General features: G+C 47.6%; 7 protein-coding genes and 1 long non-coding RNA gene across 22 annotated transcripts; 4 read left to right on the top strand and 4 right to left on the bottom strand.

The window, feature by feature from the left end:
* The first annotated feature begins 7,241 nt into the window (after nt 1-7,241).
* Nucleotides 7,242-23,467, top strand: LOC124463509. The gene is made up of 2 exons (XR_006955561.1): nt 7,242-7,590; nt 22,278-23,467. It is a non-coding gene; the product is annotated as an uncharacterized LOC124463509 (long non-coding RNA).
* A 3,044-nt stretch (nt 23,468-26,511) lies between these two features.
* trim13 (tripartite motif containing 13) lies at nt 26,512-29,851 on the bottom strand. 2 transcript variants are annotated; one of them, XM_047015253.1, is made up of 2 exons: nt 28,969-29,851; nt 26,512-28,254 (listed from the first exon to the last, which is right to left on the bottom strand). In XM_047015253.1, the coding sequence occupies exon 2, from the start codon at nt 28,246-28,248 to the stop codon at nt 27,058-27,060; it is 1,191 nt and encodes a 396-aa protein (XP_046871209.1). In that variant the 5' UTR covers nt 28,249-28,254; nt 28,969-29,851; the 3' UTR covers nt 26,512-27,057. The 2 variants fall into 2 exon arrangements, with proteins under 2 accessions (XP_046871209.1, XP_046871208.1); XM_047015252.1 differs by lacking the exon at nt 28,969-29,851 and adding an exon at nt 28,339-28,962.
* A 91-nt stretch (nt 29,852-29,942) lies between these two features.
* spryd7b (SPRY domain containing 7b) lies at nt 29,943-33,843 on the top strand. The gene is made up of 5 exons (XM_047015254.1): nt 29,943-30,090; nt 30,910-31,026; nt 31,144-31,310; nt 31,893-31,995; nt 32,574-33,843. Exons 1-5 carry the CDS (start codon nt 29,985-29,987, stop codon nt 32,669-32,671), a joined length of 591 nt encoding a protein of 196 aa, XP_046871210.1. The 5' UTR covers nt 29,943-29,984; the 3' UTR covers nt 32,672-33,843.
* Nucleotides 33,844-34,209: 366 nt separating this feature from the next.
* Nucleotides 34,210-48,904, top strand: LOC124463502 (importin subunit alpha-4). 4 transcript variants are annotated; one of them, XM_047015248.1, is made up of 17 exons: nt 34,210-34,349; nt 36,364-36,408; nt 39,447-39,536; nt 40,294-40,319; nt 40,545-40,604; nt 40,699-40,794; nt 42,168-42,253; nt 42,361-42,447; nt 42,765-42,934; nt 43,674-43,718; nt 43,827-43,958; nt 44,075-44,203; nt 44,599-44,703; nt 44,840-44,911; nt 45,317-45,479; nt 45,670-45,764; nt 45,894-48,904. In XM_047015248.1, exons 1-17 carry the CDS (start codon nt 34,281-34,283, stop codon nt 45,990-45,992), a joined length of 1,569 nt encoding a protein of 522 aa, XP_046871204.1. In that variant the 5' UTR covers nt 34,210-34,280; the 3' UTR covers nt 45,993-48,904. The 4 variants fall into 4 exon arrangements, with proteins under 4 accessions (XP_046871204.1, XP_046871207.1, XP_046871203.1 ...); XM_047015251.1 differs by having other exon boundaries at nt 40,294-40,320; nt 40,552-40,604; XM_047015247.1 differs by having other exon boundaries at nt 40,291-40,319.
* Nucleotides 48,905-50,961: 2,057 nt separating this feature from the next.
* Nucleotides 50,962-57,561, top strand: LOC124463510 (RCC1 and BTB domain-containing protein 1-like). Of its 2 annotated transcripts, none has more exons than XM_047015268.1 (11): nt 50,962-51,159; nt 51,459-51,609; nt 52,220-52,386; nt 53,054-53,212; nt 54,136-54,243; nt 54,387-54,529; nt 54,732-54,922; nt 55,054-55,180; nt 55,483-55,634; nt 55,754-55,884; nt 56,507-57,561. In XM_047015268.1, the coding sequence occupies exons 1-11, from the start codon at nt 51,034-51,036 to the stop codon at nt 56,645-56,647; spliced, it is 1,596 nt and encodes a 531-aa protein (XP_046871224.1). In that variant the 5' UTR covers nt 50,962-51,033; the 3' UTR covers nt 56,648-57,561. The 2 variants fall into 2 exon arrangements, with proteins under 2 accessions (XP_046871224.1, XP_046871223.1); XM_047015267.1 differs by having other exon boundaries at nt 54,729-54,922.
* A 3,301-nt stretch (nt 57,562-60,862) lies between these two features.
* Nucleotides 60,863-66,649, bottom strand: phf11 (PHD finger protein 11). 6 transcript variants are annotated; one of them, XM_047015266.1, is made up of 15 exons: nt 66,424-66,649; nt 66,131-66,235; nt 65,316-65,449; nt 65,169-65,200; nt 64,983-65,042; nt 64,464-64,543; nt 64,316-64,332; nt 63,813-63,895; nt 63,595-63,677; nt 63,156-63,219; nt 62,973-63,019; nt 62,813-62,873; nt 62,300-62,590; nt 61,873-61,944; nt 60,863-61,140 (listed from the first exon to the last, which is right to left on the bottom strand). In XM_047015266.1, exons 1-15 carry the CDS (start codon nt 66,526-66,528, stop codon nt 61,064-61,066), a joined length of 1,311 nt encoding a protein of 436 aa, XP_046871222.1. In that variant the 5' UTR covers nt 66,529-66,649; the 3' UTR covers nt 60,863-61,063. The 6 variants fall into 6 exon arrangements, 5 of the variants coding, with proteins under 5 accessions (XP_046871222.1, XP_046871217.1, XP_046871221.1 ...); XM_047015261.1 differs by having other exon boundaries at nt 64,983-65,200; XM_047015265.1 differs by having other exon boundaries at nt 62,813-62,819; nt 64,983-65,200.
* A 343-nt stretch (nt 66,650-66,992) lies between these two features.
* Nucleotides 66,993-98,357, bottom strand: LOC124463506 (guanine nucleotide exchange factor DBS-like). 5 transcript variants are annotated; one of them, XM_047015256.1, is made up of 33 exons: nt 97,684-98,357; nt 91,599-91,682; nt 90,050-90,164; nt 86,048-86,138; nt 80,315-80,434; nt 80,014-80,130; nt 79,711-79,860; nt 79,486-79,610; nt 79,181-79,295; nt 78,826-78,945; nt 78,410-78,601; nt 77,742-77,933; nt 77,199-77,358; nt 76,819-76,883; nt 76,522-76,604; nt 76,238-76,304; nt 75,902-76,017; nt 75,689-75,758; nt 75,444-75,536; nt 74,587-74,679; nt 74,359-74,484; nt 73,760-73,981; nt 73,495-73,587; nt 73,333-73,411; nt 72,938-72,995; nt 72,617-72,732; nt 72,099-72,191; nt 71,717-71,776; nt 71,280-71,354; nt 69,591-69,700; nt 69,076-69,188; nt 68,815-68,915; nt 66,993-68,481 (listed from the first exon to the last, which is right to left on the bottom strand). In XM_047015256.1, the coding sequence occupies exons 1-33, from the start codon at nt 98,306-98,308 to the stop codon at nt 68,402-68,404; spliced, it is 4,119 nt and encodes a 1,372-aa protein (XP_046871212.1). In that variant the 5' UTR covers nt 98,309-98,357; the 3' UTR covers nt 66,993-68,401. The 5 variants fall into 5 exon arrangements, with proteins under 5 accessions (XP_046871212.1, XP_046871213.1, XP_046871214.1 ...); XM_047015257.1 differs by having other exon boundaries at nt 72,938-72,992; XM_047015258.1 differs by lacking the exon at nt 71,717-71,776.
* Nucleotides 98,358-108,667: 10,310 nt separating this feature from the next.
* On the bottom strand, nt 108,668-125,884 carry LOC124463505 (phospholipid-transporting ATPase IH-like; the record flags this gene model as incomplete). The annotated part of the gene is made up of 19 exons (XM_047015255.1): nt 108,668-112,101; nt 115,848-116,013; nt 116,268-116,371; nt 116,679-116,744; nt 117,733-117,756; nt 118,368-118,503; nt 119,256-119,383; nt 119,651-119,710; nt 120,094-120,239; nt 120,371-120,473; nt 120,638-120,815; nt 121,322-121,555; nt 122,397-122,578; nt 122,723-122,826; nt 123,258-123,331; nt 124,398-124,469; nt 124,939-125,105; nt 125,280-125,453; nt 125,717-125,884. Coding segments are annotated over 19 exons (2,565 nt in total), but the record flags the coding sequence as incomplete, so codon positions are not given.
* Between the last annotated feature and the right edge of the window lie 3 nt (nt 125,885-125,887).

Below are 125,887 nucleotides of genomic sequence, written 5' to 3'. Positions count from 1 at the left end.
GGCTTCCCACTTGCTCTATTGTTCTCTTCATGAACTGGTAAGTGTGTGTTTTCATATACTTTGTGTGTGTGTGTGTGTTTGTGTGTGTTTGCATGCACAATGTCTGTGTGTGTTTGCATTTACTGTGTGTGTGTGTTCGTGTTTGAAAGAAACAGAAAGAAGCTTCTAGTCTCTATCGTCTCTAAAGACACACGAACTACATGACTCTATAGTGCTCTGGCCTAGACTACAGGAAGGCAGATCGTGAGAGAGACAGACTTCAGGTTGCCACGTTGCCTAGATTTCCATTGTGTGAACATCCTCCGTGCTGTGGAAGCAAAACAGGACAGGACAACAGAGTAGAAACACACACAGCAGCCCCTATGGGAGCTAACCCATAAGCACTTCCCCGAAATATACAACACCTTTTGTGCTATAGCTAGCCTCAAACAGGTGTGTAGTGTGTTTGTGTGTGTGTGATACACCCTTCTATCGGTGTTGTTGATGTTCATGTTGTCACCTGTGTCGTGTACAACTGTTCAAATCCCCCTTTGATATATCTTAATATTCGAAACCTTGGTCATTCTCTCAAATCAAATCTGACTTACAATCTAATCCGTTATGGTTGTAAATTGTGTGGATTTAAAAAAAATAGTATTTCGACTGGATCACTTCGTCCACTGTCCACTGAGTAAGCGAGGGAGGGAGGGAGGAATACCTCCGGCTGGTGTAGGTGCACCGAAACATGACCGTGGGGAAGCTGCACGTTCCAGCTCCCCAGCCTTACAGTAACCGGCCCTGCCCCCCCACCCCGCCCTCGCCACTAAACAGTTAAACTGTACGTCTCAGCCCATTCAGGGAAAATGACCAACAGTTTATTTAAGGGGACAAATAGGTCAAACAGTCTCTAATTATCTCAGAGTCGAAGGCAGGGACGTACTTCTGTTCTCTGCTTTCTTTTCTTGTGTGTGTTCCCTGCATGAGGGGGCAGCAGCGTTCCAACCCAGCGGACAGCTCTCTCTGCTGACCTACATCTCCCCTGGACACTCAGGAGGGGGGGGGGGCAGACCAGACGCCATACCACCCACAACACACACACATGCTACACATACACACTCCCCATGACAAACGCACACATGCAATAGCCACACACTGCCCATAATGCACCCACACACTACCAACAACAAACACGCACAGAGACACTCACAGAAAGGAATACACAGACGTACATGTTCTCACACACACACACACACTTATATTTCAAATGTGTTATCGCATGGATCCGAAACTGCTGGTCCTCTTCACAGATTTGGGTGTCTTTGTGTTGTCTTGAAGTCCTTCTGCGGGGCTGTGTTCACAACAGACGGTTCCTCTTTAATGACGCACAGCATCCACCTTCCACCCAGGAACAGCCCCTCATCAGAACTGTAAGGAAGCTTCCCATGAGGGTAGAAACACAGACCCATGCAGGTCAATGTGTTGCATTTGCATTACATTATACCAGTGAGCTGTACGGTGCCTCATAAATGACTTGTGCTGTACTGGGGATGGACTATAACGAAGTTGTAACAGTGCGGGCCTATCGTGCGTTAGTCCACAGCTTTGACATTTGACTTTTCCCACCAAACCACAACCCTAACCTTAAACCCTAACCACTAGCAGCTGAATTCCCTAATCTTATCAGAATGCATTGCGCCAAGTGGAGAACTGCATATGTGAACATGCAATGCTTTCTTGAATTCAAGTTTCAAAATGAACAACATAAACACAAGGCGATGATGAACATCATACCCTTTGCTGAGAGGTTCAATACTTGATGAGTCTTGCTGGATCAATTTGAGTCATTTGCGTACACTAATGCCTTCACACACACATATGAAACAGCACACACACTGTTCCTCTGTGTCAGTGAGTCATTAACAGATTCCGCCTACACAATATGACCTTTCTGTTGTTCCTCATATTAAAAATTTCTGTAATAACAAATTTGCTTGTCAAATGTAAAAGTTAAAATTTACCAGTTCACTTATGTCTAATTGTCATGGTGCTAGAAGGGCATGTAATGGTGTAAACTAACTTCTTGGTGTAAACAAGACGCGCTTGTAGTCTCTTACAGTCTCTCCCTATTAACTTTTCTTTATTGTTTTCTGCTGTTTGTCCCTGTAGATGGTGGATACACTTTTAGCTCTTTGTGGATAGAAAAATGAAGACACAAACTCTTCCTTGAACACACACACACACAGAGACACACGTACACACCAATCTAGAATTGTTCAGTTTGGCCATGAATTAAAGGTCTGGTGTGGAGAGATGGAAGTGTGGTGGAAGGAGGGAGGGAAGGAGGGAAGGAGGGAGGGAGGGAAAGAGGGAAGGAGGGAGGGAGGGAAGGAGGGAAGGAGGGAGGGAGGGAGGGAGGGAGGGAGGGAGGGAGGGAGGGAGGGAAGGAGGGAGGGAGGGAGGGAGGGAGGGAGGGAGGGAGGGAGGGAGGGAGGGAGGGAAGGAGGGAAGGAGGGAGGGAGGGAGGGAGGGAGGGAGGGAGGGAGGGAGGGAGGGAGGGAGGGAGGGAAGGAAGGAGGGAAGGAGGGAGGGAGGGAAGGAGGGAAGGAGGGAAGGAGGGAAGGAGGGAGGGAGGGAAGGAGGGAAGGAGGGCGGGAGGAAAGGAGGGAAGGAGGGAGGGAAGGAGGGAGGGAAGGAGGGAAGGAGGGAGGGAGGGAAGGAGGGAAGGAGGGAGGGAAGGAGGGAGGGAAGGAGGGAGGGAAGGAGGGAAGGAGGGAGGGAGGGAAGGAGGGAAGGAGGGAGGGAAGGAGGGAAGGAGGGAAGGAGGGAAGGAGGGAGGGAGGGAAGGAGGGAAGGAGGGAGGGAAGGAGGGAAGGAGGGAGGGAAGGAGGGAGGGAGGGAAGGAGGGAAGGAGGGAGGTAGGGGAGGAGGGAAGAAGATTGTCGCGAAGAAGTCTGTGTGTTGTCATTTGAAGACAACAGCTCAGTGTTTGGAGCACACATAGACACACACATTCACACACACACGCTCACACACACACGCTCACACACACACGCTCACACACACACGCTCACACACACATTCACACACACACGCTCACATACTCACACATACACAAATGCAGAATGCCTTACACACATACTCTTACTCACCCACATTTACACAAACAGTGAATCTCACACATGGCATGCATTGAAGGCCTATTTTGGCCTATTTTGGCCTATTTTTCACCATGTTGTGAAGCCTATACATTGGGAACAAAGAGATGTGCACACCACACAAAGTCACACAAAGTCACACAAAGTCACACAAAGTCAAACAAAGTCACACAATACACGTGTGCATGCAGCTCACACAACACTACAGAACAACCTCACAATACTGTACCTCTGTCTGTCTGCCTGTCTGTCCCTCTGTATGCCTGTCTGTCCTGACCTCCTGTCTGTCTGCCTGTCTGCTGTCTGTGTCTACGTCTGCCTGACTGCTTGTCTCTGCCTGCCTGTCTGTCCCTCTGTATGCCTGTGTGTCCCTTTGTATGCCTGTCTGTCCTGACCTTCTGTCTGTCTGTCGTTATGTTTGTCCCTCTGTCTGTCTGTAAGCCTGTCTGTCTGCCTGTCTGTCCCTCTGTATGCCTGTCTGTCCTGACCTTCTGTCTGTCTGTCGTTAAGTTTGTCCCTCTGTCTGTCTGTCTGTCTGTCTGTCTGTATGCTTGTCTGTCTGCCTGTCTGCTGTCTGTGTCTACTTCTGCCTGACTGCTTGTCTCTGTCTGTCTGTCTGCTGTCTGTGTCTACTTCTGCCATCTTCGATGACCTTTTGGAGCAGCAGAGGAGTGCCAGATCGGCCTGATTACCTCGTGCCTGTTTGCATTCTGACTGTGCATCCACCCACACACCATGCAAATATGCTGATACGTCCATTTCACACTGGGATCACAGTTCACACAGACGCAGGCAGGCAGACTGACATACAGACAAACAGGCAGACCCACACATATACACACTTGACTACTTTTAATCAAACCATTTTGAAGTTCACAGCAAGCTGTGTTTGTTGTTTTCTGGTGGTATTTGAGTATGCAATCTGCATTAAATCTAGTGTCATGGGCACTTGCCAATCAATGGCATCATTGTTTCAAGTTCTACATCTAATGACAAGAAGCTTTATCACTTTATTTTTTGTCGTGGAAGCCAATAGGGTGCAGGTATTCATGTGGCAAGTAATTAACTTGAGGTTAATTGACAGATGAAACTGGTTAAATTATACACAGTCACAGACAGGCCGCTCACGTACACACTCGAAAGATGCAGCAAGCTCATTAAACAGTCTGCCGCTGCGGAGCGTGTTGACTTGAAAGGACCCGGTGACTTCTCAACAAAGATGCCATATTTTGCTGGATAACAAATGTACAAATGGTTTCACATTTTAAAGAAGCAGAAGCCGCAAATGGGTGTAAATTGTTAAGTCTCTAAATAAGGTAAGACAATAACTGAATCTAAAAGTGTAGACGCGTAGCATGCGCTTCGGGGACAGCATAGCAATAACGTGAAAGGGACATGTGACGTGAGGGCATGCCGTCTGTGCTTGACATGATAGACTAATGTTTATTCGTTACAATGAGAAATAATAAGCAGGTGGGATGTTTTTATATAGATTATAATGATGACTGCACCTGTCTTTGTTAGTTGTTAGTGAGTGTGGGTCCCGATGCACTCTTGGAAAGACAACTAAATGAAGGCAGCGACTTCCCCAGTGACACCCAAAGGATAAAAAAAGAGAAAAAGCACTTATCACACTGTTTGAATACATTATTGGAAGTTCAATAATGTGTTTGCAAAGGGCACAACAATATAACATAACAAACAGAACCAATTTAATTGGTTTCAACTATACGGGAGATCAGTAGGGAATTTTTGTTGGTCATCAAATGTGAGGCTAACATTTTATGATGCATTTTTGGATTGACTGAAAATTGTTGACGAGAAAAGGAAAGACAGGACTGCACATTTCGTGAGGAAAACAATTGTTTTATATTATGATCTTGGAAATTGCAAGAACTCAGTTCACATGCACAACTGTATAGGTCCAGCCTTAAAAGATTATTTGACAATGCAGCAAATTAAGTCCACATCATTTAGGCTACAAGAGAGAACTCGTTTATTAAATGCTTGGAAATCTAATTCAAGATGGCCATAGGCTTCCCAGACATTCTTATTTTGATGCTTAGCCCAGCTTCGACAATGGGGGTTCTACTTTTATAACGGCAAATAAGGATCTTTCTGAAAATGTTATAACATCAGACTTCATATCAGGCGGCTGGAACCATTTGGCCATGGTTTTAGGCATGATATCAGGCACCTGCTCCAGAATACAGACTTAATACTACCCTCACAATTGAATTGCACACATCATTTCATAATAATATAGCTAGGCTATAAGAAATTGCCTATTGAAATTGAATAAAGAATAATACGGATATCCTACACAAATATGAATTGGTAAATGCAAGACGGGTAACTATATTTAACAGTATCTATTTTTAAAGTCATAGGCTAAGCTATATCTGTCTCTGCAAGTTCAAGCGGTTTCATTTGATTTTCGTGGTGGGGAGTACTGGTAATTGCTGGAAAATGCCGACAGCTCACCTCAGCTGTGCAAACAGTTTGGCTATGTGCAAGAGCAATGTTTTTCTCTGCCATAAATAGACCTCGATTCAAATCAACTTCCTAAAAGCCTGGTCACTTCAAAAATAAAAACCTAGGCGTTATTGTGGGTCGTGATAATATTGGTTTAAAAAAAGTTGTTTAATGCAGCCTAACTGAAATCTTTGATGGATTGTGGACTGTTGTGATGAGCCTACAACACACAGTGTAACTTTAAAGCATTAGCCAGGGTAAATTAATTTAAATTAAACAAAATACTTGTCTTAAATGATATAGGCTAGGCCTCAACTCTCTATCCAGGCTATAACAGGAAGAACATACCCAGGGTCCAGGAGACGTCAAATGAAACGTGAATGAAACTTACCCAATGGACAGGTGCAGGTAAAAAGGGTTCCTACCCTAATACCACTCGCATCACCTTTGGCCTGTTTTCTGTACAGACAGGGTGTACAGATGGTGTTCAATGCACTTTAGTGAGCATCACCTTGTCATTGGCCAATTGCAAGAATCAAAATGGTTCATGGGGAGGCTCGCGGAGAAGTGTTGTAGCCATGTTGCATCAGCGCTAAAGATGGAGGCACTAGAGGACACCAGCTTGGCCCCAGCCCTCTGACATCAGACACAGGACTAATAGGTTTTAGGTACTATGTGATCTCTGATGTCAAAAACATATCGGTGCTTGTAAATTCGACGGGTTGCGTGGCAGCAACACCTGTTTACTGTAAAGACCAGGCATATGTAGGCTAAAGGAACTGTTTGGTCACTTTTTTTCAAAACACGTCATGTCTAACGGCACAGCTATAGACCTATATTTAGGTTTAGGTCGTGAGTCCTTATATTGTAAACTTATGAATCATCGTTTTTTTCCCAGGGACTTCCTTATAGTTTTTGGACCTGCCTTAGTGGTCGTCTGTAGAGTGGCGGTTTGTCTGAAGACGGCTGCCTATTCAGTGCTCTTTGAAAAATAATAAATGTCATGCACAATTTGGCCCTTGTAGCCTAATATTTCATAAGGAAACTGGGACAGTGAAATCCTATGTAACGCGATAGTAACTCCCTTGGCGTCTATGTTGGCCGTCAGCGTAGGGCAGGGTGGAGATACCTGCCTGGTGACCAACTTGTCACGAGCAATCAAACACAACAGCATGCAACCATAGGAAACAAATTGCTCACCTCTCCTTTTGGTTCCGATGACTATAGTAGCCTATATTTCACATCACATTGTGAGCGTTTTGAAATCTCTCTCAAAGAAGATGCCATCCACCAAATGTTGAATATGAACTTTTGAAGGTTTTTATATAGTATATTCAAGTCTCGACGGGATCTCCGATCTGTTGAGTCAGTGCGTAAACAGACCGCAGTAACCTGTAGACTTGTTTAATCAGCAAGTAGGTTATAGTATTATGACGCTGGAAGAGGTGTTGGAGATTTGTTCTTGTCTATTATTTCGATGAACCCATATCCGCCACGCAAAACCAGTTTCCATAGGCGGACAGCCTATCTCCAACTAGCCTATAAGCTCCCGTGCGCTCGGGGCGCGCAGCGGAGAACGGAGCTATACTCAGTGTGTGAGTTTGGAGGGATGCTGGTCGCCCAACACACGTGACCTGATCTGATCAGACGATTCTGTCAGGGATTTGGGCGCGGAGGTTTTTAGGCGTTATTGGTAACATACAGAGGACACTATAGGGGCAATATTGCGCGCTCCAATGTATGTTTTTTTTTTCTCTCGCTCGCTCTCTTTTGCCACCGCTCCGCCTACCCCTTTTCGCAACATTGACGCAACCTATAAATACTGGAACAAAAGAAGAACTTCCTTGAAACCCGCTGGAACTGCATTTAGACCGAGACACGGATCCTTGTTCTCAACTATGGAAATACCGAGTTGTGAGGTAGAATTGAATGTAGTCCATCTGGTGGACCGTCGAGATGCACTTGAGCACTTGTCTCTATAGTAAGTGTCATTAACCATTCGTAGACATACTCTCAACTTTTAGTATTTTCATCCCTACGTTGTTTGCTCAGCCTATTCAACTAAGCAAATCCGTTCATGTAGGCTACTTCATCGTCGATGATAAACGGCGAGTTGACATTAGTTTAGGTTGTTTATGTGTCAGAATGACCCACGAAGTAACACCTTGAATGTCACTGCCCTCGAATTAATGACAATGAGGGAACGTCGAGTTTCATATTGACTTTAAACCTAAGTGGACAAATATCTTAAGTGTTCCGTTTATAATGTCCATTATCCGTGGTGACTGTTTTGTTTACCCTTTATGGTTCGTTTCAGTGAGATCTCGTTGCAGTTCCATTGTACTTTTTATTATGGGGAAATTACATAGTTTTAGATGGATTCTGAATTTATTCTAATGTTTGTCATTGAACAGAAATACTCAATTCAAATGAGTTGCGACTGTTTTCATGCAATAGAACGAGAAGCCGGCGGTTTTGTGGAATAATTGTCTGGCTCTATAGACTTAACACGCTGCACTTTAAAACAATGGGACACTCGTTTAAAAACTGGAAAAAAAACATAATGTCGTGCATGTTTTGTTGTTCAACGGTTTAATCTATGCATATTTTGCACATACAAACGTATTTTATCCCATCGCTTTGTCGCGTTGGTCTTTTCACTGTATGAACAAAGGATGGGTAGTCTGCTCGTCGAAGAGCGTCAGTGGCGAGCAGGCGGGCTGTTTACAATAATAACACGGTCCTGGTGACGTCGCCTAACTGACAGCGGTGTCCGCCAGAGGTAAAGCCGCTTAACCATCGGCAACACGCTATATTTGGAAAGTGGTTACATCATCGAGGTGCAATAGAGGCGAGGGAGGGACTTCCGCAGTCTCTCTGTTTGGAGTTCTGACTGCAGAGTTGTAGGCTTCTGAAGAGTTTAGAGTGCCGGACTGTGGTCTACTTGTTGGAAAATGAAATAGTTTGATGGTTTAATGTCTGAACATTTAAAGAGATAAGTGTTGAGTTATTGCTGAACAGGTTTCCTAAAACAGGCTATTCAATTGTTATTAATGTTAAGATGTTCAATGTTTGCACCAACATTGTTAAGTTCTCATTATGATTTTTGAAACACAATCGTAGATCACTGTGTATTTGACAGGAAGGATGAAACAGCGGCTTCTGCCTGTGTTCTGCTCTGTGTGTATTGAAATTGATGCTCCTGGAATTACCCAGATAATAATGTCTGTGTATGCTATAATGTTTGTCTATTTCAGACAATACGCACTCACACATACAAATATTCACTAGGACCTACGCCTGCCAAGCATGTGGTGGTGTTTAGCAATGAAAAGAGGTCTCTTGGGGTTTATTGCCACCTGTTTATAACCTGCATTTGTTACCATACTCATTGTAGACTCGTACACTGTTATCAGAAGCTACTGAAATACGTGCAGAACATAGTTTTACAAATACAGACACACATAAGTTATAGGCCAGCGATAGAAGAACTTCTTTGTGTTGTGTGCATGTGTGTGTAATCCAGGGCCCGGTGTGACCAGCGCAGAGCCTGTGCGCTAAGCAGGGGTCAAAGGTTGGTGTTGTGTTTTCAGGGTGACCTGCTAGTGACTATTAGCCATTGATGAATGTGATGTCGCACAAGTGTGCGGGCTGGCCCCCTCCAAAAGGGGAGGTGTCCTAACACGCCCCCCTGTAACCCTGCGACCCCCCCTTCTTAGACACACTCACACAGACATATTCACACACACACACGCACACACACTACCCTGCTGACAGGAGCACAAGAGGGCAGCTGCTACAGATGTCTTTTGGAGGGAGGGGGGAGGGGCGTGGAAGAGACATCAATAGAAAGACTGTGGGAGTGTCTGTTCACATCTCTCTCCAGAGGACTCACAGCCTCTCATTGTGCTGCTTCAAGACCATGACGTGAAGAGGCCATATCATGTGTGAAGATGCAAACAAGTCCAATATGGACAGAGTATGTTTTCCACTCAGTCTGGATAGGAAATGTGTGGTTACACCAGCTTTCAAACTTATTTGCCCCCAAATGTAAGCCTTAAACGAATCTTAACAATCTTCAACAGTCCCGATGAAAACTCTTACATCAAGGCTGAATGACTGGTATGCAAATGGTTATCTGCAGGTTTTAGTGTAGTAGCCCGCCAACACACAATGACAAAGACAGTGACTCACATTGTATCTGTCACAAGTCCGTCTCTCTGAAGAGATCAGAGCGGGAGATCATGGTATTGCTAGGGTTCACTGCCACACCGCTCATTACGACAGGCTGGAACTCTGTTCTGTTGCAAAGACACTCACTCCTCCTTCACTTCTCCTTTCCTGTTGTTTTTTTCAGAGAAACGATCCTCACGTTTTGACTGCTTTCGGTCTGAATCCTCTTCTGTTGTTACGATGTGTCTGTTGTTTTAAGTTATTGATGTACAGCTTTGGGTGTGATGGTAAACCTCCTCACATGGTTGGACTTTGTTGCCGGGACCGCTGACAAGCCATGGGAAATCAAATCAATCAACTTTGATTAACTTTACAGTTTTGTTTACAGCTAGCCACAAAGAGGAAGGGGGAGGGGAAAGTGAGCAGTTAAGAGAGTGAAATATTGTACAATACAAAGCAGACTAGAACATAAGTGAAAAGCTACATTTGTATTATATTTATTAATATATATCAGTTGACATTGTGGAGGAAAGACAGAATGCTGAAGGAAGGTATAGAATTCTCCAGCAAGCTTATGTGTATGTAGTTATTGGGTGTTGTCATCCAAAAGGCCAGAGTACAGTGTGATGGTCCACATACCATTCCAGATACCAGATATATTGATTCCGGATCAATATACTCCCTCTATTCGCTCTTTAGATTAGCGTGGACTGATTGGTTGACCCAAGCTTTCTCATGGAAACCACTCTCTGTGCCTCTGAGCTAAAACAGGCCGACCTGGACCCTCAGGTCTCCACTGTTTGGGATCAAGCGATCATGCTTTATGTATGCACTGTGAGCTGGCGAACGTGGGGGTTGTGCCTCTGACGAGAGTGTGTCCGTGTCAACACGAGACAGGGAAGCGTGAGCCTATGAATCCCCTGGTGCTAACCTCCATCTCGCTGCCATGAGGGGTGATGTCGTCCCGTGTCTGGATGTGGTGTGAGGGACCATCCACCAAGTCACATGAGAGAGAGAGAGAGAGAGAGAGAGAGAGAGAGAGAGAGAGAGAGAGGGAGGGAGGGAGGGAGGGAGGGAGAGAGAGGTAGAGGTAGAGGTAGAGAGAGAGAGAGAGAGAGAGAGAGAGAGAGAGAGAGAGAGAGAGAGACAGAGAGAGAGAGACAGAGAGAGAGAGAAAGAGAGAGAGAGAGAGGGGGAGAGAGAGAGAAGGGAGGCAGAGAGATGGAAAGAAACTCTAAAAGTCCTTCCTGAATGAGAAGCAGCTGAGTGTAGCAGCCAGCCATGCACGCAAGTCACCTAACATGAAATCAAATTACATCAGGCTAAATCTGCCCCAGCATGGCAACTGTGCTACTACTGTTGTCCTGCTGTGGCCGAACACTGCACTGTGCTAAGCGACACTGTGACTCTTGTGTCACCACCCCCCCCCCCACCCCCCCTTCGTAAGAGGACCAGAAAGACAGGAGAGCCCCTTCCCTCCCCTTCCCCCATCATAATGAAGAGATGCATTATGATGTGATTTCATTTGTGCCTGTGAAAAGAGAGAGAGAGGGGGAGAGAGAGAGAGGGAAAGAGAGGGAGAGAGAGAGAGACAGAGGGAAAGAGAGGGAGAGAGAGAGACAAGAAATAAAACAGTGTGTGGAAAAAGGAGCAGTGTGAGTTGCATGGTTCATTTGTGTAGTGACATGTGACTTGTGTTTTCTTGAGTCATAAGGATCCCCTCCTTAATGCAAGGCAGTGTGGACTCATGTGACAGTGACACAATGCAGAGGGGGCTGCATAGTGTTCCCGGGCCGGGCCCAGCGCCACACCGCACTGCTACTGTGCATCGTGTTGTAATGGAGACCCACAAGGCCGTTTTTATTGTGTGTGATTTGCGTCTTTAAGTAGACCTAAGTGAACAGCGTTTTCTGGTCCAACTAGTTGCTTGTGACCTTTCTCAACTGTGGTTAACCCCTCCACCAACCCTCTCTCATTTCTAATTCTCACTTTTCTCTTCCTCAGTGCGTCTGCCCATGTCTGTGCATTTATGTGTCTGCGTTTGTGTCTATGTGTACGGTATATGTGTGTGTGTGTGCACAGTACCTCACAATGTTCCTTTATGGTAGTGATTGGTGGTGTTTTTTCTGGATCATCCTTGCCTCTCCACACGCCTGTTCAACAACACAGAGCTCCTCCTTGCTGGCTTCCTGTCCAAACCAGTTTATCTGTAAACAAGCATGTTTTTTTTTCTTCCCGGACCCATTGTCCACAGTGTACCAGTGGGGCCTATACAAAGCACGTTCTCTCTTAGGCTCTGCCTTGGTAGCGTGCAGCTAGTCTGCTCTCTAATGATTATCAAATGCAATATTAAAAACTGCTAAAGTGCCATGAATGAGGGTGTGTAGACGTGGCTCCGAGCAGCACAGTTCCTGCTACACCTAGATGCCCATGTCAACAGTAAGAGTGAAGTGCGACTCTGTGGTTTAGATAATACGGTCTGTACGTACAGTTTCTGAACATGCCTCGACATGCCCCTATAGACGAGGAGTTCTAGAATCCCCTGTCCTGGTGACTTCTGTTCCGTGACAGGAGTTCTAGAATCCCCTGTCCCGGTGACTTCTGTTCTGTGACTCTCTCTGCTGTCCTTCTGCCTAAACTACAAACACCGCTCACCGTTGAAAGGGCCTCCTAGGTCCAGACAAGGTCGGGAAACAAGCCTTACTTGAACAATGGTTCTGTCGCTGTGTCCCCGTAAACCCTGTGTGTTCAACATAGGCTGTAGCAGATCCGAAATTCTCAGGTGCGTGTTACTTTGAGTATTCATATAACAGGTGTGTAGTGTACACTATTGTGGTGTGTGGGTTGAATGAAACGTGTGTGTCTGTGTTTATTTAGCCAGAGGTGCTAACAGGGAAGTTACTGTGGAAAAAAAGCTGCTCGTTAACAGTGGTGCCATGTATATACAGAACAGTATATGCTTAGCTGTCCAAGGGTCGAAAAATACTTTAAGTGCTTTCATTTACTTTTCTTGAGTCTGTTTTAAGTGCCAGGTGGATGGTGTGGGTTATGCATGTAGCTATTTGAAATTATTTCATCCCAGGTACATTGGATAGGGTCCAATTTAAATAGGATATTAGGATATTATCTCTTACGGGGTCGAATATCAATACTGTATTAGATCTTACGACCAGATTTTGTACTTGTCATTCATGAGGCCGGAACTGCACTTGAAACAGGGTTGCGATTTATCCTTAAGGAGGTGTGAAGGTAGGTTGAAGCCCGTACACTGTGAGAGAGTGGAGGAGAGACTCTGCATTTCTACCTAAGAGTCTGGGGAGGAACAGTCTGGACGTCTTTGGTTGCTGTGTCGACAGCAAAGTCCCCCCAGAGAGACCCTGGCAGACCCTAGAGACAGAAGGTGGAGAAGGGGGACTGGGAGGGGGGGGGGGGGGGGGGGGGGTAGGGAGGAGGGGGAGGGAGGGATGCTGTTACCAGCAACAGAGGGATGGGTGTGTTTTGGCGGAGTCGGATTATGCCCGTTTGATGATCAGACGGGCAGTTAGGTGGTGAGTGTTCAGGTGTGTGTTCTGACTGTTCTATTTCTTTACATGCCCTTATAAAAGTTACATTTCAAAACTACAGGTTGCAGTGTTTGCACCATGGAGAGTATTACAAAACACTGTTGTAGATCTTACATGATGTTTCTGTGTATGAGAGTGTAGAGTGTGTGTTTGTGTGGTGTGTGTGTGTGTGTGCGGAGGGGGGTGTACAGTATATACAATATTGAAGTGGGACACAAACTCAAGAATCACTTCTGTTTTCACTGTTTGTTCAATTCGTGCTCTGTGCATGGTACCATCCGAGGCTACCAATAGTAGCGGCTATAAGGTTTTTGTACTCCTGTATCTTACAACTGAAAGGCGGGACTGTGGAGAGTTGTGACCTAGCGCAGCGCCTTTCTCAAGCCTAACCCCATGGTGATTCTGTATCAGCACTAATAGGTGGACTCGACGGAGAGCGCTACGACTTGTATTTCTATTGCCTATTGCTCGTCTCACTTCAGCGGGGCAAAAAAGCTACGCTTTTGCACTCATAACATACTGACATTTTGACTGTTGATATATTTTGGAATAAAAGATTTTATTTTAACAAAAAGCACGGGCTTGTTGGGGGTTTAGACCGTGTTTTGTCATTTTTTTGCCTAGCAGCACTACGTTTTCCCTTTCGATAGTACCCGGCAATATGATCTGATCGCCAGTAAGGTGGCTATTTCCGTAGACCTTCTGGTCTACGCTGGATGTGATGTAGCCTAGTCTATGACAGAAGCTTTTTTACAAACAATTAATTTATATGAAATCGTATGTTGCAGTCCGTTGCGTATGTTAACTCCACCGTTTAATCGTTAAATCGACTGACGAAAACAAGTTTGGAGATAAACATCCAGTCCCTCGCGAACACAAAAATGCTTCACATCTGATAGTGTTGTCAGTCTTCTGGATTTTGTAAATGTACCGTTCTCTCTTTGACTACTCGTGACGTTCAATCTTTTTTTCTTTCATTTTTTGAAAATCTCAGTCATGCGTGTAAAATACATAGGCTACATACAAATTTCTTAGAATAGTGTTCACGTTGGCATATTACATGCGTGTTTAGTCTATGCAGCATGTGTGAAATGTTTTCACAATAATAAGATAGTTACGTTTTCTAACGGGCTTTATATTTTCTTTTCGGGAGATAAAGTGTTAATATTCTCTTCTCTCTCTGTTGAACGCTGCGTGGGCTGCAAGATCATTCGAGAGTGCATTTTTCTCCTCCAATCCGCTACATAGAGCTCACTCTCGATATGCCCAATGGAGAAAGGGGTTTGCTCAAACGAATTTGAATGAAGAGTGTATCTTTCGGCGCCATTTTCGAGTAGGCAGCGATTGCTTCAGCAGCTGCGGGAAGGAGGCTCTTGCTGTGAATAGCGAAGTGAAGCGCCGCGATGTTTGAAGACGCGCAATTAATTTCGTAAGATTATCTAAAATTATACAGAGAGGACCGTGCGAAACAATACCGATGGACAGCGGTGAGAATAAATTAAAAAGGTCAAACCTGACAGCCAATCTGCAACAAGAGGAGACGGTGTAGTCTGCTAATGCTGTAGCAGGCAGTGCTAGCAAGAAGAAAAGGGTGTCTCGGACTCGGCTTCGGTGGTGAAATGAAATATTCACAAAAAAACATCAACGACTAAAATGTGGACCTCTCAAAAAATACTCAAAAATTGTGAAAAAATATTAGAAGCATTGTGAAATAGATTACGGGCGTTGAAACTGTGATTTTTTGCCTTTTTGGTCCTTTTTGAAAGGCTCAGTTTGAGCGCGAGGTGCAAAAGCGGGATGCACTGAAGACACGGTCGGCTCGGCTCACGCGCTGTCAACAAGCACAGAGCAAATCCTCTTGTCATACCGATTGTGAATATAAAGGCTAAAACCGTTCTGAGGACGCTTTTTAACATATACAGTGCATATGCAGCTGAGCGTTTTTTTTGCATTTGATATAATATTTAATGTTTTTTTTTCTCTCGCAGAGAATGGAGTAGGCTTAACATTAAATCAGCTGTTATAGCCTAGTACAATGGTAGGTTTTTTATGTTGTGGGCTTAGTAAATTGTAGAACTTTTCACCTCACACGGTAAGTGTGTTAAACTACCTCTCTGTCAGTATGATTTTTTTTTTTACAAATTAGCAAATTGACCCAAGCAGACCATTCCGCGACGTATGTTTGTTCAAAGGTTGCAATATTTGTTTTACTTCACAAGTCTATTCTAGTCAGCTGTCCATTTCGGTGTTGAGAACCACGACGTGTGTGCAAGTTACTGCTGTGTTGAGAACCACGACGTGTGTGCAACTTACTGCTGTGTAACATTCGTCTTAGGCACAGCGGTAGGATAGTATCAGTACAGTAAGCTTGGTTATTCGCATAGGGCTGGCTACATTGTGGCGCTCAGAGAAGAAATTGCAATATACTGCCTTGCAACTTCTGCAACCAGTGCTCACTGTGAAAAGATATTGTCATGGTATAGCCTGCGTTGCGTTTTTTTTGTCTGTGTGGTGTATGAGACTAAGAATGTGACAATCGATATGTCGTAGCTGTTTCGGTTTTCATAAGTATTCGCAATGTGCTCAATGTCAGGTTGTAACGTAGGCTAATGCAATAGATTTACAAAGTCCACCAGTTCAATAAAGCTACTTTTTCATTCGGTATGATCGGCCCCAGTGAGGATGTGGGTTCCTGGCAGAGTGATGGAGGCTATAGCCTTACAAGCCAGACTTTTTGACCTGTACTTCCAACAGAAATTGTGGCACTGGGAAGGATATTTTTATTCAACATGCACAAGCGTGTGTAAAACTAAGTCTCTATGCAAAATAAGACCAGCTAGCGACCATTTCCTGGTAATGTAATCGGAGATGTTTATGGTAATTTTTTATCCAGCCTCAGAATGATTTTGAACTTGAACTAGGCCGACATCAGTGGCTCATAGACACATGTCGTTCATAGGTATACACTTCCAATGCCACCATATGTTCATATACAATAGACATCTTCTCATCACTTTCTGTATATATTTGTCACAATTAAAACTTTTCAGATATATTTAACTTCCTTTTTCATTTACCTTACAAGAGGAAAATGGGCAGGTTGCAGAGGTCAAATGATACAAAATAGTTAGGTATTTTCAGTGAGGTGTAAGTTTCTTGAGTCAGGTGATGTCATAATGGGGTACTCAGACAACATGGTAGCCCTAGCATGCTCAGGGATCTTGCATTCAGAGAACTTGGAATGATGTAGAAACTTTTTAGGAGGTAGGTGATGAGGCCTTTTGTCACTTTAGGATATGGGTGGGTAGGGTCATGTGTTAAGGTATACTGGTGTTGGATATCTGTCTTTAAGTATATTCATAGACATCTCAGTTTCAAATAGCCATTTGATTCTCATTCATTTTTCTGTATTTTTCACCTGCAGTATCTTGATTAGATTTATCAATGTGGGGAAAAACACTACAACATGGTATTTCTTAAAATTTTGGAAGTATTTAGCATCCTGGTCATATACAGCACACATAAAAGTCTATTCATAAACGATCATGTAAATATGCTGAAAATAGCAAAACTATGGTGATCAGACCAGATGAAACTGATAATGATTTTTTAAACTGTTTCTGAAACTCATGAGGAAGATGTAGTATGGATGACATTTTGTCCCTGTGATCTTGGTTAAACCTTGCGAGGGGGGGAAAATCCCTCTCAAAACCACACTGGGGAGGTAATGTGATGTATTGTATTTAACATGTGATCTAAAATCTTGCTATCGTAAGTGTTAAAAGCCTTTATTGTTGATCCCTATAGGCCACTGTTTTACATTCTGGTTCAGAGGAATAAGCTTTTGTCCTTTTTGTTCTGTGTTGAGTTCTAGGTTGGCCTGTTGTGTGTGCATGTGTTTCAGGGACAGTGATCAGTTGCTTAACTGTAGTTTGTGGTGTTTGCTCACAGTATTCCTCATGTAAAACCACCCTCCGTGTTGGAGTTTCATGACGTAACTGCCAGATCATTCCACTTGATGGCATGTGTTTGAGTTGCTATTTGATGTTTACTTCTGGTGTTATCAATGTGTACACACATTTGTATGAATTGATTTTAAGTAGTCTAGATGAATAACGCAATAAGAGTGTACTGTCGTGAGTGGAGGTGTCTGTGGTTAGGATTTTGATAGTATATATATATCTTTTTTTTGGGATAGGTTATGGTTGTTTCAGCAGTGTGTGAGGGTATGTGATGTCTTTGAATGAGAGGGTGTGTTGATCAGGCCAGACAGTCAAACTCGGCAAATCAAAACTGATCAAACTTGTCTAAAGACGGTGAAATATTTTTAAGGTTATGATTGTGCTGTGACCAAAAATGTATAACTGTGTTCCTAGTTGGTCCAAAAAGCTCTTGGTTATAGTAAACTGGGGATAGGAAATTGGCTGGTTTTCATTCATAGTATGTGAAACAATAATGTGGCATTGCACAGTTATTTAGCTTGTTTCAATCTGCCCTTTTCACACTTTCTAAAAGTTGACGGTGAACTTGACTGGAAAGTGTGCAGGAAGTAGCAAATTGTGTGTGTCATGTCCGAATAATGTGTATTGAGGTAATTTGACCATAACATTATATGAAGTCTAGATTAAAAGAATGGGGATAGAAGTGTGTTTTCTAACCCTGGTAGCACTACAGTATTTGTGCAGTTCTAGAATGTTTGTATGACATTCTGTGACTCATCATTCTGTGTTCTTAGGCCCGCTCCCACTCCCCCCCATTTCCTGGCTCAGTTATGGCTCTTCTCTCGTACACGTGTGGTAGCCAGGCTGTTTGCCCCCACCCCCCCCCCCCTCCCTCTCTCCACACCAACACCCAGCACAAACTTCGTAGTATTCAAATTCACAAGTGATGCGAGCAGGTTTTTACAGGTTCTCTTGGTGATTTTCCAGGGCTCCTCGTTCAAGGATCTGAAGCTTCAGTCGACGGCATCAAAGGCAAGCTGTTATAAAAGCTATCATGGGTTCTCCCTCATAGGGGGGGGGGGGGCGACGACCCTGCTCGGTCTGATCAGGATTTATCATATTAGCTAAAACCCACACCACATTTTGTGCTGTGTAGCCCATTCATTTCCTGATTTGCTGCTGGCTTCTGTTGATAACTGGGAGCCACACATGTAACTTAATGATCACACACTTCAATGGAGATGGTGTGACTCCTAGTCTATGCTCGTATGTTTTCCTCTCTTTTTATTTTTTTTTCTTTCTTCCTCCCTCTCAGTTTTGCATGTGTCTCTTATTTTGCATGTAGCTCAGTTTGTGCCTTGGCATTGTATTTACACAGGGGACACCTGTGAGGACTTTCACTAAAAGAAAGCAAGATATGAACTGAAAAACATTTCCCTTTAGTTTGATTTGAAGAAATTCATTCATCAAAGAGGAATTGTATTTTATGTGAATCTTGTTTGTTGCGCCTGTCATTTGTCGAAAGGAAGGTGCATATAGACTACATCCATTGACAATGATATGAGCTTAATGAATCCTACTGGACCACTTATTGCTTTCTCTAGCATATCATGTTGCATTCAATGTATATTTGTGGTGGGTGCATGTATATATGCTAGGCTGCTGTCAGACAGTGTATGTTCTGTATTTTAAGTGTTAGGGTGGATGTGTGAATTCTCTGATCACTCATTTTAGGTGATACTGCCGAAAATGTTGGCAGTTAGTTAATCCACCAGTGTGCTTAGGAGTTGTCTGGAAATGTTGATCTTTTGTTTTAGTCAGGACACTTTCAGAGTCGGAACCAAGAGTGTGGAATCATAAATCCTGGTGGATTCCTGATAGATATGACTTCTCATCTAGAAATAATTCAGAAAAGTATGGTTTTTAATTCTAGCCTCACTTGCTAGCTTTTTCTGCCCAGACCCCTTTCTTCTCAGAGTGGGCACTTGCTGTGTCTCAGGCCCCAGACAGACAGCTTATTTCATGTGGTAAACAATTGTGCAACTTGAACTCTCAAAACATCATTTCATTATACTAGGAAATGTATTTTAGCTTAAATCTCAGTTGCATCACTTGCTGTCTACACTGTCCAGCTCTATGCTTCCCTTAGTTTGTGTTTGTGTGTGTGTGTGTGTGTGTGTCAGTCACCCCCTGTGTGTGTCACTCCCTGTCTCAACCAAGTTGTTTGCTTCCTGTATGAAGGGTATGTGAGCTGACCTTGTTATGTCATCGCTGAAGCAACTGAAACTGATGAAAACCTCTCAACTTAGATTGTGCATAGGGGGGAAAAAATTGTCGATTAATATTAGGAAATTAATAGCCCACTTTAAATGCCTAAGCATTTGGAATAAAGGGTTAATACACTTAAAATGCATGAGAACATTGTTTTAACATTTACTTGTTAATTGTAGTGGAATATTCCACATTTTCCTGTAGTGTCCCACTTGTTTCACAGTTGTATCCAAAGCACCTAGCAAGAAGTTAAATTGCAGTTCCTGGTATCATGTGGCTCTGATAGTAGGTTTGATCATTTCCCCATAATCCACTTTTGTTGTTGTTATTGTATACAGGACTGGCGATAAGGTGATTTATTGAAAATCTACAGTACACTAAGTTCACAGTAGGATTTTCAAAGCATGTCACTCAAGTATGGAGAAGTGATGTCATATTGTGTGGATTGCCCTTTTTAAAGATTAATTATAATGTACTTAAACACTGAGAACATGTAGGCCTAGTCTTGAACCGTGTATGCTTTATGTTCTTATGGAATTGATCAGTGGTATGAGAAAGCGTAGGTCCAGTCATGCTTTCACTCCATTTTGATGTGTATATCTCTCACACACACACACTCGCATGGTTTGATAGTGCTGTGTGATGTCACCACTTAGTCAAACTTGGTGTACTTTACAGTGTTTGTGGAAGGTTACAAAATATGTGTGTGTGTGGGAGAGATATCACCATGCTGAGTTGAAAGTTTACTGCGGTAGGTTTAATTGTGTGTGATCTGGTGAGTTGGAGTGTGTGAAAAGTGTGTGTGTGTGTGTATGTGTGTGTGCAAGTCAAAATTCTTAAGTAAAGGGTTTAGAACTTGAAAGAGTAAAGATTTTTTTCATTTATTAAGATTCAATAAATTTTTACCTTTCCATACAAATATATTACTCCATTGCAAAGTGTAAAACTATATGAAATGGGCATTAACTGTGATGACGCTGGCGTTCAGGGATGTTTGTGGATTAAGGAGTCACTTGCAGTGTAGAATGACATGATGTACATAGTTGAAGCTTCTTACCTGCAGACCGATGTGTTGAGTTTTGATGGTGGATACACTTGATTGAATGTTGAAATTTAATTGAAATTAATCAGCAAATGCCAACTCACGAACTTGATGAGTGACAAATGTGTGTGAGTGAGGAGAGAATGAGGTATGATAGTATAAGTATTACGTCAAAAATGAAATACACAATTTTGTTTTATTGCTCACTAAGAATGTATTCAAAACACTTTTTAAATTGTGATTTATAAATGTGTTAAATTGGTTCTAAACAAATAAGCGAAAAGTGTAATTATCAGCTGATGTGTTGACCTTTTACTTTACACCCATCTGTAAATCCTCTCCAGTAAGGCTCAGGACATAGTTTAGCCACATCGTTTCATCACCAGAAGTAATTTGTGGTTGTCTGTGCGTCACATTTAGTTGTCAGGGTGCATTTGACCTGTTCTCATGGTTTGATAGTTGTGATCATTGCATCTGGTGCAGAAAAACACGATTTGCTGACAGGGAATAAAACATTTCATATAAAGTCGATGATATTCAGCACAGGAATTTTTCTTTTTCCAGCCCTGCCAAAATGTATCTAAAATTTGGTAGCTGTAAAAAAGTGGGCAAACTTATCTGTGCCTTGGACCATTTATTACATTTAAAAATATAATTCTTCATAATTGTTCTTGTTACTTGTCGTCATGCTCCTTAGCAACTTACCTCGATTCCCCACTTGGACATGACCATAACACTTTCTAGTTTTGCTCTGAAAATAAGGATTGTGTGTTCGTGTCCATCCCATTCTGTCCTAGTTAAGAACCCTTAGAGCCACACTGCCATGTGAACACGTATCTGCAGACAATGGGGGAGACATTTATCTGTGTAACCCAAGTTGCTCAGATCCTGAATGGAACACATCTCACACCATCCCACCACAGTCCCTTAACACTCGGACTCAACATGGTTTATTGCCATTTCAAACTTTAACATTGAGCACAAATTTCTAATTGCCCTCAGATTGACAAGTCCGTAAGTATACATTTCAGTTTATTTGTATTTATTAAATTTGTATTGAATGCTGCCATGGATTTATGCCTAAAGTGTGTGTGTGTGTGTGTGTAGGAGAGAGCAAGAGTGTGTGTGTGTGTGTGCAAGAGGAATAAAATTAAAGCAAGTGAGTTTCTTCTTTTTTCATTTTTTTTGTACTGTATGAAATCATCCTATCGAGTTATCTTCTCAGTGAGATATCACTAATTATGTTGAAGTGTGTAACCATGAAGATGATGAGGATCCAGTTAAACCAAAGTGTGTGTTCAGGTCCTCTCCTGGCTGTAATGGTCTTACCTCTCACTGGCAATGGTATTGACAACAACATCCAGTAAAAATGCTAAGAATCTGCCCAGTGTGGTTTGCCCTGTAAAATAAATTATGATCATTAACATTTTATATTTTTACATAGATTTTATTACTTTAAATATGACCATTTAGGAATGTAATAATTTATGCTGGTTTTTATTCAATAGTTTAACCCACCTTTATATATATATATATATATATATATACACACACACACACACAACATGTGCTCAACTAGCCCTTAATGACAAATGTCAGAAATGTGTAACACACTCAATGTTGATTTCTTTTCGGATGTTACTGTTGATTTACATTGCCCTTCTATTCTGTGTTTCAGATCATTATGAGACATGGGGAGAGGTGCTCCAAACCCAGCTGCCTATGACTGTGTGTGTGTGTGTGTGAGAGAGAGACAGACAGACAGACAGACAGACAGACAGACAGACAGACAGACAGACAGACAGACAGAGAGAGAGAGAGAGAGAGAGAGAGACACTACGGCAGAGAGATTGAAAGGAGAGGAGGAGAGAGATGGTGACTGAATGCGTGAGAACTGAAGAGTGAACACCTGTGTTGGGTGCATGTATAGTGTATGAGTCTGAAAAAGAAGGGAGTGTATGTGTGAGAAAGAAGTGTGTTGCATTCATGCTCCCTCACCCTCCCTCTCCTTCTTGCGCACACACACACTGGGGATGTGAGGACAAGGGACGAGAGGGAGAGAGAGGGTTGGTTCTGGTTCTGGTGGTGCTGTAGCAGCACTGAATGGTTTGTGGGTTACACAGAGATGCAGGCCATACTGTGCTGCGGCAGCAACTCCGGGAGAGGAAGACAAGACACCTGAGAAAGCAGGAAATGGAAAGAACCAGTATTAGTCTTGGGAGAGTGGACTGTGCAAAGGCCAATATTTTGTATCACGCCAGCATGCGGAGACGCAGTCCCGTCTGCTTAGAAGTGTTTGTGGGATCCACCTGCTTGGGCGACTGGCTGCCTTGCTGTAGCAGCACGTAAATATTGGAGTTAAGATTACAGCTGAAGCCTCCAGTATTGATCGTGCTGCTGAAGCAAAGTTGACCGCTTCTGCATCCCGGACTCACTCTCTGTGCAGCTTAATCCCGCCACAAACATGAAGACCGCGGGTTCAACGATGCTATGAAGGTGTAGGCCTACACCAATGTGATGAGCAGTTTGGACCTTTTCGTCATCATGCTGTACTTTTAGTGGATGAAAATATTTTTTACAGTGTACTTTTTTGTTTAGATTTTTTTTTTTTTTTTCATTAAAAGGGTCCGCATTTTTGTTTGCACGCGGTTGATCGTGGAGGTCTCGCTTTAGCAGACCAACATTCACAATAAGGCTAATTGAAACGGCAAAAGCTAATTTAATGCGCAGTGAGAGTATTTGGAAGTGACCAATACGCCTTTTAGTCTAAAGCGTGCAGTCTACATTTATAAACGGACCTAGTTGATCGCCACAATGTGCTTACATATCGTATGTGTGATTTTGCAATAAAGACTATCTCAAAGCTTCTATATGTCTTGGATGTGTATGTTTACTATTTGCGCAAATATTTGTAGGATCACTGATAAGTGAATGAGACTAATTTCAAATTCACATTTTGGCCTTTCTCTTTTGGTTAGCCTATGGCTTAACGATGGCTACGTTTTTATGCGTTTTATTGCTCTGGGTTGGCTTGGATATAAAGGCCTATTTTAAGCATACACCTACTATTATAGGCTACATAAACATGGGTTATGCTGGGTTTAGATTCACTTACAGTGGACAAGGCCCTGTAACAATTTTCACGTCTAACTTTTGAAATGCATATCAGACATTAGAGATTTGCCATCGCCTTTCTCTACAGCTGGGTCACAAAGGTGGCTTGTTGGGGTGGAATGTGTGAGGGTCCTAATCGCCATGGGAATGTTATTGACTAAAACATGTCCTTATTATGGACATACGAGAGGATCAGGCTTTTTCAATCAAGATTATTGCGTTCTATTAACCCATTTGCCCTTTCCCATGTGCATATGGCCTCTGTCATGCAGTCAACATCTAGAAATATAGGATTAAGTAGGCGAGTTCATCATTAAATGCTACAATACAGTTAACTTATGATGAACAAGTGTATACTTCAAAGCGAGGGACTGTGATAACGCAGCCTTTGACGCCGGACACCTCAAAATCTTACTCCGGAAGGCTGGAACGAACTGTTCACTTTTCCGTCTTTTACACTGAAATTGCCCTTGTAGGCCAGGAAAATACATTGCCTATAGGTTTAATTTGCATTATTGTTTATCAACTTTAAAATAGAGACTATCCACAAGCCCTATCTAGATGCAGTGAACAAGGTGAAAGATGCACAATTGTGCTTCAAACAAGCGGTCCTCTTATTGTGACTTTTTTCCCCTTCGATTGCTCAGTTTTTTTGAACGATGTATGCATTTCATTTTTCCATACGTTTTTTAATATCATTTTCCCTGTGTGATAATGCAAGTGTGGGTTTTCTACTCTTCCCCCTGTGCATTCGAAGGTATACAAAACCCTAATATTAAGTCCGAGAAGTTACGCAAAAAAAACCTGTGCTAAATGTTAGCCTATTTATTAATCTTTTTTTCCCCCTTTTTTCGTTAGATTAATTTTAAGGACATTTGATATGGTAAAACTATAGCCTGTATAAATATGACAATTTGCTTTCAAAATGGTGGGGAAATACAGACGATAATATAGGCAACTTTTTTTCTATGTAAATGTATAGGCCTAAAAAAGAAAATAACACTTCACGTTTTGTCTACTCGTTATGTTCTCTTGAGCATGATATGTGCATTTTAATTTTGAAATGTCAATGTAAGGTGACTTGTGGGGTACTAAAATACCCTGTAATTATGTCAAATGAATGTATATATTTTTTTGTAGACTGCTAAACTACAGCCTTTGTTTTGTGCTATTTAATTTTAATATTTTAATCTGTAGTTAAATGTGAACCGGAAAAGGTACCCCGGCTTATCTACGAGTCATCTTTTGACCATAACACGTCAAGCAGTCAACTGAAAACACAACAAGCATCTATTGTAGGCCTACAAGCACAGACAAGAAGTCGACTTTTTACATTGTTACGTTTTACAACTGAACTAGGACCCTATACCTACATTTTCATGGGACTCTGTCGAAAATGTGTGTGTGCGCCATGATCTATCTGTTATGGGCTCACTATACAAAAAAACATGACGATAAAGATCCTCTACCCTTTCACAACCCTGTTAAATAGCCTATTGCCCAAGTAGCCTACAGAAAATTGCTATTTTATATATATATATATAAATATATAAATAAATATATTTGAAAAATGTTGATTGCTGCATAGCATCTTTGCAGCATCTTTTTATTAAATGAAGTAGCCTACTCGTTAGTGGGCAAGCAATAGGCAATAAGGCCGTGAGACACATCGAATTTACCTTTGCTGAAGTTGTTGCCCAATGTTCTTAGTGGTGTTTAGTTAAATACATTTGAACGGATGTGTGTATGTGTGAATTTGAAAAAGCTGAAAGATATAGGCTAAAGATAAGGATTTAACAACAGTAGCCAGCACATTCCATCGACATGCATTCCGTAATCCTAAAATGCATATTTAACAAAATTAATGACAAATCAATTTATATCTATTTAAATATAAAACATTATGGTCGTATTGTTAGAAAGTTAAATATTGATGTGGAAAAAGCTACTTTTTATTTTTATCCCATGTTTGCCCGGCAACAGTCGGCTATATATATACGTGCAGTGACGTGAGTCCTGAATTGTGGTCAGTGCTGACATCATAGGCTCCCATTGCAGGCTGATCCAGGGATTTCCCTTAAGATTTAGTTTCTATAGAAGAAAAAAAAACTGCAGAACATAGATGACCAGTGCACAACTCATAATTCACATGGGTATACACAATTTAGGCCTATGTGAAGCTGCGCCCCATGCCATTTTCGTTAAAAACGTATGTAGTGCACTCATGCGTGTGATCACTGTTTCCTATTCCATCTTTTTATATAAATGTCTGTTTACAAAGAACAGTTCGTATCGCTAAACTAAGAACCATGCACGTGCAAGGTCACACGTTCTAGAACAGGTGAGTCATCTCTTCTCGGGCTTTAAGATGAGCTGTGGTACCTACATTCCATTTTTTAGGCCATTAACAAAAACAGGCAATATCAATAAGCAAGTTGTATATTGCCAATTAATTAAATATGTCAAAATGAGCCAAACTAAATCTATCTTAAAGGCCTCGACGACTGAAATCGTTTGACGGTAAGGCCTAGTTATGCAACGAGGTCGAGTCTCTGCTCTGGGAAAACGGATCTGGATGCATTGGGGATAACAATTGAGCATCACATGAGAAACTGCGCGTGCCTGACAGTGCCTGAGCAACATAGCATGTCATTTAATGATTCCCGTGTTTCACTTCACCTCACGTGAGCACAGACTACATCAATCAATGGATATGTATTCACAGGAGTGTGTAAAACTCGTGAACCTTAATCCCTTCAGCGCAACAAGCAAACAAACAAAAACAGGGTGACATGACATAAAGACACAACGGAGGTTTTATTAGGCAAGGTAGACGACGAGGCTCGAGGGTGACAAGGCATCATATTTCACGTTCCAAAATCAAATTGAAAACGAAAAAAGGGAGAATTAAATGAGACGAAAAGAGGTTGCAATCAATGTTTCAATGCAATCAAGCTTGGGATGTGTGCGTGCAGGCAACCTGCATGCCTCTGATTTGGTCATTCATGAATCATTTGGCGGTTGCTAAAACGAGGTGTAGTTGTAGTGTGATGATATGGCTTATAAAAGAAGGGGGGGAAACAGACATTTAGCAAACAAGCTATTCCACTTAACATACAATTGCAGAACATGTGTGCTGTTTTGATTTAAGACCTGTCATTAACACCTATCATCCGATTAACCCTGATTATTGCAAAACGTTACTCGTAATCCTTATATTTATACCTAAATAATACCCTAAAGCTCATAAGCTGCTAAATGTAGACGTATCCTATATGGAATCAGCTTGAGAATGCTTCAGTTAAAGGCTATAGCAAAAGGCATGAAAATACCAAATCGTCATACTAAAGCAACTTACAGTAGGCCAATATATCGGCAGTGGTATGTATCAGGTACAGGTAACAGTTCTGACAGGTATCCATCAGATAAACCAGAAGATTTTGCGCCAGCGGGATTAAGACAAGGGGCGTGGCCTCATATGCATAATTGAGGAAAGAGAAGAGGGGTGAGACAGCGAGGTTGTCCGCCTGAAAAAAAACTAAGGGTGTCAGAATGAGAAAACAGATATAGAGTGCGAGTTCCCCCCAACTTCTGCCTCTCACACGTTTGGTCTTGCAGCGATAGGAACCGTTCTCATGGGGTACCGAGAGCTTGTCCACGTCTTTAAACTTCACCGAGTCCCAGTTTTTGACATCAAAGTTTCGTACCAGGGGACCGACGTCCATGTCAGTCCGGGAGGGAAGTGGTGTTTCCCGGACAACTCGCAACTTCTCCCTGAACTCCTGCATCTGCTGCAGGAAGCACAGTGGGTCCGTCACATTCCTGAACGACTCGGCGATGTTGAGTGCGCGCCTTTGCTCATCCAGTGCCGCGCTTAGTTTGTTTATCTCCGGATCATATGCTTGCATCACAACCAGTTTTAGAGTCTCAAAATCGGAGAGAATTTCGCTCTTTTTGTGGTCCAGAGCGCTGATTAGTTTCTCGAAATAGTCCTTTACTTTATCTGCGTCCCTGGAGACCAACTGAAGCGCTTTTTTCTTACTGGCTTCCAGTGTCTCCAGGCAGGATAGTGTATCCGCGCTGCGCCATGTTTCTACTCCCTGCAAAAGCTCATCGAACGCTCTCTTCTCTTGCTCGTACGCATCCTCCAGGGCACAGAACTTGTGCCCTTTGTGGTCCCCTGTCGTTGCACAAAATCCACAAATGAGTTTTAAGTCTGTTAAACAAAATATATTGAGCGGTTGGCCACAGTGTTGCTTGCAAATTGACATCCTTGGCAGAATCCGGATTTTGTTGTATTTCTCAACAATTCCGCGTAAAGTGTAGTTGGTTTGGATGCTGTTGATCCCGTTGTGCTGGGTCTCCTTACGACAAGATGGGCATTTGAACGGAGGTCTCCATTGGGTAGATCGGTTCCCGTCCAGAATCCCCTCTAAACACTTCTTACAGAAACTGTGAGAACATGATAAAACTCGAGGGTCATCAAATAGACAGCAGCAGATTGGGCAGGTGAGGTCCTCTTCTAAAAGCTCCATTGTGTTCTGAAACAGATGACAGACTTCAGAGAGAAATCTACCGAGAAGGAAGGAACTATGCATTCATTAGACATCATCATTCATACCTACCCGCTCAGATAATCTAGGAGGTAAAAATGCAATTAGCGACATTGAATTATAGCTTTTATAGCGACACATTTGTGCATAGAAGCTCTATTCGGTTCATTGTTTTGAGGTTTAGCCAAATAGCCTAATCAGCATCAATAAGCCACACCGTTAACACTGTTGCTATGCGCGCAAAACTGAAAACTACCCTTGTCCCTGTCTTCTGTTTTCCTTTGGTCGACGACCTACTTTTTGTTGCGCTCTGGAAATATAGTTTAGATACATGTCACTAGCCTACTGAATCGTTAACAGAGCACGATAACGTGCGTTACAAATGGCTTTTCAAACTTGCTAAGCATAGTTTAAAAAGATAAGTTTCGCAGGAAGATTCAGTTCTGAATGTTCCGTTCATATTTTATGTTGACTAGCCTTCTTCGGTTTGTTCTAAATATCCGGGCGCATGGCCTGTATTGCAATTGTTATGAGGCAAAACACCTACGGACTGTCAAAACACCAATCTAACCGAGGCTATAATGGACTGCGGCCAAATATAATCCGCGCGAGCAGACGTCCCATTGGAACGGTAATGAGCAGGGATGTGACAGCTCTAGAAGGCGTAAAGTAACATGCAATGGGACCCAAAAATCCACTCACCAGATGCTAAGACGCAGAGTGCAACGCAATCATGGCGCTGGCTTGTTGCTGTGCAGACTTTGCTCTGTCCGGGGGACAAAAATTAACCCCTTCAATCCCGCTTTGGTGCAAAATGTAGAAACTTTATTTCTCACGATTGCGATAAAGAGCACATATGCGATAGCTGATGCGCGTCGATATTGAATAACCTGAATGTATTAGTGGTGACACGTTTTGTTTTAACATTTTTGACACTTTACAAAATACTGTGCGTTTTGACTGAGAGCAAGATAAATGCACATGATCCCTGGAAATTGGAGGGGGAGGGGGGCTGTTGCTATGCAAAACATTACAGCGTGAATGACTGTCAACCAGTACAGTCACCCGGTTTCTGATCACTGCTTCCATCGCCCTACTTTGACAGCAACTTTATTCCGAACATTATTGTCAAATTTGTATAGTTTAGATTAAAACACCACTGATCAAGAGGATGTTGCTTTTGTAACAATTACTAACATTGTTATTTGCGGCCATTTATGATCTAACCATAGTCATTAACATCTAAACACCTATAAGCTGACTGCGCATATAAGTACACTACATCACAAGTTTGAGACCCATCATTCGAATGACTGAGCACTATTATCTTTGCTGGATTCATGGCACAGGTATCATGTTGATACGTTGACTTGCACGTCCATTTCCATTCATATGTGTTTTGAGCATTAAAGTGTGATCGTGCTGTGTTTCCAAGCTTGACACATTGATAACCAATAGCTACCAAGTCACGTGTAAAAAAAAAATTGACCTTGATTTTCTTCCCTTGTTTCCATGCCATCAGGAACAACTGCGTATCTTAGCAAGCTATGTGATTGGACACGTTGGCAAGAAGCGCTTGTAGGACCCCTGGAACGTTTGCTGGACTTTCCAGGGGGTGGCGCTGTTTCATATGAGCGGTTATGCCCCGCTCACGCACCTCTAGCGCTCTTTGACTCGTTATTTGAGATCATTTCCGGTTGTTCTGAGTCAGTTCAAGAATGGCTGCAATGTTTACGTGTTGTCTGGGATGCTGCGGAGATGGAGGGTCGGGGCATATCCCTCTTAAAGAAATGCCCACTGTCCAGTTAGACACGCATCACATGGGTAAGTACTTTATGTTCAATTGAGCGTCAATACAGTTGACACTAGACGGGTAAGATTAGGTTATGAAGCTAGGCTATTGTTAGCTAACGGTGGTACTAGTTGGTACTGTACTTGGATACCTAACGCTAGGTAGCTACGCCACATATACCATACGTGATATAAATGTGTTGGCTATAAACACGGACAGTCATAAGATGTTAGCTAGGTCATTCGCTCGATCTCCCTCAGCGTGAGATCCAGAGCTTCTTCCGACCCTACTGGTTTTCAATCTTACTGGTTTCTGTATTTTTGTTTACCTAACAGCAGCAGTTGTTACCTGCCTCTTTCACCGGATTCGTCACACAATCACATTACGTTTTTGCCTCAAGATCGAAACCAAGTCGAACGGATCTTGAATGATTAGCCTTTATTGTTTTTAATCTTTTTTGATGTAGGTGGCTGTGATGTGGTGCTTACTTAAACAAAAATTTTCGCTGCAGTAGATCTGGGAAACGATTTCAAAATCGCCAGTAATATGTTTGTGATTGTGTGACGAATCTGGTGAAAGAGGCAGGCAACAATTGCTGCTGTTAGGTAAACACAATATACGGAAACCAGTTAGTTTGGAAACCTGTAGGGACATACCACCGGCTAATGTGCTTCTAATCTTGTATGACGGTGCTCTCACTTACTGATTCACCGGGTAATGCAATGTTTATGTTAATGATTAACCCAAGCTGATGACGACCAAACTATTATATGTAGCCTACTGTTGTTCTTGTTAACATTAACGCACAGCTTAAATCCCCAAACAATTAATTTTTGAATTTGATTTCACAGGCACAGATGTCGTGATTGTTAAGAGCGGGCGACGGATATGTGGCACAGGTGGTTGTCTTGCTAACGCTCCTTTGCACCAGAACAAGAGCTACTTTGAGTTCAAAATTCAGTCAACTGGTAAGTGATAGCCTGTACAGAATGTAATCCTCGCAATCTAAAATCAGAGATTGGTAGATAAAGCGAAATTAGGGTTGGGCCCCTACCATTATTAAATGAGTCTCTTTGTGTATCTAGGTGTGTGGGGGATAGGTGTGGCAACCCAGAAGGTGAATCTGAACCAGGTGCCGATGGGAAGGGACACTAACAGCCTGGTGCTCAGGCATGATGGATCGGTGTACCACAAGAACGAGGAGAAGAACCGGCTACCGGCCAACAGCCTACCCCAGGAGGGGGATATTGTGGTGAGTATGGAGCAGTCTGCAGCCTGGCTGTATCAGCTGCCTCAATCGTAGACAGAGGGGTTTTTCCCAGGGGTCGTTGTGTTGCTCCAGTCATTGACTCGACCGTAGACAGAGGGGTTTTTCCCAGGGGTCGTTGTGTTGCTCCAGTCATTGACTCGACCGTAGACAGAGGGGTTTTTCACAGGGGTCGTTGTGTTGCTCCAGTCATTGACTCGACCATAGACAGAGGGGTTCTCCCAGGGGTTGTTGTGTTGCTCCAGTCATCGTTGCTTGCTAAGCCCCTTTGGTGTCAATCTGAGGTTCTCTGACTTCACTTACTAATGATTGGGGCAACTGCCCAAAACACAGCTTTAGTTGTGTGGTAACTTTGCTACCATAACGTGCTCCTTTAGCTATGAACAACATTAAAACGAACTCTGATTTAAATCCCTTTTTGTCTCAACAATTAAATCATCCAGATCAAATATGTACCATTGTTTGATTTGTCACATTTGATTTAACTAGGATGAATCTCTGAATACACTTCAAAATCATTGTCTTCCAATAGTGAGGATGCCTTAACAGTTGTTTTCATTGTTCCAGGGCATCACCTACGACCACGTCGAGCTGAACCTGTACCTGAATGGGAAAAACATGCACTGTCCAGCATCAGGCATCCGGGGCACAGTGTTCCCTGTAGTCTATGGTGAGTGGGGGGGGGCATCGCTTCCAATTCTGCTGTGGGTTCCAGTTTCCCGGCAGCAGCTTCAGTTTCTGCTGAGAGTCTTATTAGTCTGGCACATCAAGACAAAGGATTAATGATGTAGATTAATTTGAAATCCCTGCAGTGGGGTCAGATGGCTGAGCAGTTAGGGAATCAGGCTATTAATCAGAAGGTTGCCGGTTCGATTACAGACGTGCCAAATGACGTGTCCTTGGGCAAGGCACTTCACCCTACTTGCCTCTGGGGGAATGTCCCTGTACTTGCTGTAAGTCGCTGTGGATAACAGCGTCTGCTAAATAACTAAATGTAAATGTAATGTCTGCTAAATAACTAAATGTAAATGTCCTGCCATTAGTTTTTTCTGTAGTTTTTCTGCCACAAGGGGGCAATATAGGTCCATTTTGAACATGATAACATCCAGTGGATTCACTTTGAGGCTTTCTGTAACAATTCTGCTTCCACATCAAATTGTTACATGAACCATCAAGACTAAGCCATGTAACTGCATTGTTTCCTGATCCAACCATCTGACGTCTCTTTGTTCTGTTCTGCCCCAACAGTGGATGACAGTGCCATCTTAGACTGCCAGTTCAGTGACTTCTACCACACGGCTCCACACGGCTTCGAGAAGATCCTGTTTGAACAGCAGATCTTTTGAGCTGCACCTTAAGTTATAATCTGTGTACCCATTATCACACCAAACACAAACACAACCACACACACACACACTCACACACACACACACACACACACACAGGGTAACTCCTAGCACTCCTAGCTGGAATGTGCTAAGCTTTGTGACCCCGTTTGATCTCGTCTGGTGTCTCTCTGTGTGTGTTGCTTCCTTTAATACTCAGTGTCCTTAAGCTGCTGTTCTAGAGCCAGTTTGGTAGGTTAGTTTTTCACTCGGATCAACTTTAGATGGACGTAAAACTGATCCCAAATCAGCTTTGACGGATAAATAGTGCGTGTGGTGTGCATATGCAGAAAACAGACAGTTGTAGTCATTTGATATCGCTTTACCTCTGAAATGATCGTTTTGCTTAATTTGCCAACAAACATTTTTTTTTTTTTTTTTTTTTTTTTTTTCCCAATTATGTTTAACAGTGTTTATTCTCTTTCCACCAAGCTCAGCTGTGGCTAAGCTATGTGTTTTCTAGCCCTCGTTGGAACTCCTTAAAATGCATTCTCGCTTTCTCCCCTCGTGGGTTGTGACAGATCTAATCAGCTGTCACTCATCCATTTGTGTTAGATTAGTTATTTCCTGAGAACAGGGAGGAAGGAAGTTTGTGTTCTGTGGAGCATCCATGAGAAGCTCATGTACCAGGACAGAAAGCCATGTCTTGTGGATAGACGTTACTGCTACGTGTTTGATTATGGAAGGTGACCTCAGAACTCTAAATGCCATACTGAAAGGATGGCATATATCAATATGCCCAAAATATATTTGTATTTATTTAATGTATAGATAGACAACCAGCACTACTAATATTTGTTTTCTCCTGAATAGTAGATCTGACCTCTTGGTTGTATTATCGGTATTTTTAATTGTTAAATTTTTTTTCTGTTTGTGCTCTCCCATTGAGGACATTTATCACTATTTAGATGGTTATTCCAAATGTCAACAAACATGTTGTTTTCAGGGATATATACCTTTCCCCATGCTACTGTGTTTCAAAGATCAGAAAGCAAATCCTCCATCAACGTATAACATACTATCATTAATGTTAAAGAATCGCTTGCTTTTGTTTGCACTAATAAGATGTGATTGTCAAACCAAATTCAAAAACATACCGTTGACTACAATAAACTGTTGTCTGGAAACATCAATTTGTTTGGAGACTTTTCTCTTGCTTCATTGATTTTTTAGTTTTTTTTTACAAAATCACAGATTTCCCCTTCATGGATTTCCAAATGGATCCAGCATCCATTTTTCATTTAGTAAGGTTTTGATATATTATGTTATGAATTATTTCATATGACATTTAAATATTTGGCTATTTTAATATTTCTGGCTTATGTGTATGAAACTAGCTCATCCATATTAGATGACAAGGCATACAATAAAGGTATGACACCATACAGCCAGAGGGATCCCAAGAATGAGGACAACCCCAGTTAATAATACATATGCATAGCTCCTCCTTCATTTCTGCGTTCTCCTACGTCTTTTGCCCCCCTCTTTCAACTCATCAGCATAGCTACCGTTCCCTTGCTTTCACTGGAGATCCCCAACGTCGGAGGTGGACTCAACATAGCACAGAGCCATGGCAGAAAACGCCGGCTTGGAAAACCATCGCATCAAGAGCTTCAAAAACAAGGGACGTGATGTCGAGGTAGGAGTACTATTAAATATGATGGTCCACAATTGGTTTTAGTTGTGAACGACAACACCTAACAGGCCTTTTTTTCACTGTAAGCTTTGAGGGAAGCCTAGCCCTGTCGCTAGTTAAGCTAGCTAACGTAGGCTAGCTTCGTTAGCCAGACTCAGTCTATCTGATGGAAGGGCAGCTTCATGGAAAGATCCAAAAAGCGTCCCTATCAAGGCTATGTTAATCCACTTCATGTATCCGTACAGGGACCCGGTCCTCCTCGCGAAGTTAACGTGTATTAATATACAATAGGACGATATATAAGGAAGTTACAGACAAGGAATATTACACCATGGTTGGTGTAGCAGCGCAAGTCCTAGGCTATCTGTGTTGGACTCCAGGCCTGCTAACGTCGAAGGCGTAGCTCTACGTCAATCTAATTCTGCAGATGCCGTAGTAGCTAGCACGGGATTGGATTGATGCAGTATATGTCAATTTTATGTTAAACGTTATAGAGTTAACTGTCGGATTTGATATGTTAATCCGATATAAATTGAGAGCAGTATGTTTTGAAATTGAGATTTTCTAGCTACGTTAACAATCATGTTTTAAATTGGAGGTGTGCACTTCACGCTCAGGTTGGCAAACGCCCGGCGGTGCCTTAGCTAGCTACATTAGCGAGTCTTGATATGTCATTCCTGATCCGTGTTGGTCGTCGACAGCTGTCTGTCATTCCCATCATCATAAGTATTGCTTTGAAGAACTAAATCATGATGGAATAGGCCACTTGGCCGAGGAAATTTGCATCGCAGGTAGCACAATTTTGTCCCAGGGATGTATCATACCAAAGCGGCGTCTCAATTAAACTCTAGATTAGTAGAGCTAGCTCTAGCTAACTAGGATCTGTTGACTGATTGGCCACACTCGACCATGTTAACAGGTATACAGATATTTTCACATAGATCTAAGATACTGACTCCCCTTACGGGTTAAGCAGTCTATCTTTGGGCAAAGCAACTGAATAGAACATACGTCGCAAGGGACCATATTGATACCTTCATCATCAGATGGATACAATCCAAGTCACCGCCATCTAAAATCCCATGTAGTGTCCTAGCTCCATAGGGGGTTGTTTTGAAACAGACAGCCAGTGTGATAAGCACATGGCTACTATGACAGACAGACATGGCCAAATGCTCCTCTGCTGCTATTTCAGGCACGCTTATCCTGCTCGAGTTGTCTCTGGAGTCGCAATGTCAGCTCCCGTTAGCTTGACTGCTTTTCAGGGGTAACGACAAGTACCTTGTTTTTGTGGCGGGTCATGTGAATAGAAGTCCATACATGGTCAATGCCGGTAGAGTATAAGTATACAACTGTCCTTATTTAGCGAAAGTGCTCTTGTTGGCAAGGCAACAATGTAGCAGTGTTGCCGTTGGATGCTGGTTTTGTCTGGCAGCTTGACTGCAGTTTGTCAGACTGTGGAGCGAGCAAGGGCCTGCTCACATCCTCAAAAAGCACTACCATCAAAAAACAAACAGTAGAAAATCACTCTACACCTACCAAAGTTTGAGAACGTCTACTCTAGAACACGCTGTGTTCCCCTCCTCGGCAAAGCCTCTGAGTTCTGAGTAGTTTTATGAGTAGATTCAAACAAGCTGTGGAGAGGGGGCCAGTCTTTCACATGTCCAGTCAAGGACTAGAGGACAGATGTAGTGGGCTCCCCCAAGGAGGAGTGAGGGCAGTTTAGGAGGTCTGAGAGGGCCCCGTTCCTCTGACCCGTGTCTCGCTGTGCGTCTGCACCCACATTACATAAGAGGTTATTTAGGATGGCAATATGAACCGCAGCAAACAGTCACAAGATCTGGGACCATCTCACTCAGTCATGGGTGTGGGCTGATGGGGCAAACGCGCACACACACAAGCGCGCGTTACTTAACTGTCACTTTTGGGTTTTGTGTGCTGTGCTTATATTCAGTGTTGCCTCAGTTTTTTTGTAAATCCTCCTCACTTTGCTCTTTTCCCTGTTCTTGTGTTTCAGACTATGAGAAGACATCGAAACGAAGTAACAGTGGAGCTGAGAAAGGTAAGGAACATGTTTGTGAGACTTGACCCCCCCCCCCCCCACACACACACACACACACGTCATCCTGCTTTCATGTTGACAAGTTCAACCCTGCCCACTAGCTGCCTGGTACTCTGCTGCTGAGGGGGGGGGGGGGGGGGGGGGGGGGGGGGCAGAGACCATTCAAAAACAACATAAGGAACAACAGTCACTGTCTCTCTCTCTCGCTCTCTTTCTATCTCTCTCGCTCTCTCTCTCGCTCTCTCCCTCGCTCTCTCTCTCTGTGTCTCTTGCTCTCTCTCTCTCTCGCTCTCTCTCTGTGTGTGCCTCATCCGTCTGACCCTCAAGGCCCAGGGGTCGACCCCAGTCTGTCTCCTCCCCCACCCAGGACGGTCAACCTTTCTGTGTGACCTCTGACCCTGGTGAGAGGCCTCCACCTCTTGTCTGAGTCCTAGCCTCTGACCTGGTGACACAGGCTGGTCTCTGTCACGCCCAGACCTGAGTCATGTTCCAGTTAGGTGTGATATGAACAGGCTTCTGAAACTCTCTACCCCCCAAACCTCTGTCTTGTGAGAGTCCCTTGCGATCCTCGAAGCACAAATATATACAGATATATTTCAGTTTCAATGTTTTCTATTTTTACTGTCACCCCTCCAAAAGCCTTTAAAGGTCTCTGGTGGTTCATAGAATATTGATGAAGAAACAATCATGGCACAAATCAATGTTCCAAATGGGTACTGCCTGCTCCAGAATTAGGTGTCTGAACAGGGGGGGAAGGTTGTCTGTCTTGCGCAAATTTCCCAGCAGGACTGTCTAGGGTTTTTCTCACCACCTGTCTGCCCTTCTAAACACGACTTGCATGCTCTCTTACGCAATAAAAAAAGCTACATTCCCACCTTTGAATCTCGCTCTCTCTTTCTCGCTCTCTTTTACTCTCTCTTTTACTCTCTTTTACTCTTTCTTTTACTCTCTTTCACTTTCTCTTTCACTCTCTCTTTCACTCTTTCACTGTTCTTTCACTCTCTTCCCAGAATTGCCCTTTCAGACCTCCCTCTGCTTAGGCCTCCGTGCCTCCTTTTCTCTCCTCCTCCTCCCTTCCTTTTCTTTTTGTGCCTGTGAAGTCTGACAACCCCTGTTCCCCACAGACCTCCCTCCCTCCGATGAAAGAGAAATCCTTCCACATGCCCCGACTGGGTATTTTCCTGTCATGTGTGTCATGTCCTTTCCTTGCTGTGTCATGTGTTGTCCCTCACTGCCATGTTCTTAATTTGAGAGTCACAACCTGAGAACCGGAGGATAAGGGTCTTAGAGAAAGGACCATTTGAAGGGTCATCCAATGGCGATCCTCTTGAGTGTGACAGGACAGTCGAGGGTTCCGCTGCGGCTAAACATGGTTGTCACGGAGAGCGACCCCTCTTTAAGAGCGGGAGAAACTCAGAGATGAAACGGAAGGAACTGGGTTCCATGCAGATTTGTTCATGTAGATGTGGGATGTGTGTGAGGGTTGTAATGTCTTGGTACTCTACCAGGAGAGAGACTTGTCAGAGTGGAGAGAGGGCTGGATGGAAAGGGATGTTAGTGAGAACTGTTAAAGGTCACATGACATGCTGTTTTTGGATGCTTTTATATAGGCTTAAGTGATCCCCTAATACTGTATCTGAAGTCTCTTTCCCGAAATTCAGCCTTGGTGTATAATTACAGCCACTACGAGCAGTCCCACAATGAGCTTTCCTCAAAACGCGCTGTTTCTGTGTCTGTAGCTTTAAATGCTAATGAGGAGGAGAGGGGTGGCATCATGCGCTAATGTTAACAATGGATGTATCGCAATGGCTCAGTGTTGGCGGGCAAAGCAGAGAGAGGGGAGGTAACTTTCCTCCTTGTGATGTCGCAAAGTGAGGATTTTCAAATCCGAGCGTTTGAGCTTTCTCAAAGGCGGAGAAGAATACCCAGGGCTTGGTTTACATTTATTCAGTTAGTAGATGCTTTTATCAAAAGCGACTTCCAAGAGAGAGCTTTACAAAGTGCATACATCACTGATAATAACAACAAGATAGCCCCAAAAACATTGCGGATAGCCAAAACATGAAGCACATATTGTGAACAACCAAAATAAGTGCCAAAGTGAAACAAAGTTAAACAAGTTACAATTAAACAACCCCCTGTTTTCTGAACCTGTATAAAAGCAAGCAACAGAAAAAAAAGGAAAAAAAAAAAGATTTCACTGCAAGTACAACTATTTAAATCAGTTACCACTAACCAACAAGAGCAACAAGTCTCTAAGTCATTGTGATGGAGGGATCCTTGAGGAAACTAACATTGGGTCCAGCAAACCACTCCTAAGTACCGAAACAAGTGTCTTGAGCCTTTTCTTGAAGGTGGGGAGACAGTCAGTTTACACTTATCGAAATTTCTAGCCACTGGGTCCCAAGGCAGGAGGGAGGCTAGGGGATCTCATATTCATGTTAAATAACCTCCTAAAGTGAAGTTTTAATGTCATGGGACCTTTAAGTGCTGAGTTGGTCTGGCTTGTCTAGCACATTCCATTCTGCCAGAGAGAGGGTGAGGGAGAGAGAGAGAGAGGGTTGGATAGGGTTAGAGAGAGGGAGTTGGAGGGAGGGGAGAGCAGAATGTGTCTCGTTTAGTCATTGGTGACGCAAGTCGGCGGTACAACGCACATACTGGAATGTAGGCCAAGGGAATCTCCTCCTACCACTGACTCATGCTGTGTGTGTGTGTGTGCGCGCAGTGCAGAGAGTGTATTAGACATGATGTAGACATTGTCCTTGCCTTTCACGCTTCTCCACAGCATCCTAGGCTATATTGACTTGTCCTATTTTACACCCCCTCAACAGGGGTGGGTGTCGGGGTAGTTTATCCACAAACGCACTCTTGACAGTCACATATCGTCTTGTTCTGCATTCAAACAGGTATTGAACGCTGGGTAGGTGATGCAATCGCCTCGTTCAGGGAGAAAACACCCATGGTGCTTCACATCCAACCTTTTCTCCTCAGTCTTTCAACTCTCCCTTCTCCTGTCCTCTCTTTCTCCTGTCTGCCAGAGCAAACGAGATGAACATCTCCTGAAGAAGAGGAACGTTCCTCAGGACGAGTCTCTGGAGGACTCCGACGTCGACTCTGACTTCAAAGGGGTGAGTGTGTGTGTGTGTGTTTACTGTTGGAATATCTGGGATGTGGATCACATACTCGGATGACACCTGCACGTCTTTTCATCGCCAGTCACCTACTCCTAGATGAAGTGTGTTCAAGTCTTTTATTTGTCAGTTACACAGAACAACACAAGGTTAGACTGGGCACTAACATTCTTAAGACAAAATAACGCAAGCACCTGGCATAACATAACATACAAGTACACGGAACATAATTTACATCTATGATGTAGATCCATATAGGAATATATCCACCAACACACACACACACACACACCTTCCTCCAGCGAGGGTGTATATTATGCCCCCCCTGACCTCAGAGAGAATGAGCTAGTGAGCAGAGCCTCTGTATTAACTCTGTGTAGACTGTCCGGACTGCTTTCAGTGCCCTAACAACTTTAATAAGACGAATGGCCACTGCAATAAGGTGATGCTTTCAGAAAATGTCCCAGTGATGAATGGGCCTGGCAGTCTTGGCCGGTGAGCTCATAGACCAAACCCAGTGAGAAAGAACACACAGTGCTGATAAAGCACCTCCAGAGCAGCAGGGGGCGTGTGTGTGTGCACGTGTGCACGCAGGGAGCAAGTATTAGATGAGCATAAAACCGAGAGCGTTTCTTTGAAATCCAAACTACCGCCGTCGTTTGCACTGTAACCGTTGTGACGTGTGTTCTGTCTCTCACTGTGTCTCTCTCTTTCTGTCTCTGACTGTGTGTCTCTCTTTCTCTGTCTGCAGCAGAATATTACACTTGAAGCCATCTTACAGGTAAGGCTCAACTCTGTGAGAGCACCTCTCCTGTCTCTCCTCCACTTTTCGCATTCACTCCTTTAAACCCATTTGCCGCCCTCTCTTTCGTCCTCACCACTTTCCTCTTCCTCTCTAGCCTCTGTCCCTCTCTCCCCCCCCCCCCCCCCCCCCCCCCCCCCCCCCCCTCTCTCTCTCCTCTGAATGTGGTGCTGTAACGTGTTCTCTGGTTCTCTCTCTCTATCGCTGAAGAATGCCACCAGTGACAATGCTGGGGTCCAGCTTAGTGCAGTACAGGCTGCGAGGTGAGCACACACACACACAGGCCACGTTGATTCCACACTGACCACATCTCAGCCTGTCTCCGTGATCTAACTGTTCCCCTCTGGCCTCCCACAGAAAGCTCCTCTCCAGCGACAGAAACCCCCCCATCGACGACCTGATCAAGTCTGGAATCCTGCCCATCCTGGTCAAGTGTCTGGAGAGGGACGACAAGTGAGTCTCTGTCTGTCTCTCTCACACTCTCTCTCTCTCTCCCCCCCCCTCCATATGCTCGTCCGTGCAGGTGTGTGTGCGTGCATATCTAGTGATAGAGAGAGGGAGGAGCAGGGAGAGAGAGGGAGGAGCAGGGAGGGAGATGGGTGAGGGAGAGAGAGGGAGGAGCAGGGAGAGAGAGGGAGGAGCAGGGAGAGAGGGGTGAGGGAGAGAGAGGGAGGGGTGAGGGAGAGAGAGGGAGGGGTGAGGGAGAGAGGGAGGAGCAGGGAGAGAGAGGGAGGAGCAGGGAGAGAGGGAGGAGCAGGGAGAGAGGGAGGAGCAGGAAGAGAGAGGGGTGTGGGGGAGAGAGGGAGGAGCAGGGAGAGAGGGGTGAGGGAGAGAGAGGGAGGAGCAGGGGGAGAGAGGGAGGAGCAGGGGGAGAGAGGGAGGAGCAGGGAGAAAGAGGGGTGAGGGGGGTAGAGGGAGGAGCAGGGAGAGAGAGGGGTGAGGGAGGAGCAGGGAGAGAGGGAGGAGCAGGGAGAAAGAGGGGTGAGGGGGAGAGAGGGAGGAGAAGGGAGAGAGAGGGGTGAGGGGGAGAGAGGGAGGAACAGGGAGAGAGAGGGGTGAGGGGGAGAGAGGGAGGAGCAGGGAGAGAGAGGGGTGAGGGGGAGAGAGGGAGGAGCAGGGAGAGAGAGGGGTGAGGGGGAGAGAGGGAGGAGCAGGGAGAAAGAGGGGTGAGGGGGAGACGGAGGAGCAGGGAGAGAGAGGGGTGAGGGGGAGAGAGGGAGGAGCAGGGAGAGAGAGGGGTGAGGGGGAGAGAGGGAGGAGCAGGGAGAGAGAGGGGTGAGGGGGAGAGAGGGAGGAGCAGGGAGAGAGAGGGGTGAGGGGGAGAGTGGGAGGAGCAGGGCAGTGTGTCCGTCCTCCTAGTTTTGGGCCAACTCAAATAAAACAGCATTCCTGTCCGTCCGTCCCTCCCCCGAGTTCCCCTGTTCCCAGGACCCTGGGTTCAGCAATACTGTCACCGTAGCGACGCGTGGAAGGCGCTGTCGTGGCGACCCACAGCTGCATCCTGCCAGACTGTGAAGTATGTGGAACCACGGTGGGTGACGGGAACAGCCCAGCCCCCTGCACACTCCCTGGACGCTCTGCAGGGAGGCTGAGCTGGGATCAGTTCAGGGAACACTTAAACTGACCTCAAGTCAGTGTTCTTCCACAGAGGATGAGCTTGAACATACCCTATGGGGAGAGGGGGGCACTTTCATTTTATAAAGAGAAGTTCTCTCTCTCTCTCTCTCTCTATCTCAGAGAATATAAGAGAGTCCATTCTCTCCTTTACGTCCCCCCCCCCTCGGTTGTCTGTGGGTTCCTGACCCCTCCTCTTGTGTGTCCTGCAGTCCATCCCTCCAGTTCGAGGCGGCCTGGGCCCTGACCAACATAGCCTCTGGCACATCACAACAGACGCAGGCCGTGGTCAAATCCAGTGAGTTCAGTGTGTGTGTGTGACGTCGCCGAGAGACTGTGTTTTTCCTCTTAATGTGCATTTCAGTGTGTGTGTGTGAGACCATCTAATTGTGTGTGTGTGTCCAGATGCAGTCCCCCTGTTTCTGAGGCTGCTCCACTCCCCCCACCAGAATGTGTGTGAACAAGCCGTATGGGCGCTAGGCAACATCATTGGTGAGTGTTTCCGTCTGTGATGGCTGGCTCACAGCAGCTAGCATCATCATCGTGTGGGTTAGAAGCTAGGGGGGGGTACTCCTGAAGAGGCTTCCTGATCATAGTACTGTGTACTATGATCCTACTTTACTGTGTACTATGATCCCTACTTAATGAGGATGACCAGTGTTGTAGGAATCAAGAGTCAAACTAAAAAGAGGATCTGCAAATAAATTGCGCACAATTTGGAAGTTTGTGATTACGCAAAAGAATAGTGCTTAAGTTGTAGATGGAAACTTCATAATGTGGATGAGGATGATGATGATGAAATGCCCCAGGTGACGGGCCCCAGTGCAGGGACTACGTGATCTCCCTGGGCGTGGTCAAGCCTCTTCTGTCCTTCATCAACCCCTCCATCCCCATCACCTTCCTCCGCAACGTCACCTGGGTCATCGTCAACCTCTGCCGCAACAAGGACCCCCCGCCCCCCATGGAGACAGTCCAGGAGGTGTGTGTGTGTGTGTGTGAATAATTTGTGGAGATTTTGATGGCTGTGTCTGGGTATTCCTCCCCCTGGTGTACGACAGTATCATCTCTTCTGTTCTCTTGTCAGCTGTCATCTTGCTAGAACACACTCAGCTAGTATCTAGAAGGTTAACTGTCTCATTTGAGCAGAAATTTGTCTACCTCTGTAATTGGTTGGTCTGTTATCGGACCGATACTTATGTGCTAAGTGCAGCAAGCAGGTCTATTCAGATTGGCTTGTTAAATAAGTAATTGTGTGGCTAGCTAGCAGCCTGATCCTCGTTTGTGTGCAAGTATTTTGACAGGGAGGATTTTTAGCGTGTTTGGCAACTGGGACAGATGGCTCTCCTGGTCCAGTTTAGCAGCAGACTGCAGAGTCATGCTGACTTCCCCTGATGGCTGTCTTACCATTCGTGAAGATGCACAGTTTCAGGGTGACAGTTTTATTATATATAACTATAAATATGTATTACATCAATATGTTTTCGACTTTTGTGATGAGTGGAAAGAAACAGGAAATGTAGAGGGGAGGACACTCAGGAAATGATCCAGGGCTGGACTCTAACCCGGGCTCCTACACCGAGACTTTGGCTTAAGGTGTACTGGCATTTCCAGCCTGGTTTTGACACATCTCATCATCTCTCCCCCTCTGCCTCCTGCTTTCTGCCTTCCCTTCCCCCTCTCTCCCCTCTCCCCTTCCCCCTCTCTCCCCTCTCTCCCAGATCCTGCCAGCCCTGTGTGTTCTTATATACCACACTGACATCAATGTAAGTAGACGTATCCCTCTTCCTAACAGTTGAAAGGTTACCCTGCTTTGAAATCAAAGGGTAGACAAAGAAATAACAAAAATCTAAGCCGTGTGTGTCCGTGTCCAGATCCTGGTGGACACGGTGTGGGCTCTGTCCTACCTTACGGACGGGGGGAACGAGCAGATCCAGATGGTGATCGACTCAGGCGTGGTGCCCTTCCTGGTGCCCCTGCTCAGCCACCAGGAGGTCAAAGTTCAGGTGAGGCCCCCCACAGATAGGTGGATATCATCTCAAATCAACTCTCTATGTTTCCTGTCATGGCCATACGCCGCCGACTTCCTGGTGTTGACTTCCTGTGATGTCACGTCCTGTAGACGGCAGCTCTGAGGGCGGTGGGGAACATAGTGACGGGGACGGACGAGCAGACCCAGGTGGTGCTCAACTGTGACGTCCTCTCCCACTTCTCCAACCTGCTCACACACCCCAAGGAGAAGATCAACAAGGTCAGTCTCTCAAGGACAGAAGAAGAAGAAGGCTTTCTGTTCTCTTCTTCTGTTCTCCTGTTGCTGGAGGCGACGCACTCTTCAGACTTGGCATGCAGCCAGGGTTGTTTCTGTAATAGAATAGAATACTTGTAACCATCTTCAATCTCTTTCTTGGTTATGTAGAAGAACAACAGCTGGTTCTGTAAAATGTACTAACTGACTTGATTGAATTTTGTGAAAGAAATGTAATGTTGATTGATTTGTTTCTCTCCTCACCCTCCCCCCCCCCCCCCATCTATCAATCAGTCAAAGCTCGTTTTTATCGTCACAACCCCACAGATTGGCCCATGTCATGTGAGCTACATGTCATGTGACCTGCATGGTTTGACGGTGTGTGTTTGGTCCGTATCCAGGAAGCGGTGTGGTTCCTGTCCAATATCACGGCTGGGAACCAGCAGCAGGTTCAGGCTGTTATTGATGCCGGACTCATCCCCATGATCATCAACCAGCTAGCCAAGGTGTGTGTGTGTACAACATGCATGTGCCATGTTTCAAAAGAACACAAGCATGTGTGTGTGTGTGTGTGAGTGAGTGAGAGAGACACTGAGGGAGAGCCAGGCCATGGCCAAAGGGTGACAGCTTGTGTCTCTGCAGGGGGACTTTGGGACCCAGAAGGAGGCAGCCTGGGCCATCAGCAACCTCACCATCAGTGGGAGGAAAGACCAGGTGAGCCTGCCGCCTGGACACACACACACACACTGGGCTACACACACACACACACACACACACTCTCACTCACTCACTGGGCCACACACACACACACACACAATGTTCCCACTGGGCTAATCACACACACATATAGGGGGCCTGCTCCATACCCACACTCGATGACATGCCACACACACACAGCCAGGAAGTGACATGCCCTACACACACAGCCAGGAAGTGACATGCCCTACACACACAGCCAGGAAGTGACATGCCCTACACACACAGCCAGGAAGTGTAATTGCGTGCCCTGGAGAGATTATGAGGGGTTTCTCTGAAGGGTTACTCCTCTATCGATGAATTGTTTTAGTCAGAACAGTTCATCTTCATCACTTCAGACTGACTGACTGTGTGTGTGTCTAGGTGGAGTACCTGGTGGAGCAGAACGTGATCCCTCCATTCTGCAGCCTGCTGGCCGTGAAGGACTCCCAGGTGGTGCAGGTGGTGCTGGACGGCCTGAAGAACGTCCTCATCATGGCTGGAGAGGAGGCCAGCACCATCGCTGAGATCATCGAGGAGTGTGGAGGTAGGAGTGTGTGGACAGAGGGCGGAGGCACGGATGTGTGTGTGTGTGGTAAGAAGGTAGATATGTGGTGTGTGTGTGTGTGGTGAGAAGGTGGATGTGTGGTGTGTGTGTGGTAAGAAGGTAGATATGTGGTGTGTGTGTGTGGTGAGAAGGTGGATGTGTGTTTCTGACTGGACCCTTTCCTTCTCAGGTCTTGAGAAGATTGAGAATCTTCAGCAGCACGAGAACGAGGACATCTACAAACTAGCTTTTGAGATCATAGACCAGTACTTTTCAGGAGATGATGTGAGTTTACATGATCATCAGCATTCAGAGACACATTAACGCAAACATTACTGTATCTCTGACATTCAGCTCATCTTTTTCTTACCTCTCTCTCTCTCTCTGTCCTGTCTCTCTCTCTCTCTCTCTCAGATTGATGAGGATCCCAGTTTGATCCCTGAGGCCACTCAAGGAGGAACCTTCAACTTTGACTCCGCCCCCAACATGCAAACAAAGGAGTTCAATTTTTAGTAGCCGGGCTCTGATTCGTTCTACCAGCTGCACGGTCACTTTCTAACCATCACTGACATTCATCCATCCCCCTCCTCCCAACCTGGCAACCTGGTACCCAAGGATCAACTCCAACCTGGCAACCTGGTACCCAAGGATCAACTCCACAAGTCTTTAATATGGAATGGAAACTATCGAAGGATTCACCACCACCACCACCACAATAAGCAACCACCAACACATCGAGGAGTCTAAAATTCACCCCTCACCTCAACATGACAACTGTATTTTGGAGTCCTGCTCATCCATCAAGCACCTCTACAAATCTGGCAACCGGTGAGGGCAGGATTTTCATCATGAAAATCAATAGTAAGGGATAAGAGCCTGTTTGGGCTATAGTTTGGAATTGCCAAACACACTCGCGCGCACACTCACTTGCACACATGCATTCAGTTTGACAGTTAAGGAGAATTTGTGTGCATTGTTGTTTTAGGAGCCTTCATATCACATTTGGGGAAAGGAATACTGCCGTTTGTTTGTAGTTTTATTTTTGTGCTTTCCCTCCCATGGATGTTCCCTGGTGTTGTCACACACGTGCGCACGTGCGCACACACACACGTGCGCTCACACACACAGGCACACGCACACAGGCACAAACACACATGCAACCAGGCACATACACAGGCACAAGTTTGCCAGACACCTCATAAACTCTTTCACCCCCCCCCCCCCCCCCCCCCAGAGCTAAGCCATGAATTACCACGGAAACCTGTTGCCCTTCTCATGGAGTCCTGGACCAAGGGAAGGGGCGGGGCTTCAGCAGGAAGTGATTTCTGTGTGGACAGACTGACAGACATTTTACGACTTGATGTCACTTTTTTCTTTTATTTTTTTCTCATGATTTCCATTGGATTATCTCGGATTATCATGCTTAATGATTTGTATGTATCAAAGGAGAAATTATCCAAAAAATGTGGGGAAAATTCCACAAAATTACAAACATTTTGCAAAAGTAGTCCTGGGAGATTTAACCAGATGTAAATTTTGCTCTAATTCAGGGGAGAGCAAAAACAAAAAAGCTTCATTGTTGTGAAAACGTGTCAACCTGCAGAGGGAGGAACACTTAAGACAAGAGGAACATCTCGGCTGCAGCCATTTCTCCCAGAGGACATAATACACTGCGACACAAGTACTGTCACATCCTGTGAATTCAGGTGGTGATGTCACTGCTTTCATCTCCAGCATTGTCAAGGGAAACTTAACCTGAACAATTGAACACAAGAAAAGTCAAACAGAAGCCAATTAGTTTCACTTATCTGATCCATCATTTTTCTTTTAGCATTTCTTTTAGCAAATTTTATTTTATTCCTCCCTACCTTTCTCAACAAAAATGTATTTTATATAAAGAAGGAATAAACAATTTGGCTTCTGGTTCAGGCTATAGAGCTTCCATGTTGGCATATGTTTTTATTTTGACCATTATTTTGTGTGTTCTTCAGTCTTATGCACATTTTTGAGGAGATCCTGGGTCTGTTCTGTAGAGAGAGACCAGCCCTCCAACTGAAGACTCAAATAAGAGGACTAGTTGACCTAAAGTACTTAACTTTCATTTTTCATTTTATATTTTTCTTTTTTCCTAATAGGTCACGTTTCTTCATCAACACGAGTAACTGTACAAAAAAATGCAATGTGTCTCAGTGCTGTCATGAGAATATGGAAATATAAATATGGAAATATACTTATAACAGACAGTGTTGGGCTGGATTCCTCAGAACCAGAACCCATTTACTGTCATGATGGACGGGGAAATGTTCTTTAGTAGCTTAAAGATTTTTTTTTATATATATATATAATTATTTTTATTTTTTTCAAACATGCATTTAATGTATAGTGATGATGACAAGTTAATGAATTCGGAGATCTAGTTGTGGTAACGGTGTCCCTGCTGTTTTAATGTACCGTCCCAGTGGGTGTCTCCTCTGCAGAGTCGTCGTCCCCCCGGCCTCTTGTAGACCAACAATCCTCTGTTTGGCTGCTGTTAACTACTGAGCGATGGGTAGGGCAGGGGGCTGGAGGTGGGCTCAGGAAAGAGGGGCAGAGCAGGGTTCTGGGAGCAGCCAAGGCTTGTTAATCTGGAGGTCCGCTTGTTGATGTTTTATGAACAAAATCATATGGCAGGGTGGGCAGGGGGTTGTACAGTTCTGAGGGTCTAGCCTAGCACCCTAGGACAGAGCCACTTTAAAGATTCACAATTTCTTTGTCTTGTATCTGTAACCGATACAAGCTAATGTTTGTTGCAAGATTTTACTTGCAGAAGAAAAGAAAAAAAGTTTGTTTTTAAATAAAAGCATAAGAAATGCAACAGCGTTCTGGCCGCAGATTGTTTATATCTTTTTATAAATTTTAAGATTGAATTCTTCTCTTTAAAGTGGCTCACTGATGCGTTCAACTCCTGTGCATATTAAAGACAAGAATGAGTTGAAATTCATTGTGCCTTTTGTTTTTCATTTCTTAAAAAAAAAAAGTCAAGAGAACCAAACTTTTTTTCTCAAAGGACAAACAAACAAACTAACGGAAGCAATGAAATGCTTAGAGCAAACTGAGTATTTTACAAATGGGGGATGTACTTTCATGTGGTCACTCTGTCACTGGAGCTGAAGCCACGTGATTGGTCAATGCTGCTCTCTGCTGTGGAGTTATTGTTCTCCTGTCGTATTTACCAAACGTTGTAACCTATTATGACATCACAACTGCTCCTTGCAACCATAACCCATAGTAACACCTTCACAAGCCACACTGGTCATCATCACCATAATTCTTCCAATCAGGGGATTTTGATGACATCATTTCCTCCCATGGCCTCGCCCTCAGGACATTGGTCTCTGTATTACTGATCCTAACCAAAATAAACTTGCTGTTAGCCGTTGGATCCACTGCTGCCAGTCTTCTGATTTTGTGTGTGCGTGTTAGTGTGCGTGTGTGTATAAAATGGTCTGAGATGGGCATATTATGAAGATGTGTGATTGCAGGTGTCAATTTAGTGGGATTTTTTAGCGTGTAATGTTAACAGCTAATCTCTTAACACTAATACTGGATGCATGTATATTTGTTTCCCCTCCGAGGTAGACTAATTACATCCAAGATCACGTCTCAGCACGGGAGAGCTATATTCTATGGAGTAAAGTGTTGAGGCCTTCAAGCACCTGAACACTGATATTACAGCAGCAAGGCCTCTTAAGTGGATGGCGTCTGGCTTGTGTGTTTACAACCCCTAAACCCGTATACACTGACAGCTTCTACGGACCACTCTTTACCTGGAGAAACAAAGTAGACCAATGAAAATCAATAATTTTAGGCTCAGTAAAATGGGCTGTAACTCAATTAAATGTTTCAATTTTAGAAAATGTTTTGCCCTCGAGAACAGTCCTTCTCCCCCTAAAAGTTTGGGGTCGAATGGTCTGAAATTAAAACGCTGTCACGTGGCGTTATTTGTTTTTGTCCCACCACTTCCTCACACACGAGATTTGAAAGTCCCTCGACGGTGCTCAATAGGTTTTCCGGTTTTCTGAATTGGCCTTCAGAATAAGAGTATGAAAGGATCTAATAACGAGAATAAAGGCACAATGTCGGAATTTCGTGGCGCAATCCACTCCATATTCAGATTTTGTATCTTAATATTACAGTCTAGCTGTCAGTATAGTCTATTATCAGTCTAGCTATAAAAGAAGCAACTTAGCATGTCCAAAATAAACAGTAATTGCAAATAAAAGGTGTTTGAAAAGTGTGGTGAGAGAGGGACTGATGTAACTTTTGACAAGAGGTATATTTTTATAGCTTTACTTATAGCTGTTTACCTTATGAGAAAAAAATACAGCCTTTGTTGTTGTCAATGTATCTTGCGTATTTACTTCTTATTTTCGCGAAAGAAAGTTTGCTCTACAAAAAGTATGTTTTGTCTCCTGACTTTTACTTTGAAACATTTTGAAGCAATAAACCGGAAATGAGTTTCCTTGTTGATTCTAGCTCCACCCTCGCAGATCGACAACAGAACAGAATAGGAAAGTGATCAAACTGGATGTTACAAAAGACCATCTGACAGCTACTGTATGTTATCAAAATATCGTTAACCTCTCAAACTAGTTAATATAGGTAGGCTTGGCGACAAGCTGCTTTCTCATCCAAGTGCATCGATCGTTTTGTTTTTGTCGTTGGAAAAGTTGTTTTAACTAGAAATTGGACCAGTCTAGGTTTGTGTTCAAGTTTGTGTACCTAGTATCGCGTGTTGGTTCCGCTGTTTATGTCTCCTAGATTACTTGGTTAAATAGCACTTAATAGATTTAGACCAAGTCTCTATCAATATCAGTGTGAGTTATTTTAGCGAACTGTACTACTTCTCCTAAAATGAGTGCATCCTTGTCTCGCTTGTTTTTTTCGGCGAAGTGATGCAGGAGCACTTGATAATAACCAGGCCAAGGGGTTATAATCGACCAGGGTCTGTTTGAGCAACTGTGTGTTTACCCTTGTTGAGAAACTGAGACACTATCTTAGGGACATTAATAATAATGTCAGGGGCTGATCTCAGATCTTCCCAGTAACTTGATCTCAGTGTAACTGACCATCAGTTGGTTACAGCAAACTGTAGACTCCCTTTGGTCCCACTTGGCCAGGGATGACAAATATTGACTGTCCTAGTGAAGTGATTGACTGACTGTGTACTGCCACTCTTTTACTGTACCCTCTGTTCAGATGCAACACCGGGTTTGACATAAGTGGACTGCTTCAACTGAAATGATTAATTAGAACAAGTCGTTTCTACACCCATGTGGAGTGTGTGTATGTCTGATTTTTCAGTTTCCACTTTCCCTGTGCCCGCAGCAATGGAAGCAGCTACACCACCTACCACCTAGCCCCCCCCCCCTTCCCTCAGCCCCCCTCATCCTCCCTCAGCCCCCCCCCCCCCCCTCAGCCCCCCCCCCTCAGCCCCCCCCCCCCCCTCCACCTGACATCAACTCCCTGCATCCCAGACACGCCCCTCCCCAGTTGCCACAGAGACAACCGAATCATGGTGGACGTGACCAAATGGCCGATGTTCAGCCTGATGGCGTCCGAGGAGCTGTCGACCATACGCAAGGCCTGCGTGTTCGGAACCTCCGCCAACGAAGTCATCTACATCACCCACGACGACGAGGTAAACACTAGATAGAATGAGGGGGGGGTTTGTCTTCTCATGTGAGGCCCCCCGAGGGTGGTCCTGTCACCGTCAGGGATGCTCTGTATTCTGGCTTGTTTATCAGTGGTGATTGTGTGTGTGCGCGTGTGCGCGTGTGCGCGCGTGTGTGTGTTGTACAGCCCTTGCTTGTTTGCATGCCGGTGTTTACTTTAAAGGTATTTTTTTGTTGTTGCTTTTAATCTCGGTGACCCACATTACTCTCTCTTGCTTTCCCCCCCCTAACTCCTCCTCTTTCTCTTCCACACACACACACGCAGGTGTATGTGTTTGGTCTGAACTGCAGTAACTGCCTGGGAACAGGAGACAGCCTTAGCAGCATCACACCCAAGAAACTGGACTTCCTGAGCGGCAGGAAGGTGTTGTGTCTGGCCTATGGCAGCGGGCCTCACATCCTGCTTGCCACAGAAGGTGGGCCTCCCTCTCCTTCTCCCCCTCCTGCTCCCTATCCCGCTCCTGCTCCCCCTCCCTCTCCCCCTCCACCTCCCCCTCCCTATCCGTCTCCCTATCCATCTCCCCTTCCCTCTCCCCCTCCCCCTCCCTCTCCCCTTCCCTCTCCCCCTCCTGCTCCCCCTCCATCTCCCCCTCCATCTCCCCCTCCCTCTCCCCTTCCCTCTTCCCCTCCCCCTCCCTCTCCCCCTCCCTATCCGTCTCCCTATCCATCTCCCCCTCCCTCTCCCCTTCCCTCTCCCCCTCCTGCTCCCCCTCCCTCTCCCCCTCCCTATCCGTCTCCCCTTCCCTCTCCTCCTCCCCATCCCCTCTTATGACTGTGTGTGACCTTACATTTACATTTATGCATTTAGCAGATGCTTTTATCCAAAGCGACTTCCAAGAGAGAGCTTTACAAAAGAGCATAGGCCACTGATCATAACAACGAGATAACCCCAAACATTGCGGGTAGCCAAAACATGAAGCATACATTGTGAAAACCAAATAAGTCCCAAAGGGAAGAGTCTTGTTGTGTGTGTGAGCCATGACATCCAGAGGCAGACAGCCACAGTGTTGTCCCCTCCTCCCCCAGAGGGAGAGCTGTTTGCCTGGGGCCACAACGGCTACAGCCAGCTGGGGAACGGCACCACCAACCAGGGTGTCACCCCGGTCCTGGTCTCCGCCAACCTGCTCAACAAGAAGGTCACTGAGGTCGCCTGTGGCTCCCACCACTCCATGGCCCTTACGGACGCAGGGGAGGTGAGACCGAAGGGAGGAGATGTGTGTGTGTGTCGGGGCTGAAGGGTAAATGTCTGATGGGAGTGAGGCATAGGAAGTGAGGGAGTAAAGAGAAAGGGACGCAGCAATTTCCTAAAATGGGAAGACTTTTCAATCAGAATCGTTCATCTTCTTTTAATCTCCTAGTCCCAACCGACCGCAAAGTCTTTCCTTCACCAGCTTGTTTTTAAAACCGTACAACGTAGAACTCGACCATGTGAGAAAGCTTTGGCATTAGCTGTGTTTTTTCCACCTCTGTGTAGCAATGCCTGATCGGTCCGCTAGCCACTTCAGAACAAAAGCACCCAAAGCCATTTACTGGAAACCTGGCTGGTTAAGCTGATGCATAAAGACCTCATTGTTGCACAACTGGCTGAGTCAGCTATTCCAGAGACACCATGGTAACACCTGACCATTTGCGTTAGCTTGACTGTTAACGTTGTTACATGTAATGCATGTATGCAGGTGATAGGTGGGATTCGAACCCGCAACCTTTTTACGTGGAAGCCCAAACATCTACCAATAAGACTTCACCCTATTGTTAGAGATTGTCTGTGACAGACTGATAACTTTTTTTTAACCTCAGACAAGACTTTGTTAGAGTCTAGTACTGTTGGTTTCCCCTGTAACCCTCTGCCTCCCCCTACAGGTGTATGCCTGGGGCTACAACAACTGTGGCCAGGTGGGCTCTGGCTCCACGGCCAACCAGCCCACCCCAAGGAGAGTGTCCAACTGCCTGCAGAGCAAGGTGGTGGTCGGCATCTCCTGTGGCCAGACCTCCTCGCTGGCGGTGGTGGACAATGGAGAGGTGAGGGAACAGGGGTCTGTCACAGGACGGGCCAGCAGGGTGGAGCCAGTCTCACCCAGGGAGAGACTGGCTGCTGAGAGTAGAGAGAGGCTGTGGATGCAGAGAGAGAGAGACTGTAGAGAGACTGTGGATGCAGGGAGAGAGAGGGACTGAAGAGAGAGAGGGACTGTAGAGAGACTGTGGATGCAGAGAGAGAGCGACTGTGGAGAGAGAGGGACTGTAGAGAGAGAGGGACTGTAGAGAGAGAGGGACTGTAGAGAGAGAGGGACTGTAGAGAGAGGGACTGTAGAGAGACTGTGGATGCAGAGAGAGAGGGACTGTAGAGAGAGAGGGACTGTAGAGAGAGAGGGACTGTAGAGAGAGAGGGACTGTAGAAAGAGAGACTGCCTGTAGTGTTAACTTAAATACTCAACTAGAAAATCAGGTGGTTAGAAAAATGCATTTATGTTGAGATACTATTACTGGTGTAAATGATGTTGCATGTCTGCAGGTCATGCTCTCTTTTTCCATTCCTTTGCGTCTTTCTTCTTTCCTTTCCTTTTTAATCTCTCCTGTCCTCCCTCTCTCCCCCAGGTGTAGGGGTGGGGCTATAACATCTCTCCTGTCCTCCCTCTCTCCCCCAAGTGTGCGGGTGGGGCTATAACATCTCTCCTGTCCTCCCTCTCTCCCCCAAGTGTGCGGGTGGGGCTATAACATCTCTCCTGTCCTCCCTCTCTCCCCCAGGTGTAGGGGTGGGGCTATAACATCTCTCCTGTCCTCCCTCTCTCCCCCAAGTGTGCGGGTGGGGCTATAACATCTCTCCTGTCCTCCCTCTCTCCCCCAGGTGTAGGGGTGGGGCTATAACATCTCTCCTGTCCTCCCTCTCTCCCCCAGGTGTAGGGGTGGGGCTCTAACATCTCTCCTGTCCTCCCTCTCTCCCCCAGGTGTACGGGTGGGGCTATAACGGGAACGGCCAGCTGGGATTGGGCAATAACGGAAACCAGCTGACTCCCTGTCGCCTCTCATCACTTCAGGGTTCATGTGTGCAACAGGTGACATCTAACACACACACACACACACACACACAGTTATAAAACGGACCCAATTACTTTAGTGTTCATGATTGTTTGGTAGTCAGTCAATATAAAGAAGGTTTGTTTGTTTCATCTCTCCTCTCATCCCTGTTCCCCTCCAGATAGCCTCTGGCTATGCCCACTCGTTGGCCCTCACAGACGAGGGGCTGCTGTACACCTGGGGGGCCAACACGTACGGCCAGCTGGGCACAGGCAACAAGAGCAACCAGCTCAGCCCTGTACAGATCATGACTGAGAAGGGGAGGTGAGAGAAGCAGTCACACACACACACAGCCACAAATATATATAAGAGTGTAAATACACACACATATGTACACACTCTTATACAGACTTGTACACACATATACAACATATGTATGTACTCACACACACACACATGAGTACAGTACGGACAAACACACGCAGATGACCATAGTCAAGCCCAGTTCACGTACCCCCCCCAGCAGGATCATAGAGATCGCGGCGTGCCACTCCACACACACGTCGGCGGCTAAGACCCAAAGCGGCCAGGTGTTCATGTGGGGCCAGTGCCGGGGCCAGTCTGTCGTCCTGCCCCACCTCACACACTTCAGCTGCACGGACGACGTGTTCGCCTGCTTCTCCACCCCCTCCGTCATGTGGCGGCTGCTCTCCATGGGTAAGGACGCCTCTCCCTCCCCCGCATCTGCTGCCTCCGCGGGAGGTTCACACAAAAGACGGTACTTACGTGTAGGTGGGCAGGTTGGTTTCTTCGACAGCAGTCAAACGGCATGCGCGTGTTCTCTCCAGAGCACGACGACTTCCTGACTGTGGCAGAGACTCTGAAGAAGGAGTTTGATAGCCCGGAGACCGCTGACCTGAAGTTCAGTGTGGAAGGCAAATACATCCACGTCCACAAGGCTGTGCTCAAGATCAGGTGAGACTCCATCTCATGCAGCCATCCCTCCATCCCTTTACGCAGGTCCTTCCCTTTATACAACTTTATTCACCTTCCTCTACCCCTCTCTCTCTGTCTCTCTCTGTCTCTCTGTCTCTCTGTCTCTCTCCTCCCCTCCCTCCCTCCCTCCCTCCCTCCCTCCCTCCCTCCCTCCCTCCCTCTCTGTCTCCCTCTCTGTCTCCCTCTCTGTCTCCCTCCCTCCCTCTCTGTCTCCCTCCCTCCCTCTCTGTCTCCCTCCCTCTCTATGTCCCTCCCTCCCTATCTCCCTCTCTCTCTCCCAGATGTGAACACTTCCGCTCCATGTTCCAGTCCCACTGGAACGAGGACATGAAGGAGGTGATAGAGATCGACCAGTTCTCCTTCCCCGTGTACCGCGCCTTCCTGGAGTTCCTCTACACCGACACCGTGGACCTTCCCCCGGAGGACGCCATTGGTCCGACCTACACAGCCACACCCACGTGGCACTTTTAAACGCTGCTGATTGGATAATAATCTGTAAAGAATTTGATGGAGTTTGGCAGAGGCCTTGATGGTGTGTGTGTGTTGTCTCAGGTCTGCTGGACCTGGCCACATCCTACTGTGAGAACCGTCTAAAGCGCCTGTGTCAGAACCTCATCAAGCGAGGCATCACCGTGGACAACGCCTTCTCCCTGCTCGCCGCCGCCGTCCGCTACGACGCAGAGGTGAGGACAGGCCTGGACTGCTAATCTGGAATACCGGGCAAATGCCCGGTGGGCCGACGCACTTGGGGCCGATATGATATTTAATATACATTTTTATATATATATTGTTATGATTTATTTGTATAAACTTAAAATTGGCCAACGACCGGCCCATAAACCAGGGTCCCATTGGTTCATTTTCCAGACTGACACTGGGCTGGCCCAATCACATCTCTTTACTCTTTTGGTGTACTGGTGGGTGATGTCTGACCAATTTGTGGTGAGCAAAAATGCCAGGGCCTTTTTTTGGTCCCAGTCCGGCCCTGGCCCTCTGACTCACGCTCACCACCCACACCCACTCTATAGAGGACATTAAGAATCTAGCTGGTCAAACTGCTGGTTATCCTGGGCTGCCATGCTTTTTGGCCTTGTGCCCCTTTTATGGATGTGTGTATATTTTTGAATGGATATTATTTTAATGCGACTGTTGCAGCACACATTACCTGCTGTTTCTATCAAGCACATAAATAGATTCCCCTTACTAAATAACTGTTATGGAGTGGAGATATGAGAGGGTCTTATCATCCAGGAAGTCTCCCCATTACTCATGTCTACATCCTGTTCTTCCACTGGTGGAGTTTAGGACCTGGAGGAGTTCTGCTTCAAGTTCTGTGTGAACCACCTGACAAAGGTGACCCAGACCACGGCTTTCTGGCAGCTGGACGGCAACATGCTGAAGGAGTTCATCTGTCGAGCCAGCCGCCACGGAGCCTTCAAGAACTGACCTGAGGTCGGCCCTGAGACTGGGGAGTCCGGGGCCCTAGGGGGCCTGGGTGCCTGGGGGGTCTGGGGCCCTGGGGGGTCTGGGGCGCTGGGGGGCCGGGAGAGACAGTCAGTCACAGGACATTTGTTGTCTGTTCCGGGAGCTGGTGTTGTGTGATGGGCTCTGTTGTGCTCGGTTCTGCTTGGCTACATCTAGAGCAGGCAGGACTGGACGTCTGCATACCACTGCTTCACTGGACTGGACGTCTGCATACCACTGCTTCACTGGACTGGACGTCTGCATACCACTGCTTCACTGGACTGGACGTCTGCATACCACTGCTTCACTGGACTCTCCTGATCTGGCTGTGACGTTCACCTGTAGTTCATGATACTCACAGTCTCCCCCTGCTGGTGAACAGTTTTAGACGACGCAAGAGTTTTTCCTGGGGAAAACCCAAATCTTAATATTCAGATGTTATCATCTAATGTTTCACATCATTCTACAACACAACCAGTATTTTCTATCACATAGGGGACTAGAATAGCAAATCAGGCAAACATAAAACAGCTTTGCCAGTATTTTGCTTCTTCTTTCAGGCCTCATGGAGTGCAACTGCTTCATATTTCCGTGCTTTCGCTTGGTAATTCGGTAGGGGTGGGGGGAAAAAAATCGATTCACATATGAATCGCAATTCAGTCTTCTAGCAATTCACATTGATTCAAAGATTTCCAAATGCAATTTTCTATCTTTTATTTTTTATGTAAGCATATATTGAAATTAAATTTGATAAAAAATGGTGACCCCAAAAATCGATTCGAATCGAATCGTGACGTACCAAAAGATTCCCACCCCTAATAGACGGTAAGCTGTACATTTCTGTTTCATATTTAACCTTGTTGCTGAAATAAATAAAAGTATTAAAGAAAAGTCAACTTATTGTCACTGTATTTCATGAACGGCTTCTTAAGAAATCCTTCAGCAAACTTTCACTTCTTTTGTAAGTATGATTAGAAGGCAGAGTATTCTGTTTTACAACTTGGCATTAGCAGAAACAAAACATACTTTGTACTTTGGGATTTAGTAGTGTCATAATGGCAATTAGACTATCTTGTTGAAATGAACCCCTCTGTGGTTCAGTGGGTAAGCATGTGTATCATTGAGTCAATTGCCAAACACAGTACACCTGGTTCAAATCTCGCTCAAACCAATTGATAATTAATAGATCTGATAATTAATTTAACTGATTTCAGTTAAGTAAAATATATGTTATTTCCAATTATAGAAGGGGGGATTCTGTAGTGTAGTGGGTTGAGAACAAGGGCTACACCACAAAGACCTGGGTTCAAAACCAGCACAGAGCGTAGTTCCAAACACATCTGTGGGCCCAGATCCCTGTAACCGCAGCACACTCCCCAACTGTCCAGATCTCTTCTCCCATCTGTCTTTCCAGGTACCCAACTGTCCCACCAGGAAAGGCTCAACCAAGTCCAAAACAAATGTACCTTTTATTGATTTTATTTAAAAGTCGAGTTTTATTTATAAGTTGAAGAGCAAAAATGTAGCTTGACGAAGATCCTTCAGCCAGATCACAAGACCCCCTCACTCAGTAGCAGGGCTCCCCTGTTAGCTCACTGGGTTAGTGGGCATGCTCTGAAAGCTTAGACAGTACTGCATCAGTCTGGGTTCAAATCCAGCCTTCACCCTTTTCTGTATGTCTTCCTACCTCTCCATTCTTTTCCTGTCACACTTCAATTAACTGTCCAATACAGCATGTCAAACACAAATGAACATCCTGCTGTGTTCTAAGGCCAGACTATGGGGAGGGGAGAGGTGCATCAGCCTTCCCTGGCACCTGTATCTGACATGCTGGCTGACCGGCTGGCTGACCGGCTGGCTGACCGGCTGGCTGACCGGCTGGCTGTCTGGCTGGCTGACCGGCTGCTTAGACACACAGACTTTGGCAGACTAGGAGCCACACAAATCAGTCTAATTATCTTTAAACACGCTGCATTGGGACAGCCCTTACTCTCATGCGAACAAGCAAAACTAAGGGGTAAAGGTAAAAAACAGCAAATTGAGTTTCGGTCTAATCCCTTTGGGCAGTTCATCCAAAATACACTAACCCCTTTGGTCATTTTTTTCCAAAACACACTTGCTAACCCCTTTGGTCATTTACCCCAAAACACACATGCTAATAAAGAATGTATAATACATTCTTGTACATTGTCATCACCAGCCGCATCACGGGCACGGCACTATCTATAATTCCAGTTATTAATATTTGTGACATCTTAATCACCAAATGCATCACGGGCACTGTGCACTAGTGAATATAGAAACAATGTTTGTACGACTTTATAAAGGATGCATGTATTAAAGTTATGTATTGTGCTTATTAAAGATATGTCTTATGAACTTAGAAGTGTGCTCAGGCTTAAACATTGTGTGTCACACAGGGTGTGGGAAACAGTCTGTATTTTGTGTTGTTATTTCTCCATTTCAGAAGCAACCTTGAAACCGGGCTGAGACGGTACCCGAGCAGCTGGGATGCGTGGGCAAGAACAACTCCCTGATGCACAGGAGAACAATCTCAACCCTCTTTTCACCTTTCTGTTTTAATTGCACTGTATAATACATGCTGGGGCAGGGACAGATAGCCAATGGACTTTGTGAACCAACCCAATTACTCTGTTGCGGGTACGGAAACGTAGACAACCCCAGAGCTCTGTACTTGTTGATTTCCAACTGCTGCATTAAAGCTGATATTATCGGACCTCTGCGACTCCAGACCACTCTTTCTAGAACACAAACTTGTGTCATTGAATACCATCATTACATATTGGAATAGACAAAACAAATTTCAGTCCTTCAATAACCCCTTTGTTCATTTCATCCAAAACACACATGCTAACCCCTTGGTCATTTACCCCAAAACACACATGCTAACCCCTTTGGTCATTTCATCCAAAACACACATGCTAACCCCTTTGGTCATTTACCCCAAAACACACATGCTAACCCCTTTGGTCATTTCATCCAGAACACACATGCTAACCCCTTTGGTCATTTCATCCAAAACACACATGCTAACCCCTTTGGTCATTTACCCCAAAACACACATGCTAACCCCTTTGGTCATTTCATCCAAAACACACATGCTAACCCCTTTGGTCATTTCATCCAAAACACACATGCTAACCCCTTTGGTCACATCATCCAAAACACACATGCTAACCCCTTTGTTCATTTACCCCAAAACACAAATGCTAACCCCTTTGGTCATTTCCCCCAAAACACACATGCTAACCCCTTTTGGTCGTTTACCCAAAAACACACATGCTAACCCCTTTGGTCATTTACCCTAAAACACACATGCTAACCCCTTTGGTCATTTACCCCAAAACACACATGCTAACCCCTTTGGTCATTTCATCCAAAATACACATGCTAACCCCTTTGGTCATTTACCCCAAAACACACATGCTAACCCCTTTGGTCATTTCATCCAAAACATACATGCTTACCCCTTTGGTCATATCATCCAAAACACACATGCTAACCCCTTTGTTCATTTACCCCAAAACACACATACTAACCCCTTTGGTCATTTACCCCAAAACACACATGCTAACCCCTTTTGGTCGTTTACCCCAAAACACCCATGCTAACCCCTTTGGTCATTTACCCTAAAACACACATGCTAACCCCTTTGGTAATTTACCCCAAAACACACATGCTAACCCCTTTGGTCATTTCATCCAAAATACACATGCTAACCCCTTTGGTAATTTACCCCAAAACACACATGCTAACCCCTTTGGTCATTTCATCCAAAACACACATGCTAACCCCTTTGGTCATTTCATCCAAAACACAAATGCTAACCCCTTTGGTCATTTCATCCAAAATACACATGCTAACCCCTTTGGTCATTTCATCCAAAACACACATGCTAACCCCTTTGGTCATTTCATCCAAAACACACATGCCAACCCCTTTGGTTATTTCATCCAAAACATAACCTTTAGTCATCCGCTTATCTGTACTTCTACTTGAGTTAAGGATGTGTGTACTTTCTCCATCTCTGTGTGACTGTTTTGGAAGAGTTTCTGAACCGTCAGTTTGTTTTGTACGAACACCAATCAGGAGGACGTATGTCTGCCAGATGTTTAAGTGCCAAGTGACATTTTGCTTGAATTGCTTTACCAATAAAGTACACTGACCATTGCAATCTGTCTTTGTCCACTTTATGTATAAAACATAAAAAGTACAAATTACATTAAAACACTAGATAGTAGGGCACTGTAACAATCATAGTGAGTAAAAGGCACATAATAGAATCTGAAGCATGATAACAATACACTGAGACCAAACAGTACACATTGACTACAATGAAACACATCCAAACTGAATTCTGGGAGTTGTAGTTTGCATCTATCTCTTCAGGACGGAGGAAGCAGTCTTCAAGGCGGCTAAGGACCTCTCCAGCTCCTTGCGTTTCCTCTCCAGTGCTGAGGATACACAGTGATAGGATGAGATCTTTCCGTCAGAAGGCAGGCCGGACAGACTTGCACGACACTGAAGAGTGATGACTTCGTTTATTAGGCGAGCTGGGATCATGTGACTTCCCCACGACAGAGTGGTCAACATGAGTGAAGAACATGTCTCACAGGCGTCCTGTATATAATGGCTGGGACAGTACAAATATAGTGACCACAAAACATGCCCTTAAACACCACAAACTTCACTAATGATGCAAATTGGAAATGGCCCACAGTTGATAGCGTCGAAACTCATTGTTTGTACTATTCTCGTCATCTTGCTCTTTCCAGAGGTTGAACAGAGCACATTCCCATATCTATATGTGTATTGTCAGAGGCCCACTGCCCGACCACATCAAGGGACAATCCTCACATGCAGAAACTCTGCATATCACACAGCTAATGGTAATATAAATAATAAAAGTACCGGTAATAGTAATAATATTATGACTTAAGTATGTAATAAAATATGAAGATTTCAGGCAATTAACACATCTGAAGACATATTTCTAATCTAGTCATAATGGCTCAGTTTCTCTGACATGGATTAAGCCAAGTCCTAGACTACAATTTCTTTAAATTGGAGATCTTTGTTTACACAGCGAATGCATGCATGGCATGTTCATGTACCTGTTCATGCCCTGTGTGTCCCTAGGTGGTCAGCTGGGCTCAGGCCCACTCCAGAGTAACTGTTGCTCTCACCTTTCCAATGCTCCGTCACCAAGAAGTTCAGCTTCCCGGAAGCCTCCAGCACCCTCAGGGACAAGTCGTAGTCTGGAAGAGACACACAGTCAACTAGAGATCCAGTGTGATAGGAGATGTATGATGTCCTAAATATGCAGTCTCTGACACAACAATATGCATATGCCTACACAAGAATGAATTAGGCTAGACCCTTGCCCCCTCCATCTCGCCCTCCCCCTCCTCCCTCTCCCCCTGTTTCTCCCCTGTCCCTCTAACCTTCCCTCTCCCTCCTCTCCCCCTCCTTCTCCCCCTCCCTCCCTCCCTCTCCCCCTCCCTCTCTCCCTCTCCCCCTCCCTCTCCCCCTCCCTCTCCCCCTGTTTCTCCCCCTCCCTCTCCCCCTCCCTCTCACCCTCCCTCCCCCTCAGTCAGTCACGGTCGTCCTCACCCTCCTGAGTGGCCTGATCAGTCAGGATCCTGTGGGATATGTCACTCATGTCTGAGATGAAAGTGTTAAAGATGTCTGCCGTGCAGCCTGCCTGGTTGCAGTTCCTCCAGAACAGCACGGAGCTGGGAGACGTGGGGACGTGGCAGCCCTCGGGGGAGGAGGGGGATGCCACGGTGTGGGTACTGGGGGAGCCCTGGGGCCCGCTGGGCAGGGTGGGGTCGCTGGGCAGGGTGGGCCCACTGGTCGGAGGGGAGGCAGGGATGGACGCGGGACTGGCTCCAGCACCAGTCGCTGTGAAGGACAGGACAGCTGCTGGTTACATCACCTTCACTGTCACCTACGTGTGTTATGTTGCTTGAATAATAATAAACTGTCCTTATACTGTTTGTTAAAGCTTCCTCGTGTCTGGTTAGGTATTTTGTAAGATGTGACTAGGAAACGCCTGCGACACTAGACTGTAGTGTTCTTCAGGGGTGCCAGGGGGGTCTAATGTTGGAGGTGATGTGTAGGTACCTGGGAACTGAGATAAGGGCAGGATGGTCACAGACAGGAGTAAGCTCTCTGACTCGTTATCCTGGGAGAACAGGAAGACAGTACCAGGCTTTACAATGTGTACCACTCTCAGTGTGTACCAGTGGATTACAGTGTGTGGGGGGCTTCAGTGTAAACTCACACAGTCAATGGAAGTATCTTCATCTCTGTTCTGAGGAAGGGCGTGTCCTGAAGATGAATGAGCAAGTGTGTTATTGATCGTGGGTATGTGTGTGCGTGTGCTTTGGTTGTGTGTGTGTGTGTGTTTTAGGGGAAGGTATGTGTGTGTTGTTAAGGGAGTGCAGGCATGTCGTGTGATCTGGACCTGAGGTAGAAGCTGCAGCAGAGTCTGCATGGTGACTATGAGGAGCTTGAGGAGGTACAGCCACCTATGAGAGAGGCAGACAGATAGAGAGAGGGAGACAGATAGAGAGAGGCAGACAGATAGGGGCAGACAGAGAGAGAGAGGCAGACAGATAGAGAGGGAGACAGATAGAGAGAGGGAGACAGATAGAAAGTGGCAGACAGATAGAGAGAGGCAGACAGATAGAGAGAGGGAGACAGATAGAGAGAGGCAGACAGATAGAGAGAGGGAGACAGATAGAGAGAGGCAGACAGATAGAGAGAGGCAGACAGATAGAGAGAGGCAGACAGATAGAGAGAGGGAGGGAGAACTATCAGTTATCACAGGCAAGGTGTGTGCAGGGAAGTGATATGCCGCTCAGTGTAGCAAGAGGCTGGGGTTTGGGGGTGTTGGTGCTTACCGTGGCGTCTTGCCACAGTCCACTGTTCTCTAGGTCAGACTCCAGCGGGGCACACTCCATGTCCACCGTGCCGTCATCCTCACCTGCAGCCAGACCAGCGAAGAGACAGAACCAGAGTCACAGTCCCTCCACATGGCACAGTCCCTGCACACAGGCCCCTCTGGAGCTAGCAGGACCACAGCATGGGGATCCAGGCATCTCTTAGAAGCGTGACAAACCTGAATCTGAATCTTCAATGACCAGCCTTCTCTTCCTCTTGAAGTGCAAGGGCGAGTGTTGTCGAGGCATCCCATTGTCCTGCCTGTGACAGGAAATACACAACAGACTGTACTGAGTCACTGTAACAGACTGTACTGAGTCACTGCAACAGGCCGTACTGAGTCACTGTAACAGACTGTACTGAGTCACTGTAACAGACTGTACTGAGTCACTGTAACAGGCCGTACTGAGTCACTGTAACAAACTGTACTGAGTTACTGTAACAGACTGTACTGAGTCACTGTAACAGACTGTACTGAGTCACTGTAACAGGCCGTACTGAGTCCATTTAATTTAAGGCCCTATGTTTTTATGATCTAAAGATTAACGGTGTTAGCAGATTGAGTTTATGAATTGTTGTACTTCTTGGTTTCAGTTGCTAAACATTACCAACTATAAAAACAACCCAGTGAAAGGAAAGCATGCAAGCATTCAGAAGCAAATCCATCTCCACATCACTTACTTTAAACTGCTGGTTCTCTGTCAAAAAGGTAAAAGTTACAATGAGTTTGTTTCACGTGAAAAACGCACTTTCATACAGAATGCCTCTTTGAGTGCTGCACGGATATTTTGTTTTTGTTGTTGTTGTCAGGTAGAGGTCAGTGGTAGACCTTGGGAGACGTGCACTTGTGGTTTCTAGATGGGTCAGAATCACATCCACCAGAAGGTCCTGCCTCAGCATAATCAGAGCCTAACAACAGCCACATGACAACACAGTCAGTCACTGTACAAGAAAGAGGCTATACATGGCTGTTCATGATTGATATGCAGATTTTGTGTTCAGAGAGGTTTCTCTACTTCTAGGGTCATAGGTCACGTGGTATACTTTACACAAGGTCTATATATGACTTAGGGCCTCCCTTGCGAGAAACGTACTAAAGCTGGGAGTCAGATGGCTAAGCGGTTAGGGAATCGGACTAGTAATCTGAGGGTTGCCATATCGATTCCCAGCCGTGGCAAATGACGTTGTGTCCTTGGGCAAGGCACTTCACCCTACTTGCCTCGGGGGGAATGTCCCTGTACTTACTGTAAGTCGCTCTGGATAAGAGCGTTTGCTAAATGACTAAATGTAAATGTAAAGCTTCTAGAAAGTTCCTGAAAGAAACACAGCGGCACAACTTCAGACTCACCATTAAAAGACAAAGCTCGGCGAAAAGGCACCTTTACTCTGTTTGAAACTTCTGTTGAAACTTCAGCATCAAAACACAACACAATATTATGAAAAGCAGAAATGGGTTCACCGGATTCTGACATAAGGTGTATTTGAATGGTGGGAAAAGCATAAATATGATCAAAACTTAAAACCCAACACTCACTCTTAGTTGATCCATGCTTCTTACAGTAGACCCTACAACACAGAAACACTCAGATGGATCACAGCCTTGCTGTGACACATGCACATTTTCAATAAGGCTAAATAACATACCACATGCTTGGAAAAAAAAATATTAAAGTTGACTAACTTGTAGGTTCCGTTCACGCGATCCTCGATGATTTCTGCTCCATCTTTCCTGGCACAGGGGTAGTGGTACGTCCTCTTGCACTTCTTCACCTCACAACCCACAGTGGCTCCTTTCACATTGCACTCGTGGCATGACTGGGGATGGGGCACAGTGACATTACATTTAGTCATTTAGCAGACGCTCTTATCCAGAGCGACTTACAGTAAGTACAGGGACATTCTCCCCGAGGCAAGTAGGGTGAAGTGCCTTGCCCAAGGACACAACGTCATTTGGCACAGCCGAGAATTGAACCAACAACCATCTGTTTAATAGCCCAACTACCTAACCGCTCAGCCATCTGACCCCTGACATAGCAGAGATGAAAAGCAAAGCTGGTATAAAGGAGGAAGATGATGATTACATGGGAATTGTCAAGAATTACAGATTTCTTTTAGAAGATAAACCGCACCCCACCATGGGAGCTTCTACAATGAAGTATTGTCTACATCCTGTAGTCCTAGTGCCGTTGTGTAGCGCAGGCATGACGCTCTAAAGCCCCTTTCCCCCTACTACTCACATCTATATCAATGCAACAGAGCTTGAAAGCATGATATTGATCTTTGCTGCTCTTAAAGGTGGTGTTCTAACTCTACGTAGGTTTGAAGGAGGTCTTTCTTTTTGGCATCTGAAAGCCTACGCGAGTGGGCAAAATCCGGACGTCTGGTCGCCCTACCTAGGGCCCATATCAGTTAACAAATAATTTAACTTTTTAAATATTTTTGGTATAGAGAAAGCAGTGACTAAAGTTCAGTTTCGTTGGCAACTGGCCACCTTACCAGTCTGTTGCCGCGCCGTATCTCTTTCTCAACATCGTCCACAGAAAACCCACACAGACTGTCGTCCACCGGCGAGTTCTGGCAGTAAAGACCCGATGAATACAGCTGAAATCATCAAGAGAAAGCATTCAGGCCTAATGTAACCGTCAAATGGCTCCGTTTCTATTTTACTCTAATACTATGGTTGAAGAAAATTATACTACTATCTAGGCTATAACTTGTCAACCAGCTGCCAAATACGGAACTGTCCAACACATGTTGTGAGCTAACGAGCAAGTTCTTGTTATTCTTACCAGACAATTCTCGTGAGCAGTCACTGAGTTCTTACTTGATAGTGGTCCAGTTCCCCGGTTCTCCCCTGCACACTGACAAAGTGCACATATCCTTTTCTGATTCATTATGCAAAAGGTTTTGTAGCTATTACAAAATGTGAGTGAATAACTGGCTGCATAACTGGCCACCTCCACTTGAATATAAGTTTCGTTTCTGTAATAGACCCGACATTGATGTCAATCTTTGGTATTCGGGTTGCCAGGTCTGCCTTCATCCCTCCTATGCCTAAATGTTAGCTAATTGTAATGTAATTTGAAATATTACTGTACATACATTGTTAAAAATCATATATCGTCATTTAGGACATGACTGGTGTTTCCGGAGTTGTTTATTCTTGAAAACCCGTTAGACATATTGTTGGTAAGGGAAATCACATTGAACATAGGCTATATCAAGGCAGTCTAGCAATAATGTAAACTCAGAACAAGTCGCAAATGCGTCTGGAACCTCTGTTCATTTTCGATTTCCAAGGTGCGTTGTCATAGGCGCAGACCACATGGATAAATAGTGGATGTGGAGTTTCATTGGCTCTTGTGTTATTCACGTTTTGGATGTGCAGTCCCTTTGACACCTCTTGGCCACCGTATTTGACTCTTATTGGATAGTGTCGATTAAATATAAGACAAGAAAATAATGTTTATTACTACAAGTCCTTTATAAAAAAAACAACAACTGACTAACCAATACATTCACAACTGTTGTGAATCTTAATATACAATAGAACATCTCCGATTTCATAAACATCTGGTGATGATAATGAACATTATCTACAATACATACATGTGGCCTTTGTAATAAGTTAAACCTACACTGTTTTCTGAGTTGTTCACAATATAGATGTTTTTTTTTGTTTTGTTTTACACAAATACAATGGCTAAACTGTTTCAATGTTATAGTCGTATCACATAACTTTTTATGTCAGTTTAATTTGTGATGGACACACATCACAGATGTAAAACGACAGTTTAGAAAGTAACATGAAGAAAAATCAGTTGCCAGCCAATATATCAATGCAAATAGCTTTTTAAAACAAAAGTGAAATGTTTTGAACAAGAAAAAGACAAATGACAGAGACGTGAGAAAGATAAGCGGATGGCATCAGAGACGACAGATGCCTCAGTCATAGAAAACACAGCCACCACGTCGCTATTCCCCTTCCTATCATTCATTCAAATATACACAAATGTTGCACGAGGGGAAAATACGGTTGGTTACCGCAGCGACTAACACTCTTCGAGCAGCAATCTGAAATCTTAAACCATGTCTATTTTTCATGTCATTCATAGTTACAATTTTATTTACAACCACATTTTAAATGCAGTCTTTCGCGTGTGCAGACAGGAATACGTCACAGACCAAAACTGAGCTGTATACGCCACTGAGATGCTAAAACTACTGTCTTAACTCAAAGATCTACTACAATCAACTTGCTCACAGTCGCGCTCCAAGCAGATAGAGTAGCGGAGGGATATCCGCTTATCTACAACTCCATCCAGCGACACTGTGATTACCATTTAACCACAGGGGCGCCAAAGTTCACTCTGTAGAAGGTGCAAAGTGTTCCAGCCCGCATTACGGTATTTGCGTGGCTACTCTTTTATAGGGGACATCACAGCATGGTTTTGGATCACGTCAGAACAGGTCATTTCTATGATATACATACATGGATGGGAGGTTGTAGTCAGTTCTTGGATAAACCCAGTTGTAGCAGCTGACCAGCATTCTGCTAATCTGATTGGCTTTGAGGGAGTAGTGTGTGTGTGTGTGGGGGGAGGGGGGGGGGTTCTGCTGTTAAAGAGAAAGTGCTATCACAGTACATCTGGCTGAGGGAGCCTAGAGGGAGCCTGGGGGCCATGCTTCAGGGCTGGGCTCCAGGGCTCCAGGGCTCAGGGTGGAGGCGGGAGGTGTAGAGCCTGGGTCCAGGGGCAGGTGGAGGAGTCACGGCTTGATCTCAGAGTAGCTGGTGTAGGTTTCACTACAGCTGGAGGACGCACTGAGGTTCCCTGAACCACTGCCCTCTGGAACACACACACACACAGTTTTGAGGGTTAGCCAGCACAAGATAAGACACATGAGCACATATAGGTTGACATACTGTATGTACATTTTAATATGGAGTCAGGTGGCTGAGCGGTGAGGGAGTCGGACTAGTAATCTGAAGGTTGCCGGATTGATTCCCAGCCGTGTCAAATGACGTTGTGTCCTTGGGCAAGGCACTTCACCCTACTTGCCTCGGGGGGAATGTCCCTGTATTTACTGTAAGTCGCTCTGGATAAGAACGTCTGCTAAATGACTAAATGTAAAAATGTGTGGTTGAGTCCCACACACACATCTGAGTGTCTGTGTCCCACCTGAGCTGAGGGAATGGCAGGACTTGGACTCTTCTATGACCGTGAGAAGGTTGGCAGCAGGCAGCCAGCCCTCCTTACTGGTCTTCAGGTTACGGACAAACCTACAGGCACAACAGCATTAACATACGAGATACATTGGCTCAGCTGATACCTTAAAAAAACGTAAATCATAAATACATAATCCATCATTCATCCTCAGAACCACAACCAGGAAAGGGAATCATTCAAGGCCAATCACAATACAGGAAACTGAGTTCTTACCACTGTCCCTCCTCCCCCTCCTTGACCAGCTGCACCACGTCTCCACTCTTGACTGACAGCTCCTGGGACCCCGCCCTCTCGTAGTCAGACACCACCGTGTATTTCCCAGCGGTCTGGTGGCGGGAGAGAGGAGAGCACTGGTGAGCTGCTGTACGATCGCGTTGACAGAAATATTCCTTGAAACAACCTCGTTGTTTAAACTGATCTCTTCAGGAACATAGATTTGTTTTCAGATGTGGTTGGACAGGATTTTTTTGTTGTATAATTGAGGACCCAGTCTTGAAATAAAATATAAATGTTCTTAAATGAAAAGTAGGAGAGGTACAAATGAGCCGTTTCCAAACAGTGGGTGAATGTCCCATCCATGTATAATGAAACCTCTCTTTAACTTGCTTTGCCTTTCACTCTCTCCCTGACACACACACACACACACATTAACACACACACACACGCACACACACGCACACACACATTAACACACACTGAGGCACCAGCAGGCATGCTGGGTAACTGACCACTTTCTTTCTGCTCTCATCCTCAGGGTCGGAGTTCATTGGATCCTCAGCACTGGAATAACCGTCATTCTCCTCCGATGCGTCCAATGAGAGTGAAGCCTTTGTCCAGCCTAGAACAGCAACAGCAGGACAATAGTGTTAGGATTAGATTTTCAATTATCCTACTACACACACACACATACACACACACACACACACACAGGAGATCACCATGGAGACCACTCAGGTTCACAGCCCTCCTAGCTACTCTAGGGACCCAGGAACACATGCACACCACGACTGTGGTTTTATTTCCTTTTGGAAAGGGTTAAGCATTGGCATATCTCAATCTACTTTCGAAGTAGTTATCGAGATGTGGTCATGCATGGAATGTGTGTGTGTGTGTTTGAGAAGTGGAGGTTGGTTCAGCGAAGACGTGAAGGAGGGTGAGGATGTTTAGGGATCCACGGTAACAGCCCCATAGTGCCACACGGGTGAAGCCTCACACCAACAATATCAGTGCAGTGCCTATACACCTCGCGTCCGGCGTGCACACTGTACCTTTCCTCCGGACCTGTAAGAGACTAGAGGTGCTGAACCACCTAACTCTGCCCGGGAGGAGGCGAGATTCTGGGGCAGCGTCTGAGGAAACACAGCCAGTCACTCTCTGGAGCACACCTCCGTACATCTACCACCACTTTCACTCGCCTACCCAAGATATGCATCGCTTGTGTACTGTTCTGCATGTCAACTCTGTGACAGGGAGGAATCTTTTAAGGTGACCCAGAGGAGTTTCACTTGTACACATTATCAGCTAGTAGCCAACAGAGGCTAGAAGTCATAAACTGCTGGGGCTAAAGCCATAACATGTAGATGTACGACCACATATGATCCAGGGAATACAGGAGGTTTTGTCAGTGAGAGGAGTTTTAGGATGCTCCATAGGGCCCTCCAGTTTCCGCCCTCCCCCTGAGAGCCCCCAGGTTCTGCCCTCCCCTGAGGGCCCTCCAGGTTCTGCCCTCCCCTGAAAGCCCCCAGGTTCTGCCCTCCCCTGAGGAACCCCAGGTTCTGTCCCCCCCTGAAGGCCCTCCAGGTTCTGCCCTCCCCTGAGGGCCCTCCAGGTTCTGCCCTCCCCTGAGGGCCCTCCAGGTTCTGCCCTCTCCTGAGGGCCTCCAGGTTCTGCCCTCCGCTGAGAGCCCCCAGGTTCTGCCCTCCCCTGAGGAACCCCAGGTTTTGCCCTCCCCTGAGGGCCCTCCAGGTTCTGCCCTCCCCTGAGGGCCTCCAGGTTCTGCCCTCCCCTGAGGGCCTCCAAGTTCTGCCCTCCCCTGAGGAACCCCAGGTTCTGCCCTCCCCTGAGGGCCCTCCAGGTTCTGCCCTCCCCTGAGGGCCTCCAGGTTCTGCCCTCCCCTGAGGAACCCCAGGTTCTGCCCTCCCCTGAGGGCCCTCCAGGTTCTGCCCTCCCCTGAGGGCCTCCAGGTTCTGCCCTCCCCTGAGGGCCCTCCAGGTTCTGCCCTCCCCTGAGGGCCTCCAGGTTCTTCCCTCCCCTGAGGGCCTCCAGGTTCTGCCCTCCCCTGAGGAACCCCAGGTTCTGCCCTCCCCTGAGGGCCCTCCAGGTTCTGCCCTCCCCTGAGGAACCCCAGGTTCTGCCCTCCCCTGAGGAACCCCAGGTTCTGCCCTCCCCCGGAGCGTCAACAGGTTCTGTCAGACTACCTTTGAAGCCGAACGGCGTGGGGTCGCTCTTTATCTCATGCCGTTTGGTCTTGTGGTCGGGGCTGGAGAGAGAGCCTGCCAGAGGGGGGAACCAGGGGGAAAGAGGGAGGAGAGAGATCAGAACAGGAACAGCAGGACAGGGTAGAGACAGATGAATAGGGGAAAAAAGAATGAGCGGAATAAAACATTTGACTTTGTGGGATGGAGAGATGGAAAGTTCCCACAGATATAGAGCTACTGTACATGGATTTCTGAACATGGCATACAAACAGACACCAACTGCAAATTAGAGGACCACATACTGATAATGACTATCTCTAACACAGGCTGTTTCTACCATGAAGTCTTGTCTACATCGTGTAGTCCTAGTTCTGTGTTCTACGGATCATCCTATACTAGACCCTCTCTGATATTTAGTCTAAGATTGTCTGGGGTACCTGGTGGAGAGTAGGGCATCATGGGTAAAGTTAAGCTTTTGTCGTCAGATGGGTAGGGCTCTGTGGGAGGAAGGAAGCATGCACATGTGACCTCTGATCTGATGACCTTACAAAGCCCCTCCCACTGACTGATCTGGGAACTGGACCTCAATGAGAGTTGATGTCTCCCACACACTCTCTCACAATCACATCAACTAATCGCATACAAACGACTTTTCCCTCTCCCTGAACTATGACTCTGGTCCATCTTGGATCCACAAACAATGACAGTTAGTCACAGTTAGTTGCATGGCTCAAATGACATGATGAATAATGCGGGTATAGTATGTACTGGTTGCTAATAGGGTTTTGATGCCACCTAGTGGGTTGGTTGGGCTATTACCTCTCTGCCCCTTGAGATTGCTGAAGCCCTGCAAGGTAAAACGCTTTTTAACCGAGGCGGCCCTGTCATATGTTGGGCTGGTCACTGCCTCATCTGGCCCAGGAGAGAGGGAAGAAAAAAAGAGGGAGGGAAGGAAGGAGGAGGTGAGAGAGGAGGAGATGGGAGTGTGGGAGAATAGAGAGAGAAACAGAGGGATGTAGAAAGAGGTACAGAAGGGGAAAGGAGAGGTGACAGGATGGAGAGAAGAGAATAAAGAAGAGAGGAAGAAAAGAGAAGGGAATGGTGTCGATTTTATAAAGGAGAAGAATGCAAATGGAGAATTGAACAGTGAGCGACGATGCAGGCAAGGGGGGGGGGGGGGGAGAGGAAAAAAATACAGATTAGTCATACTATCAGAAAGAATGAAAAACAAGTATTTGTTGGAACAGAAGAAACAAAGGTGAGACTAGGGGTTGAGATCTGAGAGGGAAGATATCAGGAAGTAGTGCCCTCTAAATCAGTCCTCTCTCTCTCCTCACCTTTTCCTTTCTCCAAGGACTTGGGGGAGCAGGAGGAGGAGTTGGCATCAGGGCTGCTTGGCTCTCCCTTCCTCTCGTCTCCCTTCTTGAAGCTTCTCTGGCCCGTCTTAAAAGGACTGGAAGAGACAGGAGAGTCCGTCAGGTCAACACAGACTGCAGGAGCAGACGACCCACAGCTCACGCCATGACAGAGCTGAATCCCTGTTCCTCCTCAACAGAAATGCAGAGGAGCCAGGACAGGGGAGTCGTGTGATCGGCAGAGACAGATGATAGCACAAGAGTCAACCCTGACTTGCAGTTCGGACCTGAGGGGTGACTCACCTGATGCTGACGGGGGGGAACTGGAACACCTGGTCTGCCGCCCTCTGTTGGCTGGCTTCTGAAACACACGGATGGGGAGGAGCCACATCCGGGCATCCGTGAGTATAGGGAACCACAGAGAACCACAGGGAACCACAGGGAACCACAGATAAGTATAGAGAACCACAGGGAACCACAGAGAAGTATAGAGAACCACAGGGAACCACAGAAGTATAGAACCACAGAGAACCACAGGGAACCACAGAGAAGTATAGGGAACCACAGAGAAGAACAGAGAACCACAAGGAAGTATAGGGAACCACAGGAAAGTACAGGTAATTACAGAGACACTGCACTATGTAGGTTGGAGGTACATGTATAAACTGTCTCTAGGGTGTGTGTACCAGTGGTCGTACCTCTGTAGGCCTCCAGCTGTGTGGTCAGAACCTTCCGGATCTCGTTCACCCATGTGGTCTTCACCTGCGCCGTGGGCGCCTGCAACACAAGGTTCAGTATTCTCATCTCACATACATCGTGTGTGTGTGTGTTGTGTGTGTGTTGTGTGTGTGTGTGTGTACCTGTACGATGTAGACCTCCTCTCTGGAGTTGCACCAGATCTCAAACTTCTTGTTGTCTCCCTTGGCGTTCTCAGTGATGCCTACAGCACTCATCTGGAGAACACAAACACACACAGACAAACACACACACACACAAATATTAAAACATTTACCTCCAGACTTAAAAAAAAATATAAAATGACAACAAATGTTTACGTCCACGAAGGTATGATGATATTGTTCTGTGCTTGTAGAGCGAGGCGGCCCGTGTGTCAGTGTGTCTCACATTGAGGCTCTGTTTGTAGCTGTAGGAGGGGGCCTTCTCGTAGCCCTCCCCGCTCTCCTCCCTCCTCTTGCAGAACAGCAGGGCCTTCTCGTGCAGGAACAGGTGCCTCTGCATGGGCTTGAAGCGCGCCAGGTCCTTGACCTTGGCGTGACCCTTCTTGTGCTCCGTCCACACGCTGAAGGATCCCTGCATCAGGAGACGGCCCAGGTCCGACAGGTTGGCCTATCAGAGAGAGAGACGGGGTCAGAGGTCATGGTGACGCTGTCTCATGTATGTGTCTGAATGAGTACAATATCGTTTTCTGTGCAGTGTCAATGTTCCGTGTGCAATGTCACTGTTCCGTGTGCTGTGTCTCTGTTCTGTGTGCCATGTCACTGTTCCGTGTGCCATGTCACTGTTCCGTGTGCTATGTCACTGTTCCGTGTGCCATGTCACTGTTCCGTGTGCTGTGTCTCTGTTCTCTGTTCCGTGTGCTATGTCACTGTTCCGTGTGCTGTGTCTCTGCTCTCTGTTCCGTGTGCTATGTCACTGTTCCGTGTGCTATGTCACTGTTCCGTGTGCTGCGTCACTGTTCCGTGTGCTATGTCAGGGCTCCTGACCTCGTATCCGGTGATGGCGATGAGGTGCATGGAGTCGTTGACGGCCTTCAGGATGCCCAGGATGGAGGTCAGTGCCTCCTGCAGGTCCTCAGTGCCTTCACAGCCCTTACTGTACTTCAGCATCTCCTGGAGCACGCACGCACACACACACACACACACACACCATGATGAGTGTGTGGGTCAGCATGCAGCCGGAGGGCAGCGTGGAGCCGTGGTGTCTGGTGGTACCTTGAGCAGCAGTTGGTACTTGGTGATCCTCTGGACAGGCTTCAGCAGGTAGGAGTCCAGCCCCAGCTTGTGTTCCAGCTTCTTCTGACACTCCTGGTGACACATCACACTGTCAGGGCGGCTTCACATGGGACACTCAGCTGTTTGGTTTATAACTGAGGATGTGGGGGTCAGATGGCTGAGTTAGGAAGTTGGGCTATGAATCAGAAGGTTGTTGGTTCGATTCCCGGCCGTGCATAATGACGTTGTGTCTTGTGGCAAGGCACTTCTTCCTACTTGCCTCGGGGGAATGTCCCTGTACTTACTGTAAGTCGCTCTGGATAAGAGCGTCTGCTAAATGACTAAATGTAAAATGTAAATGTGGCCATTAAATATGATTTTCTTAATCATAAAGAAAAGTGTGTCGGGAGGGTTTTTTGTGTGTGAGTGTGGTTGGGTGTGAGTGTGGTTGGGTGTGAGTGTGGTTGGGTGTGAGTGTGGTTGGGTGTGCGTGTGGTTGGGTGTGCGTGTGGTTGGGTGTGAGTGTGGTTGGGTGTGAGTGTGGTTGGGTGTGAGTGTGGTTGGGTGTGAGTGTGGTTGGGTGTGCGTGTGGTTGGGTGTGAGTGTGGTTGGGTGTGAGTGTGGTTGGGTGTGAGTGTGGTTGGGTGTGAGTGTGGTTGGGTGTGCGTGTGGTTGGGTGTGCGTGTGGTTGGGTGTGCGTGTGGTTGGGTGTGAGTGTGGTTGGGTGTGCGTGTGGTTGGGTGTGCGTGTGGTTGGGTGTGAGTGTGGTTGGGTGTGCGTGTGGTTGGGTGTGCGTGTGGTTGGGTGTGCGTGTGGTTGGGTGTGCGTGTGTATGTTTGTGTGTCGGGCTGGTCTACCTGGAAGAAAGCGCAGTCAGAGCAGCTTCTCCACAGGCTCTCAGAGCGAGGCTTGTTCTGGCAGTACTGCTCATAGATCTGCAGGTCTGTCATCTGACACAGCAGCAACACAGGGAGTCACAACACAACATCACTCACATCTCCCTCCTCAAGGCACTGCACAGGAGTCCACTGGCTTGTTTCATTCTTTGTACACACACACATATCCATCCATCCATCTCTATCCATCCATCCATCGTCCTCACCCTCTCCAGGAAACAGCGCCCCACCAACTCAGGACAGTCTGTGTATTGCTCCAACTCTGTCAGGAACGTCCTAAAGGGACAGAGAGTATCGAAGAAGGAAAAAAAGGAAGGAAGAGAGATGGAATAATGTGAATAGTTGACATGGGGTATGGTGCATCAGGAAGACACATCAGTCCCAGTGTGAGGGCTGGCCACCAGGGGGAGCTGTGTCACCTCTTGTGGAAGAGGTAGATCTCAGACATGTTGCCAAACAGCACGTCCTTCTTGTTCTGCAGCGGGCCTGGGATGAGGTGGGCCATGGAGGGGTTGTCCATCTCAGAGGCATAGCCCTGGAACACACAGTCAGATAAGGCAGGGAAAATACCACATTCATATGGTAATGGAACCATTGTGTATGTATGCTTTCAGCTGTTACTCCATGGAGACAGGCCCAGTGATGCATGTGTGTGTGTGTGTCCTACCTGCAGCACATGTGTGTGTGTGTGCATGTGTGTACCTGCAGCACACGTGTGTGTGTGTGTACGTGCAGCACGTGTGTGTGTGTCCTACCTGCAGCACACACAGGAGCTCCTCTGCGTAGGCTCTCTCTGTCTCCAGCAGCTCGTTCATCACATGTCTGAAGAACAACAGCCAGCATGTGAGTGAGGTGAGCTACACCACTTCCAGGAGTCGCACTGTATCTACACATATACAGTAAACAATGAACCTATAGTATCTCTATGCTGTATGTTGCTATGCTTTATGGTGTTTATGGTGTTTATGATTATTTAAATTTGAGCCCTGATCCTGCAGTGTGATTGGCCAAGCCCAGGCCCTACCAGCGGACCACTCACCTCCTGAGAACAGCCAGGTTCTCCTCCTCCTCTGACAGGGAGGCGTGTCTGCTGGTGCTGTCACTCCGCTGTAGCCCCTCCCTCTGAGGACACACACACACACACACACACACACACACACACACACACACACACACACACACACACACACACACACACACACACACATGAAGAACTACAGGAGCTGGTACACCTGCACTGGCAGCTGCACCTGCACACACACACACACCATACACAGAGCAAAAACCTGCATAGATAAATGTAGCGCAAGAAGCTCTAGAACAAAGTATGACTTACTGTTTTACAGCCAACTGCATTGTCTGATTCATCTATGCTGTTCTTCTCCGGCTGGACTCTGTGTGCTGGGGGAGAAGAGGGGAGAGGAGGTGAGAGGTGAGAGGAGGAGAGGAGGGGAGAGCAGGAGAGGAGGGGAGAGGGGAGAGGAGGTGAGAGGCATAAGGGCTGGCCAGGTGTGTGTGCAAAATACGAGAAAGTTCTCATATAACACTCAATGATCAGTGTGTGTTTGTGTTATAAGGAGTATCAGGTGTGAATGTTACATAACGACTGTCAGGTGTGTGTGTTATCAGGACTATCAAGTTTGTGTGTTATAAGGACTATCAGGTTTGTGTTATGAAAGGGGTATCAGGTGTGTGTGTGTGTGAGGGCCAGCTCACCTGGTGATGTGAGAGGAGACTTGGTGAAGGCCTCAGGTCTGGGGGCCACAGGCTGCACCGGTCTGGTCTGCTTGGCAGCCAGCTTCTTCAGACTCACCCTCCTCTTGTCAAACATCTCCTGCATGGACGCCTGCTTCAGCAGAAGCTTCTCCACCTGGTCCTGAGGTGAGAGGAGGGGGGCATCAGGGACACGCGCACCAGACGCCCCTCCTGACACGTCCAGAACATGACTGATGGCATGAACGCCACCTTATTTTCAGTGGCCAGATAAATGCTTCATGTTTCACATTAGGGATGCTGTATTTTATATTCAGGTTTATTTCAGAGCGAGAGAGAGAAAAAGCCGAAATACTGGCAGCTCAGATCAAGTTCATGTCCATCCATCTTAGCAAGTAGGAACTGAATCGTAGTAGTAACTCAAATATATTACCAACTGTAGGGTAACAGTAATGATAGGGTGGCAGTAACTAACAGTAGGGACTAGCACAGTGCTGGTGACAGTGTTTGAGGTTGAAAGGGTCATGGCAGGACAGGCATCCTCACCCTGAACTCCTGGCTGAGGATGCTCTGGTAGTCCCTGGCGACGGAGTCCTGGTCCGCCAGCGTGTTTTGCTCCGCCGTATCCAGGTAACGCTCCAGCTCGCGCAGGGCTGACTCCGCCCCCTCGTGGGACTGACACTTGTCCACTGGCTGGGAGGCCAGCAGGTAGATGCCGTCATCACACCACTTAGCTGCCTGGAGAGAGGGAGGGAGAGGGGGAGAGAAGGATGGGGGGAGGGAGGGAGAGAGGAAGGGAGAGGGGCAGGGAGGGAGGGAGGGAGAGGGGCAGGGAGGGATGGGGGGAGGGAGGGAGAGAGGGAGAGAAGGAAAGAGGGATGGGGGGAGGGAGGGATGGGGGGAGGGAGGGACAGAGATGGGATGAGAGAGGTAGATAGGGATAGGGGGAGGGAGGGAGAGGGATGGGGTGAGAGGTAGAGAGGGATGGGGGGAGGGAGGGAGAGGGATGGGGGGAGGGATGGGGGGAGGGAGGGAGAGGGATGGGATGAGAGAGGTAGAGAGGGATGGGGGGAGGGAGGGAGAGGGATGGGGTGAGAGAGGTAGAGAGGGATGGGGTGAGAGAGGGATGGGGGGAGGGAGGGAGACAGTCTGTCACACTATTGTGTGTGTATTCATGTCCATGTATAGTGTGTGTTTGAGTGTTTTCCCCTCACCCTCTCCAGGTTCTGGTGCAGCTCGATGGCCTTGAGCAGGTGCTCCTTCTTGGCCTTCAGACGGCCGCTGAAATCCTCGCTGACGGCTCGGAGCTCGCTGCATTTGGGCTGGATGGAATCCTCGGCGTAGTGGGACTTCTGGATCAACTCGTCCCCCTGGTGGGCCAGAGCCAGGGCCTGGTCCAGAACCTCCTGCAGAGGGAGGGAGAGAGGAGGGAAAGGGAGGGAGGGAGAACAGAGCGATGGAAGGAGGATGCAGTCAGAGAGAAGGGACGGGAGACACAAACAGGGAGAGATGGTGATGATGATGATTAAGGGCTGATCATATCACAACATCTAGACCAAGTGTGCTTGGAAACATCATTTGTGTGTGTGTGTGTGTGTATGTGTGTGTGTAGGTAGGTCAGCGTTCTTACACAAGCTTTCTCCTCGTGGTTGATCAGCTCTCTGAATATGTGGTCGGCGTGGGCGGGGCTTATCCCCACCTCGGAGAACGCCATCAGCTTCTCAGAAACCTGCTCCAACAGCGCCCGGACCTGCAACATCACCATGGCAACAGCCGTTGGGAACGCGGCCGCCAAGACTAGATCCTACGCTGGTATGGTCTTCTCTTTCTCTTACAAAAGCAGGATTACGTGGGGTACGCTTGATTCGGCTGATCGAAAGCAGAGAATCAACAGAGCTGCCACCAAAACAGAGACTGTGACGTAAATCAAGCTCACCTCGTAGACTTTCATGTACGGTATTGATGTGTGAGAGGCAGGTGTGTACCTCTCGGTAGCTGTGTTCAAAGTGGCGCAGCTGCAAACACTGCTCCAGCTTGGTCTGGTGTCGAGCCCAGAACTCATCAAACGCTCGCTCTGTCTCATCTAGCTGAGACAGCAGTCTGGGGGAGAGGAGGAGGTGGAGGGGAGGAGGGAGGAAGGAAGGAGGAGAACATAAATGTTTTTGGCTCTAACTAACCGGTAAATTGATTACTGCCAAAGTGATAATTTTCAGATAATTGCAACTTCAGAGTTCAACAGCGACGGTCTAGTCTGTGCAGTGTTCCTAGGTTCTAGGTTCTAGGTTCTGACCTCTGCACGGTGGCCAGGTTCTCCAGCTCGTCCTGGTTCATGTTGTAGTCCCGGTCTCTGACCACAGGCTCGTTGATGCTCTCCAGCAACATGCTGCCCTGGCCCAGAGCTACCAGCATGTCATCCTGACACACACACACACACACACACACATACAATTAGCAATACATCTACGATGACTGAGTCTTGGGTCAGTGTGTGTGTGTGTTGTTCCAGTAAGCCCACCTTCATCCTGTCTCTCTTGCTGGTGTGTGTTTGCAGCAACTTGGACGTGGCCTGGATGTTGTTGGGCAGCTCAGTCTCTGCCAGCTCCGTCCCAAACGTCTGCAAGGCCTGGGCTGTCCTCTTCACCATCACAGCAAAGCCCTCGATGGCCTGACACACACACACACACACACACACATCTTTGAGGAGTGTGTCCACCGGAGGTGAGGAGTGTGTATTCGCAGCCTTGGAGTGCGGTGTGTGTGTTCTGGGTGTGTGCATGCATGTATGTATGTGTGAGTGTGTCGAGTGTGCCCTACTCACAGTGCGGTGAGAGATCCACTTCTCATGGCAGTACTCCAGGGCTCCCCCCAGGTCCTGGCTCAGCTGGGTTCTATCTATGTAGGAGTGGAGCTCTGTCACAGAGCTGATCATGATCACCTGCAGGGAACAAACACACATCATATCTAATAAAACTTCAGTTATGGTTTCTGTACATTTCATACCAGGAGGCAACACAATTGGGGGATATAAAACACAGCAAAATAAGTGAGATTCTACAGCAGGTTCCTGTTGCTATGGGGCTCAAGGCCGGTTCTTGTAGGGAGGCCTGCAGCGTACTTACCGGAACCTTCATCTTGAACTCATCCTTGTTGAACTTGAAGAGGATGTCAGAGAGGGCGCGCTGGAACAGCGTGGTGGGCCTCAAAACCAGAACCAACTGCAGGTTCCCTGGGAACGAGCCCTGCACACAGGGAGGGGAGGCAGGGGAGGCAGGGGGGAGGGAGGGGAGGCAGGGGGGAGGGGAGGCAGGGGAGGCAGGGGAGGCAGGGGGGAGGGAGGGGAGGGAGGGGAGGTAGGGGGGAGGGAGGGGAGGCAGGGGAGGCAGGGGGGAGGGAGGGGAGGCAGGGGAGGCAGGGGGGAGGGAGGGGAGGCAGGGGGGGGGAGGCAGGGGAGAGGGAGGGGAGGCAGGGGGGGGGAGGCAGGGGAGGCAGGGGAGGCAGGGGGGAGGGAGGGGAGGCAGGGGGGGGGAGGCAGGGGAGGCAGGGGAGGCAGGGGGGAGGGAGGGGAGGGAGGGGAGGCAGGGGGGAGGGAGGGGAGGCAGGGGAGGCAGGGGGGGGGAGGCAGGGGAGGCAGGGGAGGCAGGGGGGAGGGAGGGGAGGCAGGGGGGAGGGGAGGGGAGGCAGGGGGGAGGGAGGGGAGGCAGGGGGGAGGGGAGGGTGGTTGTCAGGACTTGTACCAGTTACAGATTACATGCAGAATCCATCTTACCCATACATGTGTGTCGACAATCTCTTATTGACCTGTTTACTCCCCAGTCCAAGGCAGACACACACATCCGACACACACAGACAGACAGGCCAGTCAGACAGACAGACACACACAGACAGACAGGCCAGTCAGACAGACAGACACAGACAGACAGGCCAGTCAGACAGACAGACACAGACAGACAGGCCTGTCAGACAGTCAGACAGACAGACACAGACAGACAGACAGGCCTGTCAGACAGTCAGACACAGACAGACAGACAGGCCAGTCAGACAGACAGACAGACACACACAGACAGACAGGCCAGTCAGACAGACAGACACAGACAGACAGACAGGCCTGTCAGACAGTCAGACAGACAGACACAGACAGACAGACAGGCCTGTCAGACAGTCAGACACAGACAGACAGACAGGCCAGTCAGACAGACAGACACACACAGACAGACCAGTCAGACAGACAGACACAGACAGACAGACAGGCCTGTCAGACAGTCAGACAGACAGACACAGACAGACAGACAGGCCTGTCAGACAGTCAGACACAGACAGACGGACAGGCCAGTCAGACAGACAGACACACACAGACAGACAGGCCAGTCAGACAGACAGACACAGACAGACAGACAGGCCTGTCAGACAGTCAGACAGACAGACACAGACAGACAGACAGACAGGCCTGTCAGACAGTCAGACACAGACAGACAGACAGGCCAGTCAGACAGACAGACACACACAGACAGACAGGCCAGTCAGACAGACAGACACAGACAGACAGGCCTGTCAGACAGTCAGACAGACAGACACAGACAGACAGACAGGCCTGTCAGACAGTCAGACAGTCAGACAGACAGACAGACAGGCCTGTCAGACAGTCAGACAGTCAGACAGACAGACAGACAGGCCAGTCAGGTATAGAAAACACTCCTATACAAAGGACAGATCCACATCCAGTACTGTGGCTCACTGAATATTCTCCTTCTACCCTTCCCGGCCGTACAAATGCATATCCCACAGTTCTACCCACAGAATGCCATTAATCTTGACTATTTGCAGTGAGGTTCCAGCGGTGAATGGATGGTTTTCGGGTGGAGAGCCAGCTGTCTGGTCCCTCCAGTGATGTGTCTGCTAACGCAGCTGTAATTAGCTAATGACCTAAACAGCGGTCTGACTCCGCCTCCCTGCTCCCTGGTGGAGGGCCACAGAACGCAGAGCTAAGCACAAACGAGGAAAGTATCCTCGTTAACGACAAATCTCATGGGATTGGAGACTCTTAATGGAATTAATGAATCAAGGAACTGTCCCTGTCTGTTCAGTGAGAGAGAGATATATAGAGACAAAGAGAGAGAAAATAGGGGGTAGAGTTTCAACAGATTCTATTTTCAGCCATCTACAGGATTGTTTGTTTGTTCCTTGAACAGACAAAACAAAGAACTGATCTGACTCTCAAATCAGCTTCTCTTGACTCACACCGGACTGGCCTGCTGTCTCTGTGTGGTGTATATATGTGTGTGAGTGTATATATGTGTGAGTGTGTGTGGGTGTGTGTGTGTATATGTGTGTGAGTGTGTGTGTGTGTGTCCTGTAGCCGGTCGACCGCAGCGTTGAGACTGGTGGACACGGGGTGGTTCAGTAGTTGTGGTCATGGTGTGCTTGGTCTTTTCATGGACTGTGGTCCCAGAACAAACACACTCGAGAGGAGACTGTGGGAGTGTGTGTCTCCAGGAACACAAACAAACACACACACACGGTTTCCTGGACACAGACTAGTCATGTCAATGACAAAGACAAAATAAATAAAATAACCAAAAAGATTTCTCAATCCTATTTGATGTAGAAGAAACAAACCAACAGTATTTATGATGTAAACATGTACCACACACACACACACACACACACACACACACACACACACACACACACACACACACACACACACACACACACACACACACACACACACACACACACACACACACACTTTACAACAGTGTTTATGTGAGGGGTGCCCTCAGCCTGGATGAGTGCTCATTAGAGAGAGACAGTAAACAGCTCCCCACCTGCCAGCTCTCATCTCTGTTCATTTAGCCGCCTGGCTAGCTCCAGCTCAGCCACACTGCCCATGACTGACTGCTCCCCATTACCAGTCTGTCAGCCTGGAATGTCTGCCCCCTGGGATTAATAAAGCTTGATTCAATTTGAATGGGCGAGGACGGTTGGGGTGGTGGGGGTTCCCAGAGGACAGGGGGTGGTGACACTCATCTTTTTCTACACCAGCCTATCCATCTCCTTCATGAAGGGGTAAACCCTACAATCTGGGGATGGGTGCTAGTGGGGGAGCTGTCCTCTGTGATCTGGTGCTGAAGGTGTTCAAGCTATCCAGTGAAGCCCTGCTAGATGTCTGTAAGTGTCTGGTGTCTGTGTTGTGAAGGCGAGGCAAGGTGTTTATGTTGATGGGAGGGTACATTGGAAACAGACTGATGCATTCCCATCTGGTTCATTCAGCAGAGAGTGATCCAAGCTGGTACTAATCATTGCCTCAGCTTCAGTAGAACGACAATCGAAAACGGAGCCAGGCCCACTTATACATACACAAACATCCACACACATGCCAGACACACACACACACACACACACAGGCTGTTTACCAGCTGGGAAATCAGATCAGAAGAACAGGGAGAGGAAGATGGAGACATGGAGCAAATGATAGAGAAAAAGGAGGAGGGAAAGAGAGAGAAAGAGAAAGATATGGAGAGACTATGATATGGGGGGGGGGGACTGAAAAATATAATGAGACAATGAGAGACACTGAAAGAGAGGGAAAGATGGACAGGGAGAGATCGACAGAAGGAAAGAAATGGATTGAAAGAGGGAAGCATAAAAAGCCTCGACATCTACACAAGAACTCCTCTCCCCCTCCCCCTCCCCCTCCCCCTCCCCCTCCCCCTCCCCCTCCCCCTCCCTCTCCCTCTCCCTCTCTCCCTCTCCCTCTCCCTCTCCCTCTCCCTCTCCCTCTCCCTCTCCCTCTCCCTCTCCCTCTCCCTCTCCCTCTGTGGTGTTGGAGAGTGTATTGGCAACAGCAGCTGATCTGGAATAAGAGAACATGACTCATGCTGTTCCACTTCTGTACAAGGTTAGTAAGACACACAAACCCATACTGCATCTCCATGGAGTCGTCTAGGACTGTATGGTATATACACCTCTTTATACAACAACATACACACATTTGCTTCCAGGGAGTGCATCTGTGATCAGATCGCATCTGTTTCATGGACTGGTGATTCTATTTGATCTAAGAGTATTAGATGTTTTCTTAGTGCTACGATCAAATAGTTCATTTCATCACATTCAATCAGCAGTGGCTGTATAAGGACACAGGTTTCAAAAAGCAGCAACATGCTCCCCACCCCCTCCCTCCCTCTCTCTCTCTCTCTCTCACAGATGACAATTTATTTGACCCTCCAGGCAATACAAACACATGGCTGGTTCTGATGGTGGCGGGAGGAAGGGGGGGGGGGGGGGAGTGATGGGTGGGGGTGAGGAGGGTTTGAAGTGGGGAGTGCTGGGGTAAAATGGTAGAAGAGAGGGGGGTACGGGTGTAAGGTGGGGAGGTTTCATATCATTCTCCCCGGGGCTCGAATGATATTTATCCTGCTCTGTTTACAGAGGGGGTCTTCAGAGGGCTGGAGTCTGCCAAACCCTCTCTGTTCCCTGGGGGGAGAGTGACAGGATAGGGCCCCTCTCCACTCCACCCCAGACTAGATGGTTAGGGTTACTAGATGGAAACAAACGTGTATGGTCCCAAGCACATGGACACACACACACACACACACACACACACACACACACACACACACACACACACACACACACACACACACACACACACTCAGACCCCTGACACACACACACACACACAGACACACACTCAGACCCCTGACACACACACACACACACAGACACACACTCAGACCCCTGACACACACACACACACACAGACACACACTCAGACCCCTGACACACACACACACACACAGACACACACTCAGACCCCTGACACACACACACACACACACAGACACACACTCAGACCCCTGACACACACACACACACACACACACACACTCAGACCCCTGACACACACACACACACACACTCAGACCCCTGACACACACACACACACACACACTCAGACCCCTGACACACACACACACACACACACACACTCAGACCCCTGACACACACACACACACACACACACTCAGACCCCTGACACACACACACACACACTCAGACTCAGACCCCTGACACACACACACACACACACACACACTCAGACTCAGACCCCTGACACACACACACACACAGACACACACTCAGACCCCTGACACACACACACACACACAGACACACACTCAGACCCCTGACACACACACACACACACAGACACACACTCAGACCCCTGACACACACACACACACACAGACACACACTCAGACCCCTGACACACACACACACACACAGACACACACTCAGACCCCTGACACACACACACACAGACACACACTCAGACCCCTGACACACACACACACACACACACACACACACACTCAGACCCCTGACACACACACACACACACACTCAGACCCCTGACACACACACACACACTCAGACCCCTGACACACACACACACACACACACACACACACACTCAGACCCCTGACACACACACACACACACACACACTCAGACCCCTGACACACACACACACACACACACTCAGACTCAGACCCCTGACACACACACACACACACACACTCAGACTCAGACCCCTGACACACACACACACACACAGACACACACTCAGACCCCTGACACACACACACACACACAGACACACACTCAGACCCCTGACACACACACACACACACAGACACACACTCAGACCCCTGACACACACACACACACACACACACTCAGACCCCTGACACACACACACACACACTCAGACCCCTGACACACACACACACACACAGACACACACTCAGACCCAGGCCCCTGACACACACACACACAGATGAACTCACTGCGATGCGTAGCAGGGTTGCCTTGACGGCCGCCCATCGGTCCTGCCGCCGGTCGATGACCAGGATGAAGCCGACCCCTGTCGCCGCCACACTGGAACACACAACCACAGTTAACATCAACCTCAACATGACCCCAACACAACCACAGTTAACATCAACCTCAACATGACCCCAACACAACCACAGTTAACATCAACCTCAACATGACCCCAACACAACCACAGTTAACATCAACCTCAACATGACCCCAACACAACCACAGTTAACATCAACCTCAACATGACCCCAACACAACCACAGTTAACATCAACCTCAACATGACCCCAACACAACCACAGTTAACATCAACCTCAACATGACCCCAACACAACCACAGTTAACATCAACCTCAACATGACCCCAACACAACCACAGTACAACTAACCCGGCACTCAGAGACAAACCAGGTGAGAGGTGGGAGGCAGGACAGATGGACACATGAACCAGTAATACAAATGTCCCATGTATGGATGACCAGCAGGCTCAACACACAGACACACCCTTATACACTTACACATATATACACCCTCCACAATAGCAGACGGACGTCGTAGAGTGTCTCCCTTCGCTAGTTAATCCAAACAGCTGTGCTACTCCAAACAAACCCAGACCCAAGCACAGTCACATGCAGCCTCTTGTAAATAAGAGGAGGCTGTGCTCTGCAGGAGGGGAGCAAACCGAATGGATCCCCACAGCATCCACTCTCAGTCTCAGCACCACGCTCACCCCTCCACCAATCGCACACCGAGTGCTGCTGTACCACCGGCCTATCAGAGCGCAGCTGTGACGTGACGGACGGCTCTGGTGGCCAGTCAGCAGGCTAGGAGGTGTGGGGAACGTGGCTGGATGGCACAGTCCACTGCTCACTCTCTCTAGGAGGTGTGGGGAACGTGGCTGGATGGCACAGTCCACTGCTCACTCTCTCTCTCTCTCTCTCTCTCTCTCTCTCTCTCCATCCATCCATCCTTTCCTCTATCGTGCAAGTTTTATGTGTCTGTCTCTGTATTCCTCTAATTAGCTGTCTCATCCTGTCTCTATCATTCTCTCTTATTCCCTCTCTCTCTACAGCATAGTGTAATAGAGGTGCTTCATCACTCAAGCTTTGTCAGCCATCTACTATACCCATCCGTCTATCATCCTCCCATGTTACCATATCAGAATGTCTGTTTCTCTCTCTCCCCTTCTCTCTAACCCTCATTTAGTCTTTTCAAGCATTCAGACCTTACATAAACCTGAGAGAGAGAGAGAGAGAGAGAGAGGACATGGATATGAAAAGAGGAGAGAGGAGGGATGGGTTCTACTACTGATGGCCCTTCTGAGAGCTGCTGAAAGGAGGGAACCAGATCAGGACTCACGCACACACACACACACAATTTGAAGCATCAAACACAAAGACTGCATGCCTGGAAGATGATTGGCTACTGCTGTTTTCTCATATTGCTTTACACTGATACCCAGAGCCCTGGTTTAGAGTCTGTATGAATGAAAATAATACAGCACACAATGTCACTGTTTCTAATGACACAGTTTGATATCATAGTGTAAAAAAGGGACATTTAAAATGACTGTCAAAGGAAAATCAAATCAAGCGAATCACTAGGATTAGTTTACCAAATGTTTCAAATCTGCGTACATTATGTGATTGGCTCAGGTGAATGGATACAGTCAGTCTCGCCTTCTTAGGAACAACAGTGTGAAATTGAATCAATCTACATATTCATGGAGGCGCTGCTTGATTAGAGAGCAAGTAAGATACCAGAGGGGGAGTCTAAATAATTGGTTTTTCTACTGTGTTGAGCCCTGGGATGAGGAGAGGCTCCAAGGCTCTGTCTTACAGGAGTTCACTCATACTGCTGCTATGACGACCACTATAATAACAGCCTGGAGGCTAAATGACATTTAAATCAACAACAAATGGAGAGCTCTCAAGACTCATTTTATTCTAGTGATGCCCCAACAACTCAGTCTGGGTTAAACCATCACATTTATGCATAAATTAAGGGAGGCAGAGAAAATGAACACACGCATACACAGTCCACCAAAGGATATGGCTAATTCATTTAGTGAGTGTGTGTTGTGTTCCAGAGGCTGGGCAGGCCTCTCCCAGCAGAAGGGAAACAGGATTAGGAGACCGACAGATTCCACGCCTCGTTAGAAGACTGATTACACTTTGGGAATACCTTCAAAGGAATTTGGAACTGGAAAAGTCAACAACCCCACAGTCCTCCTTTTGAGGCTTTTTTAAATACAGCAAATGTATTACTTTCAAAACTCAGTTGTGGCGATAAAAGAAAATGGCCAATATGCGTAGAAGTTTGTGATATTTTGAATTTTGGATCTGGGAAAAGCATTTAAATATTTATTGTTCAAGATCATGTTGGTGCACGTACACACAGACATTGACACACACATCCTCACATGCTCTTTATGGTGGAGTGTGTGTGTGTGTTTGTGTCCTTGCGGTAGCACCTGGCCATCTGTAGAGGTTTGGAGAGCAGATTGCCCCTCAGGGCCTGTCTGTGCCACCCTCCATAAGGTGAGCAACACACACACCGTGTTGAACCGGAGCTGTCTGTGCCACCCTCCATAAGGTGAGCAACACACACACCGTGTTGAACCGGAGCTAAGAGGACATTTTAAAGTCCTAAATGTAAGGACTTAATGTAATAGATAAGTCATTTATCCATTGTCATTTATGTAAATGCAGAGTACAGGCACACAGATGCAGGTATCCATTCGCGCACGCACACACACACACACACACACACACACATCTCAGCTGTCTGCATGCATTATTCAAACCTAAAACAGCCAAGACTTTGCTGTTTCTATTTTAGAAGTACGAAGAGTTCTTCAGACAGATGCGACCAGAAGGAGGGATGGAGAGAGAGGAGGGATGGAGAGAGAGGAGGGTTAAAAAAAGGAATGAAAGAAGTAGGACAGTGGTGAGAAAGACTGCAAGACGAGACATCGAAAATACAAATAAAAACTGTGAGGCGGGAGTCAGAGGAGATCAAGGAGAGAGGAAAGGGGGGAGTCTGAGGAGAGGGTTTGGGGGTTCGTCCTCTCCAGGTTTACCCTCCCCCCTCTTCTCTCCTACACAAAGGCACTGTGCAGGGGCCTGATAAAGCCCTTGTTACAGCCTCGGCCAGCTAATTAGCAGAGCAGCATTACGACAAACCCTGCCCCCCTTCCGTCTACAGCCGCTCCATGGAACACCACACACACGTTTAGAACACACACACATTACATTACATTCTTTTAATCATTAGTCATAACACACACAAAGGATACACACACACAGGACACACATGCAGGCATTGTGAAAATATGACATTAGATGAAATCAGGCAGAAAAGCCATTATCCCTTCAACTAAGGATTGCTAGACAGAATGAAGTAGGGGTCTATTGCCCCCTAGCGGTGAGATGTGGACCCTGCACAGAGGAACTGAGTTAACATACAGACTAGTTAACGACTGTGACAGAGAGCTCGAAACCTGAAGGATACCATGAAAAGTGTGCTCCTCAATGAGAAGGTTTCAGAGGGTGAACACTGTGAATGGGAATACTAACTGCAAACACTTTCTGCAAATGATTTGTATTACATTCCATATTCGTCAGAGAAGCAAGATACAATATGGATTTGTGCTTGCTTCTCTGAGGAACCTCTATCCTCGCTTTCCTCCCTCTCTCTGGCTTTATCCTCCATCGCTCTGGCTTTATATAGAACAGACTGCGGTCCTCACGGTTTATAGTAAGCTGTGAATAATACATGCACACTGCTTTGAGACACAGAGGGGGGGGGGGGGGGGGGGGGTGGTGTGAGGGGGGGGTAGAAAGAGAGGGGTGCAGAAGAACACAGGAGGCCAGAGAAGGAGAGCAGTGTGTGGCGGGAGGGGGGGTGTGAGTGTGTATGTGAGTGTGTATGTGAGTGTGTGAGTGTGTATGGGGTGGAATCTCACCTGGGGACGCTGGTCAGGTAGGTGAGCACGTTATGGAACTCTCTCTTCTGGATCTCGCCAAAAGCAGGGAACTCTGGGAACACGATGATGGGGCTGCCGTTCTGTCCTCGGCCCCCTGGGAAATAGAGTTCAGACAGAAGGCAGCCATTTAAAGGGCTGGTACTTCACTCCATTTTCATGTTCTCAGGATGCAAAGCTATGCGGTTAGTGTTGTGACGATGTTTTGATCCAGCTACACGCCACACGGGAGCGCCAGAGAGACAGTCTGGGAGAAACAGAAGGAAATACTGTACTTCCTGCCGTGGTCTCACAAATATATATGAACTGTTCTATTTCATCCTAAGCAATGTACATAGGGGGGATTTGAACCTATGGTAGGTATTGGTCTGCAGTAATATGCTCTATCCACTGACCTATTACCCATTCAATGGCGTTTCTCTCCCGCTCCATCTCTCTCACTATCTCTTTTTTCTCTCACTCTCTTTCTCTCTCTCTCTCTCTCTGGGGGTAGCAGCTGCTCTGTCAGCCCATGTGATCAGAATATCAATCTGTCTGCTTTTCCCTATCTAATAGTCGCTATAGCAACAGGAACTGTGCAGTCATCGTTTGTTGTGTGTGTTTTATTCAGCTCATGAAAGGAGAGGCTGCAAAATGGACGCCAAGAGGCAAAATACATCCAGTATCTCTGTCAGACCAAGGTCACCTAGCATGCACAGAGACCAAGAGAGAGGGGGCAGTGTGTGTGTGTGTGTGGAAGTGTGTATGCACAGGTGTGTGTATGTGTGTGTGTGTCAGGGGCTCTTTACATGATGATGTGAATGCAGTGTGTGCTTGACAAGACGACACCCCACTACTGCAGCGTCCACGTGGCTGACTCACATCAGGAGTCTTATGGTTGTTATTGAACAGAAAAGAAGGGGTTGATTGGCACTGTATTTACCCCTCCCACACCACACACACCACACACCACACACACACTAACAGAAAGGAGGTCGGTGTGTTTGGCCCTGATTAACTCTGTTATAAACAAATGAGGAGGAGGAAGGCAGGTAGAGGATGGAAATATTTGAATAACAAATTCTTCTGGTTCACTGGCTGTTTAGCATGGTAGGAGACAGACGTCACGCTGCACATAACTGAGACACAAACAGACAGTGTTCAGACAGACAGTGTTCAGACAGACAGTGTTCAGACAGACAGACAGACAGACAGACAGACAGACAGTGTTCAGACAGACAGTGTTCAGACAGACAGTGTTCAGACAGACAGACAGACAGTGTTCAGACAGACAGACAGTGTTCAGACAGACAGTGTTCAGACAGACAGACAGACAGACAAACAGACAGTGTTCAGACAGACAGACAGACAGACAGACAGACAGACAGACAGACAAACAGACAGTGTTCAGACAGACAGTGTTCAGACAGCCAGTGTTCAGACAAAGTGTTTAGACAGACAGACAGTGTTCAGACAAACAGTGTTCAGACAGACAAGTGTTCAGACAGACAGACAGTGTTCAGACAGACAGTGTTCAGACAGGAAGTCTAACCTGAGAGGAAGGCAAACTGCTTCCTGAGGTCAGGAGTGATGTCAGCGGCCCACAGAGGACTGCTCTCCTGCTGCATGATCTCATCTAGGAAGAAGACACAAACAACATTAGGCTGACCACAACAACAACAACAACATAATCATCATCGTCAAAAACACTTCCCAACAGACAGACTGGACTGGAAGTACACAAAACATCAACCATAAACTCTAAGGCAACTACAGACTGCCCTGTGACAGGCTGATAATGTTCTTTAAATGCATGTCACGCAAACATTTTTCAAACCAAGCTGAAACCAAGCTTGTCTTCCCAAGTAAAGAGAGATTCCTCAGCATCCACCAGCATGGCCAGCTACTTAAGAACCCCCCCATCAGGAGCCACCTGCCCCAGTTCTCCAACCCCCATCACCGTACCCCAGAGAGGGATTACAATAATCAGATTTGGGGTAGACCCCCAGCGGGAGGCAGTGGATAGTGACTAAACCCAGGTAAGGAGGGTGAGGATGGGGGGGAGAAGAGAACCGTGGGCCCAGGCTTCTGAGGGGCCTATTGGGGGTGAATAGTGGTAAATTGGATCATAGATCAGGTTGACTGGACTAAACTTTAGGTCAACTGGAATTAGGGTCAAACAGAAGATCTAGGTATAATCATGCTTCCATTCATGTTTGGTCTTTAGATAGGGCAAACCTAAGACACCAACCAGTGTGTGTTGGTGGAAACCTTTTTTTTTGTGGGTGATTAACCTTTGCTGAAGCCAGTCAAAATGGCACACGCACACACTGTCTCCATTCCACAGTCTGGGACCACAGCAGTATACTAGTAAATCATTGATATTAAACATCAAAGTGTCAACATCCATGAGCTGAGATCACATTCAGCAGTCAGACCAACAGTCCAACCATCCTGCCCCTACCCAGTAAAGCAGAGGTGCTGGAGACATATCAAATGAACCCCTGGTCTTACCAGAGCTGAAACAGAGAGCTTGACAGCGCAGAGCAAAACAGATCAATAAGTCTCCTCCACAGAGTGTCGTTCATCACTATTACTTACAAAACACACACAAACTTGGCACGCTCCTACACACACACACACACACACATCTGATGGGTGCCCTGGGACCCACAGAGAGAGAAGTGGTCGTGAAGGAAAGCTCATCTCCTCGAGTGTGTATAACGGATGGGCGAGCGCTGGCAGAGCTCCCTGGCAGAGCTCCCTGGCAGGGTGCGAGAGGTGAGGACAGAGGATCTGCTCTGTCAGGCGGTGCCCCTGACCGGCCGCCCCCCCCCCCCCCCCCCCCGCCCTGCTAGATAGTTAATGAGCAGCTCGTGACAGATGATCGTCTGAGACGCTGGATGAACTGGAGAACGGACCTCCACTCCCTGTCTTTTGCTTTGTCTAAAACAGAGCCAGATCAACGCAGGGGGGCTCAGCCTGAGCTGGGGGGGGGGGGGGGGGGGGGGTGCAAAGCCAGAGTGTCTTCAGAGGTTCACTCCAGTTCCAAAGACAGGGAGTCTTAAATACTTAAGAGCAATCATATCAACAGATTATTGCCGAGACCTCAGTGTTTATTGATGTTTGGCTTCATGTCGCTCAACACTGAGTAAACACTGGAACACTGCCATGCTGCACAGAGCACCAAACACAGCTGTTCTGGTGAACACAGCACCAAACACAGCTGCCATGCTGCACACAGCACCAAACACAGCTGCCATGCTGCACAGAGCACCAAACACAGCTGCTCTGGTGAAAACAGCACCAAACACAGCTGTTCTGGTGAACACAGCACCAAACACAGCTGCAGTGGTGAACACAGCACCAAACACAGCTGCAGTGGTGAACACAGCACCAAACACAGCTGTTCTGGTGAACACAGCACCAAACACAGCTGCAGTGGTGAACACAGCACCAAACACAGCTGCCATGCTGCACACAGCACCAAACACAGCTGCTCTGGTGAAAACAGCACCAAACACAGCTGTTCTGGTGAACACAGCACCAAACACAGCTGCCATGCTGCACACAGCACCAAACACAGCTGCTCTGGTGAAAACAGCACCAAACACAGCTGTTCTGGTGAACACAGCACCAAACACAGCTGCAGTGGTGAACACAGCACCAAACACAGCTGCAGTGGTGAACACAGCACCAAACACAGCTGTTCTGGTGAACACAGCACCAAACACAGCTGCAGTGGTGAACACAGCACCAAACACAGCTGCAGTGGTGAACACAAGAGACTCATAACCTACAGTCAACATACGTCCATGGCACTGACGACACAGGATGATCAAAACGCACACACACACACAAAAAACAAACAGATACTGGAAAAGTGTGCGTATGCAGATATGCAAACACACACGCACGTACAAACACACGCAAACACAGTCGAAACCCTGATTAAGGCTGTCAGGACACAGTACAGTACCTGTGTTGAAACTCCAGCCCCAGTCTGGTGAACCACTGGTAGAGCAGGGGCATGTGGCTGAAAGCCCTCCCAGCCAGGGCTCACCTTTCCTGGGTACCCTCCTAACAAGCTCCCTCTCACAGCCTGGTTCTAAATGCTCCCTTTAACAGGGTACTTGACTTCACAGGCAAAGTACAGTAAAGTATCGGAAAGTACTTTTAAAAGCTGTTTTTACTTTGCACAGATGAAACTCTCATTACACAGGTTCTGGGGAAATTGGTCATCTTAAAAAGGTGTCTGTTTCACTCACCCGCTTGGATCTGTCATTCCATCTCTCTCTGTCTGTCTCTCTCTCTCTCTCTCTCTCTCTCTCTCTCTCTCTCTCTCTCTCTGTGTCTCTCATCTCCTTTACTTCAGGACCCCACATGACTAGTTAAAAACATACACACTCTCTCACTCTCTCATAGATGCATGCATGCACAAAACACCTGTACAAACAGAAAGAGTAAAAAGCAAACACACAGGAAGGAAAGACTATGCAAGCCCAGAGTGGGTCCGTTTGTTTGACTATGAGCAGCCTATCAGATGGTAGCCTTAGCTTAGCAGCCCATCAACACAGAGAACCATATTAACCAATCAGGAGAATGTAACATTTTAGGAAAGGAGTAGAGTGGGGCACTGAATGTAGAAATACTTTATTTTGGTTTCTATTCACCCAAAGATTATAACATAGTTTGTTTTGACATGGCTCTGAATGTGTACACATTCAGAATATTTTTTTTGTGTCAGTTTGTAATCCACACAACAATTTGCATTGAAAGGTATTGCCCCCCCCAAATAAGAATGGGGGTATTGTGTGACATTATGAAACAGGTTACGCAACATGGTACACATGATCATACTTGGGAATGTCAATATTGAGGTCAACAGTGTGACATCACAATGACAAGAGAAATGTACAAAAGTAGCCATAGCCATAGATATATATATATATATATAAATATATATATATATATATATATGGAAGTAGCACAGAAAGTCAGCAGAACGTCCCTGCCTCTGATATCACAATCAAGCCATCACGTTAATGACATCACGATAATGACATCAGGACATGGCTCTGACATTCCATTTGCCCTTTCCTTGTTTATGACATCACAAAGAGCGTGACATATGGCCCTTGCCTGACTGATGGCATCAGAGGCAGGTGGCTTGGTGTATGCCAGTGGAGAGAGACAGGGAGGCAGGAGGCAGGTGGCTTGGTGTATGCCAGTGGAGAGAGACAGGAGGCAGGAGGCAGGTGGCTTGGTGTATGCCAGTGGAGAGAGACAGGAAGACAGGAGGCAGGTGGCTTGGTGTATGCCAGTGGAGAGAGACAGGGAGACAGGAGGCAGGTGGCTTGGTGTATGCCAGTGGAGAGAGACAGGAGGCAGGAGGCAGGTGGCTTGGTGTATGCCAGTGGATAGAGACAGGGAGGCAGGAGGCAGGTAAGCAGAGCTGCAGTGACAGCAGGTGACCTCTAGGTAGATAGGTAGTCCTAGATTACACTAATCTATAAACACACAGTCCTATCTACACACACACACACACACACTGATGCATTAGTATGGAACAGTAAAGATCACACACACGGATACTATTGTCGCTTGCCTGTAACTGCCTCACACACTGACAAAACCTACAGCAGAGAAAACTGGAGATTACAGAGAAACTACCATACTCTAACACAAGTTGAGACAGTCAAACAAAGACACACACACAGACAGAAAAACCGTCACACACACTTTCAGTGGAGGTGACTTTCGGGTTAATGAGGGTTACCTACAAGGGATCAATAACTAGATTTCCTTCCGGAGAAAGGATATATTGTATTTCTCCCTGTGTCCTGTCCATAAAGGACACTATCCACAATAAAGATGGAAAGAAGATATTGATCAAGAGTGATTGGTCTATTGATGGATTGATCCTTTTCCTCTGAGACAAAGCTTCCTTTCATGCTAAGACTTCAAAGATGAAATTGGAGCCTATGCAGTAAGGGTGAGTGTGTGTGTGTGTGTGGTTGAGCGTGTGTCACCAGTCACCAGAGAATTCACCGTTGAAGTCAGAAGTGGACGTCAACATCGGCCTCGATGATTAACTAGCAAGCAAGCGTGTGTGTGAGAGAGTGTGCATGTCCATGTTCAGATAGCTGGACACCAGATTGGACACTGTAAACCACTGACGGGTTAGGCGTCAGTGTCCTGCTCAGAGGGAGCACCTGTTTCAGGATGTCTGGGACTGACACCTGACTGACACGGCCTGCTTGGTTCTTGTTGGCTCCTTGGTTAAGTGGTTAAAGAGGAACTCCTTTCTCCCCCCCCCCCCACCACACTGCCCAGGGGCACTCACACGCTCCTCCTGGCATTCAGTACAAACAGAACTGCCCCCCCCCCCCTCCGACCACTAGCCCCCTCCAGCCCCCTTCCCCTGGCTCCCACACGTATCATATGCATGAATACCCCCCCCTCCCCCTCACACACACACACACAGCTCACCTGGATTGACAAAGTCTCAGGCATTCAAGCTAAGGTGCTTCTAGTCCTGTTTCCCCCCTCCCTCATTCTATCTCCCTCTTCCTCCGACCCTCATCCTGAATGCCTCCCTTCATCTGCCTCTTTCCTCCTCTCCTCCTGATCCTAACTTCGTCTGCCACTTCCTCTTCCATAAGAAATGTCATCCTCCTTCCCTCCCTCCCCCTCTTCCTCTTCCTCCCTCTCTCACAGGACAATACAGCCATTAAGACCCCAGGGCAGTGGTCCTCAGAGAGGGTGTGGAGAGAGCAGCAGTATCAGGTACTGGTTCCCACGACAGGATAGAGAGAGTGAGAGAGATAGAGAAGCCGTGTGGATACAGATACTGAAACGGCTAACTTCTCACTCACTCCTCTATAAGCCCACACCAGTATCGATGATGTCGGAGAGACAGAGAGAGGAAGAGAGAGAGAGACAAAGAGAAATAGAGAATCCGCACAGCGGACGAAAACAAACCGTAACATCCACGGATTAGTCACTCATCCAGACTAGCTGACGCACTGTGTGAATACTAGGTTGTATGTGAGAGGAAAGGAGAGTGCGTAGAAATGTGTTTGTATGATTGTTTAGTAAGTTTTCGTCTGCAAACTGCAAAAACTGTTTTGTACAAGAGTGTCTCTGAGTAAAACATGGTGTGTCCAGTATGTGATTGCTTCCATCAGATAGTTGATGCAAATGAAGTGGCCTGTTATTCGAGCCGTCCCACTGCCAAGACTGCTCTTCCAGTTCTCCCCTCAATAGAAACAGACTTCATTTGGTTTGATACACACACACACACACACACACACACACACACACACACACACACGATGCCAGCTGGTGAAGAAGAACTTATGCTGTCTAAAGGCTAAATAGGGATTAGTGACCAGTCCAGCTCACGTTTGTAGGTAAGGAGTCAAACATTAGTGGGTCACACACACACACACACACTCACACTAAGGCTATTTTTTGTTCAATCTTGTCTGGCTTAAGCATTACTGCTCACTCATTTATGCCAACTAAGTACTGACAAATTGAACTGAATTAAGACGAGAGACAAAAGTCCGAAGGAGAAGACAAACCCCAAAAGAGAGACCGTGCCAAAGCAGTTGGAGGGGTGTGTGACTCACTGTGTAGCCAATGGCAACATCGACAGAAGTGGTAGTATCTCTCCACCTCCTCCAGAGAGATCTTCATCAGACCTCCACCCTCCTCGACCGGGCACAGACGCACCTCCAACACCGCCTCTACGCCTCCAGCCGCCTCGCCATCCATCCCTGCACCGCCTCCTCCCTCTCCTTGTCCATCCACCAATACCTCTAGATCTAACTCCATCTCTCCGTTCTGAACCGGTTCCTCCTCCGTCTCTTCCGCCCCGTCCTCATCCGTCTCTCCCTCCTTCTCTCCCTCCTCCTCCATCCGCAGTTCCTTGCTTTCGGACAGACAGTCTGGCAGTCCCCTCCTTGGCCTCATGGGCAACCACTTTTCCTCCACTTCGTTCATCATCGTCTCCTCCTCCTCTCCCCTCTCTCCACCCCAGTCTGTTCCGGTCTGCCCGCACGCGCTCACCTCAAAGTCCGCCCCCTCAACAAAGAAGCCAGAGTCTAACTCCACGTCTTCCATCACGAACCCTAAGCCCGAATCAAGCATCTCATCTCCTCCCATGCTGTTGTGCCAGTAGCCGTCTCCTCCTCCTCCTCTCCCCTCCCGATCATCCCCCTCTCCCTCTCTCCCCTCCAGCGAGTGTGGTTCCATGCAGCTCTCTCCAGGTGTGACCGCTGCTCTCTCTCCGTCATTCTGACTATACCTCCTCTCTCTCCTAAACACTCCCTCACTCTCTGTTTCCCTCCCTCCCACCCTCTCTCTCTCTCTCTCTCGTCAGCAGGTTGTCTGTAGCCTGCAGGTTGTCATCCAGTGACTGCTGGTACTTCCTCCTCCCACATCAGGTTAACCCCCCCCCCACACACACACACACACACCAGACAAAAGGTCGAGTGCAGTTCCCCCTCCCTTCCTCCTTACTTTTCTCCCTCCCTCCTTTCTGCCATCCCTCCCACCCCTCCCAAAAATAGGACAATTGCATGACCGCTTCCTGTTCAATATGTGTGTGTTTTTATTCCAGTCTGTTTCGGTGTGAATATGATCCTGCTATTACTCTCTCCTACACGCATGCTCTCTCTCCTACACTCACACACAGGCACGCATGCGTATGGGGAAATCCCCCACTTTGTGAACCCGTTAACCTTCTTTTATTTATTAATAGGGAGTACATGTTTTGCTTTTTTCTGCTTGTACAAGTGTACAACATATCTTCTAAATGTGTCTTGTTATCGAAAGGGTAGAATCAGTATTTATCACCCACATACACACAGCATGACACACACATATTTACACCCACATTACCACACCACATCACACACACAGCTTCACGACCCGTCATCCATCCAGCAGGGCAGTGAGCAGCTCGTTCACCTGGATCAGCAGAGCCTCCAGCCCACTGCTCTGGCTTATCTCAGGGATCTGACCCGGGCACACACACACACTTCAGGCCAGCCCCCCTGCCCCCTTCACACACACCACTGGCCATGGTCGACTACCAGTCACAGTATTGTATCTGATAGGACAGCTATATAAAGAAGCCATTTTTTCTAGGAATCAAAGAATGTGTTCTTTAGCAGCCCTGACAAGGCCTGTGTTTTCAACAGAGAGCCCCAGAGAGCGAGAGAGAGATGGTGTTCTTGAACAGGAATTCCATTTCAGCTGGACGAGAGAGGCAGTTCTATTCTGCACTGGCCTTCGGACTATGCCACTCTATTCAAATGAGCAACTGTCTGGGCTCGTGGTGGTTTAACTGTTCATTAAAGGGCTGTATCGCTTCATGACTAAATGAAGAGCTAAACAGATAGTTGTTTCAGTATCTATATGTCCTCTTCTATCTGAGCTTTCACACCTCTCCCTCACACACTCTCTCCTTCAGCCCAAGCCAGTATTGAGAGAGGGAGACGAGGAGCTAAATTCAACCTTTGGATGTTTGCATTCACTACAATGAAGGACAAGCCTTGCCAGTTCATAGTACACACTGACAGCCAGTGTTGAACTGATACACACTGACAGCCAGTGTTGAACTGATACAATGAGAAACCGACTGGATCACTGAAGAACACTGCAGTCATGTATGTGTAAACACTCAGACTCACTGTGTCTCTCTCAGTGGGTCTGTTTCTTCATACTAGGGCGTGGCCAGAGCCGTGGGAGAGAGATGCGGACAGGGGGCCTTTCTCCTGACCTGTGACAGCCCCTTGTCAGACAGACACAGACAGACTGATACAGACAGCCTGAGAGACACCTCTTTGAAAAAACAGCCTCATTGTGAGTTAACAAAAAAACATGCACACACACACACACACACACGCACCCACACACACACACACACACACACACACCTAAGACGTATGTTTCCAGCAGTAAGGTTGCAGTAGTTCTGACTTTTCCTTCTGCTTAATGACTTTAACAGAGCAGGGCAGTGGAGATGGCAGCAGCCAAAACCACAGCTTAGAGAGCAGAATACCATCTGAGAACATGGTCCACATCCTCATGGAAAGTCTGCAGATATGAGCTCATAAAACAAGCTGGCAGTTTGTACTGTGTGCTGCAGAGCCAGTGAAGCGTCACAAAAACTGGACAGCGCCACTGCAAAGTCATTCAGAATTGCTGCATTGCCTGTACCGCACACACACACACACTACCACACACACGGTAACAACCATACATCAACCAAATCCATCTCAAGGAGACGTTAGCGAGCAACATAGCCAGCGTGCTATACAGTATGCTGTGACAATCACCCTGCTCCACACAGCCCTGGCCTTGGCTGAAGACACTGGATCCAGTTTCATCCAATTCCAGAGGCTCAAGGTTAGGTACGGAATACCACGCATGCTGAAAATACAGATGACACAAGTAAAACCACAGCGCACTCACTGTCCGACACCTGGGTTCTGAGTGGTACCATGGCCAGATGTCCCAGACTGCTACCCCGCCTGTGAAGGCTCGTTCTGGGCCACTTCAGCATCCCTTTCCCCCTGCCTGGAGCCCTGCTTCTGGAGGTCCCCCACTTGTGAAAATCCAACAGCAGTACGATGACTACAACACCAAACACTAGCTGATGTAGCGCTGCAAGCTCAAATTAGCTGAGGACAACAGCTGCTCTTTGGCTTGCTTCCACTGCCACTCTCTCTCTGCTACAGTGGATCTGTTAATATGCTGCAGTTAGCGAATTGCTAATGCTAAGGCTGGTAAAATGCTAGAAAACGGTAGCCTTTTGCCAAGTCAGCATCTATATCCCGTCTGACGCTGCTACTGGTCTGATTCTTCCTTTTGGACTTTCAATGAGACCCTTGGTAGCTGTTGGCTCTGGTTACACATGCGCACACACACACACATACACACACATACACACACAAGTGGGGAGCAGGGGAAGCCCACAGGAAACCCTGCATGTGATGCTCTGGGCTCGCTGCCTATTGGAACTCAGCCAAAAGTCCGGAACCTCAAACTGTCTCTCTCTTCCACGCACACACACTTACCGCTCCAGTCCCCCCAGGAGTTGTTGCGGCTGGTCGGGATGAACGGGGAGGCCAGACCGGACAGGTCCAGGTTCTGGACCAGCTGACTGAGCCGGTTCATGATCCGATACGGCGTCTCGCCTCCCTCCCGCAGAAAATCATGCAGCGACATGGGGACTGTGCACTAGTCCCACCCCCGGCCCACACACGCTCTCATCCAGAGACCCAAACCCCGGATCAGGGCCGCTCTGACAGAGTCGCTCTCCCAAGAAGCACCAGGGCAGAGAGCCGGCAGTGGTCCAGGAGAATTACATAAGAATGTTCTGCTCTCTTTAGGGAGGTCCAGTCACTCAAAACCACGCTGATGAACTCTTACATAGCAGTTCTGAGCACGCTCCACACGTTAACAGGTCTGGTTTCAAATGTTGCTGGTCCTGATCCCATTCAGTCACACCGTTTAAGGAGAACCAGTCTGATTCGGTTCTGGCTTGAACTACACCGAACACTCCAATCACACTCTCTGTCTCGCTTCAGCTGAGACTGACTGATCTCTTGTGCTGTGCAGGGCTCGGTACCACACACTGCTTCCTAAACACACACCCTACTCATCATCACGGAGCGGTCGATAGCGCAGGGAGCAACCCTTGAGGAGGAGAGAGCTAGGAGGAAACTGGAGAGAGAGAGAGAGTCTAGAGAGAGAGAGAGGCAGAGGCTAGAGAGAGAGAGAGGAGGAGGGGTAAAAAGAGGGGGCAGCAGTTAAAGTGCAAATCCCCTTCTGCTCTGGGCTAATTATACCCGCCATCCTATCTCCTCAACTAATCTGCCTTTTCATTCCCTCTTTTCTTCTTGTCTTCCAGTCCTTTCGCTCTGCCTCTTGGTGCACAGGACAAGAACGCAAACAAACACCAACAAACACACACAGAACAGAACAGAAAAATCCTGCAGAAAAAACTAGAGTTTGGGTGTATTTTGTGATGCACTTGGGAGAGCTCGGGTCGGACAAAATGAATCGTCTGCTTCGCGGCAGCCTCTTGGCAGGTGTATGATGGAAGGTTAGGAAGGAGGACATGGGGAATAGGAGTTAGTGTGCAGAGGATGGAGGAGTCTCACAAATCCCAGCAGAGCAGAATGTTGCTGCACGGCAGAACAGAGCAAACTGGTGGTGAGGTGGAGAGGAGCTCTCTCTCACATACTGATGAGCGGACTGCAGAGGAGGGGAGACACACACACAGCCAGGAAGACACACAAAACACACACACACACACCTCCATTTCCTATTTATCACCTCCACACTCTCTCTCCCTGCCTCTCTACCTTTTTTTCTCTCACTTCCTCCCTCACACTAGTCTCTGTTCTCGTTTGTCAAAGAGGTGGTTGCGAGTTCTTCCTTACACCTCTGCTGCCTCCTGAACACTCCACACCTCTTCATCACCTCATGTCAAACACTCAAGAGATCACCCCCCATCCCACCACCCCCACACACACTCAAGAGATCACCCCCCCCCACACACACACACACACCACCCCCTATCCCCCACACACACTCGAGATTGTAGTACAGGAAAACATATGCTGGTTTTCCATGATCATTTCATAGAAATATAACTATAATGCATGTATGATGGATAGCATGAGTCTTAGCATTCCTCGACCACCATAAAGTAGAAATACAGGGTTCAGGTATCATCCTTTCACAGAAGAGCGGTTTCCATCCCTGAGGGTCCAAGTTGCGCAACCAGAAAACTGGGCACAGTAAATTGCTGTATAGGAATACCATATGTTAAATGCAGCCTTACGGCCTTAGTGAACCAAAAACTGTGGCTAATATCCAACATAAAATGAAAGTTTGTTCGATGAAGACAATTAGTTTTTTGGAAGCTAATGTCAAACTAGACACTGGCTAGCTGGAAGCTAATATCTACTGTATAGCAGAAGGTGATTGGCTAGCTGTAAGGTAAAGACCAGCTGGAAGCTAAGGCCACCTACTGCCACCACCTGGATGCTCACCTGCCTTCCTTTAGAGGGCAGCCCACCTGACCCTCCGCCCCAGGACTCCTCAGAGCTGGAGGATTTAGCTTGTTTCTGGGTAGAGCTCTGAAACAGATCTAGGACCAGCTAACACTGACCATTCTCAACCTATAAACGTATCTTGTCAAAGCATCACTGGTCCCAGATCAGGGTTTGTGTCTGTCCTCCCTGTGGTGAAGCCAGCTGGTTCTTCTTTGGGTAATCTGGGGAAACTGTGTTGAACCCTGAAGTAGCTCTGTGTCAGCCTGTACATCACCAGCCTGCACATCAACAGCCGGCACCTCAACAGACAGCCGGCACATCAACAGCCGGCACATCAACAGCCGGCACCTCACTAGCCTGCACATCAACAGCCGGCACCTCACCAGCCTGCACATCAACAGCCTGCACCTCACCAGCCTGCACATCAACAGCCGGCACCTCACCAGCCTGCACATCAACAGCCGGCACCTCACCAGCCTGCACATCAACAGCCGGCACCTCACCAGCCTGCACATCAACAGCCGGCACCTCACCAGCCTGCACATCAACAGCCTGTCTCTGCGGCTGGTTAGCTGACTGGAAAACAAAAACACAATTCTAATTTCTAAATGTTTTTTTTTTAAATTTTTACCATGTACAACAAGCAGTACAAATCAGTATCATGTTTATGTCACTGAAGGGCCAGCCTGGTGTTTCTGTGGTCTCAATGTGTCACTTTGGATTGACTGGAAGTAGGTCAAACTGCCTGGCTAGGAAGGGACGGGAAGCGTGATACCATCCAAACAGCCCTGGCTCTCCTCACGCTCTCTCTGCTGAGGGAAACATTTAGCACCCGACAAGCAAGACACACACACACACACACACACTCTGAATCCTATACCATCACAGCAACTGACACATTTTGGTTGAGAAAGCAAAGAGAGAGAGACACACACAGAAGAGAGGTTTTGCTGTGAGCTACAAGATCAGACTGACCCTTATCAATCTGAGGGAGGCTCGTGTGTGTGTGTGTGTGTGTGTGTGTGTGTGTGTGTGTGTGTGTGTGTGTGTGTGTGTGAAGCAATCAGTTGTGCAGAACACAAACTATAAAAAGATGGTGACTAAATGAGACTGATGGAGACTTTATCTGTCTCCCTCCCTCCCGTCTCTTCTGATCAGTTCTTTCTATCATGGCTTGAGGAGTGCCACACCCTTTCCTGAACAACCAAAGCTGGCCTCCACCCTGGCCTCCACCCTGGCCTCCACCCTGGCCTCCACCCTGGCCTCCACCCTGGCCTCCACTCTGGCCTCCACTCTGGCCTCCACCCTGGCCTCCACTCTGGCCTCCACCCCGGCCTCCACCCTGGCCTCCACCCTGGCCTCCACCCTGGCCTCCATGTAGGACTTGTTTTAATCTTCCCTGAAAGGGCCAAACGCCCATGAAATCTCCCTGATGGCGAAGCTACTTTAGTCCGCCCTGCACTGTGGCCATGGGCAAGTCCTTGTTGTCTCCAACCACACTTGACCACTGTGTTTGTAGTTTGTGCTTTACAGTAAAGCAGCTCCATAGAATAATTTTTGTAAACACCGTCAAGGATGGTTACAACCATATTCTACAAGAGAGTTGTGCTATAAAATGCAGTGTTGTCATGGTTACTGTTTAATTTCTCTCTTTTCAGACTACCAGCTGGATGGAGTGGGAGGCTGAGCTCTCCTGATTGGCTGGACAAACTGTCTGCCTGTCTGACCATCCTCTGTTGACACTGGCACTAAAGGATTACAATACTTTGGACTTTTTGCACCATGGAGTCTGAACAGTCAGTATTAGCAGGACGCAACCCCAGCAATGTAGGATACCTGAGATCCAACATACGGTACAGTGTACAGTGGGTTCTCTCATGTGGGTTCTCTCATGTGGGTTCTCTCATGTGGGTTCTCTCCTGTTCCACCCTTACATGCTGGTGTTAATCAGGACATCGTCAGTGTTGTATCTGATGGGGCCTGTGTGAGGTGTCAACCGGACATCCAGGTAACAAAATATCAGAAGCAGAGCTACACACCCTCCACTATAGGCATCTATGCAAGTATCTACAGATCTAAATATCCACTTATGCAATCCATACACATCATCTGAACTGCTGGGCGGAAATATTACATGGGTCGTGATAGTCAATGGTAAATGAATCTCTCTGTGTCTGTGTGTGACTGTGTGTGTGTGACGACCTGACTATCATTACTGGGTGTAAAACAGCTGGGAAACAGGCCACTTCAGCATTGTTAAACTCCATTTCTCCTCAGGATCAGAATATATATGTCAATATCACATTTCATCACGCAAGCTGAGCAACAAAAAAAAATCGACCAAACACAATGTGAGGTGTGTGTAGAGAGAGGAATGTCGCATCACTGTTTGTGTTTGCGTACATGTAAGCTGCGTAGCCTCAGCTATGCTACCAGGCCTGTAAAACGCAGTTCAGTTCATGCACAACCTCACACCTGGCAGCTTCCTTTCAGTACCATCAGAACGTAGGCTACAGCTTGACACATAGAAACAGTCCTCTTACTGGTGTTACACATGCCTGGCTTTAGTGCCTCTGTCCACCATTATTCGCGTTGGCACGCAATTACCAAGTACACAGTGACATACACTTACAGATCTCGCAGTGGGTTTACCAAACGAGTCGGTAGAGCTGGTTAACGTTACGTTTAATAAACCTGCTGTTGTTAATCACTGGAATTCTGGGTGACTAAAGGGAGTGAACATGCTACGGAGACCCACCTATGTTCTGGGCCACTTGTCTCAGCCTCTGCAGCAGCTCTCCCAGGGCCATCTCCTCTGTCTTCATCCACAGGATCATCCTCCACAGGCGGGGCGGCAGAGTCCAGCTGCCCAGCCAAGGTGCACCGTAGCGGGGATAGAGAGACAGCCTGCCTGCCTGTCTGGAGCTCCAATCAGAGGATAGTGTGGGGGTCTGGAAGGGGGAGGAGGACGCAGCCCGGCCGCTAGCCCAAGAGAGAGGAGGGTAGACGGAGGGAGGATGGACGATAACCAGCCCAGGATGTGGAGGTGGCGGAGGGAGGATCGTCTGCCTGTCTGCTGTCTGACACTGCAGATGGTCTGCAGGGAGGTGCGTGGAGAGAGGAAAAAGAGGAGGAGTGTTTGGGAGATGCTGGAATGAGGTAAGAGAGAGAGAGAGAAAGAGAGAGACAGAGAGAGACAGAGGAATGCTGTAGATAAGGAGAGGAGATGAAGGACGTTTCCAAACAGCAGAGGAGGTTTTGGTTGAGAGGGATGGGGATGCTGCTGCAGGCTGTGATGGTTCGCTGCAGACGTCCCTGGCTGCAGTGACGAGAGACGCAGAATGAAGGATGCCGGCATCAGGGAGAGGGAGGGGGCAGGGAGGGAGAGAAAGAGGGAGAGAGACAGAGAGAGTGAGTGAGAGAGAGGGAGAGAGAGAGGGAGAGAGACAGAGGAGGGGGGAGAGAGAGGGAGGGGGCAGGGAGGGAGAGAGAGAGGGAGAGAGACAGAGGAGGGGGGAGAGAGAGGGAGAGAGAGAGGGAGAGAGACAGAGGAGGGGGGAGAGAGGGAGAGAGAGAGGGAGAGAGACAGAGGAGGGGGGAGAGTGAGTGAGAGAGAGAGAGGAAGAGAGAGGGAGAGAGACAGAGGAGGGGGGAGAGAGTGAAGAGAATAAGGAGGGGGGCTAGCTAACATTCATTCCTGTTCACTTCACTCTCAGCATGTGCGCACATGCGTACCTGAGACCTGAGAGAGAGAGCGAGAGACAGAGAGAGTGAGTGAGAGAGAGGAAGAGAGAGGGAGAGAGAGCGAGAGACAGAGAGAGGAAGAGCGTGAGAGAGGAGGGGGACTGCAGGCATTTCCATTTTGGAGGTTCATGCACAGCTGACAGATAGGAGTGCAGAGCAGCTTCAGCAATAGGGTCAAGGCAGGATGTCAGTTTGATTCAGTGCCCTTCCTGTCAGAGTAAATTCCCTGTTTGCGTGAACTTACATGGTGAATAAAGCAAGAGGACAGGGAGTCTAGAGACAAGACAGGAAAAGAAAAGCTGAGGGAAGCAAGAAAGAATGAAAATATACTTAATCGCAGTAATGATTGTCATGGTATTCACTGCCGTTTTGTTTTTAGAATGGGCTAGTAGAATAATTAGGTCTCTGTTGCCATCATGTGGCAAGTAATTGTTACTACAACTCATTAAGCAGCTGCTGTGAAAAATTGAAACATTAATTTATTTCAATGGAAGAAAACAGTCAAACAGATCCAAAAATTCAAGGTTCAGAAATCCAGGTTACTGAAATTCAAACAGTAAAATTCAGATCCAAAAAAATTCAAGCTTCAGAAATTCGAATTGAACAAGTTCAGCCTGCTAAAATTCGAATGGTGAAATTCAGACCCCAAAATTTGGAGCCGAGGTTTACACCAACAATATTTCTGAAGATGCCGATACCGATGGTTCACTCCATTGGATGTACATGTTCTTGAGGCTGCTCGTTGTGCTTTAAAAGTGCTGGTATCATGGTCTACATGTAGCACGTCATGGTCATTTTTCAGTATTTAAATATTTTGGTGGATTGTATATTTGAAGAAGATATGCTAACTTGAATGTTGGTAGTACCCCATAAATCAACTAGCAAAGAAAATGTCCTTCAAATAATTCAAACTTTTTCACGCTTCTTACAATCAGGTAATGGGTGGGAATGTGAGAACCTTGTTTTACAGTGAGGGTACGTACAATTAACTCCACCCCCAACCATTTGGACATCGGCTTTGCAACTGCTGAAGCTAATGTAGCTAGGCTAATTGTTTGGGTAAGGAAGAACAAATGCATGACTGTGGAGTCTCTGCACGTTTAGCACACAGCAGCAAAAAAAAAACATGAACATACTTGCCTAAATATAATAAAACACAGTCCCTGAACATGACATATAAACTTACTCAAGAACAAAACTGAACATTTCACGGCCGACGACGGTGTTGTCAATCCTTGCTTCATATCCGTCCTTCATGTAGCACTAAGGTACTCGATATACGAGTCTAGTCGATTTCAATTGTCCTGTCAGCAGCGATACTTAGTTGATGGCACTTTGCAATTAATCATACGAAACATAAGCGTCTTGGTTCATGGGTGGTGGCTTGATCGAAACTAGAGGATGCTATTCTAGGCCTTTAGCCGACGAAATCTACAATGCTAATCACTCAGCTCACATCATGCCCTCAAAACTCGACTATAAAACATAGCCTAGCCTACTTTGCTGACAAATTATGACCATTCAGTGATCCTAAAACATGTATTTGTTGAGTGTCTTAAAGGCGTCATCACGTAATCTAGCAACTTTTCAGAATGCGATTTCTGGTGAGATGTATTTGTTTACATTGCCACCATTTTATTTGCCGTTAACATGGCAGGTATCAAAGAAACTATGGGCCGATAACGATGTAGGATCTATAGATTGGTACATCCCTAGCATTAGTGTGGTCTCATAGTGAATATGGTATAGCCTAGCCCACATAAAATATTATTTATGACGATCAGGGTGTTTTTTAAATTTCTTTATTACAAGCAGAATGACAATACAGTGCTTTGCCCTCATTCGCTACAGGTAGGCTTGCAAAAATGTCGACACGGTTAACATCTTTTTAAATCTCCATACAAAAATGACAGTTGAAAACAGTATTGTGAGTGAGAGATGCAGCATACTGTTTTGTAGTTTTAGCCCCAGTATCCAAGTAGCCCAGAGGACGAGTCGACGTTGGCCTGTTGCCGCGCTCATAAGGAGCGACGAGCTTGTGCTGATGATGGTTTCATCGAAGCCGTTGAACATTCTCGATTAGCGGTAAAGGCTGGTAGTGCAGTTTACTGATGAACAACAGTGACTGACATCTGATATTTCAGTTTAGATATAGTTATTTGGTCACACGTTTCGCCCACTATATTCTTTCGAAAAAAATAAGATAAATATATAATCTGTTGAGTGGTTAGCCTATTATATAAAACTCAGTGCACGCAACCTACATTATAGACCTTAGTTTCAAGGGATAAACTAGTCAGGTGATGGCAAAAGTGCAGGGTGGTCGATTGGTTCAGTGTGTGGTTGTGACTAAGCCTACTCATTTTGGTTGTTACAAAACAACAAAATCCTAAATAAATAGAGTTAAAATAGTATATGTTTTTGTCCAGGATACAAAAGTAGCAAAAAAAAGTTTTCCAATTGATAAACAAATACATTAGTGACATGATAAGATAGAATGTGAGACAAATATATGTTTCCCCTTTTCTAATAATTTGACACAAGATACACAAAAATACTTCTGTCTGACAATAACAAATATACAATTCTTTGTGTGTTATGGTTTGTCACAGAATGGTGTTTTTTGTTGCTGTGGATTTTGAAAGACAGCGGGCTGTAATTATAACATTGCATGAAATGACATTTGTGACTTGTGGTCAACAAAACCTGGGTCACATACAAACTGTAGATTCTGTCATATCCTTGACATATGTTAGATTTTCTTCACCTAGTGCAGAAAAAACCAAGAGGAAAACTTTAATCCAAATCAAATTCACCCCAGGGACTTAAGACATGTGTGATGTGTCAAGTATCTGAACTGTATTTGACTCAGGTTTGTTTGCTACAAAGACAGTGCAGAACAAACCTCTTGAGCTTCTGAAGGAACACGTTAACTTATACCCTCTTCACATTAATACCAGACCTGGGCCAAAACACCAGCTCAAAACATATCATATCTATCTGGGTGTAGTAGGTCTTGTTTAGCACAGTGGAACCAAACATTCAAAACCCACCCATGCATCATGTCTCTTATGAAATGTTTTATGGCAAAGTATTTAATCATTTTAAAACTAACTCACTGGTTAACTCAATCCAGGTCTGGTATCAGTGCGTGAAAGCGAGAGGGAAAACACAACGCTTTCAGAGCCCACAAACAAATGCAATTGACGAGCGTTAGACAAAGGCAAGAGGTTTGCTTCACCTTCACTTGTTAGAAATGTAGAAAATAGATTTATCATTCATAAACGATCTACAATCTTCAGCTAGAGAGGACACGTCAGACATGCGTCAGAAGAACATTCTAGAAACATGGATTTGATTGTGACATCGCTGTAAGATTCAAGTGTCCTCTGTTTTCAATAGACTTTGACCCCCCCCCATCAAATCCCCAATACCAAAATGACACCTCTCCTAGTTTAAGTTACATCCACATATCATAAACAACTGCACTTTATAATCATATCCGCATAACATTTCGCATATATTATTTTCAACACATAAGCCAACATAAGGTCAACACCGGTAAATGTAGAACAGAGACATTCCATATCCGGATGCGAAACACATGACACACAACATACACAATCTGGAGAAAAATTAAGCCACCACAACGTGTAGATCATTCTAGATTGGAACATCCGTCAATGAAGAACATTCTGTCCCCTGGGGAGTTCCGCAGGTGTACAGATGTCCTGTGGCTACTCCTGTCCCTGACAAACACACTGCAGTCGACCAGCTTGGCCACAAGGTGGAGTGAGTGAGTAGGTGAGTGTGTTTATGGAAGGCAAGGAATATCGAGAGACAGGCATGTGTAGACTGAGCACTCCAAGGATAGCTACTCCGGCCAGGGGGTCAAGATAGAGTTGAAGATGGGTGGATGAGGGCAGAGGCTGTGAAAAACAAGAGGCATTCAGCTCCTAAAAACGTTGCTCAAGGGTCCTGTGTAAGGGCTGTGGAACCTGGCCTTCAGTACCGTAGGTGTCTGCCCTTGAATAAATGAACGAGTGAAGGAATGAGTAAACAAGTTGGATGACAGTGAGGAGCTAAAACAGGATGGCTGTCCCTCAACCATCTCTGTTCCCTACGTCCTCTAACAAGTGTGTGTGTGTGTGTGTGTGTGTGTAAGGCTTCAGATGTGTGTTACAATGTAGAATATATTCTCAAACGATTCCCTCCCCTCATCCATGCCCCCCCCCCCTCCCCTTTGGCGCCTAGTCTGCTGTATGGTTGCTGTAAGGCAGAGGTGTCACTAGAACACACACAAACACACACCAGAGTGGTACGATAACCTAGCCAGACCATTCCAAACGATAAGCAGAAGACATGGCAGGTTGAGTGACCGACAGGAGGATATGAACAGAGATAGATATGCAACACTGAGAATACTCAAATATAAACATGTTGGATGAACAGAAAAGGCAGATTCTGAGACACATTCACTCATTAACTCTCTCAACAGTTTCTTAGTGCATGACTGGTCACACATTCATAAATGGTTATCTTGTGAGCGAGTTAAACAGCAGACTGTTTCAAGTATTTTCACATGGAGACAGGCGTTCAGGACATGGACTGAACTGGGCTTGAGAATAAGGGCCGAATGTGACCAATGACAATCTGGTTTGGAGGTCACATGGTGGGTTGAAAATGTCAGAGGTCAATTCTAAAGGGTTTTGGCCAATCAGATGAACTGCCTTCACGGCAGTTACAAAATGCACATGGTGAAAAATGTATGTATAGGAGAGTTCCATGCTTCTTCCCAGGAGAATGTTTGTTAGTTTCACACAAACAAAATCCTTGGAGATATCTGATATACTTTCACAGGTGTTTCACACACACAATTTGTTTTTTTTTCGACCAGTGGGTGATTTTTCCACACAAAAGTCTGGTGCTGGTTTGTGTGTGTGTGTGTGTTCACACGGAGGTTTCAGGACCGGGAGCGCAGTAGGCATATCCGGCCCCTGAGAGGCGGAGCATGTAGGTTCCGAGGGAGCAGTAGTCGGCCCCTCCCCCTTCACCCCAGTGGGCCAGCAGCAGTTTCTGGGTGAGGGGTTCAGACCTGCGGAGTGGGAGGGGCTCTGGAACCCTGGGCAGCGAGTGGGAGGAGTCAGCAAGCCTGGATTTGGGGGAGAGGCGGCGAGAGGATGGGGGAGTCGCCTCTAACACGCCACTCTGAGACAGCTTGTCAAGGTCCTAGAGGAGGGAGGGTAAGAGAGAGATTGTTATTGCTGTTAGAACTATGATCTCAGGTCTAAGATCAAACCCATGCATAGCTCAGATGATTAGGGCCATTATTAGCTCTCCCACTCAACATGCACTGAAGGGGAGGGAGAAAACATTGATGCATGCAGTGCCATCTTCCAACAGCAGAGGTCACCAGCATCTCTTGTGTAAAAGACCACAAGCCTTTGGACTCTGTATTAAATCATCTGAAGAGTCGTTATCAAGCATTGACTTTGTACTGGAATTAATGTCCATATCAAAGGCTTCACATTACACCCAGCTACTGTTATAGAGTTAGCGATCGATAACATGATGGAGTGATTGCTAGGTGGTGCTAGCGCCCGGACGTCTGTGTTGGAGCTGATGGACAGTGTTATGGGGATCAGGGATGTTAATGGCTCTCCTAAGAGAGAGCCAGGCCTTCAGACGCTCAATAGTTGGAAAGCAGAGCTCCTTTAGGCCAACCAGCATCTAGGTCTCTGCTGTGGCGGTGCAACAGCCACCGCCAAGTGTCGGTCAATCTCCGCAGACCCCCAGAGCACAGCCACATCACATGAGGGAGGAAGAATTCATAGTTAATCAATAAGTTGTTTAAGGATTAGATGTGATTTCAGCAGTATGCAGATATGTCTGATCGACATGAGGAGCAAAGAAACAAATAAGGTCTCCCCACCCCCAGACCCCACCCCCCCAGACCCCACCCCCAGATCCCAGCCCCACCCCCAGTCCCACCCCCCCAGACCCCACCCCCAGATCCCAGACCCCACCCCCAGATTCCAGCCCCACCCCCAGATCCCAGCCCCACCCCCAGATCCCAGCCCCAGCCCCACCCCCAGATCCCAGCCCCAGATCCCAGACCCCACCCCCAGATCCCAGCCCCACCCCCACCCCCAGATCCCAGCCCCACCCCCAGATCCCAGCCCCAGATCCCAGCCCCACCCCCAGATCCCACCCCCAGATCCCAGCCCCACCCCCAGTCCCACCCCCCCAGCCCCACCCCCAGATCCCAGCCCCACCCCCAGTCCCACACCCCCAGCCCCACCCCCAGATCCCAGCCCCAGATCCCAGCCCCACCCCCAGATCCCAGCCCCAGATCCCAGCCCCACCCCCAGTGCACAGCCCCACCCCCAGTCCCACCCCCCCAGACCCCACCCCCCCAGCCCCACCCCCAGATCCCACCCCCAGTCCCACCCCCCCAGCCCCACCCCCAGATCCCAGCCCCACCCCCAGCCCCACCCCCAGATCCCAGCCCCACCCCCAGATCCCAGCCCCACCCCCAGATCCCAGCCCCACCCCCAGTCCCACTCCCCAGGCCCCACACCCCCCCGGCCCCCAGGCTAAGCAGTGGGCAGACAGCTCAGACAGCACCAGTCGCTCTCCCCTCCCACCATCACATGCGGAGCGCTCTCCCCACAGCCCCCAGCGGTTCCGTTACCATGGCAACCCCCGGGTCCTGGCAGGAGGAGGAGGAGGTAGGGTAACAGGGGGGCGTGGTCCTAGGTCCTGCCGATCAGGGCGTCCTGGCTGCGTGACATCATGGAGTCGTAGGTCCCAGCCGCACGCCCCGCCCCTCCTCCTCCGCCCCCCACACAGGTGGGCCGCAGCGCCTCCCTCTCACTGCCTCTGGCTCCTGTCGCTCCTCCTCCGGGGCCCTCACAGCCCTCCGTACCCCCGGCAGAGCTCACTCTCTGTGGACGGACGGGACACGAGGTGGAGGGGGGGGGGGTCATGATGGAAGTCTCAGGGCTGAACAGGTCTAAGAAGCCTTTCAATGGATCTTGTTCTATCAGGCCTGACCCATTTCCAGAAGCACGATAACCTAACCCCCGCCACGGAAACTCAAACCAGCCCCTTAACGTTAGAAAACATTCAACATCAATGCACACATTCACTTACAGAACAAGATACGTTCACAAACTATACATAACCAAGCACATACAGTACTCTTCACAACAAATTGTCAACAGCCAATTGTAACCACGATACAAGAACCAGAAGACGTGCATGCATGGTCAGGATGGGATGTGAGGGGCTAGTGAGAGGAGAGCTTATGCATTCATGTGACCTGTCAACACATTGTGCCAGTATTTACTGGACATCAGAGCGGTTCTGGGATGGAGTGATGAGAGAGAGTGGATTGGATTGGTGGAAGGATGTCATTTGGTGGAAAGGTATTTGCACAAACCAGATCCGAGTCAAATACAATTTTCAAATACATGGGGTGTCCTTGATTTAGCTTGCCCCTCTAAAATCAGTGTGACCCCCAGAGGCAAATCAAAGGCACTTCAAATATTCTCCGACACACCTCCGTGGGTTAGCTCTGTGCATGAGCCCAAGTCTGCGTGCGGACATGCCACCATGCACACAGAGACACGGCTTAGACAGTCACCTCCACTTCCTCCTTGGGTCGCCGTCTGGGGGCCAATCAGAAACTGATTCTGCTGGAGGACTGGGAGAGCACGTAGATGGAGGACGGCTCCACGGTAAGGCACGGGCGATTGGACTGCCGTTACCCCGGGAGACGAAGGGCAGTGGGGGGGCGGAGTTACAGGCAAATAGGAAGTGAGGGAGGGGTTAAGACCAGGTGGAGGGGGGGGGGGAGAGAACAAAAGAGAAAGTGCAAGAGAGGGAGGGAGAGAGAGAGAGAAAACAATAGTGGAGGAGGGGAGAGAGAGAGAGAGCAAGGCAGGGTTTCAGTGGCAGGTTTGATTGGGGTGGTCCATCAGGAAGCGGAGCAGAGAGAAAAGAGGAAAGGAAAAAGAAGTAAGAAAACTGTCACCCGTTCCCACTTCTTATAGCAGGTCACACACAGGAAGTAGGAAGTCAGTCAAGCCAGAGACAAGAAGCAGTTCTAGCTATGTCACAGCTAGAACCAGGAGGTTTTCCTCCCCATGTGACTGACCCAGAGGAAACTGTTTTTCAAGGTACAGCCACATACTGAGGAAAAACTACGAGGCCTTGTCATAAGAGGTTACATCATATGAGAGATAGTGGGGGGACATATAAGTGCAGGTTTGGCCTCTTACAATTAACATATTATTTGCATTGTTTAATTCACCACAGGCAAACACAGGTAACAGTGTTGTAACGGTGTTACAAATCCGATGTGTTTGCTGGGGGGGGGGGTTAGTTTGCAGGGTGTGTTTAAGCTAGTGTGTTTGCGGGGGGGGGGGGGTTGTTTAGTTTGCAGAGGTGTGTTTGCAGGGCGTTGTCTACAGAGGTGTGTTTACGCTTGTGTGTGTTTACAAAAGTGTGTTTACGCCTGTGTGTGTTTACGGAGGTGTGTTTACGCCTGTGTGTGTTTACGGAGGTGTGTTTACGCCTGTGTGTGTTTACGGAGGTGTGTTTACGCCTGTGTGTGTTTACGGAGGTGTGTTTACGCCTGTGTGTGTTTACGGAGGTGTGTTTACGCCTGTGTGTGTTTACGGAGGTGTGTTTACGCCTGTGTGTGTTTACGGAGGTGTGTTTGCGGCGGTGTGTGTTTACGGAGGTGTGTTTACGCCTGTGTGTGTTTACGGAGGTGTGTTTACGCCTGTGTGTGTTTACGGAGGTGTGTTTACGCCTGTGTGTGTTTACGGAGGTGTGTTTACGCCTGTGTGTGTTTACGGAGGTGTGTTTACGCCTGTGTGTGTTTACGGAGGTGTGTTTACGCCTGTGTGTGTTTACGGAGGTGTGTTTGCGGCGGTGTGGCGTGTGGGGGGGGGGGGTGGTCCTACCTGGGCATGCTCGGTGGCGCTGGGCCACAGGGCCCTGCAGAGCACCTTGTTGAGCACGTCGGGCAGCAGGCTGAGGGTGATGAGCAGGATGATGCTGAGCCAGGCGGGCCCGCTGGACAGCATCTGCATGAACACGTAGTACATCCTCTGGTAGTTCAGGAAGGGCCTGGAGGGAGGGGGGGGGGATGGGGGGGACGGGGGGGACGGGAAGAAAGTCAAGCAGCAAATTCTATATCTCAGATTTATCACAGATCTCTGTCTCATCCTAAGTACTTCAGTGCCACCACCACCCCCTCCTCCACCCCCTCCACCACCCCCTCCTCCACCCCCTCCTCCTCCATCCCCTCCTCCACCCCCTCCACCATCCCCTCCTCCAGCCCCTCCTCCACCCCTTCCAGCCCACCAGGTTAGGGCTCTCACCAGATGATGCCCCCCCACAGCAGAGAGAAGATGACGTAGAACAGCAGAGAGCCCCAGATCACAAAATGGTTGATCCACGTCCAGTGATGTGTGTCCAAGGCAAGCTGCAACAACAGCACACATTTACATTAGATTAATTCATTCAGCTTTTGTCCAAAGCTATAATACACACAGCACATATAAAGAGCACAGCAGCAAATGAAGGCACACACACACGTTTTGTCAATCAATAACTACAGACACTGGAACCAGGCGACCTGCTGTACTATCTGATGACTGGACACAGCCCATCGATATCGCTACATGAGACACACACAAACACGTCTGTAAAGGTTGCACAATCCAACAACATCCAATGATTAACTTGCTCTCTCTCGCTCGCTCGCTCTCACACACACCCTTCCATCTCACCTTGAGAGTGACGGTGAAGACTAGCACAGTGAAGACAAGAGTTCCAAAGGTCCAGTTTCCAAACATCTGAGGAGGAGGAAGAAAGGTCAGCAAGGTCTCTCTCTCTCTCTCTCTCTCTCTCTCTCTCTCTGTCTCTCCTCTCTCTCTCTCTCTCTCTCTCTCTCACATATACACACAGACAATGTATTTCTATACTATAGTATCTGAAATAAGCCATGATGCATACTGTATGTTATGTAATATATCATCATGAAGGAACAGATGGGGGATGAGCGGGAGAGAGAGAGCAAGAGAGAGAGAGGGAGAAAGAGAGGGAGAGAGAGAGGAAGAGAGAGAGGGAGCGAGAGCAATTTATGCTGAAAGCTTACACTATGTGTGTGTTTATATAATCACGTATTATTAGCGTTCTGTTCTTGTTACTGTATCACCTCCAGAGGCTCGTCTGCGTGTGGGACTTAAATACATTCAGTCAAGATTCATAAACCCTCAACCACAAGATAGGAAAACACTCCTTCTGGGTTGACATTTCAGAGAGCCCACACTATGCCCGCCCGCCTGCCCGCACACACACACCGCCTGCCCGCACACACACACACACACACACACCGCCCGCCCGTCTGCCCGCACACACACACACACACACACACACAAAACAATAACAATGTTATGCAGTACAAACACAGATGGGGAGTCCTACAGGTTACACTACAAACAGTGCTACCACAAGACCCGAGAGCTAGGGTGAGGGTGGAGGAAGCTGGTATCTCTATGTTAGTAGGTGTGGAGAGGTCAGGGGTGCTGTGTAGGAGGGGTGGGGCCACCAGGGGAGGTGGAGCGATGGCACTACACAGCAACATGGTGATGGGTCTGTGGGTGGATGGGCATGTGTGTAGCGAGATGGATGGATGGATGGATGGTTAGTGGGTGGAAGTGAAAATGGATAGAGGTTAAACTGAAAGCTAAAACAGTATGACAGGAACTAAAAATGCATGAACGAGAGAGAGACAGCTGGGGAGAGAGAGAGAGAGCTGGAGAGAGAGAGATAAAGCCTTACCATCTGTGTGTTGGTGGTCATTAGCTGAAGGAGAGGAAGAAACCGCAAAATAAAGAAAGGAGGAGAAGCGAAGGAAGAGAAGAAAGGAGGAAGAAGAAGAAGAAATCAGGACAAAGGGTAAATGAATCTCAGGATGTTCCAAACGTAAAAAACAGGACCGATCAAAAACAGTTGGTATGATACAAATCAACGATACAGAGAGATGTCACAGTGTTGTCGTTATGAATGGAGAGTCATGTGACTGTAGTCTACCTTCTGATCTGAGAGTTTGTCTGCCTGTCTGTCTCGTCAGTTCTGTCTTTCACCATCTCTCTTCCTTTCTCTCTTTTTGTCTCTTACCCTGTCTGCCTGTCTTCCAGCCTTCCTGTCTAGCTGTCTGTCTGTCGGTCTGCCTGTCTGTCTTCTCCTCCCTCAAGTAAATCCAACTGAGATGGATGAGTGTTCTCAATGTATGGATTTCATCTCCTCCAGCATGTCACACGACAGAAATCTAACAAACCTTAAGCACACTCAAAAGAATCCTACAGAACCCGTAAATAAAACCATCCAACCTCCTAGTTTGACACGTATGGCTGACTCCATGACACCAACACATGGAACTCATGGAACTCTGTTGCCAGGCGACGCAGGCTCACCTGTCCGTTGCTGGTGAAGGTGGTGTTGTCGAACAGGAAGTAGGCACCAAAGAAGAAGACGACGGCGTCGAACACGCCCAGACACGTCCAGTACAGGAAGACAGGCCAGCGAAGCAGGGAGTTCTTAGCTATATCCCTGAGAAACACAGAAACACACAGAGAGAAACAAACAGAGGGAAAACCTGTCAAATCATGACTTTCCTTTGGCAAACAACTAAGCAGAAATCCATAGTCCCGAATTAAAACAATAAGACAAAGATTTTTTTTTAAGAGATCCTAGGCAACTTGTCTAGTGGTGATTACAGGATATTTCATGACCAGCTGTAACAGGTGAAATAGCTGATTGATCGGGGGAAAAACATCTCTTTGAATGTCTTTTCACTTTCACAAAACTCACCAAGTAAAAACTTTTTTAGACTTATGTTCCATCTAAAAATACAACTGGTTAAAACTAGCTTTGTTTCACTTCCAGGATCTGTGTCTTGTCACCCGGCGCTCATGACCTCAGAACAGGCTCAGCTGGGCCTCAGAGCTGCAGCACAACCTGACAGAGCCCTCACCACAGGAGGCGTGTGTCTGTGAGGGTGTGTGTGTGTGTGTGTGTGTGTGCGTGTGTGTGTGTGTGTGTGCGTGTGCGCGTGTGAGGGAGGGAGCCACATTCAGAACCAGGATTAACAGAACCTTTCTGACCCAGCTTGTCAGATATGACAGGACATGACAGATGACAGTGAAGATGTGTACAGTTCAATATATATTCTACATGCTGCTTTGGGAAGAGCTTTAACTGTTTGAGGACAGTCGAGAAGGATGGGCGAGACAAGACCTAGGCCCAGCCCTGCCCTTGCCCCAGCCCCAGCCCCAGCCCCAGCCCCTGCCCCCCCATCTCACCTGTAGAGGGAGGGGTCCTTCTTGAGTGTGTCCATGGTGACGTGTTGCTCCACCAGGCTGTAGAGGAGGATGGGGAGAGAGGTGAAGCTGATGTTGTACAGTGTCAGGTAGGCCGTGTCGTACAGGGGCTGCACAGGGACAAACACAACCGTCAACAGAACGCAAAGTCACCAAGTGGTCACAAACTCACTAGAGCATGGAGGTCTTCGAAGGCCTGTTAAAGAACTATTGAATTACAATTGAATTGTTGGGTTGTACAGCTCATAACGCAGAAAACAGAAGAAGACCTCGATGAGGCTCTACAGAACAAGACAAACGTATTGGTCTGTGTGTGTGTGTGTGTGTGTGTGTGTATCTCTGTGTGTTTGAGTGTGTGTATAGGGAGTGATACACACCTGCTGTGAGAACCCACAGAAGAACTGATAGAGGAACTGAGGGAAGATGAAACACACATTCTGGAGAGAGAGAAGAATGACGAGAATGTGACAAGAGGAAGGGAAAGGAGAAAGAGAGGAAATGAAAGTAAGTGAAAGATAAACATCTGACAAGTAAACAAGCATCTCATACAGTGGCACCCGGAGATGTGTGCGCGCTGTGGATCCCAGACAACAAAAGCTGCTGCTGCATCACTGTCAACCAACCCACACCCGCCACGCTAACCACACTTTCAACAGACAATGACATAAGTTAGCTGTGACTTGCGAATCCGGGCAAAACAAACATGTCTCTCTGAAAAGCCTCAGAGCTGGGGGTAACTATCCAGACAGCGTGAGGTCAGACTGCCGGTGTTTAGACAAAGGCAGAGGAGGATGTGCACAGTTGGTGCAGCTGACAGTACCTTGTAGAAGAAGTACTGCACCAGTTCGGCGATGCGGATGTAGTAGTAGTGTCCGTGCACCAGCAGCATCTTCTTCAGGTGTTTGAACTTGGGGATGGCGTAGTCACTGTTCCTCGCCGCCTGCCTGCCCTCCTTACCCATGATGCCTAGCGGACAGAGAAAGACTCGGGAGTTAGCGGCTGTGAGGGGGAAGCTTGACAACGTTTCGCGACTTCGCTAGAGAGACATGAGCGGTTCGATGGGGAGGGGTCGATTAGATTCGAGACCCAGGGCTCACCGATCCCGACGTGGGCCTCCAGGATCATGCTGACGTCGTTGGCCCCGTCTCCCACGGCGAGCGTGATGGGGTGCTCCTTAGAAGCCTTGATGAGCTTCACAATCTGACGAGGAGAAACAAAACCAGCTCAACGCCAACAACACTGCCAGAGGGACACCTGAGATTTGCAAGGTAAACTTATGATGCACTCTATAGGCTATCACAGGGCTGGGAAATACCCTTCCGTCACATGACCTAGGTGTTTCGACAGGAAGTGAGGTAGGGTACCTGAGCCTTCTGCAGGGGCGCCATGCGACAGCAGAGCACGGCGGAGCAGTTTCGGCAGATGTCCAGGAAGACGTCCCTGTAGCTGCCTGAGCCAGAACCTTCCGGACTGTGCTTCAGGACCGCTGACAGGGTGGCACCGTCGATGATCAGGCCAAAGTCCAGACAGTCGACAGACAACCTGGCCACACCACGGGTCATGGATATATGAGTACCTTATCTACCTAAGGACTCCATATACAGCATGAAGTTGGAGGTCATGACAGTCAAAGTGACTGAACACAAGTGTTTACGCTGAATTGCGGTATTATTTGGTATGGTTGTATTTGCATCTATGTGTGTTAGTCTATATTTGTGTATGTTTAGGTGTGAGTGTTCATAATCTGTGTGTGTCATAGAGGTGTGTGTGTGTGTGTGTGTGTGTGAGGGTGTGAGGGTGTGTGTTTGTGTGTGAGGGTGTGTGTGTCAGGGTGTGTGTGTGTGTGTGTGTGAGGGTGTGTGTGTGTGTGTGAGGATGTGTGTGTGAGTGTGTGTGTGTGTGTGTGTGAGGGTGTGTGAGGGTGTGTGTGTGAGGGTGTGTGAGGGTGTGTGTGTGTGTGTGTGTGTGAGGGTGTGTGTGTGTGTGTGTGTGAGGGTGTGTGTGTGTGTGTGTGTGTGAGGGTGTGTGTGTGTGTGCCACCCCCTCACCCTGAGAGTGAGCGCTGACGCAGCACGGTCCTGTTGAGCTCAAACAGCACGTCATGCAGGCTCTGCTCCTCTGTGCGTTTCTTAGTCAACTCCAGGATCTGCGTGCTGCGTCGGAACAGCTTGCTGGCGTAGCAGGTGGCCGCCGCCGTCTCCATCTTGTCCCCGGTCAGGACCCACACCTTCATGCCCGCCTTGTGGAGCGCCTCGATAGTGTCGGCCGCTTTCTCCTGCAGCCTGGAGGCCCAACGCACCAACACGCTCTCAATCACAATCCAGCAATGAACCAATCGCTTTGTCAATTTCACAGATCACAACAGTACATGCCCAAGAGCTCATTGGTTAGGCCTAATAGGTGACTGATTGGCCGCTTAGACAGATCGACACTGTGACCTAGTTGGTGTGGAATTATAGTTCCCTGTGTGCCAACGTAACTGCCAGTCAGCCAGCTGGCACAGCGGGCACGGTCTGGGCTGCATGACTCATTACAGTGCACATACCATGGATATTTATGTGATCATCTGTCGACCCTTCATTGTCCTTTCTCTGTCGATTGGTATGCCCATCTCCCACGTACAAGCCCCCCCAGTCTACCGCTCCCCCCCCCCAGTCTACCGCTCCCCCCCCCCCAGTCTACCGCTCCCCCCCCCAGTCTACCGCTCCCCCCCCCCCAGTCTACCGCTCCCCCCCCCAGTCTACCGCTCCCCCCCCCCCCAGTCTACCGCTCCCCCCCCCCAGTCTACCGCTCCCCCCCCCAGTCTACCGCTCCCCCCCCCCCAGTCTACCGCTCCCCCCCCCCAGTCTACCGCTCCCCCCCCCCCCCCAGTCTACCGCTCCCCCCCCCCAGTCTACCGCTCCCCCCCCCCCAGTCTACCGCTCCCCCCCCCCAGTCTACCGCTCCCCCCCCCCAGTCTACTGCTCCCCCCCCCCCCAGTCTACCGCTCCCCCCCCCCAGTCTACCGCTCCCCCCCCCAGTCTACCGCTCCCCCCCCCAGTCTACTGCTCCCCCCCCCCAGTCTACCGCTCCCCCCCCCAGTCTACCGCTCCCCCCCCCCCCCCTTCCACCGTAACGACCCACCTGTCCTCCACTGCTGTGGCACCCAGGAGCACAAAGTCCCTCTCGATGATGTCATAAGCCTGCGCCAGGCGATGCTCCCTGTCCTGCAGGGCCAGCTTGGCGTTGCTGAGGTGGTGACACGCCTCCTCGTACTCGGCCGGGGACAGTCTGCGGTAGGCCACGCACAGAGTCCTCAAGCCCTCCTGACAGGGGAGGGGGGGGGGAGAGGCGGGAGAAGGGGGGCACAGAGAGAGAAGGAGCAGAAAGAGAGAGAAGGTTTATTTTGTGTGGATTAAGCGTATCGACTGAAGAACCAGGGGTTGATGTGAAAGCCCTTTGGGACTCACCACAGCATTCTGTTCCACGCGAGCCTTCACCTGCTCCACCTTCCCTGAGACCACCCTGGGGAAGATGGAGGAGTCTGCCCCCTTACAAAACAACAGGTACTCCCCTGGAGGGACACACACACACACACAAAGAAATGTTAAACCACATATGATGTTCTTTGTGCATTTACCGTGTGTGTAACCTGTGTGTATGTTACCTATGTACATGTGTGTGTGACCTGTGTGTGTGTGACCTGTGTACGTGTGTGTGTGACCTGTGTGTGTGTGTGTGACCTGTGTACGTGTGTGTGTGTGACCTGTGTACGTGTGTGTGTGTGTGACCTGTGTACGTGTGTGTGTGACCTGTGTACGTGTGTGTGTGTGTTACCTGTGTACGTGTGTGTGTGTTACCTGTGTATGTGTGTGTGTTACCTGTGTATGTGTGTGTGTGTTACCTGTGTACGTGTGTGTGTTACCTGTGTGTGTGTGTGTGTGACCTGTGTACGTGTGTGTGTTACCTGTGTGTGTGTGTGACCTGTGTACGTGTGTGTGTTACCTGTGCTGGACTTGACGATGACACTCATTCTCCTCCTGACAGAGTCAAAGTTGAGCACGTGCAGCAGTTCAAACCTGAGAGATGATAATAATCATCATTTAGCAGATACCTTTATTGAAAGGAACGCACACCTGCTAGCTGTTGATCTACATTCAAATGCTCTAACCACGGAGCTATCCCCTCTGCTGAGCTATGCTCTGTGTCACACATGGTGACTTATGGCAAACTGCCATTGCTCTGCTGCTGCATTGTGAACACAGCTCTGGCTGCCTATCCCACGGAGCAGCATGGAATAATCCACCCAGACAACCACAATGATTACATATCTCTGTTCCCTCCCCTTCCCTCACACACTACATCTCCCCAACATCCCCACAAATCCATAATGCCCCCCCCCCACCTCTGTAATCTCTCCCTCCTGCGTTTGTTGAGCGCTCTCCCCCACTTCCTCCTCACCATTCCCTTCCCCTCCCCCTCCCCCTTCCTCAATTACCTTTCCATCCCTCCCTCCCTTCTCTGTAAATAGCTGCAGTATTGACAGGGCGCCGTGGGGGTGATGAGCAGACCGCTGTTACTTAAGTGGATCCTATGGACCCAAACACGCTATCGATGCAACGCCGGAAACCAAGAGTGCCAGGGGGGCCTCTTAAAGACACGAGGACTCCCTCTGATCCTCTGTCCCTGCCTGCCCTCTGCACCCCTGGCCCTGCCTGGCCTCTGCACCCCTGGCCCTGCCTGGCCTCTGCTCCCCTGGCCCTGCCTGCCCTCTGCACCCCTGGCCCTGCCTGCCCTCTGCACCCCTGTCCCTGCCTGCTCTCTGATCCTCTGTCCCTGCCTTCTCTCTGATCCTCTGTCCCTGCCTGCTCTCTGATCCTCTGTCCCTGCCTGCTCTCTGATCCTCTGTCCCTGCCTTCTCTCTGCACCCCTGCCTGCTCTCTGCTCCCCTGGCCCTGCCTGCCCTCTGATCCTCTGCCTGCTCTCTGCCCTTCCCCTGTACTGGTGTGGTCCAGCAAACATGGACACCTCAGAGAGGGGGAGAGAGGGGGAAAAAGAGGGGAGACAAGAGAGGAGGCGGGGGGGGGGGGGGGGGTAGAGAGGGGAGAGAGAGAGGAGGGGGGGGGGAGAGAGAAAGAGATTTACCGCTCAATCTCGTCGTCTTTGTTAAGGATCTCCATGTGACTGTCCTTCAATCTCAGGTAGGTGTACCCCAATCTGAGAGAAACAGAGAGAAGGAGAGATAGACAGAACAGAGAGAGAGACAGAAAGAGAGATTTAGACAAAGGGATGAGATGAGAGATGAAAGGGCATAGAAAGTGAAGAGTGTCTGTAAGGGAGTGATACATGTACCAGTTAAACATACAACATACATACAGTCTCTAACTATGTACAGTTAAACATACATACAGTCTCTAACTATGACAGTTAAACATATATACAGTCTCTAAGCATTTACAGTTGTCCATCTGGCAGCTGGTGTTTACGTACATGTGAGCTAGCATGAGTTACAGTGACAGGATAGTTATTCCAGTCACCTGACCAGCTCCCAAAACAGACTAGGTCATGTGATCATCTAGGACACGTGAATAGGAGAGGACATGCGTGTGTGCCATGCAGAGACACGTGTGTGTGTGTGTGGAGGTGTGTGTGTGTTAGAGTGTGTGTGTGTAGAGGTGTGTGTCACCTCTTCATGCCCTCCACCAGGGCCACCTCATCGGGGGAGGAGGAGATGTAGAAGGTGGTGGGCTTGCCCTGGTGGAGGCCCTGCTTGATGCCGTCCACCGTCTCTGCCTCCTTCACCTGGACCGTGTGGCACAGACACAGAGCCCGGAAGAACAGCTCCTCGTGCTCCTGCACGGGGGGCGGAACACACACCGTCACACACACACACCATCACACACAGCGTCACACACACACACACCATCACACACCCTGTCACACACAGCGTCACACACAGCGTCACACACAGCGTCACACACACATAGACGATCACACAGTCACCCAGAGTCCCACCCCCCCGCTCACCCTCCTGTAGCCCCCGGGGGAGGAGTCGATCATGTCGATGCTGGAGGCGGCGCTGAGGATCTGCCCGTTACAGATGGCGTGAGGCACGTACACGTTCCCGTCCACGCAGCACTCGATGAACTCCATGTTGTTCTCTGTCAGCGTGCCTGTCTTATCAGTGAACACATACTCCACCTGGGGGGGGGGGGGGGGGGGGGGGAGGGGTGGGGGAGGTGGGAGGGAGGGACGGACAGAGAGGGAGGGAGGGGAGGGAGGGGGGGGAGGAATAGAGGAAGGAGAAGGGGAAAATGTTTAGCTAGGCACCATTTGAAAAGAACACGACTAGAGATAGTCTTCATTGTGTTAACAACTATGTTTGTAGGGTGAAAAAAGGAGGTCACCACCCCCCCCTCCCCCCTTGGCACACACCCGTCCCTCCCCCACCCCCCGGCACACACCTGTCCCAGCTCCTCGTTGAGGTCGGAGGTGTTGACCTGGGCCCCCTCCCCCAGCTCCTGGTCGAACATCTCCTCGTCCCACGCTATGAAGTAGGAGCCCAGAAACTTCTGCATCTCCACGGTAACGTACATGGAGACGGGGATGATGTAGTTGAACAGCACCATGAAGGC

This window comes from Hypomesus transpacificus, unplaced genomic scaffold, assembly GCF_021917145.1.
Source record: "Hypomesus transpacificus isolate Combined female unplaced genomic scaffold, fHypTra1 scaffold_289, whole genome shotgun sequence".
Taxonomy (NCBI): Eukaryota; Metazoa; Chordata; class Actinopteri; order Osmeriformes; family Osmeridae; genus Hypomesus; species Hypomesus transpacificus.
This window is presented reverse-complemented; position numbering and strand designations above follow the sequence as displayed.

What these genes read in the sequence shown, in the direction of transcription:
- phf11 (XM_047015261.1), bottom strand. Translation starts at nt 66,528, where the DNA reads ATGAATCAGAAAAGGATATGTGCACTTTGTCAGTGTGCAGGGGAGAAC. An exon ending in CTGCTCACGAGAATTGTCTG is followed by an intron (nt 66,236 to 66,423) that starts GTAAGAATAACA and finishes TGATGATTTCAG; the next exon opens with CTGTATTCATCGGGTCTTTA. An exon ending in GACTGTGGCAAGACGCCACG is followed by an intron (nt 63,220 to 63,594) that starts GTAAGCACCAAC and finishes CCTCTCTCATAG; the next exon opens with GTGGCTGTACCTCCTCAAGC.
- LOC124463506 (XM_047015256.1), bottom strand. Translation starts at nt 98,308, where the DNA reads ATGGAACCACACTCGCTGGAGGGGAGAGAGGGAGAGGGGGATGATCGG. An exon ending in TGCACCAGAACCTGGAGAGG is followed by an intron (nt 77,934 to 78,409) that starts GTGAGGGGAAAA and finishes CCCTCTCTCCAG; the next exon opens with GCAGCTAAGTGGTGTGATGA. An exon ending in CACGCCGTTCGGCTTCAAAG is followed by an intron (nt 69,701 to 71,279) that starts GTAGTCTGACAG and finishes TTGCTGTTCTAG; the next exon opens with GCTGGACAAAGGCTTCACTC.
- LOC124463502 (XM_047015247.1), top strand. Translation starts at nt 34,281, where the DNA reads ATGGCAGAAAACGCCGGCTTGGAAAACCATCGCATCAAGAGCTTCAAA. An exon ending in TAACAGTGGAGCTGAGAAAG is followed by an intron (nt 36,409 to 39,446) that starts GTAAGGAACATG and finishes CCTGTCTGCCAG; the next exon opens with AGCAAACGAGATGAACATCT. An exon ending in GATCATCGAGGAGTGTGGAG is followed by an intron (nt 45,480 to 45,669) that starts GTAGGAGTGTGT and finishes TTTCCTTCTCAG; the next exon opens with GTCTTGAGAAGATTGAGAAT.
- LOC124463510 (XM_047015267.1), top strand. Translation starts at nt 51,034, where the DNA reads ATGGTGGACGTGACCAAATGGCCGATGTTCAGCCTGATGGCGTCCGAG. An exon ending in CATCCTGCTTGCCACAGAAG is followed by an intron (nt 51,610 to 52,219) that starts GTGGGCCTCCCT and finishes CTCCTCCCCCAG; the next exon opens with AGGGAGAGCTGTTTGCCTGG. An exon ending in ATCATGACTGAGAAGGGGAG is followed by an intron (nt 54,530 to 54,728) that starts GTGAGAGAAGCA and finishes TACCCCCCCCAG; the next exon opens with CAGGATCATAGAGATCGCGG.
- spryd7b (XM_047015254.1), top strand. Translation starts at nt 29,985, where the DNA reads ATGGCTGCAATGTTTACGTGTTGTCTGGGATGCTGCGGAGATGGAGGG. An exon ending in GTTAGACACGCATCACATGG is followed by an intron (nt 30,091 to 30,909) that starts GTAAGTACTTTA and finishes TTGATTTCACAG; the next exon opens with GCACAGATGTCGTGATTGTT. An exon ending in AGTGTTCCCTGTAGTCTATG is followed by an intron (nt 31,996 to 32,573) that starts GTGAGTGGGGGG and finishes CTGCCCCAACAG; the next exon opens with TGGATGACAGTGCCATCTTA.
- trim13 (XM_047015252.1), bottom strand. Translation starts at nt 28,407, where the DNA reads ATGTGTCGCTATAAAAGCTATAATTCAATGTCGCTAATTGCATTTTTA. An exon ending in CTCCTAGATTATCTGAGCGG is followed by an intron (nt 28,255 to 28,338) that starts GTAGGTATGAAT and finishes CATCTGTTTCAG; the next exon opens with AACACAATGGAGCTTTTAGA.